The 123,047-nt window shown below is 39.3% G+C and overlaps 2 protein-coding genes across 4 annotated transcripts; both read right to left on the bottom strand.

The window, feature by feature from the left end:
• Positions 1 to 12,811: 12,811 nt before the first annotated feature.
• Positions 12,812 to 46,905, bottom strand: clcn5b (chloride channel, voltage-sensitive 5b). Of its 3 annotated transcripts, none has more exons than XM_033983547.2 (17): positions 46,692 to 46,905; positions 46,128 to 46,268; positions 36,870 to 37,054; positions 35,164 to 35,263; positions 33,133 to 33,320; positions 31,972 to 32,094; positions 31,447 to 31,653; positions 30,615 to 30,695; positions 28,337 to 28,571; positions 27,770 to 27,945; positions 27,228 to 27,371; positions 25,084 to 25,270; positions 20,624 to 20,766; positions 20,405 to 20,554; positions 18,071 to 18,176; positions 17,415 to 17,631; positions 12,813 to 13,455 (listed from the first exon to the last, which is right to left on the bottom strand). In XM_033983547.2, exons 2-17 carry the CDS (start codon positions 46,252 to 46,254, stop codon positions 13,365 to 13,367), a joined length of 2,460 nt encoding a protein of 819 aa, XP_033839438.1. In that variant the 5' UTR covers positions 46,255 to 46,268; positions 46,692 to 46,905; the 3' UTR covers positions 12,813 to 13,364. The 3 variants fall into 3 exon arrangements, with proteins under 3 accessions (XP_055084813.1, XP_033839438.1, XP_033839437.1); XM_033983546.2 differs by lacking the exon at positions 46,692 to 46,905 and adding an exon at positions 46,345 to 46,571; XM_055228838.1 differs by lacking the exons at positions 46,128 to 46,268; positions 46,692 to 46,905 and adding an exon at positions 39,389 to 39,509 and having other exon boundaries at positions 12,812 to 13,455.
• Positions 46,906 to 49,186: 2,281 nt separating this feature from the next.
• Positions 49,187 to 122,684, bottom strand: shroom4 (shroom family member 4). Its single transcript, XM_033984098.2, has 13 exons — positions 122,341 to 122,684; positions 98,581 to 98,732; positions 72,163 to 72,360; positions 63,383 to 65,738; positions 59,733 to 59,794; positions 56,943 to 57,292; positions 55,528 to 56,299; positions 54,691 to 55,329; positions 53,554 to 53,677; positions 53,340 to 53,441; positions 52,943 to 53,113; positions 52,506 to 52,648; positions 49,187 to 51,793 (listed from the first exon to the last, which is right to left on the bottom strand). The coding sequence occupies exons 1-13, from the start codon at positions 122,467 to 122,469 to the stop codon at positions 51,637 to 51,639; spliced, it is 5,355 nt and encodes a 1,784-aa protein (XP_033839989.2). The 5' UTR covers positions 122,470 to 122,684; the 3' UTR covers positions 49,187 to 51,636.
• Between the last annotated feature and the right edge of the window lie 363 nt (positions 122,685 to 123,047).

Raw genomic sequence — 123,047 nt, 5'->3', positions numbered from 1 at the left:
ACCTGGTTTAGTCTTGGTTTAGTCCTGGTTAAGTCCTGGTTTAGTTCTGGTTTAGTCCTGGTTTAGTTCTGGTTTAGTACTGATTTAGTCCTGGTTTAATTGTGGTTAAGTCCTGGTTTAGTTTTGGTTTAGTCTAGATTTAGTCCTGGTTTAGCCCTGATTGAATCCTGGTTTAGTTCTCATTTAATCTGGGTTTAGTCTTGGTTTAGTCCTGGTTTAGTCCTGGTTTAGTCCTGGTTTAGTCCTGACTTAGTCCTGGTTTAGTTCTGATTTAGTCCTGGTTTAGTCCTGGTTTAGTCTTTATTTTTTCCTGGTTTAGTCTTGATTTAGTCTTGATTTAGTCCTGGTTTAGTCTTGATTTAGTCCTGGTTTAGTCTTGATTTAGTCCTTGTTTAGTCTTGATTTAGTCCTGGTTTAGTCTTGATTTAGTCCTGGTTTAGTCCTCATTTAGTCTTGATTTAGTCCTGGTTTAGTCTTGATTTAGTCCTGGTTTAGTCTTGATTTAGTCCTGGTTTAGTCTTGATTTAGTCCTGGTCTAGTCCTGGCTTAATTTTGGTTTGGCCCTAGTTTAAACCTGTTTTAGTCCTGGTTTAGTCCTGACTTAGTCCTGGTTTGGCCCTAGTTTAAACCTGATTTAGTCCTGGTTTAGTCCTGACTTAGTCCTGGTTTGGCCCTAGTTTAAACCTGATTTAGTCCTGGTTTAATCCTGATTTAGTCCTGGTTTAATTGTGGTTAAGTCCTGGTTTAGTCTTTATTTTGTCCTGGTTTAGTCCTCATTTAGTCTTGATTTAGTCCTGGTTTAGTCTTGATTTAGTCCTGGTTTAGTCCTGGTTTAGTCTTGATTTAGTCCTGGTCTAGTCCTGTCTTAATTTTGGTTTGGCCCTAGTTTATACCTGGTTTAGTTCTGGTTTAAACCTGATTTAGTCCTGGTTTAGTCCTGGTCCAGATCTTCCTGCTCATGTTTATCATTTGTGTTTGTTTTATTTCATCAAACATTCATACATCTGTAAATCGCTCTTTTACTCTCAACACAGACATTTCGCGTAAAACACAAACACATTTTCTAGTGTCACAAACACTAAAATGTCCCTGTGGGCCACCATAACATCCTGATATGACCGGTGTCTGTTTTATTTACGAACCTGAACACAGAAGGAGTCAAGCTTTACGTGTTACCTTTGAACGCACCATCTTTTACTTTAATGACCTCATTTCCTGTCAAAAACACCGTAAAATGCTCAGAACTAGCTCATGAACTTATACAGTATACACACACTTCACGACGCCCCTCGCTAACGGTTATGGGGACTATAGAAAATATATCTGTCCATGTTATATTTTAGTGTGTTTAGTGTTTAAACATTGCAGCTGTTGTGAGTTAGTTCGGCCTATAAACAGAACCGTAAAAACGCTGGAACTAAAATGGCCGACAAGCGACAAGATGCTGTTTAAATTTAAAGTCGGCCATTTTGGGATGTCCTGGTCTAAGTTCTCGGCGTATAAAGAAGCAGACTAAGTGAGTGCGACTTCACCCACGGCGTTCGGCTCCGGTCAAATGAAGCTCATGGAGGCGAGAGCAGTTATAGAGGCCAATTTATTTATTTATTTATTTATTTATTTATTTATTTATTTATTTATTTATTTGAAGGACAGTGTGCAGATACATTAAAAAGATGGCTGCACCAGATTTAGCAAAATGCTAATTTCCATCTGTAATCCTTGGAGCTGAGTTACATATTTGCTGTCATAGTAACCAAAGAGCCAATCCGGAGTGAGGCTATTGGTTTAGCAGGGGGTGGGGACTTAGAAATGCTGTCAAACAAACCTGTTGCTAACGCTAGCGGGAGCAACCTCGGGGAAAGAAGGCGCAGTATGATACAGTATGTCTGTTATTAATGTTCGTATCTTAAATTACCGACACAATAGTGAAATAAAAACAGTTTTTCAATGTAAAGTGAATTGGAGCCATCACTTCCTATTTGGAACATGGCGTCTAGCAGGTTAGCTATGTCCTTTTACTTTTGTTACTTAAGTAAAAGTACAGATACAGAGGTAAAAAGTTACTCAAGTAAAAGTATCACATGAAAAAATATACTTAAAAGTAAAAGGATTAAAGTACATATTTAAAAATGTACTTTAACTGTAAAAAGTGTAAACTCAAAAACTTTATTCAGGATGTTACTATAAACATGGTAAAAATAACTCCTCAAATCATATGGAAAGTACTTTTTACTTTTCAGTCCTGTTAAAAAAATGTAGCGGAGTAGAAAGTACAAATACTGCTCTTAAATGTAGTGAAATAAAAGTGTAAAAGTATCCCTAAAACAATGTTAACGTCATCATTTAAGATTTTACAAGAAGGTGTGCTTTTTTTGTCATTTTGGTGAAGTTTTACTTTCTGGTTGGACTCGTGCAGCAGATATGACAAACGCAGACATTCTTCCATAACAGTTGCCTAGCAACCACACAGTAAACACAACTCATCAGAGACACAATAGTTAAGATTAGACAAAGCTAAATAAACTACCACACTTTTATTTGTTAAATGAAGGTTTAAATTGTCACAAAAATGTGTTCTCGATAGAGGGATTCTGTTTTAAAGCTCAGCCCTGCTTCCTGTGCTGATAACCTTAAAACACTCTATGACATCACAAGGTGGAACAGAGCGTCCCGAGCCCCGTAGATGTAGACAGACCGACAACAAAGTGTTACCCAAACATGCGTGAATAAAACAAAACACAACTCCAGGGATGCCTTCCAGGAGGCGACAGCATTATAACAGAACAGGCGTCCCTCCTGATCTGACCTCTGCGCCTGAAGGTCGCTCTGACTTCGCCGGCGCTTTGAGATCACGTTTATTTATGAGCGAGATTTAAACGCTCTGTCTCCAGATCAACAGGTCAACAACAAATCATTACCAGTAAAAAGTTATATTTAATTTGAACGTGTTTACCTCGTATCTGCGGACAGAGACAGGTTATTTTTATGGAATTTTAAATCGAAATCTTACATCTGCTCGTCTCCATGGAGATGTGATCACGTATCCTCGAATGTTCCACAGTATGGGATTCATTTATCCATTTGCAGATGTTTTTATTGTTCAAAAATACCTTGAAATAGATGCATTCTTATTATGAGTTGGCTCACGTCTCCGCAGATCTGACCTCATGGCGTCTCTATAGAGATAGTTGAGTTAATGCTATAATTTGGAACATCTGCACTGAGACAAAAAAAAACAAAAAAAGTTACGCAGCGCACCTTAATAATCTTCTTTGTCTTTGTAGTCGGTTTAGGGACGTCAGGTTTGATTTATTCATTGGCGATAATGTTGTTTTTGACATGGAAATATGATCTGAAAAATATTTATAAGACAACCGTGAATATTTGAAACGCAAAAAGAGTTTGATTGAAGTTATTTATGGATTAAAGTTGACTTTTCAGATCTTTTAACCATGTTGTAGTCGTTTTCTTTTCTCATTTACCCTCTTAAAGTTGTTTTTGGAGTGATTCATGCGTGTTTGAGTTATCTATAATTGATTATTTTTAAGACGCCATTTTGCCGATAAACCCCCGTTTTCACTGCCACTGGTACACGCCCACTTGTTTTATTTTTTTAATCAGTGACACACACAGGATTTGGCAGCATGGCGTCGTCATTTTGGTACAAATGAAAAAAAAATCCAACAGGTACATTGGGCTCTGCAGTTTTCTAACACGGAAATCAGCGGGCTTTTTTTCTTTTATTAAGCCGTTTTAAATCACTTATCTGTATTTATTACTTATTCAAGTTACAAATATAGCATATGTATTTGCCTAGATGTAAAAATATGGCTGTGTAACTGTGTATCTCCTGATAAAATGACATTTTAAGACCATCAAACCTTTTAATTTACCCTGTCGAGGGCCACATAAAATGATGTGGAGGGCCACATTTGGCTCGCGGGCCTTGAGTTTGACACATGTGTTTTAGATGAATATTGTGACTTAAAATGTGCAGTTTATAACATAATGATCCACGGGTGTCATAGATTATAACTATAGACCAAACACAAGCACAATATGTCCGCTTTAAGAAAATAAAGGTTCAGTATTTGCTGTTAGCTCATTAAAGGTTCTATGTTACGCAAACGTGACTCTTCTGAGCTTTACGTCGTGTTATAATGTTGTTTCATCCTCAAAAACAGACCTGGAGTTGTGTTTTGTTTCAGTCACACATGTTTGAGTTACATCTTCAAAGCTCAACATGCTCTGTTCCACCTTGTGATGTCATCAAGTGGTAGTTTTTAAATTAACATCTACCTTTTAACCTTTAGTTCAGTAGAGATTGGCAATTCCACGTCTGAAATGATCCAAATGATTCTAGTGAAGGTGTGTGGAGTTTAAAAACACAGTGGAGCACTTCTTGTATTACCACTTGATGACATCACAAGGTGGAACTGAGTGTTTTCAGTTTGAGAGAAGAACTCAGCGTAAATATGTAGGATTTGTGTGTTAAAACATGCACGAATTAAACAAATCACAACTCCAGGCATGATTGTGACGAGGAAACAACATTATAACAGATCAGAAAATAGAGTATGATAAAAATAAAAGATTTCACAGTTTTTATGGCGTTAATAGTCATGAAGAAACTTAAAACGGTAACATTTGGTTGTTGTGTTTCTGGGCAAGACACATCACCACTCTTGCCCACTCCGGTTACAGTAACGTGTAAGGGCATCTGGCATAAATGTGTCTCGCTGTTTCACTTTTGGCTGGTGTAAAAATGGTTCATTCTTTGACCATTGTGTTTTTGAGATGTTCATTTTCAGATTTGACATTTTCATGGCTCAGATTTTTACCTTGGCATCGACAAAAATAAAAACGACAAAAGCAGAAGTTTGATACGTCCCTGTTGCGGTTTATTTTTCTGTTTTCAAACCAACTTCTTAATTTGAGCCAAAGGTTTATCCCAGAACATGCAACGCTTTTCAGAGGCAGTTCAAAAGACGAACTCATGTGCTTTTTGAACGTTTTCCGAGACTTTATTTTTTACGTTTTCTGATTTCTGACGAGGCTCAAATGTTTGGAAACGGAGAGAGAACAGATAATCCACATCTGCGGCGATAAAGAGAGAAATATACGGCGGTTCGGAGATGCAAGAGAAACATCACCTCGTAAAATGTGACGCTCTCAAAATATTTTCGGAAACTGTGCAAAATTTCAACTTATTACAACTTATCTGCACATTATTTAGGCGTAAAGTTTCGATCATAAGTTCATTTTCAACAGTTTGCAGTGCTCCAAAATGATTCCGCACTCACTTTATACATTCAGAGCATCCTAATTACTCACCATGATAGGTTTATAAGCACGTTTCACAACTTTCAGAGACGGTAAAGTTGGTAAATGGTTTAAATTTACCGCTTTTCCACCTTCAAGTCGCTCAAATCGCTTTAAATCAAGGAACCGGTTTACGCAAAACACTGGGGGCGAGGCGGGTTAAGTGTCTTGCCCAAGCGCACAACGACAGCATTCATCTGCGGGAGCTGGAATCGTACCGCCAACCTGTGGGTCAGAAGATTTGACCGCTCAACCAATGACGTTTATGTCGAGAGCGGGATTCGAACCGGCAACCTTCGGATCAGTGGACAAACACGCGCCAACATCAAATACACAGAAAAATCGGGTTGAATGGAAATTGGGTTCAGCTCGTCGTCGTCTCTGATTGGTTCATCCAGCTGTCAATCACAACTCCAAAAATGTGTGGTCTCGTCTGCAGCTGATCGTTTTGAGTTTTTAAAGCAAAATCCTGTTTTTTTTTCTTCTTTGAGTTGAAGCTTGGTTCATCAGGTTTGATTTCAGTTTGTCTTCGGAAAAAAAAAAGGCTTTTCCAAGAAACTTCTGTGTTTTTCCCGGGTTTGTAACAGCGTCTCAATGTCCCAGTGTCAACAAACAAGTTAACGCTGCACTAGTGGGGTGTCCGCCGCTTGTCCCCCCTGGAATGTTTCACAGTGCAGCATTAAACGTATCCGTCTCGCAGTTAGTTACCGTTGTTTTTATGATTAAAATACATGAGCGAGGTCGTCTCTCCACAGATCTGACCTGTAACGTGGCTTGGTAGACTCACCTGCTTGTCTAAATTGTGATAATTTAAAACCACACTGTGAAACATTCCAGGAGGACTCCGTAGAGACAAACAGTGTGGCAAAATGTTACATAGTGCACATTAAAAACTGAAATATTATATAATACTTTGAAATAATGACAAAACAATATGTGAACGTGGATCTGCTTTTTGAACGTTTACAGAGACTTTATTTTATGTTTTCTGATGTCTGACGAGGCTCAAATGTTTGGAAACAACAAGAGAACAGATAATCCACATCTGCGGCGATAAAGAGAGAAATATACGGCGTTTTAGAGACGCAACAGAAACATCACCTCGTAAAATGTGACTGTGCAAATTTAAAAAAGTATGAATAACATCTGATTTATAATTTAAAGTGAGCTTGATAGGACGGACAAAACATTAAATAAAGCACAAAATCTGGTCTTTACAAAGGATAGACCATAAACTGTATATATAAACGGACATGGCTAACCCGCTAGCTGCCGCGGTCCAAACAGGAAGTGAACAGGAAGTGAACATGGACTCCTGGCTCCATCGACTCTACGTGATCCTGGTGTTTTTTATTTCACTATTGTGTCTGTAAATCAAGATATGAACATTAATAACAGACAAATCAGACGTTTTCTTTCCCCGAGGTCACTCCCGCTCACGTTAGCAACGGCTTTGATTGACAGTGTTGCTAAGCGTCCACTTCCTGTAAAAGTAATTACTTACTACTTCGCGGATTTCACCTATTGCGGGATATTTTTAGAACGTAACCCCCGCGATAAACGAGGGACTGTACCTTCAACAGCCTCGCTCCGGATTGGCTCTTTGGTTGCTATGATACGGTTACACTGCACAAATATTACTTAAGTTTAAGTTAAAATACAGAACAACTTAATAAAACTCTTAAAATGCATTCAAAACCCTCCTCTTTCCCTCCTTGTGTACCATCTTTCTCTGTTGCGTAGCTTCTCGCGCGTTACCTGATCCGCGTCGCAGAGACAGCTGACTGTGGGAACATCCTCCATAACCCCAGGTGATGCTAGCGGCCTGAGAAGCTAACAGTGCGACACGGATCCGGTTGCATTCCTCAGATCCTCTCACCAGGTAAAATCGCTCCACTCTCCCAAATATGTCCAGCTAGGTTCACGGGCCCTCGGGTGAAAGCGGAGCGAGTACGTCACCGCTAACGCCAAAACACAAAAAAAGAGACAAAAGCTAACTCCAAAACACGTGACACACAAGAGAAATAAGCGAATGAAGAAAAAATGAGCGGGATCAGGTGACACACAAACATCTGGATCTAGCAAAGGCCACACAGAAATGCAGGAGAAAAAACTGAGACTGTTGCTATAGTGATTAGCCATTTTTGTTGGTGCATATAACAGGAAACTGAGACTCGTGAATACGTCTCATTTTGAGTTAATTTGGAGGAATAACAACTGCTGTAAATATGAATTATAGTTTTGCATGAAGAAGCAATTTTTTGAAGAAAAGTTGACATATTTATTTATTTTTATTTTATTTATTTATTTATTTAAAAAAAGGGACAACGCACATTAATCAGACATAAAATAATTAGACATAATTAGACATAAAATATATGACGCAAAATTTACACAGAAAAAATAAAAAATGGATTTGAATATAAAATAAAAAAAATATATATATAAAATGTGTTATTTACTTTTTTTTGCTACATAATTTGATATATCTTACTACATATATTTAATGTCTTCTGTGTGTATATAAAAAAAAAGAGAGAAAAAAAATTGAATGAAATGACGACGTTTGGACTTTTGACTGGTTGTGTTCCTCTTCCTCATTTTCCCTTATTTTCAAGACGCCATATTGCCGATCAACCCTGTTTTCACCACCACTGGTCCACGCCCACTGTGACGTCCTGACTTCGTTCTCCCGATTTTATTTTCTTAACCCTATAGCGTCGGATGCTATCGCCGTTGACAGACTCGCGGTTGCGGATTTTCCATTACCGTAACGCCGCAACCAATCGCGCCATCGTGTAAATTCAAACGGCGTCTCAAAGCAGAGGCGCGGGGCTCTTTAAATATGTTACTGTCATTACGGTAATGCGCTTACGTCGTCCCTCGAAGACGACCAATCAGAGCGCAGGTGCCGCCGAGGTTCAGTTATTCGCTGCGTCAAAGGAAAAATAAGAATGGATCTGTAAAATAGAGATAGTTTGAAGTGAAAAATGCAAAAATACATGCTGATACTTCCTTTAACATGATTTTTATGGCTAAATAAAGAACAAAAAAGTCTATTCTGGTCTATATGTGCTCAAGCCTTAGAGCCCCATGTCTCTGATTTGAGATAACGCTCAAATTTACATGAGCAATGATGAATATTGTGATTTAAAATGTCCAAATTATAACGTAATGATCCACAGGTGTCAGAGATTTTAACTATAGAGCAGGTACAAGCACAATACGTCTGCTCTAAGTATTTCTCTAGCACCTGTTCCTTTTTGAGGTGCATGGGCCTCTCCTGACGCCCTCTAGTGGACGCCTGATGCCATGGCCACACGCACAGGTCTGACTTGTGTGTGTGTGTGATAATGTCAGAGGGAAAAGAATTCAGATGCCCCGTCCGAAACCTGATCCCCATGTGAAAAACTGAGACAGGAACTCACCTCCAAATACTCCAGTCATTACTAACCTGCTACAACAAGACCGTTTGTGTGTCCTTGGGCAAGACACTTCACTAACACTGGTTTATATTATATGGGCTATGAGTAAGTTGTGGTTTAGCGCCGTGTGATTTTTGTTTGTTTTGGGATTTTTTTAGCCCAGGGTTATGTACAAGATAAAGCATGGTTTAGACCTGGTTTGGTCCAGGTTTAGTTCAGGTTTAGTTCTGGTTTAGTCCCTGGTTTAGTCCCTGGTTTAGTGGTTTAAACCTGGTTTAGTCCTAGTTTATTCCATGGTTTTAGACCTGGTTTAGATCTCGTTTAGTCCTGATTTAGTACCAATTTAGATTTACTGGTTTATTCCCTCATTTAGTCCTGGTTTAGCTGCTGGTCTAGTCCTGGTCTAGTTTAGTCCTGGTTTGGTCCTGGTTTAGTCCTGGTTTAGTTCTGGTTGGTCCTGGTTTAGTCTTGGTTTGGTCCTGGTTTAGTTTTTATTTGGTCCTGGTTTAGTCCTAGTTTGGTCCTAGTTTGGTCCTGGTTTGGTTTTTATTTGTTCCTGGTTTGGTCCTGGTTTGGTCCTGGTTTGGTCCTGGTTTGGTCCTGGTTTAGTCCTGGTTTGGTCCTGGTTTAGTCCTGGTTTAGTCCTGGTTTGGTCCTGGTTTGGTCCTGGTTTAGTCCTGGTTTAGTCCTGGTTTAGTCCTGGTTTAGTCCTGGTTTAGTCCTGGTTTAGTCCTGGTTTGGTCCTGGTTTAGTCCTGGTTTAGTCCTGGTTTAGTCCTGGTTTAGTCCTGGTTTAGTCCTGGTTTGGTCCTGGTTTGGTCCTGGTTTGGTCCTGGTTTGGTCCTGGTTTAGTCCTGGTTTAGTCCTGGTTTGGTACTGGTTTAGTTCTGGTTTAGTCCTGGTTTAGTCCTGGTTTAGTCCTGGTTTAGTCCTGGTTTAGTCCTGGTTTGGTCCTGGTTTAGTCCTGGTTTGGTCCTGGTTTGGTCCTGGTTTGGTCCTGGTTTAGTCCTGGTTTAGTCCTGGTTTGGTCCTGGTTTAGTCCTGGTTTAGTCCTGGTTTGGTCCTGGTTTAGTCCTGGTTTGGTCCTGGTTTGGTCCTGGTTTGGTCCTGGTTTGGTCCTGGTTTGGTCCTGGTTTAGTCCTGGTTTGGTCCTGGTTTGGTCCTGGTTTAGTTCTGGTTTGGTCCTGGTTTAGTCCTGGTTTAGTCCTGGTTTAGTCCTGGTTTGGTCCTGGTTTAGTCCTGTTTTGTTTCTTGAAGAGTCAGATTTTGTAAAGTGCTCTGAGCTCTCTCTCACAGGGATAAGGTGGCTGAGTGAAGACTGGTTTAGAGAGGAATAGAGAGAGAAAGGAGAGAGGAGAGGGGGAGAGAGAGGAGACAGGAAAGAGAGAGGGGGAAACAGGGAGCTAGAGAAAGATAGAGAAATGGGAACATGAGTGAGTGGAGGAGAAAGGAGGGAGAGAGAGAAAGAAAGAATGAAAGAGATGAGGGACAAGAAGAGAGTGGACTGAGAGAGGAGTAGAGAGAGAGTGAGGGGGAGAGAGAGAGAGAGAGGAGAGGGGCAAGAAGAGAGAGAAGGACTGAGAGAGGAGGGGTAGAAAGAGAGAGTGAGAGAAAAAGAAAAATGGAGCAACCTCCGGCCCCCGTTTTCTCCCTCCTTCTCTCCACAGATCTGACCTGTAACTTGGCCTGGTGGTGTCTGCTGCTTGTCTCCATGGAGATAGAGAAGTTTAAGAGCCGTAACATCTCCATGGAAACACGGAGGTGGTCAACACTTCACTAGAAAAGTCACACAGTGCATCTTTATTCTCACAGGCTCTAGATTCTCTTCCGCTAAAAACATCATATTATGAATGTGTCAAATAAGAACACATTTTGTACATTTTCTCTCCTCCTCTTTTGTAAAAAAAAAATATATATATATTACAAACATGTGAGGGATGAGGAGAGAGAGAGAGTGATGGGGGGGGGGGTGCAGAAAAGGAAGAAGAGAGGTGCAGAAGGGAAGAAAATGGAGGGATGGAGGGGAGGGGAGAGAGAAGAAGAAGAGGGAAGTGAGGAGAGACAGACGGAGGAGAGAGAGGGAGAGAGAGATGAAGGGAGCAGTGAGGAGAGACCGAGAGGAGTGGGGAAAGCAGAGGAGAGAAAGAGACGGGGGAGGGAGAGAAAGGAGAGACGTGATTTGGTAGAAGGAGAGAAGGGAGAGAGAGATCATGTTCTGAAATGTGATTCTTGTATAAATTTGTCAGTTCATATTTCAGTCTTTTTGTCAGTTCTTCTGGACGTGTTTAAAATATGAACTTTAAACAAAATCCTATTATTAAAACCAGTGGAAGAAGGTAATGAAGTAAAAGTAGAAAAGTACTACACTTAAGTACAATTTTTAGGTATCTGTACTTTACTTAAGTACATTTTTAAGTGGATGTATTTTACTTTTACTTCACTACATTTGAGAGCAGGTATCAGTACTTTCTACTCCGCTACATTTTTTATTTTTGAACAGGACTGAAAAGTAAAAGTATTTTTTAATTAGTGTTTATTATTTGAAGTTTATTTTTATCATTTATTTACTCATCATAATGTGAGTAAAAAAAATATAAAAAAAATAATTAAAAAAATAAATAAAAAAATAAATAAATAAATAAAAAAAATAAAATAAAATAAAATAAATAAATAAAATAAAAAAAAATAAATAAAATAAAAAAATAATAAAATAAAATAAAATAAATTAAAATAAAATTAAAAAATAAATAAAAATAAAAATACAAAAATAAAAAAAAATAAATAAAAAAAATAAAAAAATAAAATAAAATAAAATAAAACAGCCAGAAAAAAAATTAATAATAAAAAATCGGTTGTTTCTGTTGAACTAAATTCAGCACAAATCTGTATTAAAATCACTACATCTGAAACTTTATTACAAATCTCAAAATGTGCGTGAAATACTTTTACTTTTTATATACTATACTTGATCTGTACTTTTGCGTAAGTAACAAAACTGAGTACTTCATCCACCGCTGATTAAACATAAATCACAAATCTAATCTAATCACAATGTTTCTCCAAACCGCTCAGCCCTCGTCCAATCTCTTTTATTTATTTACACTGTCGCTCAAATTAATTCAAAGTACTTAACCAATCAAATCCGTGTTTTTTCTGGCCTCTTCTGTTTCTGTTCTGTGGAAATAAAAGATTCAAAATGGCCGCCAAATATGAAGGGTGTACTGTAAAACTTTATGATCCCGTGGTGTGAGTGGATGACCTTTGACCCTGTGGTTTAGAAATATAGACCACGGAAAATATTTTTACATAGGATTCAGGAAAAAGGAGTTATGAAAAAGTTCCTGTGTGTTTTCAGGTCAAAGGTTATACTTTAATAACACTGTAAAATGTACTGCACATGAAGTGAAATGTTGACTTTAAATGAGAGTGTTAAGTCAGGACTGAACCAACGTGAACTTCAAATGAAAATATGTAAAATAAATATATCTGGTTAAATGGTTTAGCCCAAGTTCAGTCCTAATTTAGACCTGGTTCAAACCTGGTTTAGTCCTGGTTTAGTCTTAATTTAGTCCTAGCTTAGAAATGGCTTGGACGTGGTTTAGAACTGGTTCAGACCCTGGTTTAGTCCTGGTTTAGTCCTAGTTTAGTCCTGGTTTAGATCTTGTTTAGTCCTGGTTTTGTCCTAATTTAGTCCCGGTTCAGACCTAGTTTAGACCTGGTTCAGACCCTTTGAGAGCTGATTTAGACCTGATTTAGTCCTGTTTCAGTCCTAGCTTAGTCGCAGTTCAGTCCTAGTTTAGACCTGGTTTAGATCTGGTTCAAACTTGGTTCAGACCCGATTTAGACCAGAGTCAGTTCAGTCTGTCCTAATTTAGATCTGGTTTAGTCCTAGTTTAGTCACAGTCCAGTAATAGTTTAGACCTGGTTTATTCTCGGTTTAGTCTGTAATTATAATTATGAAATAGTTTTACAGTGTGTTACTTTAGCACAGTGAGGTAAATGTGTAACTAAAACCATTGTGGTGATATGAAGTTGAAGAATTACACAGACTCTTTATTTTTAGTGAAATAATTTACTTGGACAAACATTACATTACATTGACATAAATTAATATCATGATTTCTCTCAGTTTACAGCCCTTTTCACAGTGGCGTTTTGACCATTTTAAGTCTTAAACTACTGCTTTTTACATTCGCTCATGATGATCCACGTTACCAGGTCCTCCATCAAGTTCTCAGGATTTTGGAGTGTAAGTTTTCAGATCCTGCTCGGAAAAATCAAGTCTGTTTTTTTGTTACCCGGAGGCGACAAGAAATTTCACACAACCAGGGAGGAGGAGGGGTGCGAGCCACGCTCCCACCCCACAAAAGGTGCACTTCGCCTGGGCACGTCCGCTCCACAACAGCCCCGGGGCCTCCAGTATTTCCAAACACTCGTCTCACTCGTCATCTCCCAGATCGTGGAGTGGTTTTCGGATGGTTTTGTGATGGGGGAAAAAAGTCATGCTGGTTTGAAAAAAATCTCCAGTTCTGAAATGGCAAAAGTGCAAAATGATCTCGGCTGCTGATCAGGTAAACTTTGGTTCTGTTGGTCGGAAACGCTGATGTTTTTGGAACCGTTAGTTGAACAAAATGGAGTCTGGGTCTCTGTTGGCGATCTGTGCCATGTGTTTTAAAATGTCCTTTTTAGTGATGATGCCCAAAAGTCTCCTACGGAAACAGAAAAAACGAAATACATTAAGGTTAGCCATGACATTGATGGGTTAATTTTGACCAATAAACATTAAAATTTACACAATTCATGGTGTTTATACAAGAAATTAACGACGCTGAACCTGATTTTTACCGTCTTTTACGTGAAAAACAGAATTAATTTATCTCAAACATTTCGCAGTGGGTGGTAACTTATGCATTCTGAGCATCCTAATTATTCAACACGAGTTTATAAGCGTTTTTCACAACTCTCAACGGTAAAACTAACACCAACTAGCATGCTAACGCGCACGTCCTCATTCTCAAGACAGTGAAATGCTTTATAATTAGATGCAGATAGAACGCCGTGGACTTATTTTGACCTCAAGAGCTGCTCGCTGTTAGCTTGGACAGGCAAAACGACGCTCTGGCTTCTAAGAATTGTGATAAGAGCTTATAAACTCATTGTGGTGAATAATTAGGATGTTCGGCGCATGTATAAGGTAAGCGAGGAATAACTTTGGACCACTGAAAACCTTTTTTTCACATTTTTAAGATAGTAGACATCAGGTAAAGCACCAAAACATGAAGTCAAAACAAAAATGTTGATAGCTGCTTCACTTTAGACTCCACAATAAAATCAGACTAACAGAAGCACTGAACGTTAGCGAGGGGTTTTCAAAGTCCCCAGAGTTTCGTATTGTCACCAAGAGAGATATCGCGAATTGTTCAACTTAAGATAGCGTGGGAAAAGTGGACCGGGCCAGGAAATCTAACTATGCCCCTCCTTCACTGACCCCTGAAGCAATGCATTCTGGGACAATATAGGTCAGGTTCATGTGACATCACAACATTGTAGAATCTCTGTAGTTTGAACGGAGCTGGAGACAGGTCAGAATATGGTGGAGTTTGTTGTTTAACTGTCAGATTGCAGATTCGTTGACCTGGTTTATGGGTAATATCTCTGTGAGGACTGGGACGATCCACAGGAAACAAAAACTGACAAAGTTCAGCATCTTCTCTGACACTAAAGGTCCTAAAAGTCCTATATCACACAAAATTGACTCTTGTGAGCTTTAAGCAGTGTTATAATGCTGTTACCTCCTCAAAAACACACCTGGACTTCTGTTGTTTCATTCACACATTTGAGTAACACTTTATTATTAGTCTGTACATCTCCAAAGCTCAAGATGCTGTGAGTGTTTACTGTTTGAGAGAAGCTTAAATCTGCAGGTTTGTGCGTTAAAAATGTGTGAATGAAACAAAACACAACCCCAGGTCTGTTTGTGATGAGGAAACAACGGCAGCCTATAGTTAAATCAAAGATAGCGTGGGAAAAGTGCGCAGGGCAATGAAATTTAACTGTCTCCTGATCAGACGCGGCCCTTCTCACTGCCCCCCGAAGCAATGCATTCTGGGACAATGAGGCCGAGCAACCAAAAGCACAAGTCGGAGCTTTCACTGCCTCGAGCGAACACTCAAACACAAGCATGAATGAGTAAGCCTGCGTTCCGTAAAACATTCTCACAAGACTTTTCTGGAAATAACCGTGTCCCTGTGTGTCAGATGCCCTTCCTGTGTGTCAGATGCCCTCCCCGTCTCACCATGGGGTCTTACTCTGTGTAACAGCTGCTAACCCTGTAGCTTAGACTCCACAAACATGTTCTAAAACACATGGGATTCTTAAAATATCACAACTTTAACTGCAATTTGTCTTTTTGGAGATATTACGGTGTTGGCTGTAATGTTCCACCATATGGCATTAACCTTCACTTTCTGGCATTTCCTGAATTATGACCTGACCATGACTTGTGTAACTTGACCTGTTGTAACTTCACCTCGTCTCCATGGAGATAAGATACATTTTGAGCCACGCTGCGGAACATTCCAAGCAGAGCAATAACATCTCCATGACGATTAGCAGGTGGCAGACCCTCCACTAGAAAATGTTTCATAATGCACCAATGACAAGCCCAAAAATCTTCCATAAAAAAAAGCAAAAAACTGCGACTTTACAGAATTCTCATCTCCATGTCAAACAGCAGTTTTCCAAAACAACTGTAGTAAAGGAATTATTCTATATAAATATTCAAATGTCCATTGCAGTCAAGCTAATAACAACAATAACTATCATGCTAATGTGCACCTACTGACAATAAATCGCTTCATAATTAGATTCAGACAGATCGCAGCAGACCTTTTTTGACCTCAAGAGCTGCTAATACAATACATCTGCACTGGGGAGGTCCACTTGATGCTCCTTTAGACCTGTCCTCACTCCTGCTTCTTTTGAGTTCGTTTATTATTTCTCAATCGTCTTCGTCACTTGTGGATTCACTCCATTCAAACTTTGAGTCGATTTAAACCAAACGCCTCCAGCTTTCCCTGTCTTCACCTCCTCTTCTCTCGTCGCTTTCAGGCTGAAATGCTCTGGCCAAGACCATTCGAAGAAACGCTCTAGAACAAGAAGTCCTGAGCTCGTGTCGACAACGATCTGGGTTTTTCTGTTTGGTTTGAAATCCCCACAGCACCTTTAGGCGATAACTTCACGAGACTTGGATGAGTGTCATACAGCGCTGTGAAGCCAAAGGAAAAGAAAGTATAGGCTAAATATTATTACAGACGATGGAAGTCTAAAGCTTTAGTCTCTCAAACGTTTCACATCAAAGAAAGGATTTGGCTTCCGAGTACGACCATATCTAAACCAGGTCTATAAAGGGACTATTCCAGGTCTAAGGAACTAGGAACAGGTCTAAAAGTGGACTACATCATTCCCAGCGTAGTTCTAAAAAAGAAATTATCCAAATGAGGACAAATCTACAAACTGAAGTGCTGTCCAAGCTTGAATCACAGTTTGAGAAACGTAGATTTAATACTAGTATTAGGATTATAAACCCAATTTACAATCAGATTTTGCTGCAGAGTTTTAAGATTTGCTAAAAAAAATGTACTAAAGCAAGAGTCCAGTTACTTAAAAAAAATATTACTCAAGTAGAAGTAAGTGGTTCAACTCAAGTCAGAGTAAAATGTATTTGGGGAAACTACTATTCAATTCAGACTAACTGTAAGAGGAACTGTCTATATGTATCTTATTTATATTTTCAAGTTAATGTAAATAGAAAGACAAAATCTGGTATTTTACAGAGCGATAACATCTCCATGGAGACCAGCAGGTGGTGAACGCTCCACCAGACAAACCTTTCATAGTCCACCTTTTAAGGAATGACCCAGTTACAAACCCAGACCCAGAAATCTCCTTCTGTACGTTTGTGGAACATGTGGGGCTGGTTGGAAATTGGGCAATCCATAATGAAATCACAGCTCTTGTTTTAGTTTATTTTATTTTTTTACATTTTAAACATATTGTGTGCTTCAAAGAGAGGCCACAGAGTCCAGTGTGATACATGAGCTGAGGGTCCAGATAAGGATGAGTTACTATGTTCTTTGTCTGTGTGCTGTATTAACTCTTTCAATGTGATTAAGAGTCCAACGAGTGGATTTAAGCTCTTATATTCTTTTCTCTGTGTAACCCTGTTCTAATGTGAGGACATGTTCCACAGAGGGGCTTTAACCCTGTTGAAAATGACAAATTAAAGACTTACAAGTTACCGTACTGCGCTGTTCTTGGAGGGCCCTGTTTTAGACGTAGTTTAGTCCTAGTTTATAAACGGTATAGTCCTTCTTTAAACCTGATTTAGTCCTGGTTTAGTTCTTGTTTAGACTCAGTTTCGATTTTGTTTAGTCCAAGTTTAGACCTGGTTCGGACGCCTGGCGGTAGTCTGAAAACCAAATTCTTCCTATGTGATAATTAATCTGGTTTTACTTTATTTGTTGTTTTAGGTTTTGCACTAGTAAAGCAGTTGTGTTTGTTTGTTTTTCTGTGCCGCACTTTCGACATGATGCATTGAACTACATGAATAAAGTGGATTGGATTTTATTTCTCATTTTACTTTGCACGTTTTCCCCGGTGTCCTTACCCGTTGTGCGTGACGAGACACTGACGCAGCCCTAGTTTCCTGAAGATATCGACGGTGATGTCCATCGCGGTGTGATCGGTGACGGTGAAGGGGCTCAGGTCCATGATGCCGCGGAGACGCAGAGGGGGCGGGGCTTCCGGAGGCTGTGACGGCGCGTGCTCAGTGAAGACGACTCGCGACGCACTGACCACGCCCTCCTGTCGCTTTCGGGCGTTATCTGGAAAACCGCAAGGGAAGGCAAGTTTATTAATACAGCATGATTTGTACATAAATTCAAAGTGCTTTACAGAATAAGAAAGACACTCAAATCATAATACAACAAAACAGGAGGAGGTCCCTGAAGTCCTCAATACAACAGGGACGCTCATTAACATTAAATAATACACAAAATCTGGTATTTTCAAAGGATAGACACAAAATGACACTGAACTAAAGCCGTATCTGAAGGAGAAGTGCGAGAAACACAAATGTCCAAACCAGGAAGTAAAATTATAAACTTCATAAAACTGTCAAAATAGGAAAAACTAGGAATGATTTTTAGCCAAACCTTAAATACATTCACGTTAACTATGTTTTAGTGAAATGAATGAGTAATCAAACCTGTCATATGCACATTAATACTGTCATTTACCAATTTAAGCGTGTGTTAAACTGACCTATAGAGATAAGCAGGTCTCGTCTGAACACAAATCCCACGAGCCTCTGAGACTCTGAAGAGACCACCACCGGGAACCCGCTGTAATGAGTGCTCTCCACCAGGGCCTGCAGGGGGCGACACAGAGGGAAAATCATCAATATTCAATACAATCAATACAAACAAAGCTGTGCAGTGTAGATATCCATTTAAACCTGATTAAGTGCACAGCCTGACTGGTAAAGCACTAAAATCTCCACGGAGACCATTTGTCAAAAAGTTACATAGTGCAACTTTAAAGAAAATGGATGCAAGATCTGTGTCCCCAGATACGAGGTAAACTTGTTCAAATCAAATGTAGCTTATACTGATAACTATAATGCTGATTTATTCTTAGTTACAGAAACATCGGCCATGATGGACCATTTATTTATGTTATAATTTGGTTGGTAATTGAGGTTTGTTTTGGTTGAAAATGATCTAATCCGAAAGCAGAATGAGCCTCACATTAGTCTCTCATTTGGGTTGCCAGTTTCAATGCTGAAATTCAGTTGGCTTAAACTTAAAAGAATCATCACTACCGAAACATCAGCACCTGCAGCCAATTATGAATCAGTGCTAGTGCAGCCTTTGCAGCTCCGTGAGTGAATTCTGAAGGTTCTGAGCTTTCACATGAGGCCTGTCCAGACTAACCTTTTTCTACCAACCACACTTTCTTCGTAATGGCATTTCTGTTTAACTGGGAATCTTATTTGGGAAAAGTTTCACCACTAAAATATGATATAAAGAAGTACGATTCTGACAAATGTTGTTAATGTTTATGTGTAACAACAAGTCAACACAGCACCGATTCTCTGTGAAGCTTTAAAACGGCTCTGTAGTCCGTATAGAACTTATTTTGCATGAGGCAGCCGATCTTGACAGCAAATAACACAACCTGGACAGCCATGGCAGTGCCCACAGCAACTTCTGCAATAAGGTGAATACTGAAAATGAGAGACACTTGTATCTTTAGGTTAAGACTAAGGTTAAAAGCACAGGACACACACAGTTCCTTTAAGATCAACATATTCCTTTTTTGCACTGTTGTAATGATGACTTTTCCATATACGTACTTGTCCTTGGTCGTTTTGTCAGATATTTCTAAACATTTGTTCAAACCTGGATCTGCTGTAGAGTGACTGATATTTTGGCTGGAACTTTTGGACATTGTGAATATAGAATTACTTTGCGTTGAATGAAAAATGTTCCATACACCATAGGAAAAAGTGTAGATATAATGGAATAAAGACCGTATACTTATAAATGTCATTGACAAAGTAGTTTTTCGTTTCGGACAAATCTAAAACATGCTGTGCTCTATTGGACTTAATATTTGAGGTGAACAAGCTCATAGGGATTTTCATGTTTAAAAAATGACGTGCTTGTACTGAGGGATTAATGCGTGTGGTGTATAGAAGACTGGAGTACTTATGTGACCCTGTCTGACAATCCCATACAAAAAAATAATAACATTTCTCACTTCTGAACACATTTAATGGGTTTTGGCTTTTTTTTTGGTATTTTAGTGTTGTGTGAAAAAAATAAATTAACTTTTGTTTATTTATACTGACAGAGAAGACTTTCAACTTTGTGCCAGTTTTTTGTTTCATGTGGATAGGCCCAGTAATTACAGAGATATTAACCATAAACCAGGTCAGTTCTGACTTGTCTCCAGCTTAGTTTAGACTATTGATACTTAGCATGAACATTACCTAAGGGGTGACACTAATTAGAGGCGCTGTTCTGTCTGAGGCGCTGTTACTCAAGCTAGACTTTATTCTAAGCTTTGTTTTAACACATCAATAAAAACTAACTTGGAGCTGTTTTTGTACTGGTGAACAAGTCCCAAGTCCCACTACTTCACCTGAGCCTCACCAAACACACCGTATGTATCTATGACCATAACTTCATAGATGCCACATGCTTACATTAACATGGCTAGACATGTTTGTCGTTTCCTCCTTTAATTGTGGTAACTGTTTAATTGTGGTTGACTGTGGTAATTCCCTCTGATCTGGTGCAGCTTGCCATCTACTGGTAGAAGAGTGTGGGAAGCAGTGAAGCTATGAAATAGGATTTATTTATTTTAGCCATTAGCATAGGTATCCAAAGGTACTGAGGTCCATGTTTAAATGCCAATAACAATATAATAAATGCATAATATTAGATCTTTAAACATTTTGGCAGTGTTTGCTAATATGTGCATTGTGTCACGATGGTAACTGCTGATTCCTCCACAGACATATATGCAGAAACCCCCAGCGTGACGTCACTGCGAAGCATCAAAACCACAGACTACGGTAGTGTCGTTTACCTCGACCTCTCCGAGCGTCATGCTGTCCTGTGTGAGCATGGCCAGAGGAGGGTCGGACCTGCGCGGCCTCATCACGTCCACGGCCAAACTGTTGTGCTCAAACTCCTCCTTCGCCTCCAGGAACGGATAACCGTTTAGTCTGATGTGAGCCTACAGACACACGGGGATATGTCAGCGTGCACTAAAATGTATTTATTACTATTATTAAACCTAAATTACCTCATAGATTCCCTCCCGTCCGAACGCGTCTGCCACCCATTTACTGGTCATGGTCGCTGCCATCAGAGGAACAATGTACTCCAGTCCTCCGGTCAGCTCGAACATGATGACTACGAGAGACACGGTCATACGGGTGACGCCACCTGCAGGAGAAAGAGAGGAACTGCAGTTGAGAGTGCAACCAGATACCCACAGTTGATTTAAGTAACATTTTAATTACATTACATTACATTTCTATGGGGTATTAAGTGCTAACACATAACCTATTTAGATGTATTAACATGTTTTTAATGCTCTGAGTCCTCCCTCCCTTTGCTCTCCACGCTAAGTCACTCCCCCTTCAGAGCGCTATCACAACGCAATCAGCATGCATCTCGCTAATGAAACTTCTGCATATCGCATCAGGTTTGTCAAGTTGTAGTGTATCGTTTTGTATCCTCCTTTCGTATATTTATGAAAAATTACCACGAGGGAGCATAGGTTACGGAGGCTTGTGGGCGGAGTCTCATACAGAATCGTACTGCTAACACGGATGATGTCTAAAACCTCCTCAGGCCCGTTTCTGATGAGGGAGCGACGTTATATCATGGTAGAAAGCTCCAACAATACCTCCTCTTTAAAGTACAGATTTTTTGCCGCTCTACTGCATTTATCCTTCTGTGACTAAATGAGAATCTGCAGCTGGAAATAACACATTAAAAACACAAGAATAGCATTATGTCACAAACAGACTCCACATGTTAAGATCAGATCAAAAGAACAAAAACACATCAGGAAATTATAAACATCACGAGAATGAGAATGTGAAGCAAATCCTCGCTCAAGAAGTTAAAAAGCATTTATTCCAGTCAACAAATTATAAGAAACTTTGTGAAACTTAGTAAAATAGCCGCTCCTACAGCTGTTTCTTGCACCGCTCACAAATGTTCAAATCATTTCAGATTGTCAACATAGAGTTTGTGTCCTTTGTAAACTCACTCACAGTAGGAAGAGGAACCAAAACTTTTACTCAGCTAAGAGTACTGCTACACTGAACAATATATCACTCAAATAGAAGTAAAAGTATGAAGAAAAAGTACTCTGAGAAGTGCAAGTTACACAAGATCAGTTCAAACCAGGACTAACCCAAAATGGCCCCCGTTTTAATATGAAACCTTATGGTAACATTTGGACACAGATGTTTTTACCCAAACAAAAGTATGTCAAAATAAATTGTTCCTAATCACGCGCTGTTATAAAGAACAGGCTCGTATAGAAAACATTTAAACGTATTTACTCTGGAGTTTCATCAAAGCGTTTTAAATAAGGAAGTCTGTAGGGCTGTGGGCTAATGTTGATGTATAGTCTAATAACAGAGGAAGCGTCTGGACCTCCTGATCTGTGGAACTGTGTTTGAAGAGACGTGGACATGCGTGTTGTATGACAAATCAGGTGAAGGCTGCGTGTGAGGGAAACTGGACTTAATAATAATAATAATAATAATAGGTCTTCTTTAATGACATACACGTTAGTTCAAGTTACTCAAAACATGCTACTTTTTCCTCCAACAAAAGCAGGACAAGGACAAAATGTTAAACCCATAATATGTACATTTTTAGCCCGAAAATAAATTCTCATTTTGGTTGTGTTTATTGCACTGACAAACATCCCTCCTTGCCATGAACAGGTTTGCATCTCCACAAACCTGACTCCTTGGAAATTATGTTCCTTTAGCTATAATATAATATCAATCATAATCCGTCTCCTCCGTGCCGTGTCTCCTGTACAGTACGGAATGTGTTCAGACAAATTTACATAAATGTTAGATCGCAGTGTGACTCTGAAGTGCTGTATGTTTGCGAGTTTTCTTCCCGACAAACCCCACAATGTCGATGAAACGCTAATGTCTGCCTGAGAAAAGTATATAAAGTGTGTGGTGAGAGGTTTTACAGCCTTAAAACATATATAATAATTGTAAAAAATAAAGCTCACTACTCGATTTCGCCTATTACGGGTTATTTTTAGAACATAATCCCCGTGATAAACGAGGGACGACTGTATTGCTGAAGTAAATCTAGACAATAAACAATAATATTGAAACCAAACCATGAAGGAAAATTATCCCCTCCAAAAATTCTAAATGTACAAAATAAAAAAAAAGAACTCCAATAAATAAATAACAAAATGAAACACTTAAGTAGTTAGGGTGCGTCCATAATGAGTCATGGAAGCTCGTAATTCAATAATTGGTTAATTTTTTTTTGTACCACAGTGATCCACTGGTGTTAAGAAAAAAGGATCCCCGCCATAAATATTAACCCCAAAAATGATTGGTTCATCTGTCATGTATTGAACAATAAGTGACATGACAGGTCTACGCGCCATCGCCAGAAAGTTACATACTGTACGTTTAATAATAACAGTAACGCATTACACTGTTATTATTCATTCACTCCACACTCGGTAGTGATAAACAAGTAATGTAGCCACAGCCGCCCTGGGACTGAGGCTGCCACCAACACATACGCACCACGTTTATACTAGACAAGGTGGGTGCAGTGCTTTTTCTAAGAACACAACGACAGAACTTTATCAGAGCGGCCTGTCACGCTAGGAAATTTTGAAGCACAATATATCGCTTGTGATAAACGATAATACTGAAACTACTTTACGCTACTTACACAATTAAAATACAGCAAGATAATCCCATTTTTAAATAGACAGTCTCATTAAAAAGTCTGAGCTGCAGATAAAGAGCAGAATGAACTAACAATTAGCTACAAAAGTCACTTAATTCAACACACAGCTCAAATCTTATCGCGTTACAACAAAAATAGTCAAAATCTTGCCAGTTTCGCAAAGAAAATGGACCCACAATAAACTCTGAGCTTCAAAATATATTGTTACAGATTTCATGTATTGAATGATAAGCCAATATGTTGATTATCGAGACAGGTCTAGAAATCGATCCACTGCTCTAACCACTGCTTTGACCACACTTGCAGCTGTGTCCCACCCACGAACATAAACCCCGATGAGGATAATTTTACAGTGTGTTCCGTGCAGCAGTTTGCATGTTGTATTTGCTACTAAAATGGCCGCCTACCACAAACAGCTGACAGCATTCTAAGATGTTTCCCACATATTTTCTCCATTGTGTCGGCGTGCACCCCCATAAACCCAAGATAAACCTTCTCATTAAATCGGACAGGGATTAAATCCACTGCTGTTAGGAACCACATCAGACGAGCCCTAACATGTGCAATGTGCCACAGCTCTGTTTATGCCTCACGCCAGGATACAGACACCATTTCATTTCAAATTTTTTTTTTTTTTATAGATTTTTTACGTTAAACAGATCAGCTACACCCCGAGACAGATGTGGACCAGGCTTTGCTCTGCTAAACATCTAATTATAAGAGTTAAGAGTAAATATCATCACCGCAGGGAACAAGAACAAACCCTACGGGGAAATAAGTCTGTTTAAAGTGACTACATTGTGCAAAAATGACTATATTAGAGCTTTTAACAATGTTGTAATCATGTCTGCTCATTAGCATGCATTGTCCCAATCAAATAAATAAATAAATAAATAAAACTGTAGCTAGGCCTATATCTTATCGACTTATCATTCTATATATGAAAGCTAGAACAATTTTTTTTTTGATCAATATTTATTTGCACTACTGGGAAATTTGTGGCTATTTTTTGGCTATATGATCAGATTTAAGTCATAAAAGGTTGAATTAATACCTTAAAGACTCATTTCAGATGCAAACTAAGTACTAAAGAGTTTCATTCTGCTGTTTATTTATTGCACCTCGTGGTTTTTTTTGTGTGGTTTTTTTACAATAGTGTCGATTCAGAATAGTTCTTGTGGTTTAAATCTGCTCTTGGCTTGTTGTGTCAGTGTTGTAAATCAGTTTCAATATTATCGTTTATCATCTGTATTTACTTCAGTGATATATCGAGCTTCGAAATTTGTTATTGCAACAGGCCTAGAGTGATTAATGTATGTTTGAGTTATCTTTATTCTCCTGTGTTCAAGACATCATTGCTTATCAAATCTCCGTGTTTTTTTGGTTATTTTTCTGTAGCAAAGGACATTCTACTGTACAGCTGGGTTTCAGATGACATCACAACATTGTATATAACATTGTCTATTTAGTACAGATTATTTATGTATATTTAATTTAAAAAATTTCAACATTTGTAAATTTAAAGTACAACGTAATCAATAGGGAAAACCTTCAAAGTTAATTCAGAAAACTTAACAAAAAGACTAAAATATGAAATACAAACAGATACAATAATCACATTTCAGACTTTTTATACAGAATAAGACAGGCCGAGATATTCATTTTAGCTGCTGCCTCCATCTGTATAAAACATTACTGGCCTATACAATGCTGTGATGTCATCTGAGGCCCAGCTGTAATAATGCATATATCCTGTACTGTGTGTAACGGTGAAGTCTTTACCTAAACACGCGGCCGCTCCGACCATGGCGTAGAGTCCTGGAGTGATGCAGTCTGCACCCGGAGAGCACCAGCCTTTGAAGATGAACCAGTCGTGGTTATAATACGCCAACTGCTCCATGCCGACGCCTAGCAACCGGCCCGCAATCGCCCCCACCGCCATGCTGGGGATGAACAGACCAGAGGGGACCTGCAGCACAGAGAGAGGAGATAGTGTACCTTTAAATGTTAGCTGTAATACACTTATGAAAAGACGAGAGGGACCTACAGGACACAGAGAGGGACCTAGAAGACACAGAGAGAGGCCTAGAGGACACAGAAAGAGGCCTAGAGGAAACAGAGAGGGACCTAGAGGACACAGAGATTCATATAATAACACAATGGATTTGTATGGTGCCTTTCAAGACACCCAAAACACTTTACGGAGCAGTATTCTTTCACTACATGCACAGTGATGTAAACTTATTGTAGTCACAGCAGCCCCGGGGCAGACTGATGGAGCTGAGGCTGTCAATCTGCACCATCTGCTCCACCAAACAGCACCAACACACCACATTCATACTGTGCAGTGTGGGTGAAGTGTCAGGAATCGATCCTCCGACCTTCCTGTTGGACAATCAAAGACTCTTTATAGTTTATTCATTCACTCCAAACCTGTTAAGCTAAAACTGTAGCCAGAGCTGCCTTGGGGCACACTGACAAAAGTGAGACTGCCACCACCGACACGCTCTCACACACCACATATGAATGAGTGAGTGAAGTGTTTTGCTCATGGACACGTAGCCGTCACACGTTTTCCATTTATTTTCCAAGAAATCCTGGAATCTTGGAAAATTAAACACAGGAGTTAAACTGTTGGAAAGCGGCTTGTGGTATTTATGAAGATATGAAGACGCTTCGAAACATGACATTTATTTGTTCTTAATTAAACACAGTTGTGCTCCTCGTTGGTCCTGACTCATAATGAGAGGCAGTAGTTTTATATTAAAGCTGCGTTTTTTTCTCATTATAACATCTGCCCGTGATGCTGTTTGACTCATGGTGACTCACTGAGACTTTTACACTTTGTCTGAACTGAACTGTCTGCACTGGCCCACTCTAAGGATTTAAAACTCATTACATCTGACAACAGCTGGTCTCAGGATATGACCACTCAATAAACTGGACAACTCACATGTCAACTTTTCACAAAATCCATGCCCAAAATAAAATCACTGTTGGTGGAATTGAGTACATCTACTATAAGATAATATTGAACTAAAAGAAAAAGAATAGAGGTCAGTAATTGTCAAAACATGAACAATAGGTAAAATTCGCCAGCTGAGGTAGTGTTGAACCTTATCTTTATTTGTTTGGGATTAGCTCATTCTGTTAAGTTACTACTGTAGCCAGAGCTGCTCCACAAACTTGTCACGCTAATCCTTTCAACTGACAACAATCATGGCTTTGGGGTAAAAAAAATGACACCACTTGAGGCTATTGTGAAAAGATTATTGACAAGAAAGATGTTGAACTTTGTGTCATTTTTTTGTTTCTTGTGGACAGGTCGAGTACGGTGATACTCGCTCATCATCATACATCAGCCTTTTTTCTGACCTGTCCAGCTCAGCCACAGTTAAAATCCAACCCAACCCACCCAGCCCGAAGAAACAGGCTCAAATATTGGGACTCAACCCAAACCCGTGCACATTAAAAAGAATGTGTTGATCTGTGACCTGCCTTGTACACGGTGGAGGACATCATTTTGTGTAGTTCTAATATGCAGCTATTAAACTGTAGGCCTATTGATAACTGTTGGTTGCTCTGTCTTTTTTCTCTTTTCTTGCTTTTTTTCATTTGGCGTTGATTGCATAAGGAATAAACTTACCCTCTTTGTGTAGGTAAACATGCAAATACAAAAGTCACATAACCTCATTTGTTAACCAGAGCTACAGAACATTTTCACCTACGAGTTAGCAGTCAACCCGCCAACACTAACCCAGTAAATACAGCGATATTAACCGTAAACCAGGTCAACAAATCTGACAGTTAAACAGCAAATTCCACCATAGAGTTCTGATCCGTCTCCAGCTCAGTTTCAGTATGTGCTGATGTCACATGGAGCAGACCTGTTCTGTGGTTTTAGTTATACAGTTATATGTTTGTACCTTCATGCCAAAGGTGATAACAGTTATAGACATCTTGAACACGAGGGCGAGGGCGAGCTGCCACAGAGCCGTGTAGAGTCCTGGTCCGGCCGGACGATCTGCCAAACTGTCCCCCACTGCGTTCTCAGACGTGTTTGTGTTCGGCTGAAAACAAAAACAAGTTTTACAAATGGAGTCACTTTTTTATAAACTCAACATTTCTAAATCTTGGCCAAATTGAGCAGCTGTGCCTCACAAAGACCTTAACACGGGTGCAACACATTTGGATAACTCTTCTCTAGTTAATTAAGACTTTAAAGTGACAGTATGGAACTTTCTGAAGATGGAAAGTCAACTGCATAAATCAATAGAAATAGAAAGTTAAAACCATACTTCGGAACATTCTCTATGCCATACTGTGGAATATTACACTCAAAGGAACAACATTTCAGTGGAAACAAGCAGAATGCCCTCCTCCAGGCCAAATAACAGTCATGTTTGTGGAGATGCAAGCCCGCTCAGAGTAAGGAGCCATGTTTTTCCAGTTTTTCAAAACATCTGACCTGCTTGTATCCACAGAGCTGTGAGGAGTCCAGCAGTGAACAGTCGTTGAACAGTTCAGAGATGAGCTCAGATCCGCTCATTCTGGTGTAACTGTTCGGAAACGCAATAACAGCCGTGATCGCTGTGACGACCAGTACCTCCAACACCGGGTAGTGCCCCAGACGAGTGGTTTTACCTGAAAATAAGAACAAAGACATAACTTCAGTTAAAATATCGGTAATATGGTTTAAAAACATTACTTCAACCCCCATTGAACCTGGAATGTCATTATCCACCATTAATCATTACCATCAACATGATTTGATTCATCTGTAATTATTATTCAGGTCACAATATGATAGATCAGTTTAATGCCACACTTTGGAACATTCCAGGCAGAGCAATAATATAACATTGTGAAGCAGGTGGGGGACCTTCTAAAAGTTAAAAAATGCATCTCCTGTGTGTCCGGAGCCTTAGCCTGCAGATAGAGACACATACAAGTTTGTCTCATGTCAAAGCTCAGAAAGTCCTTTTAGCATTCATGAAATCTGAAATTATTATGTTCAACTATGTTTTATACTCACGTCTCCTGCACCACGCGATATTGGCTCGAATGAACAGCGCCCCCCACAGGCCTCCAAAGATCCCGAGCAGAATAAACGGTGCTAATTCAACCAGATGCCACGGAGCGTGAAACTCCACATAGAACAGCACCAAGCGACTGTTTCCAAAGGGGTTTATGGAGCGTAGTGTGAAGGCGGCCACCAGGGCGGCGAAAAAAGACCGCCACAGAGTCTTCAGAGGGAAGTAATAACTCACCTAAAAACACAAAACAAAACATGTTAGTTAATATGAATAAAGGCAATGATAACTAAATAGAAAATGAAAGTTACAAAAGTATGGCCAGCAAAATGAGATGATAATGACAACTACTATCATTTTTTGGGATGAAATTAACTAAAGAAATTCAAAGACATGTCCTGCTGATCGATTAGTCTACTAAAAAGAGGGCGTGGCAAAAGCTTTCAGAACTTTTCAATATGATCTGACCATGTATTTGACCTAAACTGTACCAAAAACAGCACATCTGCACAAGAATTCATGCAAAAACAAACATTCAAACTGAAAAGTAATATGAAATGATGTACTTATATGTAAAAAAGGCAGGTTAAACTCATGATTCACTCCGAAATCGTCAGCTAACTCAATAAATGTCTTTTCATCTCTGCTATTGGGCCAAATAAATCCTTATAATGTTAATAAAATAAATACCAAGACTCCATAAGACTGCATCGACCGATTAATCGACCAAACAAGCCAAACGGCCCTATTTATTTTTATTATTTATTGAATTATTTACTTTACAGTTAAACCTAATTCTAATGTTGCATATCTTCAATCTTATTTCTCAGGCCTGTCAAAATAAACACAGTGATGCTTTTGATTAAAACATATGATACAATAATCATTTCTTAAGGCAAATTAGTTTTTTTTTAATTTTTTATATTTCAGGAAATTATTTTAATATTGTAAAAATTTTCTGTGTGTCAAATTAGAATGTTTTAGGTTTTCAAATTTGATTTCGATACTAAGGAATAGACTCGATACTCAATTCCGATTTTGATACCACGATGATGATTTCGTTAAACAATAGCATGTGATTTTCAACATCATTGTAGTACTTTCCATGGGCGAATATATTGTCTGTGGTATTACTATGTGCTCAAATGAGTATTTAGCTTCAATAGTGGTTTTAGTATCGATCAGTATCAATACTTTTGACAAACTCACATTTTTATTTTTATCTAGGATTATCTATTGAACAATAATTTGAAGCACTAACGTTAAAGTACATGATCAGTGAAAAATAGGCACACCGGCATCAGTAAATACTAATGTTAAAATGTATTTCTATTATATTTTACATAAGAACAAAATGGAGTATAGAGATATTGTTGTTCACGGGGAGACAAACAAATATTCAGATTTACAGTTCAAAATGGCCGACTTCAGACACCAGAGAAATTTACAACACAAACGTAAAATACTTGGACAAATCTATAAATAATGAGGGATTACACCATCTCGATCTATAAACTATTGGAGACATGTTGACAGAAATGAAGATGTCACGCTCATCGTTAATCATAAATCTGAAAATATACAGCTTTGACCCTGATACAGTTTTAAAGACAAAAATGGACCAAAATGACCCCATATGAAGGAATATGAACCAAAATGAACTTAAACAGACCTAAAAGAACCCAATTGAACGTAATTTGATATTTTTAACATTTTTAATCACAAAGTATTTATCTTAACTGACTGAATAAGGAAGAATAAATACAACTCTGAGTGGGTTAAAAAACTCTTAAAAGTTGATTTAGCAAAGTTGTTCATTATGCAAATTTAACTCAGTTCAAGTTCATTTATATAGCACATTTAAAAAAAACTTGAGCTGACCAAAGGGCTTCACACAAAAAGTTAACAAAAAAGAAATATAAAGATAACACAAAACATAGGAAAAGATCAATACAAAACCAAGAGACCCAAGATCAGGGAGAAGACGTTGATTTTCAGTCTAGTCTTAAAAGTAAAAAAAAAGCAAAAATACATTCTGTAAAGTATAAGTGAAAGAATCATCTACTTTTGTAATAAATTTGAAGATTCTCAGAAAATCCTCGCTCGTATTTCTTAAAGTTTATGTTTGATGGAAATCCTTTGGGAGTTGGAGCAGAGAGTCTGAGCTCAGGGTCTGACTGTACATCACTAAACCTCTGATTTATGAGGTTGATTTAACTCCTGAAAACAGGGGAATTTACGATGTTTTAGGAAGTTAATTTGTTTTTTTGTTTTTTTTACCTCCTCCAAACTGAAGAGGACTCCTCCGATCGGGGCTCCGAACGCTACGGACACTCCCACCGCTGCAGCTGCTGATAAAACCTGAAAACACAGAAAATACAGTGTAAAATTTACAGCTGTAGTTTCATTACCGTCGCTCTACGTAACTTTCTGGTGGAGGGTCCGCTTGCCTCCATGTAGATGTAATTGCTTTGCCTGGAATGTTCCACAGTATGGCATTCAACCCATCTGACATGCATTTACCATGTTATGCATCTTTTTTTCCAAAAACATTCCTTTGCATTATTACAGTGAGTGGGGTCTCCTCTCCATAGGTCTGATCTGTAACTTGGTCATGCGGCATCACCTGATTGTCTAAATAGAAATGGACATGTTTAATGTCATACTGTGGAACCCTCCTGGTAAAGCAATAACATCTCCATGGAGACAAGCAGGTGACAGACCCTCCACAAAAAAAAAACAAAAAAAAACAACAACTTTACATTAATCACTGCTTAAAACTCATTTTTAACAATTGGCCTTTAACTGTTTTTATTTATTCATTTATGTATTTATTTATGTATTAGTTCAGTTGTTACTTGTCTCTGACTGCTTCATTGTCTCTTTTTGTATGGTTCCTGCATGCTATCATTTTTATTATTTTTGTATTATTGTTCTAAGCAAAGTGTGCAGCACTTTGTAAACCTTGTTTTTAAAAGTCCTCTATAAATAAGTGTCATTATTATTATTATTATTATTATTATATGTGAGTAGAGGTCTAAACTACACAGTTGGCAGCTTTCACATAGAATAGGACCCCATGGAGTCACAGAGAGACACATTTAGGTCTCACCTCTCTGCGTTTGGCTTCGTTCTTCCTGTACTTTGTGAACAGGTGGCAGAGGATGTTGGCGCAGCAGCAGGCCACGTGCACTAGGGGGCCCTCTTTGCCCAGACTGAGCCCAGACGACACGGCCAGGACCAGGGTGATGGTTTTGGTGATGAGGGTCCACTTCCCCAAGTACCCCCGAATAATGAACCCACTCAGAATCGTCTTTATCTGAAACAGGAAATAGAATTTGAAACAGGAAATATGCAATGTGTAAGGTGCAACTGTTTTTAATATTTTTTTATATTTTTTTTTAATCATACCTGTTGGGTTAATAACAAATATGCCTTAATTTTTGTTTTTCATTGATCAAAAATATGGTAAAAAAATACATGATTATTTTTTAGCCAAATACAACAGTTTCACCCACCTACGCATGTGCTTGAAAAGTATTCTGAAAATTACAATTCCTTTAAAAAGTTACTCAATTAAATGTACTACCTTCCCCTGCTTCTATGACAGTTTGAACGATGTGATTCGGTTGTTTACCTCTGGGATTCCAGAGCCGCAGGCGTACGGAGCAAATGCCCGAACCAGAGTCACCGCCAAAAGAGAGAAGATCAGAGCCCAGAAGAGGTACATGAGGTAATTCACTATGTACGCAAACACCCCCTAGAGGAGAGAACAGGTACATGAGGTATTGTGTTCACATTATGGAATTTGATAATGACAGTTTCAGATGGAGAGCAGGTGCCTGTATAACTCTATGAGAGATTCACTGTTTTTTTAAAGAAAAATCAAACATCTGATCCACAAATATTGAACCTTATCATTTGTTTGGGACTGGCTCCACAAACTTGTCATATTAATCTTATGGCTGACAGAGAAGACGTTGAACTTTGTGCCAGTTTTTGTTTCAAATGGATAGTTTCAGTATTCAAGGAGATACTAACCATAAACCAGGTCAGGAAATCTGCAGTCTGACAGTTATACAAATTGAACTGGACATATTTGACCGTTACACTTCAATTTTAAACATATGGGGGCCATCAAAGCCTCAGAAACACAGACACATAGAAACATTGAGTTAAAATATTCCAAGATATGTGCAATGCAATGTCTACAAGTGAACAGTAGATGGAGCTACAGTACACTAGTATGAGTGGATAGTTTTACTAGACTAAACACATTTCTGAAACCTTGGTTAAAAATGTGTTATTTTTCAAGTGATTAAAACGAGTATGAGGATTAGAGGCAGTTTAATGTAAATGAAATGGAAGGCATATGGCAAAATCAACTTGAAGCTTTATTATATAACGTTCCCTCATCAAAAACATGCCTAAAGTTGTTTTATATGTCATCCATGCATGTTAATCGTGTTACCTCAATAAAAAGTAACATAGTGACCTAAATATGCTATGTGTTGACAAACTAGTACAAGAACAACATTTCAAAACATGTTTGAACTGATCTAAGCTACAGGGTGAGCATTTTTTATGCAGAATAAGACCAGGCATTTAGTTGTTTCTGAAAAAAAATTATAGTTCAAAAATTACTTCATTTCATAATGATCTCATAATTCATCTTGCAACCCAACCCCAAAGAAGTGTAAAACCCTCTCTTTAATGATTCATCTAATGTGTGTGATGTAAATGAGTAATTGGTGGTAAAAACAGTATAAAACACAATATAAAAACACTGCGGTGGTACCTCGGACTGTCCGGCGATGAGCTGTGCCCAGGTCTGCCACTGGGGGCAGCGGTCCCGCTCCTGAAATGTGGTCTCATTGGACGTCCAGCAGCAGTGCTCGTGATTGAACCAGAACCCGACCAGACACACGCCCTCTTTAAGGTCTGTGAGCCAATGAGCCGCGATGTCTATGCCGCCCGCCAACGCACCTGCGACAGAGAGAGGTCAGGAGAGGGGGGTGTGATAAAGTATAAAATGAATAATATCGCAGTTGTTGGTTTCTAGAAATGCAAAATTTGAATATCGAGAATTTTTTCAGTAAAATCTATTAAAAATGGCCATAAAAAGAGAAAAAAAAAGTCCAGTGTAAACTTTCATAAATTGATATTTCTGCCCTTTTGTGATTAGTTTTTTGCTCGATTCATGTTTTGTGCTAAACTTTGTTACAATATTGTCTGAATATTGATATCAAGATAATGCAAAACAAAAAAAAACAAAAAAAAATCTAGATATACATTTTTGTTCTGTGTTTAGAAAGAGATGTTTGTGTCTCAATGCTAACGTTAATGCTAATTTTGAGGCATAATAAACATTAAAACAATGCCATAAACTCAAGTATTCTACATTTAAAAATAATGGGATAGTCTTTATTCTAATTAATTTGAATTTTGATAAATTGTTTATTTTATGTTTTCTGATTTTAATAAAAGTGACTGTTAGCTTTGACACACAGTGAGCTAGCTAGCGTGGTCACGTGACATCAGCAGATTTTAGTTTAACCTGAGCTGGAGACAGGTCAGAATTCTCAGGTGGAACTTGGTGCTGTGATATCTGCAGATCTGTTGACCTGATTTATGGTTAATATTTCTATAATTACTGGGTGTGTCCATGTGAAACAAAAACTGGTACAATCTTCTATGTCTGTACAAAATGTTTTAGGATTCTGTAGGATTAGTCAGACATGTGTGAATGAAACAAAACCCATCTGCAGGGATGTTTTTGAGGAGGACACTACTTTAGAACATGGTTAAAGCTCCACTATGGAACATTTAATCACATTAGAACAGGGTTACAGAGAGAAAAGACGGTTTAGCTGAATATAAGCCCCTTAAACTCTGTCAGCAGAATATTCTACAGTCCGGAAGGGAGGCTAAATATAATTAGAGAAGTAAACCACAGTTCACTTTTAATTAATAATTCATATAGGAACTAAATGGCACAAAGTTTATCTCCGACAAAAATAAGCTACAGTATTGACATTTTAGTTTGTTTGCTTTTCTGTTACAAACAATACTGTTTTCTAGACTCAAAATTATATTTGAGCTTCACAAAAAGTTGAATTTTTGGTAATATAACTAGTTAAAGTGAAAAACAAAACAAAGTAAACAAAAAAACCTATTATAGGGTCTACATGTCTGTAAGTATTTGTCCAGTAAAACCTATTTTACCTCGATTTTGTCTTCATCAAAAATGCTAAATGTTGTCATAAAATTTAAATAAACTAATCATAGTAGAACATGAAGAACAGTTTGCCAAATGAAAACCCCTCAAATACACATGACTAATCTCAACTAAACACATTTACAAGTATATTTTGTGTTTTTATACTATGTGATTTTCTGTGGTTAAGCCCGTGTTCATCACAGACTTATTGACTTATTATTCAATACATGACAAATGGAACAAAAAATAAATAAAATTGCATTATGATAAGATTTGAAATGTAGAAGTTTGAATTATGAACTTCTATGACTCATGATGGATACAAACTAATTACTTAAGTGCTGTATCCTTATTGCAGCTCATGATTTTTAACTATTTTGAACATTTAGAGTATTTTTGGGCATAATTCTGCTTGCTATGGTTTGGTTTCATTATCGTTATCGTCTGCATCTACTTCACCAAGTTATCGCACTTCAAATTGTCTTATCATGACAGGCCTGATTTTAACCATATCAATTTTATCTGCCCCCATCTGTGTTAAATATTATTGACCAATAGAACGTTGGGATGAAACTCCAGCAGAGGGAGTTATAATCAAGTGTATTGTACCTGCCATGAGCCCGACCAGCAGCATGAGGAGCCAGCCTGAAAACGCATCACTCACACTCCTCAGCAGAGCCACAGTCGACTGGCGGCTCTTTTTTGTGATCTAGAACACAAGGAAATATCAGTGAGTATATTAGTGAGTATTTGAGATCGTTTTCAAGTAGAAGAAGTACCAGTTTCCACCCTGGACTGAATATAGAAATGGACATCGCTAACCTGCTAGCCACCTCGCAACAGGAAGAGAACATGGGCACGCTTCCGGCTCCACTGATTCACAGTTTTTCAATAGAAAGTGAACTGTAGCCACCCTTGTTCACCATCAGGCTTATCATTTTGGTCTTAAAATGTTCATATTAACCCGCTCTACATGATCCGGGTGTCTTTATTACGCCATTGTGTCCATAAATCAAGATATGAACAGACAACTCAGACGCCTTCTTTCTCTGAGGTCGCTTTCAGTAGCGTTAGCAACAGGTTTGATTGACAGCAGTGCTAAACCAGCGGTGTGGGCGGGAAGGGGCGTTACCTTCAACAGCGTCACTCCAGATTGGCTCTTTGGTTGCTATGATACTCGTGGTCGGAATTCCATATATATAACTCGGCTCCAAATTCACCCCTATAACTGCTCTAGCGTCGATGAGCTTCATTTGACTGGAGCTGAACGTTGTGGGTGACGTCACACTCACTCAGTTCACTTCTTTATACAGTCTGTGGTTTCCACCAGAAAAGGAACAAGGTGCAGCTTTAGCTTTCAGGTGTCAACAACAGACAATTTTCACTTAGAGCTTATCACAACTCAAACAAATGAGGTCTTGTAGAAAATTCAAATTCACCATGCAAAGTTTGCGTCTGTGCATGTGATAAATGTGCTCTATATGAAACTTGAACGTGGTATTGTTGTAGAGTCTATTATGTGTTATTATTATGAAGATACGCTCACATTTCACAGTCAAAAAGGTTCCGGGTTCGATTGCCAAGTTGCCCGGGCCTTTCTGTGTGGAGTTTGCATGTCCCTCCCAGGCTCCCTCCCTTCTCCCTCTCTCCCTTCTCCTTCTCCCTTTCTCCCCTCACCTCTCCCTATCCCTCTCTCCCACCCTCCTCTCCCTTCTTCCTTCCTCTCTTCCCTCTCTCACCTCTCCTTCCTTCCCTCCCTCTTTCACCTCTCCTTTCTTCCTTCCCTCTTTCACCTCTCCTTCCTTCCTTCCCTCTTTCACCTCTCCTTCCTTCCTTCCTTCCTTCCCTCTTTCACCTCTCCTTCCTTCCTTCCTTCCTCCCTTCCCTCTCTCACCTCTCCTTCCTTCCTTTCTTCCTTCCTAACTTCCCTCCCCTCTCCTTTTCACCTCTCTCCCTCTCTCTCCCTCTCCACCTCTCTCCCTCCCTCCCCTCTCCCTCTCTCACCTCTCTCCTCCCTCCCCTCTCCCACCCTCCCCCTCCTTCTCTCCCTCTCCACCTCTCTCCCTCTCCACCTCTCTCCCTCCCCTCTCTCTCTCTCTCCCTCTCCACCTCTCTCCCTCCCTCCCTCCCCTCTCCCTCCCTCCCCTCTCCCTCTCTCACCTCTCTCCTCCCTCCCCTCTCCCACCCTCCCCCTCCCTCTCTCCCTCTCCACCTCTCTCCCTCTCCACCTCTCCACCTCTCTCCCTCCCCTCTCTCTCTCTCTCTCTCTCCCTCTCCACCTCTCTCCCTCCCTCCCAAACCTCTCCCTCTCTCACCTCTCTGTGTCTGTCTCGGTCTCTGCTCTTCTCCCGGACCCAGTCGATGGTGTTGAAGTCCTCATAGGTCCCCACTCCGGGGAGAGGGTCTTCCATAGGGTCCACCAGTTTGGGCCCGGTCCCATTCTTCATGCCTCCTCCACCTCTGCTACTACTGCTGCTGCCGAAATAGTCCTCCAAACCTCCTGGAACAAAGAGAGAAAAAGAGGGAGAGAAGGGGGAATGAGTACAGTCGTGAGGCAGAGACTCAAAAAAAAATCTAATCTCAGCAAACTGGTTCAGCTGGTTTTAAACTCCGCTGGAATGAAAAACAAAAGCTGCATTCACAATAGTCCTGGTTTAGTCCCTGGTTTAGTCCCATTCTAGTCCCATTCTAGTCCCATTCTAGTCCCATTCTAGTCCCATTCTAGTCCCATTCTAGTCCCATTCTAGTCCGGTTATGTCTTGGTTTTGTCTTGGTTTTGTCTTGGTCAAGTCCTGATTTAATTTAATTAAAAATGTCCCCACATGATTCACCCCTTTACTAGGATTTATATGGATGAAATACCTCACTGTGTACTTAATGGGAGCTCTGAAAATAAACTGGATTTACAGGTTGGTCAATGACTAAACTAAACTGTTACATAACAGAGGATCTTTAGAGTCAGCTGATACTAGGTTAAAGCCACACTGGAATATTTTACACCTTGTTTATTGCTCTCAGTCCATTTAAATATCAGATAACAAAGAGCCAGTGTCCTAAACTACAATACTTTTGTTTGGGTAGTTTTTGACCCACTGCCGTACCATACAGCTCAGAAAAGATTATTAAAGGAGCAAACTGTGTCCGCAGATATGAGGTCAACACGTTCATATCAAAAACAGCTTTTACTGATAACAATAAAAAAAACACTGGACCTGATGGCCAAGCTGTTTATGGTTTCCAATCACAAAGCAGAATGAGCCTCACATGAGTCTCTCTTTTGGGTTGCCAGTTTCAAAGCTGAAATCCAGTTGGTTTAAACCTAAAATGAGTCTCTCTGATCTGAATCGTCACTACTTAAACCCCAGCACCTGCAGACAACCATGAATCAGTGCTAGTGCAGCCTCTACAGCTCAGTGAGTGAATTCTGAAGGTTCTGAGCTTTCATATAGTGACATTTCTTTAAGCAGTTCTTTTTTACAAATTCTAAACATTCATGGTATATTTCCAAGACAATTTTAGCCAAAGGGGAAATTCACTGGATTATTGTTTATCAAAATCAAATTGTTTATTTGAATGCACTGGAGAGATTCGCTGTCATATTAAAACAAAATGATCAAATTCATTTACATTTTTGTACATTTCCAAAGTTTGCAAAAATAAATGTACAGTTTTTTATCTGATAACTGGTTTAAAAATCATCTTTATCAGTGACTGTATTTTATTTTGAAAGGGTTTTCTTTATAAACACCAGGGGTTGTACTCTGAACCCTTTTCTTAGAATCACAACACGGCAAAAACACAAGGGCATTACAACACCATTTTAAAAAAAGAAATGGTGAACAATATTGCTTAGAAATCCAATGCAGTTTTGTGCTGAGAATAAAAATACTTTATATCAATATAAGAAGTAAAAAAGTATCTGACTGTTGCACCTACACTGTAGCCTATCTAGCATAAAGTTACATATTATTTATTGACCCAGTCGTGAAAACAAATCAACTTTTACAAGTGAAATGCCTTGAATTATAAAACCTTAAAGGACCCAAGTCACACGTTTTAGCGAACTCAGGATTGTAAATGAACATAATCATTAAACAATGCAAAAATGTGATTAGATCAGTGAAAAAGCAGGTAAAAGATCACTTAAGGCAAAACTGATGGACTAAAGGTTAAATATATGATGGGACAATCTGATAGCTAACAAAAGACTGCTTATATTTTCACACATGACAAAATCATTTACTACTTGACAGTTGAGTTACTATTGACTAAAACACTGCATTACTGCATTTTAGAGACATATAATTTACAATTTAAAAGATATAACTTGTTACGAGTTTGTTCCAGTCGACATTCTGCTAACAAGACAATGCTAGTTTTGATAACTTCAAGTAAATGAGCCAAAATTATCTAACCGGCTAACAGTATCTTATAAACATATGAATGACAAAACGTAGTAGCAGTAGTAGGAGGAGTCATTTAGGCATATGAATGACAAAATGTAGTAATAGTAGAAGTAGTAGTAGACGTAGTGTTAGTGGTAGCAGTTGTAGTAGTAGTAGTTCTGAAACTATATTCTTAAGATAACAGATAGAATGTTTACGTTGTGCAAACAATAGGCCCGGCTTGAAAGAATTCAAACAAAAATGACAAAAATTCCATAAAAACAAGTAACTGAACCTTTAATTTAACAAGACAATTATAAATATGTGTAGTAGTGAAAATCCCTCAAACTGTCAAATTAACTGACTGACAACCAAATGTACAATCCAAACGTCAATACTGCCTCGACGATCAAAACTAAACTAAAATGTTCACATTTCTGTAAACTCACCATCACTTTCAATCAATTCCTCTTCATCGATCTGTTTAGTCCAAAACTCCCAGCCCATTTTGATAGTGTCATTCAAACATGTTCCTGTCTGTGGTGCTCCAAGCCAAAATGCATCCCTCGCCCTCCTGTGAACCATGTGGGAAGAGCCTTTCCATGGAGCTGCTCTCTGATTGGTCACATGGCAGTGGGATTGAGCCCTGATTGGCTGGAGGGACAAGGAAAAGCATTGTGGGAGTTGTAGTTTTGTTTGGGGACAGTCTGGGGTTAGCCTCTGCGTAAATATGATATCACTGGATGTTTATAAGGTCGTTCACCCGCTCTGCACTGAGGTAAAGGCTGGAAAATCAAAACATTACCAGGAATACTGAGCGATATGGGTCATAAACATAAACTAAACATTCATTTCACCGGAATTTTTAAGAGAATTTATAGAAACTTAAAGCTGCTGTATCTGATTTTTACTGTCAAACGGTTTGCAGGGATCCAAACTTATTCTTAACTTACCTTATGCATTTAGAGCATCCTAATTATTCACCACGATGAGTTTACAAGCACTTTTCACAACTTTCAGAAGCCGGAATTTTGCCGTCAACGTAGAGCTAACAAAAACTAGCATGCTGGCACACCCTTCCTGATCATCGGACAAAAACTGCAACCTTTCTGATTTACCAATTGTGTCCGTTCAAATTGCGGTTTCGATTTGATTGTGATTAATCTTGCAGCCCTATGACAGGCCATCTTCCAGTAAAGTTACACAATGCATCTTTACCTCCCACAGACATCAGTTTCTCAGTCCCAGGTTTGACCTCTCGGTGACCGGAGGTTGCTTCATAGCTTTGGAAATCGTAGACAAACAGAGTGGAATTGAAACACATGAACCACACGTTTAATGTAAGTTTTCCTAGAGAGCAGGGCTGTGGTTCATTCTAGGTTAAAGTGCTGGTTAGGGCTGCAAGATTAATCACAACTGAATCAAAATCACAATCTGAATGAAATTAGAAATGGTGTTGTCTTTGAAGTAGCATCATTTCCTCTGTAAAAAACTAAATTCCCTGTCTAATTCACCATAAAACTGCTACAAACATGTTCTGAAATGAGATTCTTGTATTAGTTTGCCAGTTCATATCGTCTTTTTCTCAATTCTTCTGGACGTGTTCTGTAACTTTGAACAGAATCACATTATAAAAACTTGTAAATCGAATGGCAATCACAATACTTCTCAGCAAAAATGTGAGTCGATGTTTTTTCTCAAATCGTTCAGCCCTAGTGCATTTTCATGTTTTTCTAATTAGGACTTGGTTTGGTGGGATAGTACTTGGGATCACTATTTATCATAGTTTTACACCAGTTGGCTGGCCTGGGAACACCTTGGGGTCCCACTGGAGGAGCTGAAGGAAGTGTCTGGGGTGAGGGAAGTCTGGGAGTCCCTGCTTGGACTGCTGCCCCAGCGACCTGGTCCCGGATAAATGGAAGAAAATGGATGGATTAAAACCAGTTAAGTGAAAATAAGTTAAATGGCAGCGCTGAGGTCTAAAACTGAATCACTGTACCTGTGGCATCAACAGAGAAAACTCCAAAAATGCAAAAACAATTTAACCACAAGGAAGGCATTGTTTTGACAGTTTAGACAGTTTGGCCCTTGTTAACCTTATGGTTGCTAGGTAACACTTATGTCCAACCAGGAAGTAAAATCATAAACTTGACAAAAAATTTAAAAATAGAAAAAAAACAGGCAAGATTTGTAGTAAAATCATAAATATAACGATGTCAACTATGTTTTAGTGGAATTAGTCTAATTTGTCATATGCACATGTATGAATGGCTCATGTGATGAAATACAAAACTGAACTTTGCCAAAATGTACAAAGAAATGTCCACAAGTAACACACTGAATACTTCTAAAAGGTGTAACCTACTTTTTTGTCCTCAAAGTTGTTCTGAGACAAAAACAGACAAATGTAGGAACTGCAAGTTTGTGCATTTCTTACAAAACATTGACCTTAATGACGCCTTTTGCTCGTAACTAATGATTTGTGCTGATTTTCGGTTCACAGAAGTCTTGCACAAATCGTCTCAGTTTGGGATGAACTTTGATCTCCTGAGGTCTTCTCACCGTGGGAACAGGGCAGGTCATGTTATTAATTACATCACATTTGGACATTTAGAGGAAATTAAATAATGATTAATGCTTCCTTGTGAGCAGTGTTTGAACGTGATAAAAAATGTGCAAAACCAAACAATAAAAAGCTTAAATTAAAGTGCATATGACAGAGTAGATTACTTATTTCATTTTAGAGTTAGAATTAGACAATAGTTATGATTACACTAATACAAATAATTGACAACACCTTTATTTTTGTTAAATGCAGAGTTACCAAAATTCACACAGACAATGGCTCCCTAAAAACTAAAACACAACTCTGCATTTAACAAAATAAAGGTGTTGTCAATTACACCTGACAGAAAAATGCCTTCCTTGTGCATACATTTTCGCAGCATTTTGGATGGAGTCTGTGTTGATTCGAGACATTCAGTTTTAGAACTCGGCGCCGTTTCCTGTATTTTTGTACTTCTCTTCTTTTTCCCAAACTGGAAATCGTGGTTTCATCACACCAACTGGAGCCCTACAATAGTGAAATCAGCTCGGTTTTCTGTGGTTTTCTTTTGAATCACAAAAAAACAACTACAAAAGAATAGAAAAACACCATGTTGGCATACTTAAAGGTTCACTATGTATCTTTTCTGGTAGAGGAAGATCCATGATGTTTCTTTGCTTAGATTGTTTCACAGTACAGCATTAAACTTATGGAAACAACTAGGTGATGTCACAGTTAAGTTACATGTCCGGTCTGTGGAGAGGGACCCCCGCTCACAGTGAGAAAGCACGTTTTTCAAGAGGTATTTTAAAACAAACTGAATAAAAGCGAGACTAGAAACGTTTAATGCCATACTATTGAACATTCCAGGTAAAGCAATAACATCTTCAGGGAGACAAGAAGGTTTGTACCCTCTAGAAAAGGTGCATAGTACATTTAAAATTGTAAATAGGGTGGCCAAAATAATCAAAAATCTGATACTAATCGATACCAAAAGTAGTGTCAAAACAGATATAAGGCCACATGGGAATAGAACAGAAAGCACTACAGTTTAATGTTGAAAGTGAAGATAGTTTTCATTATCATTGTGGCGTCGGAATTGGTAATGTATATGAAGTGTGTTCCTTGGTATCGAAATAGAGTATATCTTACTAGTTTATTTCCTATGAATGAAAACAGTTGTAGCCTTTGCTCCAGTTACACTTTATACAACACTATGGTGAAATAATGTGTCCTGCTCTGAACTCTGCAAAACTATTTCTCCAAAATCTCTGAATGAAATGTCAATATGAGCTTGAGTGATAACAGTTTGGTCCTGGGCCGTGTCAGGTTTTCATGATGGAAGTATTAAAAGCAAAAACTGAAGCATGTCTACAGTGATATTTCGGTTTAATTTGTCTGTTGTGTTTAATTTTAATTGTGAGATACTAAAACCTCAACCTCAGTATTGCCCAGTTGCATTACAAAGAGTTGAGATGTTGTTTGAGATATTCTTTTTGTCAGTATGACCCTTTAAACAAGGTGTGAATTTACATTAATCAGTTTTTACAGTCAGACCATTTTTGTAGTTTAAAGTTAAGACGGAACTTAAATATTATGGTAAAATTCAATACACAAATCTTTAATATTCAAATCTACCACCACTACATTACACCACTCCTAGACAAATGAGAGATTATACAGACTCAAATCTTTACTTTCATGTTTGTTTAAAAGTCCTATATTACGCAAAATGTTGTTACCTCCTCAAAAAAATACCCGGAGTTGTGTTTAGTTCAGTTTTTCATGTTTGAATAATCCTTTGGGCCGTATCTTGCTCCTGGTCTTAACGCCGCAGTAGTGTTAGTGAGATAATCCGCTGAGAGCGTGGGGCAGTCATGGGCCAAATGTGTCGACCTCAAAAAAGGTGAGGTCATCTGTCCATCACTATCGTGGGGCGTGGAGCTGTAAACAAGAGGTGTGCCGTCCCTAAATATCAGGTGGACAGGAACAAATAGAGGGCGTGGTGTGGCACGTTCACTGCATTCCCAGAATTCTAAAAATACCAAACTAACACCTCTCTTTGATGCTTTGTAATGAGCCAAACACTGCAGACATCACCCCCACTGGCGGTGATTTTAAAAGCCATGACAGTCATAGATTGATTCAGATGCCATCACCACATCACTTTAAGACCGGGGGCAAGATACGGTCCTTTATAATAAGTCTGTTACATCTCCAAAGCTCAAAATGCTCTGTTCCACCTTGTGATGTCATGTAGTGGTAGTTTTCATGTTAACAGCTCCTTTTCACCTTTTGGTCGTTAGAGATGAGGTAGAATATCAAAATGATTCTAGTGAAGGTGTATGAAGTTTAAAAACACAATGGAGCACTTCCTGTATTACCACGTGACATCACAAGGTGGAACAGAGTGTTTTCTGTCTGAGAGAGGAACTAAGAATAAATATGCAGGATTTGAAACAATGGAACAAAACATAACTCCAGGTCTGTGTTTGATGAGGAAGCAACATTATAACACAGACAGAAATAGTGTAATATGGGCCCTTTAAACTTGGATGTTACTAGTTTCTTCTCCAAACATTAAAGTGTCTCAAACAAACCAGTTTCTCAACAACAAGTTCAGCAATGAGTCAGCCAGGAGTTAACAGACTTAACAACTTAATATAGCCTCAAGGAAACAGAAGTCAAACTACAACTAAAAAGTGTAGTGGAGCAGACACATGACTTTGGAGAAAGAAACCGCATTATTTTAACATTTAATGGCACTGATTAAAAGTATATACTGCTGGTGTTTCAAATGACAACATTGAAAGCCATGTTTAATTTTTGAAAATAAAATCACATCAAAATCGTAATCAAACAATATGAGGGAAAAATTGTATTAAATATTAAAATTGTGATTTCAATTAACCTGCAATACCAGTCCCATAACATAAATAAATAATATGTGGTGGCATAATGTAGCGTCTTGCCCAAATACACAAAAGCAGTATGAACTAGGGGAACTGCCAACAGATACCTAATACCTAAGCACGATGATGTCACCAGGCAAAGCTACTACCTCTGTGTCCTGAAAGACTCCCTGGAGCTGTTATCGAGGGCTGTATTTGACTAAAAACATGTACTGCTGATCGATTAGTTCAAAACTGTTACGTATCTGTATATATCTGACCCAAACTGCGTTCACAAGACCACACATGCAGAAGGAGTCCATGCAAAAACAACTATTTACTCAGAAAAACATACAAGGAAACAATGCATTTATATAAAGATAGATTAAACTTCTGAGTCATGAGTTTAATCTGCCTTTTTACAAATAAATACCAAAAAAATACTCACCCACACATTAACCCCTCCTTTCTGCTGTTGCCCCATATAAATCCTTTTTTGCTTATTTATTCAAGTCAAAACAAAATGGTGTCAATGAATAACTTAAAGTGGAGATAAGTGATTTCACATTTGTTCCTGACTCAGTCAAACCATGCGACCAAAGCTGTGACTAAAACCACAAAGTCCACATCTACTCTCTAAATGATTCATCCAGACAAGAGACAGCAGCTACAATCAAAAGTACAAATAGATTTTAAATTATATAACTCGCCCATCCTTAGAGGAAGAAATAAGTCAGACAAAATGATATTGGTTCGTATGTAAAGCACTTAAAAGTTCATATTTCTTTGGAGCTTTTAAACTGTTACTTCAATTGGAAATAGTTGAAATGTCTGCAAAGAGTCAACATGCACCAAATTTACAATTCTAAACTCCTCTCATAACAATGTAATAAATGCCAACATAAAAGCTTATTGATAGAATAGACCCAAATACGTCTTAAGAGGCAATAGGCTGTATTTAGCAAGGTGGTATGTTAGTAGTAGTAGTGGTAGCAGTAGTAGCAATAGCGAGAGTATGGTAGGGGAAACCGAAGAACTCAGAGGAAACCTGCAAATGCAAACTCCACACAGAAAGACCCCTCGCTGCCTAACATGAACTTGCATACATCTTATAGTAATAAAAATGTACAGTTTATATCATTTACAATTGGAGCTAATCCCCGGATCTTCTGGTGAGGCATGAGACTAACCGCTGCGCCACCAGAGTAGTAGAACAGTAAAGAACTTCAAAATATAAACAAGTTATATGGAGTCTTATTAACTCTTCAGTCGACCTTTACTATATTTTATTATATTTAGTCAATGAATAGTTCCAAAATATGGTATTACACTATAAATTATATAAACTATATTTTTGTATTACTGTAAAACATATGTAAGTTCACAGTTGCACTTATTATGCTATTTTCTGAGCTCTGTTTTAATGTTGTTTCCTCTTCACAAACATACCCAGAAATGTGCTGTAAGAAGTGGTCCATTGTGTTTTTAAACTCCATGCACCTTCACTAAATTAATTTGGATAATTTCAGCCCTTCAGTTGCTCATTTCTACTGAACTAAAGGTAAAATAGCTGTTAACTTGAAAACTGCACAAGGTGGAACGGAGGATTTTTGGATTACTAACATGTGCGCATGAAACAAAACACAAAACCGAGTATGTTTTTGATGATGTAATAAGATCTTAACGTGGCTTAAGATGCACTGTCACCGCAAAAACCAAAGCTCCAGACAGACCACGGTACGACCCCCCTACCTGCGCCCAGAGGAGGCACATCGTCCGAGGAGGAAAAGTCCAGCGTGGCCCCGGCGATATCCACCATCTCGTCATCATCGTCTTCCTCACTACTGCTCGGGTGAAGCCTCTCAAAGTCCGTCTCCATCCCTGCAGCAGCGCCTATGAGCCACAAAACGACATAAACGTCAATCATTAATGAGAAAACCACGTCATAAATCCACGGGTCTCCCTGTACCTCCGTGCGTCGTGCGTAATTTTCGGAACATAGCTTGGATATTTCACAACATTTCCAAAGAAGCTACAGACAAAAACGTCTTGTCGCGCAAATGACAGCTCGTCTGATATTATAAGGAAGTTTTCGCGACTGTTTCCGCTCATTCTGTAACCATCTTCTTTTCCTTCTTGGGGCTGAACAAGGAGGAAAAATAATTATACACCGCGGCGATCCGATCCAACTTTGCGCATTCACATGATTAGCCTGTAGTTGCATTGTAAACATGCAGCAAACTAGTTCACAACACCAAAATACACATTAATTACGCTAGATTTTCGATTAAAGAGAAAGTTTAATGTTCGGTTTACCCGCGAGAAGAAGAAATGAGACAAACGGACGTCTTCTTCAGTCGTTAAACGTCTTGTGACTCGGATTTACTCGCGTTTTAACGAAGGCTGCTTATGTCAACACAGACAAATCCTGCGTCATGCTACCAACAGCAAAATACCACTTTTAAAACATTGTTCACCGCTTTTAACAACGCAGAACAAACGGAACAGTGTGATTCGATCCAATACGACGAACAAATGTGGCTAATTTGTCCGCGTTTTGCTGTTTTTTAACGAGTAAACGTTTAAACATTAAATTTGCCAAGTTAGCATAAAGGCTAACTGTTAACTTCCGGTTTGGACTAAAAAATAAAGGTTTATTTCGAGTTTTTGCCGTTTTCTTTCATTATTTGTATCTTAGAGTGAAAAGTATTGATAACTTAAAGTATATAAGTAGATAAGGTATTATAATAACTAAATAGGGTCAATCATGTTTTTGAACAAGTCTTATTTTGTAGTGTAAATTAATTAGATATCCGGTTTGATAGAGTTAACTACTGTTCTTTGACGTGACGGTCTGTTTTTCAGGAAAAGTAGTCGACGCCCGAGCTGTCTCTCATCTGGTCCTAATCTGGGTCAGTGGAGCAGTTTGATGCGTCTGAGATCATAGTAACCCCAACAGCTGTAGAATATGTGTCACCAATTCATGAAGAAAAACAAAACCCAAACCACATAGGACTCTAATCAGTCAGGAAAAACATTAGTAAAAGAGTGTTTGAAATGCAATGCAATTTTTCAAACAGTCATTTCATTTTCTTCTTAGCTATGAATGGAATGTAAATATTTAATAGCTATTTTATTTAAAACATCTGGTCGCTCCTTTTTACTGCAGCCAAAGCGCATTATTTTTGATGATTTTAGCGTCTTTGCACTGACTTTCTGTTAGTTTTAGAAGTTATTTTAAGATTTTGTTGTTTGTTTTTAAAGCTTTGAATTATTAACTTTATTTATGTACATTTTTTGCTCTTATTTGGTTTTACTAGTTTTATGGCCTTAATGAGGACTAGTGGAGTTAAATAGGGCTTTATTTTATATTTACATTGTATTTTTCTTATCCTTATTGTGGATCACTTTGGAATATTTTTTGTTTATGAAATGTGCTATATGAACAAAGTGGATTGGGCTGAATTATAAGCATTATATTTTAAATTAGTCATTTCTGGAGTTAAGAAATCACCTATCTCCAAAGATACAGTGAATTATTTATTTTTATTTAGGTTTATTTATACAGTCTGTGGTTTAGATGAACACTCTGTATTACCAGCCCAACACCTACATCTAGTGGCCATGTTTGGAACTGCAGGACACTCCTGTATTAGCAGCTTTGATTTATTACATCAGTTTCCTTTCCCACCCTTCCACCAACTTTCTCTTCCTCTCCCCCTTTGCCCTCCCTTCCCTTTCTCCCAGTTTTTCTCTCCCTCCATCTCTTCACCTTCGTTATCTTCCTCTCTTTCTCTCCTCTTTTCTTTGTCCTTCTTGTCTGCTGTATCTTCATTTGATCTAAACTAAACATGTTTATTTACTTCCCACTGTGTTTTGTCCCTTCCTCTTTCTATTTCTCCCTCCTCTTCGTCTGCCTGTCCTCCTTCCATCTCTCCTCCCTCTCTTTCTGACTCTCTCTTCATCAGCTTGTCCTCCCTTCACTATGTCGCTGCTGACTCCACATGCATCCACTCTTTTACTCACAAACCGTGACTCAGACTAATCGAGTCAAGTGAAATTCATGGGAAAATATTCAACACTCTCATAATTAAGTTCAAATCTGTTTGTGTGGGAAATTATTCAGAATATGCACAAAATTACCCATAGATTCAGTGGCAGTTTATACAAAATATGAAGTGATAATGCAGTGTTCGATGTGGTTTAGACCTGGTTTGGCCCTGGTCTAGTCCTGGTTTAGTCCTGATGTAGACTTGTTTTGGTCTTGGTTTAGTCCTGCTCGAGTCCTGATTTAATCCTAGTTTTCTTGTGATTTAGACTTGGTTTGGTTCTGTTCTAGGTTTGGTCCTGGTTTAATTCTGATTTAGACCTGGTTTAGTCCTAGTTTAGTCCTGATTTAGACCTGGTTTAGTTCTAGTTTAGTCTTGATTCAGACCTGGTTTAGTCCTGTTTTGGTGCTGCTTTAGTCCTGATGTGGAATTGGTTTGGTCTTGATCTAGTCATGTGTATGTCCTGGTTTAGTCCCAGTTCATTCCTGGTTTAGTCTTGGTCTAGTCCTGTTTATGTCCTGGTTCATTTGTGGTTTAGTCTTGGTCTAGTCCTGGTTTAGTCTCAGCAACGATGTGGTGTGTTTAAGTGTAAACAACATCTTAAAATCCCGTTTTCCTGCAGTAAACTATTTTAACTCTTAATTTTTCATTCCAGGCTCAAACATCGTCATTTGTCCGATTTCCTCAAACGCAGCGCGCTCTCCTCAGTCACACACCACTCACCAAAACCAAAACAAATCATGAGACACTTCACGCTTGTTTAAAATACTATTATCATTTATGCTTTTTTCTCTGTACACATTTTCCACAGTAAAAAAAAAAAAAAAAAAAAAAAGCCATTTTACAAAAACCATCAAACTTAACAATTTAACTTTTCGAGCAACTTCAGTTCTGTCATTTTGGTGAAAAATCAAGAAAAATATGTACAAAAATAAACAGTGAAATATGGAAAGAGTCTTTAGTGTTTTGATAAAATTACAAGAACCAAAATAAAATAAATGTTAAAATTTAAAATACTTAAAATACAAAAACAGCCGGGTGCAACAGGTGTTAAATATGTAATTACTGGATAATCACTGATTTTTAATTTGGAATTTCTATTAAAGGTGTACAGTGTAACTTTTCTAGTGAAGGGTCAACCACCTGCTTGTCTCCATGGAGATGCTGATTTACCCGGAATGTTCCACAGTATGCCATTAAATTGTTCTTGCATTTTTTTTCATTACAGCTGTTTTATTGCCTTGGTCAATGGTGAAATAGTTTATATTTAATAAAGTGCTTTTCGACCTCTAAGGCATTCAAAGCACTTCAGATCAAGGAACCACTCACCCATTCACCCATTCATATGCAGACACTGGGGACAAGGTGGGTTAAGTGTCTTGCCCGAGGACACAGCGGCAGCATTCATTTGTGGGAGGCACAGCCAACCTGTTCAACCAATTATATTTTTTATGTTAAGTGGGATTTGACCCGTCGGACAAGCAGCACCAACTGAGCTACTGTCGCCTTTAAAAAATACACATTCTTACAGAGGGTGAGGTTGCTTTTCCAGACGAAGTTACATCTGACCTGTAACTTGGTCTGGTTTAATGCCATAATAGGGAGCATTCCAAGTAAATCAATATCTCCACCAGAAAAGTTAACCCTAACTCTAACTTATTTAGCAAAGTTTTAACAGTTTTCATCATCAAATTTCAGATCAAAATTAGGTCCTTGTCAAAATATACAACAAATGCAATCGTTCTGGTTCTTTTTCTGTCATATTTTTACATCCAAATCGTTTCAAATATACACAAAAGGGATATACAATTCAAAGATACAAAAGTATTTGTACAAAAGGGTGAAGTGTCAAACTCCACTCAAACAGTTACAGTAATGTTTAAAACAATCAGAAAATAATATTTTTTTCAAACGTGGAAACAGGCAGGCGTGTCGTCCCGCAACATTCATAAAATACAAAGAAAGAAAAATATTGGTTAATGTGACTTCACAAAAATGGGAAAAAACTGAAAGTGAAGCACCAAAATATTTAAGCAGCGATTTAAAAAACAAAAGCAAATAGTGTCTTTGGCAATGCAAATGTAGTGAAAACAAGGCACAGCTACAGTGATAACGGTTTAAAGACTTATTTAGTGTATTTAGTGTTTAGTGTTTTGCATGAAAAATATTCTCAGCAGTGGGGATCATTGATACAGTCATCGGTTTGTAAAACTTCAAATATTAAAGGCACAGTATGTAACTTTCTGGAGGTTGTGTGTCACCTGAATAGAGATTAATAAGGTTTACGCCATAGTGTGGAAGATTATAGCCAAAGGAACAACATTTCTTTTTTCTTCAGGTCAAAAAAAGAGTCAGGTTTGTGGAGACGGAAGACCACTCAAAGTTTTTCCAGATGCCATAAACACACACATTTAGTCTATTTGTTGCCTAAAAAGTTACATACTGTGGCTTTAAAGATCAGTGAATGATCAGAATCATGTCAAACAAATACAACTAAATAGTTTTGGCCACTAAAATGTAAACCACATGAAAATTGCTCAAGTCAAAATTAGACTAAATTCCTTCTGAAGTTCCCATCAGTGTAAAAATGTCATTCTTCATGTCGTCAGCTCCTCCTCAGTAGAAATGTTCTGGATCCTTCTGTCCATGTTTCTGATTACAAACACCTAGCTTATTTAGTCCTCCAGGTACTGCCCAGTTTAGCAGGTCTATTTAAAGTGTGGTTGTGGGCGGAGTTTAAGCATTTAGTCTCACTTTAACCTACACTGGCAGAGAAGATGAACTTTGTGCCAGTTTTTGTTGTGGACAGGTGCTGTAATTACAGAGTTAATCTATTTGAAGCTTCTATCTCCAATTATTACAGACGTATCAGAAAAATAGTTCTGTGTTTCTCAAACTGTGGTACACGAGCTCCTTCAGGTCGTACATGGACAGTTCTTCAGTTTGTGGGTTTGTCTAATTTAAAGTTCTTTTATCCACTTCTTTATCCTCCTTTAGATAATGTCTTGTTTAGAACAGTGGAAATGATGTAGAGCATTTTCAGACCTGGTCCTAGATTAGACTTGTTGTAGATGTGGTTTAGATCTAGTGGGACTCGGAAAGCCAAATCTTTTCTTTGGTGGTACTTGTGGTGTGAAAAATAAGCCGTTGAATTAGTTTGTTCGGGTTCTATCCCTCAGTGCGGTGCAAGAGTCGCCCCCTGGCTGCAGGCGTCAGTATTGCCCGTAGCCCATCGCTAACCCGAAGCCTGCCCCCACCCCCAGCCCCAGACTCTCCCTGAGCCCACGGAGCTGCTCTTCTCCCAGACGGATCTTATCCTCCAGCTGCTTCTGCTCCACCAGGAGAGCTGCCTTCATCTTCACAAAGTGACTGTGAGACATAAACACACAGATTAAGATGATTTATTTAGCATTCATTATTACTTTATTTAACACAAAAAGTCAATTTTTTTTTTCTCCAAAGCCTGAACTCCAGACCAGATGCTTCGCTGTGGACCTTTCCATTAAAAAGACCCAAGCTGATCACTGACTATTAGATGCAACTGAACCTCCATCGAATGAAATATTATGATATAGAATTACTGCTTTGAAAGAACTGTATGCTAAGCCTTTTAAATTTTGTAAACTTGACCTCCCCACGTAAACATGTTCAAATCAAACATAGCTTTTACAGAAATTTTTTTATTGTTAATTACAGAAACAATGGACTTGACGGCCCATTAATTTATGTTTTGGTTCAAGATCTAATCAAAAAGCAGACTGAGCCTCACATGAGTCCTGAGTCACTTGGGTTGCCAGTTTCGATGCTGAAATCCAGCTTTTTTAAATTTAAAAAGACTGTCTCTGATCTGAATCGTCACTACCTAACCCCGAGGACCTGCAGCCAATCATGAATCAGTGCTAGTGCAGCCTCTGGAGTACACAGCCTGTCCATAAACTGAGAATGAGAACAACTTGTATGTGTGTCTATCTGCAGGTTAAGGCTCTGGCAACACAGGTTCAGTTGTGGTTGTACAACTTTTTTACAATGCAGGCTACATACAGTTCCTTAAATGCTGATAATCATTCATAACTTGGTTCACCTGTAGTCTCGGTGCTGCTCCGGACTCAGACACCGGCCCAAGACTCGGCTCACAGCCTGCTCTCTGCGGTCCACATGCTCCTTTAAGTCCTGAGCCTCCGACAACTGGCGCATGAGCTGACGTTTCTTCTCCTGCAGAGGGAGCTATCGACCAAAGACACAGAGGAGAGGTTCAGATCGAGCAGAGGATGCAGAGGAGGAGCAGAGGAGAGGGTCAGATGGAGGGTCAGATGGAGCTGAAGAGAGGGTCAGATGGAAGAGAGGAAGAGGAGCAGACAGAGGAGTGGGTCAGAGGTGAGGGTCAGATGATGCAGAAGAAGCAGAGGTGAAGTAGTGAAGTAGAGGGTGCAAACTAGGAGCAGAGGATGCAGAGAAGAGGATCAGAGGAAGAGGAGCAGAAGGAGCAGAGGATTTGCAGTGAATGCAGAGGATTCTCACCCTCTCTTCGTGGTCACTCTCAGAGTCCAGGGTATCCAGAGTCGTTTCCACTCGGAGCAGGCGTCCGGACAGAGACAGCATCAGACTGACCACTTTGTCCAAGTCTCCAATGAACATCCGGAACTTATCCACCTCATTGGGTTTACACACAGACACCACCATCGCCTCCACCTGGGCACATGCAGAAAGGCATTTATTAGGTCACCTTTTTTGTCCAATCAGAAACATTGTTACTAAGGATCGTGGGAAACTGCCTGGCATTATCCCAGACACTTGATTTTCTGTCATGGTGCATTTTCACCGCTTCTCCTCCTCCCCCAATTGTGCGTTGGCCCTGATAGGACAGAACCTTATACCCCCTGGTTATATGCCTTTTGCTGTACTCCCCGTGTCTCACCTCTTCGCCGAGTTGTGCGTTGGCTCTGATGTCCTCCTGAAGTCCTCTTTGAGCCTCTCTCAAAACTCCCAACTTCTTCCGCAAACTCTCCATCAGCTGCTTCTGTGAAACACAAAAAGAAAAGTGTACTCGATTTTATCGCATGTATTTGAGCAAAATGTATCTTGTCCCAGTATATTGTATAAGCAGCTCTTTGGTGAAACTTGGGAGTTACCTTATACATGAGTTCATCCTGGTTCTCTCTCTCCTCGGTGAAATCCTTCATCTGTGACAGAAGCTGAGCTTTGGCTGTGGATGTGCTGTAATAAGACGAGCAGCTCGAACTTGCCCCAGAGCGCCTAGCAACAACAGAATATATATAAAATATAATACAAAAATACAGTTAAATTCCTTGTCAAAGCCTGATCTCGTCATATATCAGATGCTAATCAGGGCTGCGCCTGGTTAGTATTTGAATGGAAGGCCTTTTGGAATATCAGGTGCCACAGTGGCGCCTCTGTAGCAAAAACTGTCCTTGGGCAAGGCACTTCACCCACATTGTCTCATATGAATGCGGTGTGTGTGTGTGTGTGTGTGTATGCGTGTGAGTGTTTGTGGTGAGCGGACAAGCCCACGGAGCAAATTGGCAGCCTTGCTTCGGTCGGTATGTGTGCAAAAAAAAAAAAAAAAAGCTTAAAAAGTCACATACTGTGGCTTTAAACCATCATCGTGATGTTTGATCCATAATTATAAATGTATCTAGACTAATTTAAAAAACTACTTGATGAATAAATAAATGCAAGTTCTTCTAAACCATGAACCTTTTTGAATGTTTGTATTTGTCTGACCTCGGGGCAGAACAGGAAGGCCACACAGACCCATGACTCAGACATTAATCAGTCGTTATCGTTCAGTGAGAAACACCAAAAGGCTAAAGCTAAAGGTCTGGGTTTAAAAAAGCAAAAACACAGCACGGGCACAGATCAGGCAGAGGCTAAACAGACATGCTACAACTAAGCAGGACTGTTAAAACATTCGGCTGTAACCTTTTGTCAACTAGACCCCTTAAAGATGAACATTCAGTTTTGTGGGAGATTTTGTTAATATAAATTTGTTTTTAAAAAAAGGTTTAGCGCTGTAAAGAAAAGTGTCCTAGTTCAGTTTGTATATGGTCTGGATATTTAATAAAAATAAGTTAAAAGGTCCACTACGCACTATCCAACTTTTCTTGTGGAAGGTGCTGCTTGTTTCCATTAAAATTGTGTTAGTTTTTTTTAATCACCATGGTAGCGAAATCGGTATTGAGTATCGAGTCTATTCCTTAATATCGAAATAAGATACATTTTAGTATTGTAACAAACTTATTCCCCACCTGTCCAGACTGTCGGTGTTGTGCTCCGTGCTTTGGGAGGCCCCTCTCCAGCTCTCTGTGCCCGACTCGCCCTCGCTGCTCTGCGGGAAGATTTCCTCCAGGCTCCCCTCCTCCCGGACCTCCAGCTCTTCCTCCAGGAGGCTGCTGTCGGGTCGTGCCGTGCTCGAAGGAGAGGTCTCATGCTCGGGTAACGTGTCAAGGTCCGTCTCCAGCACCGTTACAGGGAGAGCCAAGCACGGGAGCTCGCTGCTGATTGGCTCGTTCGCAACAGGAAGTCCCTCCTCCTGGAAGTCGTCAATGTCCGTCTCTAGTGGTGCATCCAAATCTGTGTCTAAACTCTGGGCTGGACTTAAAGTAGTCTCTGAGTCAATTTCGATATTTTTTGGTTCAATCACGCCATTTATATTGTTTATAGTTTCAAATTCTGATTTCAAATTGTGGTTTTGTTGTAAGTTAATAGAGAGAGAAGTTTCTGGATTTCCATTTTGAAAAACAGGAGGAGGAGGTGGTGGAGGTGTGTCACTATGAATCCTGGGAGATACAGATCTTTCCCATTCAGCTGTGTGCCTTGTGATAGACGGTTGGGTTTTGGTAATTTGTTCTTGGTTTAAGATGACGTTTGTTTCGGAGTCTGAAAAACTGAAAAGAAAAATACATTATAATTAAATTGAAATGATTGTTGTTAGAGAATGAAAACATATTTAACCATTTTATGAGTATAAATAATTGTGATCATAAGTGATACACAGGGAGGAAAGGGAGGGCATCTGAAACACACGGATACAGGAGAACGGAAGGGCATCTGACACACAGAGATACAGGAGGACGGGCTCTCACCTGTCGTCCAAGTCGTCTGCGACCGGAGGAGGAGGAGGTGGGAACTCTTCTGTCTCTTCACTGACACTTCCCCTGTTGTTCCACTGGGGCGGCGCCACTGGCCTGAAGCTGCGCCGCGAGAACATGGGGCTAGGGGGCGCTATAGTGAAGAGAGGTTCTTGCATATGATTGGACGAGAGGTGGAGTGGAGGTATCTGACTGGCTGGTGGGACGTAGGCGGGTTGCTTATAAGTAGGCCGATTTTGAATTTGAGATGGTTGGATTTCATTGGAGGAAACCGACAAAGGTGGAATCTGATTGGCTGGTGAGACTTCCTGAATCTGTCTACAGCCGGACAGTACACGAGGAGCTTGAATTTGATTGGCTGGGATGTGGTGGTAAGGCCAGCTATGATTGGATAATTCGTGAGAGGGTTGAATTTGATCGGAGGAGACAGAATTTTGAACTTGAATGGGAGGGACCTGGTTATAGCACTGAATATCTTGAGTTTGGTGAAATCGTTGGTTGTCGGTCGAGTTTTGGTGCAAACTTTGCAGTGTTGGCTGGTCCTGGGCTAGATTTTGGTGGTTGTTTCTTGAATTTGGGGGTAAATTTTCATCATGTGGTAGGTTTTGGTGGTGGTTTCTTGAATTTTGGGGGAAATTTTGATCTTGGTGACAGGAGCACTTTGAACATGTGCTTGTTGTGGAGCTGAGTTCTTGTCTAGTAGGAGGCAGACTATAGGAGCGCTGTCTGGACGTCTCTTCAAATGAAGACTGGCTGGAGAAGGCTCCTGTGGAACAATGAATATAACAATATTATTACGTGAAAACTTTGAAGGGAGCAGAAAATTTGGTTAAAATGGTATTAAAGAAGACATATTGTGCTTGTGTCTGCCATATAGTTGTAATCTATGACACCTGTGGCTCATTCAGTTATATTTTGGACATTTTAAATTGCAATATTGATTTAAAACGACTTAATAAAAGAAACAAGTCCGCTGACTTCCAGGTTGGAAAATTGCGGAGTCCAATATGGCATAAGGAGCCAATTCCCACCTGCCTCTTTAGGGTATCACCATAAACATCACCAGAACAAAGCGTGATCAAATCCTACGTGTATCACTGTTTACGAAAATAAAATTGAAGAACATTTTTATTAGTTTGTTTTTTGGCTGTAATTAGGGATGTAACGCTATCCAAATCATACAGTATGACATTTACTGTTATATTTTGAAGACATCAACAGAATTGCAGAAACGCTACTGTCATCATCATTAGTGCTTATTAACAGTTACTTCTTTATGTGGTCTGCAGTGAAACAGAGCAAAGGATCATGGTCTATGTAGTTTCTCTGTTTTTTTTAAGTTGCTGCGTGACTTTTGACGATGTTTCAGTTACTGTTACATCTCTAGTCGTAATCCAAATTTTACTTACCCGTCACAGTTTGAGGAGAGGAGGAGTAGATGGCGTGATGCGATGCTCGTCTTTTATGAAACTGTTCCCATTTTGGAGGTGGGGGTCTGGGAGGAGGAGGGGTCTTTTTCTTTGCTGTTTTTTCTGTCAAGTTCTGGTTAAATCCTTCGTTCACTTCAGTCAGGGTCTGAGTGCTGGCGATGGAGAGAGAGGGGGACCAGCGCTGGTGGGGAGCCTCGAAGCGCAGGTCGTTTTCGGACATGGCCCTGGTGCGGAGAGGGGCAGGGGCAGGTGCAGAGTGACTGTCTTGTCTGTGCGTCCGGCGGATTTGCTCTACAGGTCTGGACTCCCATGGTCTGCTTGAAAAGTCCCTGCAGAAGGCAAAGCATTAAAATGATGTGATTAAAGAGGGGGGTATTACACTTTTATGGGATATTAACTGCTAATAAACAGAACATATTTAGATGATGGAAATACTATTTTTAGACTGCACTGTTATCTGCTGACATCAGGAATAGGCAGATGCTTAAAGATTTATTATCGAAAATGGCATAGGAACAGAAAAGGCTGGATCAGTGCATCCCTAAGATCATTATGTTAACTTTAATTGTTTTAAAAATTACATTCAACACAAAAAAAAACCCCAAAAAAACAGTGTGCACCCCATTAATGAAACTACTGCACATTGAGTCAGCCGCGTGAAGTTGTAGTGTACTGTTTTGTATCATGGTTTTGTTTATCTGTGTAAAATTGCTGTGTGGGAGCATGGGTGACGTAGGCTTGTGGGCGGAGCTGTGTACAGGCTCGTACTCTTAAGGAGGGTTTAATCGGGAGAGATTGGGACAGATCGCTAAATTACTCAAACAGGCATGAATGACATCAAAAACATGACAACAAAGCATGTTTTTCATGAGGGAACAACGTTAAAAATATGGTACAAAGCTCCGTAAAGTAAATTTTGCATAATACCCACCCTTTAAAGTAAATTATACATTTAGGTAGAGCAAAAGCCACAATAATAAGTATAAAGAAGATATGACTTGAGGATATATAATATATAAAAACACAGGTTCATACACAATGGGCTCTTACATCCACAAATTCTACAAAAAATCTTTTAATTGAAGTTTATAGGTAAAGACAATAAGTGTAGGATTTCACCAACTACCCCCTAGAACAGTGCATCCATGTGTTATGTACAAACTCCAGTGTAATCAGCACAATAATAATAACTCACTCTTCTTTCATAACAACATAATTTAAGCTGCTCAAATATTTTCCATGAAGATTTAACCTGCGTTTCCGTGTTGTGATGATTTACATTTTAGGGGAAAGTGGCTAATTATCGTTTAATACTTCCTAGCTGCATTCCTTCCTCAGTGAACCGCTTCTGTGCAGGTTAAAAACAACGAAGGCCTTTGTAAAATACCATTCTTTAGCATTAGTGAAATCATCGTTCACCCGTATTACAGTATTACAGGAACATTTTGAACAAAGATCATTGGGATAATTGGGTTTAATCGGGAAAAGCATGCACCAAAGGTATTTCCAATTAATTTGATAAAAACTAGTTATGTCTGGATTGTGTGGCTAACATGGTAAAGGCCATATTTTCTAGTGTATTTGAGCAAAATATGTCTTGCCCCAAATATATTTGCCATGAGGTCAAAGTATGTCGGCGCCTAGTTGTTTCTGTCAAGGCAAACATCCGCCTGAGATCATTTTGAGTTCATTGCCAGATTTGGAACTTTACCCAATTTGGCACTGTTTTTCAAACTGCTCAAACCCAGTATGCTGGAGTTGCTATAGTAACTGTACTTTGGACTAACCTCATTTATGAGATTTGTTTGAAATTTACTCTTATAATACAAAGTGTTTTACTGATTAAGACTTGCTTAAAGTCAGTGAAAATTCTGTATTTAAACTGTTATTAAAAGAGCAGAGCAGAGTTTAGTCTGACTTTAGTAAAACTAACTTTCATGATTCTGGTCAAATACGATTGTTTTTGTTTCTATTTCTAAACATAAACTCTGTTGTTATACTTGTTATACTTGTATAAAAGTATAATTGTTATACTTTGATGTGAATGCATTTAAGTTAAGCCATACGTGTAGATACAGTGACAGAACACTGAATAAAGAGTTAAACGAGTTACATTAAAAGATGCCAAATCGGGCAATGACACGCCACATAAAAGCACAGTCTGATTTATAGCTCAGCATCAAATTAACGCAGATGTGCTGCACAGTCCTGCGCTGCACGGCTCCACACAGGACATCCAGTCAGAAATCCTGTGGTGCTGTGCACAGGCGCCTCAGCCAAAGTTACTAAGCACAGAATTTCTACAGAACACAACCTCGTGTTTTCACGTTTGTTGGGTTGTAGGGTAACGGTTAAGGTTCGGGTCAGGGTGAGGATTATGGATTTACTTACTAAGTATCTTTAAATGTGAGAAAACAAAGCTGGAAACATAGAGCTGTGGAAACATAGAGCTATGGAAACATAGGTATGCTCTCGTGATCCACAAAGACTATATGGACAGTTGATTAAAAATAGGTCATAACAGCAAACACTTGTGTTTGTTTGTGTGATTGTTTATTGTCCCAGTAAATAAATAAATGCTAATTACATTGTTTTTATCCCCACAATGCACCTGGACTCTGATTAGCTCTGCAGAAGCCTGTATGGTTCAGGTCTACGTCAGGATTGTCAGCTCTCAGCCGAGAGGAGCTTGATGCTGGACTATAAACTAGCCATAACATGTCTCCTCTAAACAAGATGGCGGACGCAGAGAAAGAGGAAGTGTCTCACCTCTCCGTCAGGCTGTACTTCCTGTTGAGCTTGGTGGTTTCCTGTTGCCGGGCGGAATACATCTGTAAAAGACATCAACCAATGGAATTAAAGGAGAGGTCATATCTGCAGCGAAAGTGTTGAGGGTGGTGCAGGAGTGGAGGCGATTAAAGGGGAAATGGCAAAGCACCTCCACCCAAAATCACAGGAGACTTGTGGTCAGAAAATTAGTTTTGAAACCAGCTGTGTAAAAGATATAAAATGAGCAGTTAGCACAAATTTGGAGTAGTCTATAGCAGGAGCTGTAACTATTATTTTCAGTAGTCAACAGCTGTAGCTTCAGATTGGTGGGAGTAACTTAAAGGGCCTGTACCTGATTTCTTTTTTTTTTTTTACATGTACAGACATTGTATAACAGATCTTGGCGTCAAAATAAGTCCGCTATGTACTGTTTGCATCCAAGTGAGGAGTTAGGAAGTGAGTGTTAGCATGCTAGTTGTTGTTAGCGTTACCATGACTGCAAAACTCCGCCTCTGAAAGTTGTGAAAAGCGCTTATAAACACATTGCGGTGAATAATTAGGATGCTCAGAATGCATACGTTAAGTGAGAAATAACTTTGGACCACTGCAAACTGTTTAAAATGAACTAGTTCTGTTTTTCACGTTTTTTTAAGATGGTAAAAATCAGGTACAGCACCACTTCAAGACACTTCATAAAACTCTTGTGTGTTGTTGAAAGAAGTTTGACTCGGATGCTAAATGTAACATACAACATGCATGCAGGACACACATCTGCTAGGCTAAATATTTTACATATATGTGGGAATACATGGAGTATTTGCCAACCTTGCCTTGTCTTGCCTCCCTAAACGAGACAGATTAAAGTACAGCTGCAAGATTAATCGCAATCCAATGGAAATCACGCTTTGGATGGAATTAACAAAATGCAAAAGCTGCAATTTTTGAAGTACCATAATTTCCTCTACAAACAACAAAATCTCCGGTCTTATTCTGCGTAAAAAATGCCAACTCTGTACTTTAGCTCTGTACAAACATGTTCTGAAATGTCATTCTTGTATTACTTTGTCAGTTCATATTTCAGTGTTTTTGTCAATTCTTCTGGATGTGTTTAAAATGTGAACTTTGAACAGAATCCTATTATTAAAACATACATCTCAAACCTAATTTCAATTCCAGAAAAATCGCAATTCGATCTTTTTCCCAAATCATACGACCCTAGAACAAATGAACTCCAGAGACCTTGAGATGTTTTCCTAATCTGAAATAACTTAAACGGTTGTAAAAATAATGCTTTCAAACATCTGTGGTGTAACTTGGCGAGGAGTTCCTTTCCTAGTACATGCAAAAGCGTGATAGATATGAAACACAAACACGTTTAGGAAGCCTCTAGATGATTGTATTCAAGTTTAATGCTAATGCTACGAACGCTAATCAAACTCCCGTCTCCAAAGCTGATAAAAAACACCTAGATGTGCCAAGATAAATGAACCTGACGCATTTAACTACATTTATGAAAACACAGCTGGACTATTCAAACAGGACACTTCATTTCAACACGGAAACAATACAGACAATGCTTAAGACCACAGCGGTATTCAGATGTGTGGGAACAAGAAAATCAATGGAGAGAGAGGAGGTATTTCTTGTACCAAATACAGCTGCAAGATTAAAGTGGATTTGACAGGTTTTCATGTTTTTCTAATTATGACTTGGTTCGATGGGATAGTACCTGTGGTAAATATTTATCAGAGTTTTACTTCAGTTAAGTGGCAGTTTGTGGGAAAACCTTGATGAGAAAAATACAAAAATACAGGAAGTAGCGCTGAGTTAGAAAGCCTACCTATGTCAACACAGAACACAACACAGAAAAAATCCATCCAAAATGCAGGAACAATTTATGTACAAGGGACAGTTAAAATGTTTATTTTTTATCAGTCAACTATTGTGCAGTTTGGACAATTTTTGGCCATTGTTAACATTACGGTTGCTAGGTAACAGTTATAAACTTATCTGTACATTTGTCATATGTACTGCCCATGTCCAACCAGTAAAACCAGTAAAATTATAAATTTATAATCTCTCATGTGACATAATGACGTCATCAAATTCTAGAAAGTGAACGCAGCCTATTCTATTATAAAAACAATAATATGTTTTGTCCAATTGCAGATTCCATGTGTTTTCCCACAGACAGATACTTCGGTTACATTGGGTTTGGGTTCATTTGAGGGACTTCAACTCCGGCCAAGAGGCAGCAGCCATTTTGTGGTCAACAGAAACTCACACTGATGATGCCTGACAATGCTACGCGCTTGTGGTCTGATTCCACTACTTACAAAAACTATTTCAACAATACACTCATGTTTTAATGAAAATATCAGCTGCTGACTGCAAAAAAATTAAATAAAATCTGGACTTGGCTGAGTGATTTGTAAAAAATGCGTAATTGCGATCTTTCTGATGAGTATTGGCATTAAGATTAGATTAGCGATTTATGTTTTAATTATAGGATTCTGTTCAAAGTTCAATTTTTTTTTGCAAAACATATACACAGGGAGTTAAACTGAATGTGTAGTTGTTTTTGGAATTATGGAACTTAAAAAATTGCAGCCTTTGTGATTTGGTAATTGCGTCCATTCAAAGTGTAATTTCGATTCTATTGCGATTCATCTTGCACCTCTACAACACACTCTCAGTTGTTAATCAAAATCTCAGCTGTTGACCACAAACGGGAAGCAGAGTTTGACTTTAATCCAAGAAAGGAACCACAAAACCTCTGGATGGACGCGCTCTGCTTAATGACCTGAACACTGCTAAGGCCTGGTTACAGAGCTAAGGGGTCATTTAGTCTGCAGTGGTCAAAGTTTGGCCAAACCACTGCAGTTTTAAGAAATGCATTACAAACTTCAGTAACAGGCAGAGTTTAGCTCAGCTTAATGAGCTGTTGTCAGATGGGTTCCATGTTGTAGGGTAAGCCTCATTGGAGAAACACATTTACTACTGTTCAAGTAATTCTGAATGTGGAGAAAGCAGTCCTTTTGTGATTTTATTGAAGTAATATGATTTGCACTCTTATTGGTGCTTCAAATGTGATGATGTTATACTCCCAATGGGGAAAAGAACCAGATCTCCCCATTGATTACATTGTACTTTGCCATGAAATATCTAAAAAGTAAATTCACACATGTTGAACCTGATCTTTTCTTTTAGTGACTAGACCATAGAACTTACCATATTACAAGAAAGATCTGCATTTTAGCAATATTAATTTTAGCTGCCCCCATCTGTATTAAAGCCACAGTATGTCACATTTTCACCAAAAACAGATGCACGTTTTTAATTTTGGTTGTGCTTGTTACATTGAAAAACATGCATCCTCCACAAACCTTCTTTGGCCTGGAGGAGGGCTTCCCGCTTGTTTCCAAGGAAATGATGTTTCTTTAGCTATAATCTTCCACAGTACAGAATAAAACTTATCTATTTCTGTGGAGAATGTTCTGAAGTATGGTTTTAATTTTCAGTTTCCATGGAATCAAGCAGGTGACTTGCCACCTCCTGAAAGTTACATGCTGTACCTGTTAATGTTAATGTGCCTTGTCCCTCTTAAAACCAACAAATAACCAACAAAATTCAAAACATACAATCCTCACCTCTGTCGGAGTAAATCCTTGATGGCGCTGATCATCAAACTGCAGCGATGGCCCCTTCACTGGATAAAAGGCCGAACAGGAGTCAGGCTGAAAGTTGTTCAAATTATCCCTGCGCTGATGGTAGTTTTGGTGAATCTCTTGACAATTTGATGCAAAATATTCCTCCCTTTCTCTCTCCATCTCCTCTTTCTCTCTTTTCATTCTGTCCATCTCTCGTATCCTCTCCAGCTCCTGTCGTCTCTCCATCTCTCTCTCCCTTTCCCATTGGCGCATCCGTTCTTCTGTCTCCCTCTCCTCCAATTCTCCTCTCATTTGTCTCAGTCTTTCCTCCCTCTCTTTCGCACTTACCGATTGCCTCCTTGCCTCCATCAAATTTGAACTTTCTTGTCTGTAACCGCCTTGATACGAATATCTTCTTTGCGATTGGTAAGGTCCAAGATCTCCGGCTTGTTCCTGTACATTGTAGGACTTTTGTTTTGGTTGGCTCGCAGTTTTTGTAATTCCGCTTTTGCTCGTCTCCTCAAAAAACTTCATTCTGTCTGCGAACGGCAAAATATCGGACTGCTCCATCCTCGAACAAGACATCGATCGAGGATAGGTGGAAATTGACGAAGACATGAATGCGCAAACTCCGTGGCGAGAAGGAGCCAAAAGTTTTTCATCGTTGCGTCTTGGTTGGGGGTCATTTTCGGGTTGAAGTTTGTGTTCGGGAGTCCATCGCCATCTTCTGGCTTTACCTGCGGGTGCTGGTTCTTCAATAACGCGAATACCAAAACTAGCTACACCCGAGTCGACAATTTGAACAGCTCTTGATGGGTTGGACTGCACAACTTCTTTAGTTGAATCTAGCAAACAGTTTTCCATTGTTGTCTTAGGGTGTTCCAAAGTAGTAGTAGCAGCAGTATCAGTAGTAGTCGTAGCAAATGCAACTTTTCTTTCTGGTTCAAAATCTCCGTCTTCTTGAAAATCAGGGCCCTCTTCGTGAACGGTCTCCCCGCTACAGAGCAACCCACCTGGGCCACGGCTGCTCTGAAGTTGGGCTTTCTTTCTCTGGATCTCATTTCTCAGGTTTGTGGCAAAACGCTCATTCCGTCTCCGATTCTTCCTGAGATTGCGAGAAGATTTTTTCAACGTTGCGCTTTCGACTTCAATGATTTCAGTTTTCTTTTCAACTAAGGTGTCAACACTCAGAGCTGAACTTAGTGGCTGGAAATCTCTCTCATTGACATTGTCCAAAGTATTATTACAAACTGATAAAGCTACCTGCTCTTCTGGCACGCTAACAGACCTCCCCCACGCAACTTGATTTGAAGTTTCACAACTGACTTCCAATTTTTCATTTTGGAATTCTTCTCTTTCTACACAGTCTTCTAAAAATAGTGAACCAGGAGTTGAACTACGACTACCGCCCCATTTACTGGACAAAGTTTGCAAAGAATTTTTATCGTTTTCTGGTTGGGACCGCTGGCTACTGCTACTAGAAGGTACATTTGTTGACTCCGGCTGCATGTAAGCCTCAATTGGCGCGTCATCAAATTGCAAGAGCTGTAGTTGCGCTAGTAGTTTTTCTGGAGCGCTGTGCCGGTGCAAAACATTTGTAGAGTGTTTATTTTGAGGCCTAAAAATGGTAGTTTCCGTATTTGAAGATTTAGAACAAGTTATGGGTGCTTTGTCTTGAATGTAGCAAGACTCCAAGCAATCATCTTTGTCATTTTCCAAAGGAAGGAAGCCATTTTGAACGGATTTTTTTGTCGTTGTGCAATCGTCGTAGAAATTTGGTGCATTGCCGATTTCAATAGGAGCAGAGGAGCAGCGATCGTTGGTAATGATTGGTCTAGTTTTAGTCGCTCTGAAACTGTCTTTTCTTGTAGGAGGTTGTGGTGGGTTGGACTTAATTTTAGTTTCGCTCTTGCCATTTTGTAAAATCGCTAATTCGTTAACTTTTCGCTCATCTTCATAACAGCAAGAAGATGGGCGTTCTTTCATTTCAAACTGTTTTGGTCTCGGTCTAGTTAAAGATCTGGACTTAAGTGCAATAAGTTGTCCATTATCCAAAACCTGGCTAGCATCTCCATTCGATCCTAAATTTTGAAGTAGATTTTCCATAGATCCGCCTTCGCCAAACCTTAAAGGCACCGTAGCGTAATCTGACATATTGGAGCTTGCAGAGAACGAGCTGTAAGCAGAGTCTCTTTTGTTGTTGAAGAGGGCGGGGTCCACAGGTGAATTGTGGGAATCGTAGTTTGTTTGTGTTGTGGGAGTGGGCGTGTCCAGGCTTTCCATAGAGCCCAGAGAACTGCTACGATCGGTGGAGGAGTAAGGACGAGACAGGGCACCCCACTGGATGGACAAATCACTGTAAGACAAAGTAAAAAATGGAATATACTGTTATTAAATTATACCTGAAACTATATATTCAAATTGTGTCTTAAATGATTGTTGCTGATTACACATGTTCAAGATTCTTCAGTGGCTAAATAATAACTTTTTTTAATCATATTACATAAAAGAGCTGTGCATTTAAGTGAACTTTAATGGCCAATGATTAGCTTGGGTTTTTTAATGGAGAGGATTACAGCCAATCCTCTGTTGTTTGGAGCGGACTGAAGACTTTGGAGGAAAAAATTTGACTATGTTTTATGTTAAAAGGCACTAATTAAAAGTCTGTACTACTGACATTCAGAAAGAAAATAAAGAAAAAAATGTATTGGTCAATATAACACCTTTCAAAACACCAAAGGACAGTCCATGTTGCGGAGGTTGGAGGCCGGGTGGGAGTGAGTTCCAGAGCTGGGGAGCAGAACGGCTGAAGGTTCTACCCCCCATGGTGATAAGACGGACGGACAGAGGGAAAAGAGAGGTGGAGAGAGGAAGAGGAGTGGAGAGAGTGAGAGGTAGTGGGAATGTGGAAGAGATCGGAAAGGCATTATGGAGCAAGGTTATGAATAGCTTTGAATGTGCTGAGGAGGATTTTGAAGTTTTATGGGAAGCCAATATATGCCAAATATGCAAAACTATTTTTATGACATATCATATTTTGTAATAAGATTTGTAATAAGGTTTAACTGATTAAAAGCTTTTTCAAAACCATTCTAACCATGACATGACAAGACGTGTGCATAATAGTTCATTGGTTTGAGGGAAAGATGCAGTCATTGTAGACAAAAACATGCCTTTAATTTAACTCCACGGACAAGAATACCACCGTTTACTGTTTTTAGCATGTATTTTATGACCATATAACAACTGAATCGTTAAAATACGAATTTGCCAAACCACATCACCGTTTTGTTCCTTAAAGTGTTTCATGTCAAGGCAAAAATATGGTTTTCTTTAGTAAAAATATGAGGCCAGGGAAGCCACAAAAGGAAATAAATGTAAGTTTTGCTTTGAACAATAGATTTTGAGTGTATTGTTGAAGTTTTTTTGTAAACATTGCACAGTTAGTCATTGTCTGTTCATAAGTAGCAGGTTTTCAGACAGTGAATCAAAACAGGCCGTAATAATACATATTGAAACGCATGTGTTTTTGATATTTCCCATATGTTTTAAAGGCTACAGTGAAATCCGTTTAGGAGCAGAGGGATTCTTGTCTCATCAAACTTATCCCCACTGTCCTTTGATTTACTGAACTGCTTCCTCTTGATTTTCATTAATATTTTATGGTCTTTTTTATAATGTGGTATATAGCGATACATGGACGACATTGGCAGAGGGACTTCAATAATCTATAGTTTGAACTGAGATGGAAGACACGTCAGAATTCTATGGTGGAATTTGCTCTTTAAAGGCTCTGTATCCAAAAAATGTGAGCAAACTATGTCTTGCCCTAGTACAGATATATCACATAAGCAGCTATTGAGGTCAAAATATGTCTGTTGAGTGTTGTCTGCATCAAATTTTCTTCATTTCTTTTTTTTATTGTTTGGTAATCAGGATTTTGCGTTAGCATCATAGTGTTTTTAGCTTTACTGTCAGAACAAAACTGTGCGCTGGTCTGAAAGCTGTGAAAAATGCTTGTAAACTCATCATTGTGAATAATTAACATAGAGCATTTTGAGCTTTGGAGAAATAGGCAGATTAATAATAAAGGGGTACACAACAACACAACTCCAGGTATGTTTTTCATGAAGTAACAACATTATAACATGGCTTAAAACTCACAAGAGTCAACTTTGTGAAATATAGGACCTTTAAAAATCGGATTGATTTACAGGGTTATCTAATTTTTCTAGTTACCAAAAGTTTATTGGCAAATGTACCCAATGGCTATAATTCTACCATATACAATTCGCACTATATCGACTTCGTATTGTTCAGTATATGACAGATGGGACAATATAATTTAGGGCTCAGTATTTATCATGTGTTCAATTTATTTGCAATACTGGGGAGATTTTGGCTATTTTTATGTAATGAGGTTAGATCTGAGCTGTAGAGGGTTGAATAAGTAACTTCAGTGGCTAATTATTGGTTCATTCTGTCATTCATTGTTTTAATTATACTGTCTATTTAAAAACTGGTTTACTGGGATTATCTTGCTTTGTATCAGTGGCATAAAGTAGTGTCACTATCATCGTTTATCACAATATTTCTCTCTAGTAATCTAGCCATTAATTCAAACTGTGAGCTGTGTTCATGTCTAAACATTCATTAAAACCATTGTGACAAATGCATAAGGGAAGTGTCTCGTGAGAAAATCCTGTTTAGATGAAGAGGAGCGGAGTCGGAACGCACAGGGAGGAAGAGGAAATGAGAGGAGGAGAGACGGGAAATCAGTCAGTTCTGTAGAATCACGGCTGACGACTGTGAACCCGGCTCAACAGGCAAATCTGAACAGACCTATGCACATTCACACACAAACAGATGTATGTGGGAAGGCTGCGAGATTATCTTCGAGAGAACCAAACTAAATCTCCTGTTTTCTCTTGTCAATTAGATATTTTTTCCCAAGTCGTTATCTAACCCAGCCTGAACAATAGCTGTGATGGTGTCATTGTAAACATACATAAGTTCTTTTATAATTTTAAACAAACGTGTGAAACAATTCCCTGTTGTGACCTGTTCCTCTGTTTCAAACAAACATCGGACTGAACAGAACGTCCCAATAAGAGTTTATGAGGCTCCTTCCTCCTTTTGTGTCAATGCTCCGCTCACATGTCACGTTCTCACCTCCTCCTCTCCCCCCCTCCTACCTCCAACATTCTCTCTCCTCTCCCCTCTTTCTGTATCGTCTCGACTCTCCTCCTCGCCTCCCTCTCATCCTCATCTCTTCCTCTCCTTCTCCCATGTGACTGTCTGCACCTCCCTCTCTCTCTCCATTCCCTTTCCTCCTCTGCTTTCCCATCTCCTCCCTGTCTCTCATCTCTGTCCTCATACATCTCTCTCTGTCTCCTTCTCCCCCTCTCTTCCTCCTCTCCCTTTCTCACCCCCCTCTCCCATTTTCCTCTATTCACTCACCCCCTCTCTCCCTCCTAACCCTTTCTCACCCCCCCTATTTTCCTCTATTCACCCCCCTCTCTCCTTCTGTCTCCCCCTTTCTCTCTCTCCCGTCCTCCCAGCTCTTCTCTCTTCTTTCCCCTCTCCTCATTGCCTCCCTCTCTAACCCCCTCCGACTCTTCATCTCTATCCCCTTCCCTTCAGCACCTCTCCTTTTCCCCCTCACACTCCCTCTCCTTCCTTATCTCCTCTCTCCTCCCACTCTCTTCCGTCTCCCCCTTTTCTATTCCCGCCTCCCTCCTTTCTCCCTCTCTCCGCTTCTCTCCTCTCCCTGTCTGTCCTCACTGCCTCCTTTATCTCTCTCTCATCTCTCATCACCCTCACCTCTCCCTCTACCCTCCCCCTCTCCTCTCTTTCCTCTATCCGTCTCTCTCCCTTCTCCTCCCCTTTCCCCCTCCCTGTCTCCATCTCCTCTCCTCGTCTCTCGCTCTTATCTCTCTCTCCCTCTCTTCCCATGTGACTGTCTGCGGCCCTCGGCTCCCAGATCAGATGATTGCTGCAGAATCAAGCTTCCATAGAAACACTTTTGTGCACAATCTCTCCATCGCCTCGGCATGGGAGTCTTCAGTCAAAGAGAGGGGCATTTTTCACTGATAAAATCCAAACCAGAACAAGCCGAGACACTGACGCAAAACCTGCAGGACTAAATAAGGGCGGTTGAGTTATTATTACATCTAGAGTCATCTGGAACTTCCACTTTCCCTTTGACAAATTTGTTATAATGTCGTTTCCTTGTGAAAAACTACCCGGAGTTGTGTTTTGTTTCATTCATTCACATTTGACACACAAATGTTCAATATTTAAGCTGAGTTCTTCTCTCAGACAAAAAAACCCTCTGTTCCACTTTGTGATGTCATGTGGTAATACAGGAAATGCTCCACTGTGTTTTTAAACTCAATACACTTCCCCTAGAATCATTTGTATAATTTCAGCCCTGGAATTGCCGATCTCTACTGAATAAAAGATAAAAGTTAGCCGTTAACTTGAGCAACTTCATGACATCACAAGGTGGAACAGAGCATTTTGAGCTTAGGAAATGTAGACAGACTAATAATAAACGGTTACTCAAACATATGCGAATGAAACGAAACACAACCGGGTATGACTCATGGTTCAGTATAGGACGTTTAAATCACTATCAGTTTTTATTAAATGTCCAAGTAACACAAAGAAACTCCAGTTAAAATACAGCTGGTGAATCCAAAGGGAGACATATAGTCATAGAAAGTACAAAGTCAGATATTTTAGGGAACCTTAGATCTGAAGGGAGATTGAAACGATATGTCAAACTCATTTTGTAATATAATTCACCGTGACTTTATCAATCATCAAAATCTACTTTTTCCTACTTGGCACCGTGGTCTTGGAATAATTTACCATCTTAAACTGGAAATTTAGTGTCACTTGATGAGATCCAAAAATTTTTTGAAAAAACGAGTAAAAAATTGTGCAATGTTTCAAGCGCAGTAGTAGTAGCAGCAGCAGTAGCAGTAGTAGTTAAAGTTGATCTTACTACAAAAACATCCACCTGCCTCTGCCCCCTCAGGTCAGGAAGGGCATCTGAGCTGTTCTTGCTGTAACTGTTTGAAAAGCACAGCTAAAATAGACCCATGCTTTTCCTGTGTGACTAAACGTGTTGACTTTAGAGGCCAGTGAGGTCATCGCTTTCCTGGCCATTGTGGGAGCAGAATCTCCCCTCTACATACCCTCCTCTCTTTTCTCTTCCATCTATCTAGGCTCTCTCCTCTCCCTTTCCTCTCTCCTCCCCTCCCACTTTTCTTTCTCTTCTCCCTCTCTCTTTCCCCATCCTCTTTTTCCTCCCTCCCTCCACCCCCTTGGTCTTTCTCTCTGCCTCCTTTAGTCATTCTTCTCACCCTCCTTCCTACTACTACTGCCTCGACTCATCTCCTTTCTCCCTCCTCTGTCTCCATCTCTGCTCTTCCCTGCATCTCTCTCCTCCTCCGTTTCTTCCTTGCTCTCCTCCTCTTCTCTCATCCCTCTTTCTGCCCTCTCTGCATTGGTGACTTGTGTTCTATGAAGTCACTGTCTCGATATAATGATTTACACAATGGGAAATGAGAACAATGAATGAATAACACGCTTCCTCCAGGCTGGGCTCTTTTGGTCATTTTCCATAAAACCTGCACTGAGATCATAGTTTTTCCCCAATCTGTATTTGCAAAGAATAATAAAAAAAAATAAATAGGGACTTAAATGCAGTTTTTTATGTTTTAAGATTTTTAAATCCATAAACTTAATGTAACTGATACAAGATAAACATGTTCAAATACTTTTACTCATAACAATTCTAACGCTAATTTATTCTTAAAACAGAATAATTCTACAAAATCAACTTTTCAGAGCTTTTAACCATGTCATAGTTGTTTCTCTTCTCATTTACCCTCTCAATGTTGTATTTGGAGTGATTCGTCACGTGAGTAATCTTTATCCTAACTTATTTTCAAGACTCCATATTGCCAATCAATCAATCCCCGATTTCACCGCTTACTTCATCCTTCAGTTTTATTTATTTATTGAGGATACATGTAGGATTCGGCAGCGGCGTGTTGTCATTTTCGTACAAATGAGGGACAAAAATCCGCTACTTGCTAGTGTGATCTGCAGCTATCCAAAGGACGGTCCGACAGCTACGTGACTGTTTGTTGTGATGACGTTTACGGCAACGTCAGCTCCCAATGGGCACCGCCGTTTTCTAATGTGGAAGTCAGCAAATTTGTTTCTTTTATTGAGTTGTTTTAGATCAATATTGCGATTGAAAAAGCGCAAATTATAATATTATGATTCACAGGTGTCATAGATTATAACTATAAAGAAAACTTATTGTGCTTGTGTCTGCTCTAATGACAAAAATACTGAGCATGGCCAAGTTGTTTAATTTATGATTTGGTGTTTTGGTTATCCACTAGAACTTTATATTATAATTTTAGATGGAGGGCATAGACTTGCACAACTTTATGGGAGATTCAGCGTATGTCCCCCCAAAAAACACTCATTTTGAACCCTACAATAATAAGGACTACAAACTTTCATATCATGGATTTGATCAGTTTTCAGCTTTTGTGTTTAAATAATGCCACCACTTGACAAAGATGTTGAACTGTGTGCTACTTTTTGTTTCATGCGGATAGGCCACGAATTACAAAGATATTAATCATAAACCAGTTCAACAAATCTATAATCTGACAGTTTAACCATAGAGTTCTGACCTGTTTCCTGCTCAGGTTAAACTATGGACAGTTTAAACAAAATGACGTCCTCACCTGTGGTCGTTGTTGTGCCAGGGCAGAGGGCAGGGGGCGGGGTGGAGCTGCATGGCAGAGGGGGGAGGAGGGGGGAGAGGGGTGGAGTCTGCGGGGGGGAGGAGACAAGGGGGAGAGGGGGGAGGAGGGGGAGGTAAGGACGGCTCCGAGATCTGGTCCAGGTGCCAGGAGTGAGGTCTGGGAACCGGCAAACTACGCCTGCACACGAGACAAACAGAGACATCGCTATTAGATTATTACGCTCCAAGTCCCCCCTTCCTTTGCTCTCCGCACTAAGTCACTCCCCCTTCAGAGTGACATCGCAACTTAATCAGTGCAAGCCCAACTAATGAAACTACTGCACATCGCATCAGGTTTGTGAAGTTCTGGTGTACTGTTTTGTATCCTGCTTTTGTTTTTTTATTAGTTTTTTTTATTCATGCATATTTGGTGTAGGTTTGTGGACTGAGGCTTGTACAAGATTGTACTGCTAACTATAAGGAGAGCTTGAATAGGGCCCAGGAAGGATCTCAAGATTATTGAAATATGTATGGATGACGTCTAAAACGTGTTTTTGATGAGGGAGCAACATTGTAACATAGTAGAAAAACCCAAAAAGCTGATTTTGCAAAATAGCCCCTCTTTAAGAGAATAGAAACAGTCTGAGGTGATGGAAAGTACATGAAACAAATATGACAGCAGCGACCAATGCATACTGATGTTGTGTCCTCATGCAAGACACTTCACCACAAGATCACTCAAACCACCAATCTACGTGTTATAGGCTAATTTTGTCCCTGTTTTTGGATGTCCATTAAAACCCCATTGAGCATTTGATTCAGTAGTGAGCCGTGCATTCCTCTGTGTCCCTGTGGTAATCTCTAATATTATTAGAGATTTCCGATCGCTTGAGTTTTGAGCCAGGCTGACCCCCAGCAGAGGCTGAGCAAGCAGAATAGAATCAGTCTATTCCCAAAGTATAAATGGAGCTATATAAAATATTTTTACACATGTTTATACAGCTCCCGACAGCAAATCACCATAAAACCCACACAGACAGAGGAAGAATATACAAACTCCACACAGAAAGGCCCGGGAGTCGAATCCAGAACCTTCTTGCTGTGAGGTGTGAGGGTTACAGCCACCGTGCATGGAATGTTTCACAGTATGGCATTAAACTGACCCATTCAACATGTTTTTCTTATTGGTGTTGTATTGCTCATAAATCCCCTAATTTAACATGTACTTTGACCGACTTGTCTCCATGGAGATAAATAGGTTTACTGCCTTACAGTAGCCAAAGCAATAATCTCCATGGACACAAGCAGGTTGCGGACACTCCACCAAAAAGTTGCATAGTACACCTTTAAAAATAAAAAACAAAGCCACCAATTTAAATTTAAACTGTGAATTCCTAATAGCAATTTTTTATAACGTTATTTCTCAATATGACATCTTAAAGTGCATGTTTTATCATCACTGTTTTACATCAGGCAAGTGGCAGTTCAGACAGAATCCACCTCCACCTCTGTCATCACCCCCAGAAAACCCTTGTTGGAGTTGCCAAGATTTTTAATAAATTCTTCAATATAATCAAGTTAAATATGTGTTAGTGAAATGAGTCGTCTAACTGTCATATTCACTTTAAACAATTTGAAGTTAAATGAGGATACAATGCGCTCACATAATGCCCTTACATGACACTGGGGAGTAAATGAAGAATAAACATGGTAACGGGAGGAATGCAGCCGTGGGCATTCAAATCCAGGAGGAGCCGCCATTTTGTAAGTTTATTGTAGATGTTAAAATACGGGGAGGGGAGGTTTGCCCAAAGTAAACACTCATACTTCCCGATTCGTGCCTATTACGAGAGATTTACGAGTTTAATCTTACTATCTGAGAGGCAAGGTCCCTAAATTATCCATGTGAAAGTTAATTATATCTAAATGTACATCAATGTTTGCGCGGGTCTTTCTACATGTGGGAACTAGCCGAACTTAATGCTGCCATTGAAGGCAACACAAACATTACAGGACCTCACTGACCTCCTCCCACTGCAGTTTTCTCAAAGATTAGCAGATTTTGACAGATGATTCGAAACGGAAACGCAAACCACGAAATTATGACACATGTTATGACCGTTTGGAGCAGAAGAAGGCTTGGCGATGGTGGGAAAAACATCAAATTGTGGATAAACTGGCAAAAAATGTTTTAAAATGAAGATTCTGAACTGATAATCTAATCTAAGAATCCCACGCATTTCAGAACATGTTTGTAGGTCTGAGCTACAAGGTTAGCATCTTTGAAACAGGATAAGACCCCAAGGAGACAGAGGGGGGGGGGCATCTGACACACAAGAAAAACAGCTGACACACAGGGAGGGCATCTGACACACAGGGACATTTCAGAACATGTTTGTAGAGGTATAAACTACAAGGTGAGCAGCTTTTACACAGAATAAGACCTCGTGGAGACACAGGGAGGGGACATTTTAGAACATGTTTGTAGAGGACTCAAAATTACTAAGGAAAAGGTTTGATACTCGATACCAAATGATGATAAAAACACCAACTATGGAACGAAAGGAGGTTCCTCAGAGGTTTAAATATTCACTCTACAACGCGGAGGTCTGAGGTTCTGTCTCAGCTCAAACCAGTGCATTCCCAGGGCAAGACGTGGGTGAGTAATCGGTAATGGGTTGAGAGGCAGATGGTGCAGATTGGCAGCACTTCTGTCAGTCTATCCCAGGGCAACTGCGGCGCCAAACGTATCCTCCCATCATTCAGGTGTGGAGTCAATGACAAATGGGGTTTAATCTCAAAAAGCTCTATGTAAATTTTCTACTTAAACTATAAAATTACTGAGCTGTCCTGTGGATATTTTATTAAATCCATCCATCCATTTTCTTCCGCTTATCTGGGGCCGGGACGTGGGGTGAGCAGTTTAGCAGGGACTCCCAGACTTCCCTTAGCCAGACGCTTCCACCGAGAGACATAGTCCCGTAGTGTAATGATCAAAGGGATTATCATTGGTATATAATGAATCAATGCACTTGAATTAGCCAGAACCGCCATGAAAAAAAACACAAAATAATCTCTAGCTGTCCGAGGTAAAAGTGTCCATAGGGTTTATAGCAGTGGACCAGATCTGAGCCAGGATCCTGGTCAGAAGTATCTGGCTGGAGGATGAGTGTGCATGTGTTTCAACGGGGGGCGATATGTTTGGCAGTCACAGAATTAACAACAGCCACACAAAAATGTCTGCTTTCCCTTTTCAAACATTACAAACCCAAATCTTTTGTGGTGCTGCCTTCAAAGGGGCTCCAAAAAGTCTGTTAGTTGTTTTATTGGACAGGAAACTTCCACTAAACTTAAACTATGCTCTGGCCTCTGATAAGACAGTGAACACCTCCCAGGACTCCTGCCTATAAACCTGTAAAACAAGAACCACATCACTCCCACATCTTCCGTTTCCTTTGACACGATAAAACCAGGAATGTGGAATCAGTCTGATCATGGATAAAATTATTGCTCCAGTTAATTACAAAAAAGATCTAACAATTAATAAGAGGGAACGCCGTCTGCACGCCTCCACTGCTTGGTCTGGAATGTTCCACAGAATACAATAAAAAAGATAAGTTTAATGCCATACTGTGGAACATTCTGTGCAAAGCGATAACATCTCAACGGAGACAAGCAGGTGATGGACTTAACCAAAACAGTTGCATAGAGCACCTTTATTTAAAAAAAAAAAAAAAACAACGCATAAATGCTGCTAACCCTGTAGTTTACAGACCTCTACAAGCATGTTCAGAAATGCACCTGTGTGTCTGATGCCCTCCCTGTGTGTCAGATGCCCTCCCTGTGTGTCAGATGCCCTCCCTGCATCTCCATGGGGTCTTATTCTTTGTAAAAGCTGCTAACCCTGTAGTCTAAACCTCTCCAAACATGCTCTCAAATGCATGGGATTCTTGGATTAGTTTAAAGTTTATATTTCAGCCTTCTTTTCTCAAAAATCTGATGTTTTTTTTCCCCAAATCATTTAACCCTAAGAGCAGTCTATTCTTCCACTACAGGTCAGAAGAGCACATACAATGATGCTTTCAATACAATGATGCTTTCAAGAATTATGATTTTTTTAAACATTTATATCTTCCATAACCGAGTTCATAATTCAGTTTCCGGTTGACACTGTAACCTACTTGGCTGGGCAAAAACAACACGCTAAGACGGATCACATGAACGAAGCCGCGTGGAAAAAGGGAGAATTCTGTGGAGAATTTGTCGAGGCGCAGGGAGTTAGCTAAACGGCTAACAGGAAATTCAATAAGAGCAGAAAACTCATGGTTTTAATGCCAAACACAGGGTTAAAGGGGAGGGGGCATGTTCGTCTGTGGAAGTTTATCTTATTTCATTTTACGTTTTAATTATTTAAAGATGACTTCTTGTGCTTGTGTGTGCTCTATAGATATAATCTATGACACCTGTGGATCATTATGTTGGAATTTGGACATTTTAAATTGCAACACTGATCTACAACTTCAGATTTAGTTCTATGTTGTAATGTTTCCCTGTCAAAAACAGACCTGGAGCAGTGTTTTGCTTAATTCACATGTTTTACACACAAACCCTGCATATTTAGACTGATATATTTAGACTCTGTTTCTCCCTGTGATGTTATGTGGTAATACAGGAAGTGCTCCACTTTTTAAACTCCGCACAGCTTCATTAGAATCATTTGGATCATTTCAGCCGTGGAATTGCCCATCTCTACTGAACAAAAGGTAAATGGTAGCTGTAACTTGAAAACTAATACTACTAATCAGAAGGTGGAACAGTGTCTTTTTTCTTTTTTTGAGCTTTGGAGATCTAGACAGACTAACAAAACACAACTCCAGGTATGTTTTTGAGCAGTTAACATTATAACATGCTTTAAAGCCCACAAGAGTCAGTGTTGCGTGATATAGAACCTTTAAGAAATTCAATTAATGATTAGTATTGACATTCCTAGTATGCAATCATGAAAAAATTTAGCAGCATTTCTCATTTTAAAAGCATTTTCCAGACACTCAGAGCTGCTTTATGACTTTGTTAATGATTTATTCACTCATCACAAGTGTATGAAGCCACAGCTGCCCTGAAGAAGACTGACTGAAACAAGGCTTTTAATCTGTGCCATCTGCCCCTCAGATACCACCGAGACATTCATACTGCGCAATGTGGGTGTGTGTCTTGCCTAAGGACAGCGGGTTGTGGTTGGAGCTGGCATTGAAGTACTGACCTTGGGGTTGGCAGGCAAATGCTCTACCACTAAATTTCAAACTTGATTTCGATACTAAGGAATAGACTCGATACTCAATACTGATTCCAATACCATGGTGATAATAAAAACACTCTTTAGAGACTAGAATGTGATTTTCAACATTTAATGATCGTACTTTCTTGTATATTCTCATGTGGTGTTATATCTGTGTAATCCCTCAGTGGTCCAGGTAGGTTCCATAGTGGTCCATGGGTGAATACTTATATCTGTTCTGATACAACTCAAGATCGTTCTAAAGTTACTCAAGGTTTAAACATGTCTCTATGAACAAAATGTAGAAATTACCAAAGTGTTTAAAACAGAAGCAGCTGACTGATACTGCAAAGGTCACTGTGAATAATTCGAGTCACACAACAACGCAACTATGTACAGGAGAACAAAGAGATGACATGAAAGAGGGAGGAGAGAGAAGACGGAAGAGGGGAAGACGGGGACAGAAAGAGGGAGAGAGGCAGCAGAGAGAGGGGGGGTGAGAAAGAAAGAGAGAGAGAGAGAGAGAGAGAGAGAGAGAAGAGGAGAGAGAGGGGGGAGAGGGAGGGAGAAGTGGGTAAGAGGAAAAGGCAGAAAGGTAAGGAGAGAGAGGGAAGAGGGGAAGAAAAGAGAAAGAGGGAGAGAAATAGAGAGAGAAATAGAGAGGAGGCGTGAGAGACGGACAGTAATAGTTTGAATATAGACACTTTCAAATAAAAATCAGTGATAACAAATGTGTATATTATGTTTAGTAGGTGGTGTAGTAGTTGTGTAGTAGTAAGGTGCACACAACATGACCTCACTTACATACACAGTTCACACATGTACACAGACCTAGGCCTGTCTCCATAACTACTACATCAACTTGTGTGTTAGTATTAGGCCTATGATGATATCTGAGTTGTAGATGGTCCAATAATGAACTTACACGACACATTATGGATACTAGAAATGACTTGTTTTTCATTGCAATATTTATATATTGCAAATACTGACCACATTATGAGTAATATGTGTGGGTTTACTGTGATTATCCTGCTTTAAAAGGTCCTATATTACACAAATTGATTCTTGTGAGCTTCTTGTGAGCTTCTTGTGAGCTTCTTGTGAGCTTCTTGTGAGCTTCTTGTGAGCTTCTTGTGAGCTTCTTGTGAGCTTCTTGTGAGCGATGTGCAGTCACTTCCTCAACATATGTGGAGTTCTGTTTTATTTCAAGCATGTTTGAGTAATCCTGCATTATTAGTCTGACGACATCTCCAAAGTGCAAAATGCTCTGTGTATGGAGTTTAAAAATACAGTAGAGCATTTCCTGTATTACCACATGACATCACAAGGGCTATTTAAGGTTATTGAGAATGTTCGTTTCAGTGTTAAAGTTTCAGAATCAGTATATCGCACTTCAAAATGTGTTATTCTGACAGGCCTATATCCAAAATGTGATTATCCCAGAATAAAACCGGGACTGTACCAGGACTGAGCCAGGACTGAGCCAGGACTGTGCCAGGGCTGTGCCAGGGCTGTGCCAGGGCTGAGCCAGGGCTGAGCCAGGACTGAACCAGGGCTGAACCAGGACTGAACCAGGGCTGTACCAGGACTGAACCAGGGCTGAACCAGGACTGAACCAGGGCTGTACCAGGACTGAACCAGGGCTGAACCAGGACTGAACCAGGGCTGTACCAGGACTGAACCAGGGCTGTACCAGGACTGAACCAGGACAGTACCAGGGCTGTACCAGGACTGTACCAGGGCTGTACCAATTCTACAAAAGGACAAACCTGGGATCAAAGCAGGACAAGTGATAACACAGCCTAAAATAGCACATCATTCACACAATAGGCTAATGGATACCAGATAATGTGTGATTTCTGAACTGTTTCAAATATCAAAAAATGCTCACCTGAATCAACTCTACTGTGTGTAACTGACATGTATATGCCTTTAATTCCCAAACAACCACTTTTCAGTAAACGTTGAGACTTAAACAACACCTTACCTTTATCAAATTTTTCTTTTTTTTTGGACAACACTGCACTTAAAATGTGGTAAATGGCATAATTTACACTAAAATCTGAAATCTCTCAGTATTTTTGTACATGATTAGCAGATGAATTAATTAGCCTCCAAAAGTCAACTTCTCCAACTTGTAGGGCTGAACGATTTGGGGGACATATCTTGTTATCTCCATCATGGATAAAAATTATTGCTCCAGTTAATTACAAAATAGATGTAAGAGATTCAAACTGTGATTTCCATTCAAGTTACGGTTTCGATTCAGATTGCGTTTGACCTTGCAGCACTACGATCTTGTCTTTATCAATACGTACCAGACTCTAGTCACTTTCAGCATCCAACCTCCAACGCTCTCCGCATCTGTGATACATGGGATAGCTCCAGTTTGGCGTTTTTCCAGAAATTCTCAAAAATAACTGCTGTAGTCCAGAAAGAAGAAACTGAAAGCTAAATGTGTTAATCCTTGTATTTCTTGGTAACTTTTCAGATGATCAAATATTCTTGAAATTGTCTTCAAAGCACCTGGTCAAATATTGTTATAGCTAGATTCGATCCATTGAAGTACAGTTTTACCCTTAAATTTCTTCGCAAGATTTTTCTATTGGAGTAAAAATGGATAATCCTTAAATTTCATGTTAAAACTTTACAAAAACATCTTCAAAATGTCATTAGATAGTCAAGATTTTGAATGGCCAGAAAGTGTCCAAAAAGTGCAAAATATAATCCACAGGTGAATTAGAAAGTTCCAGCTGGTTTTGTGCGTATATGTTTAGTCCATTGGAGTTTTTCAGGTTCGATTTTCGAGTCCAAAATCTCATGAGTTCCTAATGTTTAAGTGCTGTCAGACTGAAGTGCTGAGGTGAACTGACCGGCAGCTTTCAACCAAGTGGGAAATTTCTGCTCCTACATCCTCCCTCCCTTCGTTCTCTCTCTCTCCCCTCCTCCTCCCACTCTCCTCTGACGCTTTCAGACAAAACATACCTCGTTCTCCCTCTAGATATTTTTGTTATACTTCCCTTACCACTCGCCCTTTCTTTCTCTCTTTTTTATTTATTTGAAAAGGGCCACAGCACCTTTATCAACATTAAACAGTGTAAATGTGCCCGGCTTATCTGATTTGAGCTCATTTTGATCGGTCTCTTTGCCAGATGTGAAAAAGGAAGCCTAAGAAAATAAGTCAAAATCACACACATAAAAAAGACAAAATATTAAATACAATAAAATAATAAATATGAAAACTACAGACAAATATAAATCTTTCCTAGCACTTTTTCTCCTTTTCTTACTCCCCTTCTCTCCTCTTCATTAAAAACTCTTTTAACTCCTCTCTCCTCTCCTCTCCCCTCTATCCTTCTCTCCATCTCCCGATTTTCTTTCTCTCGCTCTCTTAAAGTAACTGAATGTAACGTTACTAATCACAACTGAACCAGGGTTGCCAATGCCGAGACCTGCAGACAGAGGACACATACTGTTGCCTCATGGGAAAGCTCAGAACCTCCAGAATTCACTCACTGAGCTGCAAAGCCTGCACTAGCGCTGATTCGTGATTGGCTGCAGGTGCTTAGGTTTAGGTAGGGACCATTCAGATCAGAGACAGTCTTTTTAGGTTTAAATCGACTGGACTTCAGCACTGAAATTGGCAACCCAGGAGAGACTCAAGTGGACGCAAGTTTATAAAATTTTACATCTAAATCTTACATACTGTACCTTTAACTACCTCTCCACACACCCATCCCTCTCTCCTGTTTGGGCCCCTCTCTCTTTGCAGTAGACAGGATGTGACTAAAGCCTGGAGGAAGCATTGCTGAGTGCAGATAAAGTGTTAGCCCGCTGCTAAAATAATAGCTCTGAGTCTTATTGTTTCGCAGTACAAAAATGTGCCGCTACTTCCTCTTTTACCGCTCCTTAATGGTTTTTCAAATTTAACAAAAAAAAAAAAAAAAGCATTTACACAATCAAACAAGAGGGGATTTTTCTACTTTGGCATTTCGACATGACAACAAAAGCTGGTGACAGATAGAGACTGTTGAAAAGGATGGGCGCCAACTGTAAAAATACCTAGCTAAAACAATGCTAACGTTGCTATAGATGATTTATTATACGTTGTCAAATCGCTTATCAGCAACAAGCTTCCGTTAGCGTTCGTTTTGGCGTAAAAATATTGGCCACAATGGAGAATAGTTTTAAAGCATTGACCTCGGAGCCAGCGATTTCCCTTTTTCATTTCGATGTGATCTTTGTGGGTCAGTCGGTCACAAATAGGGCACTGGGCTAAGATGGCTTATTATTGTCGGGTAGAAATGTTATTTGACTTAAAGGCCTAAACTGTAAAACTGTAAGGTAAATGTAATCATAGTTTTATTTGGGCTACATTAACGAATTGGACTAAAAGTTGTATTTTGATCATTGTAATCGGTATACGTTGCCTGGGATCCAGAATACAAATTTTTCTGATACTTAACTGAGATGTGAGTTCAGATGATGGTGACTGACAGGTGGATTAGCCAATCAGGGCCGTGCATGATCCGTCCGTATCAAAACAATTATGGCTGCTTATGACAAAAAAAGAAAGGAAAAAAAATATCATAGGGAACTGAAAAACATGGCGGATTTCTGCAGAGTCAATGAGAGAAGCACTGAACTCTCACTAACATTTCTCTCACTTCAGATTATTCTGTTTAAAATTATGGGTGACCAAAAGAGCTTTTATAATAAAGACAGTGACATTATTAAATAAAATTAAATTGTATTTTCTCAAACTTGCAACCCAAATCCTAAACTATGCAAACCATTCCCTGTAAATAGCATTAATGGTGACTCCTGACTGCAGACACCTCCTTAACACATTCACAGCTAATCAAGTCTGAACACTTCCTCCAGACACCAGGCGCAGCAAACGACATTACCCCAGGAGACTGCGTTCTCTCTAGGTGTAGACGGGTCAGACGTGGGCCCTGGAGCGGAGGGTTGTGGTGTGGGAAGAGACACAATTTCCACGAGACGAGAAGACAAGACGAAAATCTGATAATAATCCGATTTTGAATATGTATGTAACCGCAGCCAGTGTCTTTTTGGAACTACAGCTTCTCAGGAGGTGTAACTAACCAGTGCAAATCCCTTTTATGTCCTCCAACACATGAAAAACAAATCTTACAAGATCATTTTTATCTTACAAGATCTTGTGGCATGAGATCTTGTCCAGTCCCTATCGCAGAGGGAGGCGCAGCAGGAGACATTACACCCAGACAGAACGCAGTCTCCTGGGGTAGACTGGTCAGATGTGGGTTAAAGTTTAACCTACCAAACAACAAGACAATAAAAACACACACACAAAAAAACCCCCCAAAAAACAAAAAAACAACGCACAGCCATGTTCAAAGCGCGGCGCGGAGTCGTGGGTCGCAGACGTCTCCAAGTGCATTGTGGGTAAAGTGCATGTGCTCTACAGATTCCAAACATTCTCCAGGAGATGGGTGAAGGATAAACTGTCCTCCCTCCTCCACACGCTCCTTGTTCTTGTCAGATGTAATTTCTTTAAGTACCCAAAATGAGTCCAGCCTCAGTACAGATATATTGTCGAAGCACCACTTGAGGTCAAAATAAGTCCACTGTATTCTGCCTGCATTTAATTATAAAGCATTTTATTGTATGATAATCAGGAAATGCACTGTTAGCATGCTAGTTGTTGTTAGCTTTATTGTTTTTACTCTACATTTTCCCTGAGAATTGTGAAAACACTTCTAAACTCATCGTGGTGAATAATTAGGATGCTCAGAATGCATAAGGTAAATGAGGAATAGGTTTGGACCACGGCAAACCTTTTAAAATGAACTAATTCTGTTTTTAAGATGCCTTTAAATATTTGACAACCCATGTTCAAATGTAATATTCGTTTAACTGATAACAATAATAATGTTGATTTATTCCAAATTAGTTTTAAAAATCTACTTTTATGTTTACATTTAGAGTTTTGGTCTCCTCCTTCTCTCTCTCTCTCTTTCTCTCCCCTCCCTCCTCCCCTCCTGTCTCTTCTGTCTCTTCTGTCTCTCTTTGTCTTTAGATCTTATCACTTGTTTGTTTGCCTTAGGGGCTGCAGTCAGACTCAGTGAGTGTAATCAGAGCTAGCCTTGTTAGCCTTTTGTCTGTCATCACTGGCTAACAGCTGACATGGACCATATTGTTTCAAATTCTTGTTACTTTAAACAAAAAGAACGATAAGCCCAAAATGTGTGGGAACTGCTATGGCTATATATTGCATTCCATAGATTTTTATTTTTAGTTGTTTGTTTTTTTTTTTTTCTTTTTTCCTTTACTTATGTATATAAGTGCATTATATTAAAAGTGAAAGCAGTGATAAAGGGCCCTCATAGCCCTAGGGACTTCAGAAGGGCTGCATATCAACCCTGGCTTGACATTTGATTCAATCTTGCCAGTGTCATAGAGATATAATTTTCCATTTCATAATAACTTTGCAGGTGGCGCTGGAGAGCCATTTTTAAAGTTAGAAGTCTCAATCATTAAAAAGTCTTATATATTACACAAAAACTGATTTGTGAGCTTTACATCATGTTAAAATCTTACCTCATCAAAAACATACTCAGAGTTGAGTTTTGTTTCAATCACACGTTTGAGTAACCGTTTATTATTAGTCTGTCTACATCTCAAAAGCTCAAAATGCTCTGTGCCACCTTGTGATGTCATGAAGCAGTAGTTTTCAAGTTAACAGCTCCTTTTACCTTTAGTGAGTAGATATGGGCAATTCCAGGGCTGAAATCATCCAAATGATTCTACTGAAGGTATATGGAGTTTAAAAACACAGTGGAGCACTTCCTGTATTACCACATGATGACATCACAAGGTGTTTTCTGTTTGAGAGAAGCAACGGAATTGCTACAGCACAATAATGAACCAAAACCAAAGTTGAGATAGATTGCTGACATAGATTACTGACATATGTAACGGTCTAATAAAATCACCTCAAATAATCCGCTTCAGACTTTTAGTTTTGAAAATATTGCAGATTTTGTGTTTTGGGGGTGTAAACAATGTAGACTTTTGCATCTTATATGGCCCATATGTAAAATATTTTTAAATATATTTGTACAGAAAACAAGTTGACACAAGATTTGAGCAATTGAAGGTAGAAAAACTATTATTTAGCCCACTTTGATAGCACTTTTATGTGTCGGGAAGCATTTGTAACACAAAAGTACAAAAGACGGTTAAACATGTGTCAATGAAACAAAACGTAGCTCCAGGTATGCTATGTAAACAACATTATAACAGATCAGAAAATACTGTAATACGTCCAGGTAATTCAAATACGAACGATACATACCGGTACATATTTGTTTGAATGTTCTGATCAGGTTCGCAATACATGGAAAAAAAAATGTTTGTGAATGAAACTCAGACCATACCTTTACAAACGTTGTCAATTAAACACAATTTACACACAGTGACCCATATAGTTTACTGCAGTGGAAACAAGGCTGCATTATAGTGGGTCAGACTCTCCATTCTCACAACACAAACAGCGAACCCACGGATCAAATGGTCTTATATATTTCCCCCCTAGCCCTCTGTGACAGCTCCTATAACATTAATGATGCTATGACTTTCTATGGCGTTTAAACAACCCCACACTTCACATGTGATCAGGGCCGACGCCGTAAGTGGACTGTATTTGTTTAACGACTCACGCGGGAGCCGGGTACAGAGCGCTTACCACATTACTCACTGCGTCCAGGGCCTGTGCACACACAAACAGAGCTTTGTGCCAGACCAACTAAAGGGGACCTCTCCTTTTCCTGCATTCTTCTATGGGCTATAGGAACATGGCTGATTACCTGGTATGCATGAGCTATGGGAAAAACAAGGCGTTCTATCGCTCTCCAAGGAGGGTTCAAATGGATTTAATGAGTTGGAGTATGGCTGGACGATTGGGGGGGAAAAATAATTGTATTTTTTTGTGTTTTTTTTTTTTCTCTGACAAGCATTTGGAATTTGTTTTAATAATGGATTTCTGTTCAAAGTTTACATTTTAAAACATGTCCAGAAGAACTGACAAAAAGACTAATACAAGAATCACATTTCAGAACATGTTGGTACAGATCTGAACGACAGGGCTACAGTACTTTTGCAGTTTTTATCCAGAATAAGACAGGAGATTTTGTTGTTTTGGAAGAAATTATGCTAATTCAAAAACTACAGCCTTCCTGATTTGCCAATTGTGTCGCCTCAAATTGCGATTTTGTTTAGGCTGTTTACAGATGTACAGTAACTGGATTAAAATGTATGTATTGTACACATTATCCACATAAGAATGATCCGATTATGTTGTTTTTTTGTTTTTGTTTTGAAATGTGCTAAAACATGCTTGTAAATGTGTTGGTTCAGGGTCAAGTGTGCTAAAATATCAAAATATTCTCATGTAAATTTGTAAATGAAAACACTGTACTAATAATTTTTATAGTAGCCGACTAGTCCAGTAATTATTTCTATTGTACAATGAGGTTCATTTCTAGGCCTGTTAACAAATTTAGAAGCTGACACAATAACCAAACAGCAGACTTAAACCACAAAAACTATTCTACATCTACAATATTGTTAAAATTAAACACTTTAGTCCTTAGTCTGCATCTGTAATGAGTCATAGTTAAGTTGTTAATTCAAACATTTATTACTTAAAATTCATCAGCTCAGTTCACATGATAAATATTGACCCCAAAGAAATATTGTTCCAGCTTCATAAATTGAACGATAAGGCGATATAGTGATTATTGTGACAGGCCTATGTCTTACTTATAAAAGATCTTTTTTGTCTGGTCCAGTTAATTATGATGATCAAAATGAGATTAAAATTATTTTAATAGTGGACTAGTCATGATCATTTCTGATTAATCATTGCAGCCTTTCTCACAGTTATTGCGTTATAGTCCTTACGATTATATTCTGACCTGAATAATCACGATTATCAATGAACCCCATAACGCTGACCTCCCTCTCCGCAGACCAGCTTATAAATAATCGTCTTCTCTTCCTGTTGTCTGACACAGTTCTGCTTTGTCCCTGAGTGATGGGCATCTTTTTAGCACGAGATCCAGCTTTGACCCAAAGTTTGACCCAAAGGAATTCAAAGAATCTCCCAAAAGCTGAAAGCAGAGAAATGAGAGTCTGATACAGTGTTATGTTTTAGAGCTGTGGTTCAGTGGGACACTTAATAAAAGCCAGAGAATGAACTGTAACAGACCACACGCAAAGACGTACCCCCCACTGAGAGCTACCGAGGGCTACTGCAACATGTTTTCATTTGCAATTCAATTAAACACATTTACATTAACATGCAGAGGCTGAGTGGTTAGCATTTCGTTGTCTATCTTATTACAGAACCTGCATTTGTAATTTTGACCTAAACATATTACGAAATGCAGGGGGATCAGTTAATCAGTTTATATTTTTAGTTTTATTCTTTGGCTGTGTCTGAATCTTCACTCTAGTCCCTAACCCCTCATTCACTACACAGCCCCGCACTTTTTAGCGGACTCTATAGCGGCTACGACTTGCAGCTTACCACTTTCGGGTCCCTCGGGTCTTTCAGGTCTACAGGTTAATCTCCGTTAAAATGAATTTCTGTCACAAATAATGAGCAAATTGGACTGGCACACAAATATTTATGGACTAATAATAACCATACAAGTTTTTGTAAAGCTGAATCTCGCACAGTGGACTGGATTATTTGATTTTTGTCTGAGATGTGGAAATTATCGCTCTTTTAACAGCTCAAGCTAAGGTAAGCGGCTAATGCTAGCAACTTTACACCATGACAGTTTATTTAAGCGTGCTCATAATTCATTGACCAAACCAGCACTATCTATCTGCTTCATTCAGACGTGTTGTGTCCAGTTAAAGACCTGTCGTTGTGCCGTTTTTATGACTCTCAATGCACAATTCACGGGAGTCTATCTTGACCGATCTAGTGACCAATAATGCCTACTACTTTTCAAGGTGCATTGTGGGAAATTTTGAGTGCTACGCGTTCAGCAACTGAACATTCAGCCACAACTAAAAAAGGCATGACCCCTAAATAGTGCCCTAAGTAGAGAATAGTGTAGATATTCGGACGCGGCCTTAGTCTCTTGTTGCAAATATAATCCCAATACCCCAATAAATCAGAAAAATCACAATTGGATATTTCTCATCCAAAATCATGAAGTCTCATTATGAAGCTTTCTTTTGTTTCTCCATAAACTCGTTGTCTATTCGTCTTTCGTCTTTAGCACCGTTATGTTTGATAACAAAAGTCCACATGTAAACTCGGACACATCCTTTTGTCTCCAGTGGAATATGTGAGCGTAAACATGGTCAGAGCCTCATGTTTTACGGAGTTGGATCAGAGGAGGTCTGAGAGGAAGAGGGATCGGAGGAATGTCAGGAATGCCCATTGTTCAGACCAAGGGAGAGAATGGGGGCATGGCATTGTTTCTCAGGGAGTCTTGGCTCAGGAGTCTCCAGTCTGGTCCTTGGTCTGGTTCTTGGTCTGGGCACTGGTCTGGTACCTGGTCTGGGCACTGGTCTGGGCACTGGTCTGGTCCTTGGTCTGGTCCTTGGTCTGGTCCTTGGTCTGGTCCTTGGTCTGGTCCTTGGTCTGGTCCTTGGTCTGGTCCTTGGTCTGGTCCTTGGTCTGGTCCTTGGTCTGGGCACTGGTCTGGGCACTGGTCTGGGCACTGGTCTGGTCCTTGGTCTGGGCACTGGTCTGGGCACTGGTTTTGTCAGGATCTGTTCCAAGTCTGGTCTTTGTCTAGTCCGGGTCTCGTCCAGATCTGGGATGGGTCTCATCCAGATCTGGACCGGGTCTAGTCCACTGAATTTTTAAAATTTATTTATTTATTTTAGATAATTCCAACAGAAAAATCCATCGTGAGCTTTTCTATCAATCATATTTTGACTGCACATGTGCGACAGTTACCCACAGTATGTCTAAAGCTTTTTAAAGGCAAAAAGCGCTGTCCAGTTTCACAACACAAATTTAAGCACATTTTAAAATTACAATAACAATGGTAATCGTCTGTGGGGTTTGGGTTGTTGATGCAGTCTTCCTGAGGATGTGAGACAGGCCTCTACTTTGTCCATGTTTAAATCCAGGCATTAAACGGTTCTGTTTAGCTCTCCATATGATGTTTTTTTTATTCTGCACGCTTCTCTTTTAATGTTAATTTTATCATGATTATTTATGTTTTGATGTTAATGCCTTTCTTATTCTTTAAAGCACTTTGAATTATTTTGTGTACGAATTGTGCTATACAAATAAACTTGCCTTGATGCCTCTTGGCCTGGACTCCATTGAAAAAAGGTCTTTGAATGTCAGTGGGACTTTCTTGGTTAAATAAAGGTTAAATTAAAAAAATATAGTCTATTCAGTTGGTAATTCAATCCAGCCATTTAAGATATCAAACTGACCAAGCAATGTTATGCTTTCATATTGTTCTTATTAAAATTGTCTGGGTGCTTTCTGTTTTCCAGGATGCAGGAAAACTTTAACAGTAAGCACATATATTTGCCAGGGCCCGCAAACCCCGCTTTGACAGCCCAAACTGCACTTCTCTGCTGGAGTTTAAAAAAACAGAGTCCGCATGTGGCAGTGAACGCTCCACGGCAGCAGCAGCAGCTTTGGGGGTCTGAGGTCTTCCAGGAAAAGATACAAACCAAATGTTTCACTTGAACGAGAACAAACAAGCAGTGAAATTGAACCCGCAACCTCCTCCAGTCCAGACACCAGAGAGGAAAGAATGTAAAATAATTTTGTCCATGTAAAAGCAAAAAGAGGCAGTAGCTTTATCAAGCCACAGGAGGTCATGCGCAGGGATCTGCAAAAATATTGAAATATCGCTTCATTTAATGATACAGCATCGATATCGTGGGTTGCTGCATTGATATATCGACAAGAGTATTTTTTTTGTATATTTTACCAAATTATTCTGTCACAGCGCTACATTCGTGAGGCTTGGATAGAGAAAAGAAACTCGTTTATGCAGAACATTTGACATTTGATTCACCATTTTGATTATTAAAATAGGCTGTCCCTGTTACATGTAAATGTGGAGCTCATATAAGCTGTGGATGAGAAATATTGGCCATTGTAACAGTCTGATGTGTTTTTCTAGTTGGTAAAATGCACAAAACAAAACGCACTGTAATAATAAATTAATTTAATATTTATTTTTTGTGAAAATGGGGTTGTTCAAGTGTCCCGAAGGCCTTTATTTTTCACTGAATTGTATCAAATCAATTAGAAATATATCGTATTGTATCGAATCATCAGTGCAGTGTATCGCGATAAGTATTGTATAGTGGCCTATGTATCGAGGTATGTATCGTATCGGCAACCTCTTAATGATACCCCGCCCTAGTCATGTGTGCACTGACATCTGAATAAACGGAAGGGCATCATGCTTAAAACCTCAGTCCTGGATTAGTGCTGGACCCTCTCAAAGATTCCAAGACTCTTCTATATGTCTGGTCACATGTTTAGATTTGAAGGGGAACCATAATTATTTCTTTTGTTTCTATGGGGTCATAATGTTTGGTTGGACCAGGGCCTTGTAATGTAAATGTATAGGTAAAACTATTTGGGGCATGTTATAAATACACCTGGCATTATCACAACATACGAGGGTTCAACTTAAAATCTGCTCATATGGACTGAAACCATTTGGAGGTGGTCTGGGCAGAAAATGGCTCTAGAGTAAGATTTAATATAAGAATTTAAACTATTTAAATAAAAAGACAAAGAACACACAATAATGAATAACTAATCAATTCTAGGCCTTCATTTTTAAAACAGCGACACATTTAAAGGTGCGCCTGGAATGTTCCACAGTATGTCATTAAATTTATATATTTCCAACATGCCCAGTTACAAATCAGATCTGTGAAGAGGCGACCCCACTCAAACACAGTAACAATGCATGGTTTCTTTTAATTTTTTTGTCTTTTTTGATATTTTTCAGCAGTTCAAACTAATGTAAATGAACGTATGATAAATAGGTTTAATGCCATACTGTGGAACAAGCAAAACTAACATCTCCGTGGAGACATGCAGGTGAAAAGTTACATAGTGCACCTTTAAACAACCGATATGTCTACATTTAAATTTCTTCATGTTGTCTTGTGAATTTAGGGCTGCAGTCCTTTAACCATTTAGTCAGTTGATGTTTTTTTTAGTCGAGCAAAATTTGTATTACAATAGGGTAATCATTTTATTTTGATTATAATGATTTATGTGAGACAACAGAGAAAGAAGTGAAGGAGTGAGTGAGTTAGGTGAAGATTTGGGTGTTTTGGGTTTTTTGGGGGGTATTTTTATGCAAAGATGTCAACTAAATGATTCACACATTTAATCTTCTAGCACTTTTTTCTGTATAAAGATGTGTATATATATAGTTGTTATAGTTGCCTTGTAAGTGCAGTTTTGGTCAGATACATAGAGATACGCAATAGTTTTTAGAGAGCTTTTACCACGCCCCCTTTTAGCCGACTAATCCATCAGCAGGATATGTTTTTAGTGAACCAAAAACATCTTTAGTCGACTCCAGCCCTTGAAAAGTTGCTGGTTGTGAAGGGTGGGTCAAATGCAGAGAGCAAAATTCCTCACATGGAAAACTGTAAATGCAGGAATCTTTGTATTCAGTGTCCCTGTTGTTTGCATTACTCTTTCTCCAGTAGTTTATGTGAGTTAAGATGAAAGAGTGAGTCAAACTTGAAAGTCCTTTGTCATTAAGTTGTTTATTCTGCCGTAGCTTCATATCAGTGTCTTTAATTATGCTTTCTGATTGAACCTGTTCATGTGTTAGACTATGGTCCTTGACATGTGTTCAGCCACGTCAACTTTTCCACCTGCAGTTTATAATGTTTATGGACTACAGTGGTCTTTGTATGACAGACTACATGTGGAACTGACCATAATGTAAAAACTATTACCTGGGATTTAGAATAGACACTTCTCAGATACTTTACAAAATGTGAGTCTGGTCACTGTTAGATCTCCCCAAGTTCAGATCGGCTTGACTGACAGGTGGATTAGCCAGTCAGCGACATAAAACAAAACAAATATGCCTGATTACGAGGAAGAATTACGTGTGATCAAAGTGCTCCTTCATTGATCATGTTTGGTGGGATTCGAGACGCAACGGAGGGTATGGGGACCAGACTGATATTCATCTGTATCGAAAACTGGATTTGCTAGATATCACGGTAAATGCAACAACATACAACAATGGTGCAGTCAAATTGAGGTGTATTCGCTTCATGAGGCTCAACTTTGAAACATACAGCTATTGATTTTAGCCTCATTTACACTGCTTCACTCAGTGTTGGAACAAAGTGAGACAGCCATTGCACCCTTTATTCTCCGCTCCAAAGATTATTTTAAGATGCAAAATTGAAATATCAAAGTTAAGGCATCCTGCTTTTACAAGGGCATGAATAATCAACACTATGAGACCTTTATCAACCAATTAAAATGTATTTACTCAATCATTGTCTACAGTTCTGTACAGTGTGAATTCTCCCTACAGTAAACTGCTTTTGTTCTCGCCTGATCAACACATCGCTCAGGACAGGAAGTGGGGCGGGTCCAAACAGGAAGTTCTGCAGTGGCGTTGGAATGCGCTGGTTTACGTCTGGACTCTGGACACACACATCTAACAAAAGGTCGCGAAAACAGGAAATACTAAAGAAGGAGCACGTCCGGGTCACGACGACAAAACATCCCAAAACAATGTTCCCGTCCGAAAAAATGTGTGGGGAAATTATCACTCGGAGATCAGACAATAACTACTGCTGTGCAAGCAAAGGATAAAGGGTCTAAGCTCTGCATTCAGCACGGCTGCACCATTTGCTGAGATTGACAAGCATTGCGATTGTGATTAGATTTGCAATTTATGTTTTAATAACAGAATAATTGACAAAAAGACTGAAATATGAACTGACACATATCACATATCAGAACAGGTGTACAGATCTAAACTACAGGGTTAGCAGTTTATATGTAGAATAAGAAAGACATTTTGTTCGTAAAGGAAATTATGGTACTTCAAAAACTGCAGCCTTTGTGATTTGCCAACTGCAATCATCCAAATTGTGATTTTGATTGCGATTGATCTTGCAGCCCTATAATGAGTCTATTATCAACTTTGAATCATGACATTTTGGAATCCTGGGTTTGTTGAAATCCTCATTCATCTGAAACTGCATGGGCTGTGAGCCTCTTGTATTCACTTGGCTTGTTAAAATTCCCATAAACTCCCCCTCAGAAAGGCGGCTCACAGCCCCAAACAGTGTGGTCTTCTCCCCTGTCCTGAACTGAACCAGGGCCAGTGAATTCCTGCGGTTTGCCAAATTTAGCCCCTGGCTCCATTCCGGCCTCCAGAAGACAGAGCAGGACAAAGCAGCCAGTCTGAGTCAGAACAGGGAACGGCTTTGAGGTGAAGATGGTGAAACTAAAATGATGAGTTGCGTTGGTGCTCCGAATACTGCTACAACTACTACTGTAAGGCCTGGCTTAAGAAATGTTTTTTAAGGAGAAAACTATATATTCGCAAGTAAACTTATCAGTAGAGCTACAGTCCTTTAGTCGCCTAGTCAAAATCTACAGTCGACTTATTTTATTTAGATGAAGGACTTATATGGGACAACAACAGAAAGGAGAAGTTAGTCAATGAGTTAGCTATAATAAGGCACACCAAAGTCTTTAAATAAATGCATTGTCACAGGTGACAATTGTGTTTATAGTAGTACTATACCTATATCAAACTATAATAATATAGATTGATATAGGTATAAACTATAAACTTGTATTTGCATGATTCTGTGGTTGGCTGCTCTTGCTGGCACATCGAGAAGCTTTTAAACTTTTAAACTTTTATGTTACATTTTTTACTTAATATTTGGATATTTGACCAACTCAGAAGCGCAGCATGTACAATTTAAAGGACAGAAGTTAAGGACTATTGGACGGTGTGATTTGAGCAGTTTGTTTTTCCTGTATACATGCCGACCCTGCTTGAAGAAAGCTCTGCTAGCCAGCTAGCTCTGAAATGCTGCAGACTTTTCACATGGCTATCCCAGTTGCGGAACACAGAGGACAAAGAGGGGACACACTTTAGTCCTGAGGCCTGCTACATCACCAACTGCCCTGACACAGGATCTGATGACACTAAGTGTTGAGCTGGACTGAGCCTTTTGTTTGAGCTTTTCTTTTATTATTGCATTCATTCAATCATCTTAAATTACCCTTTGGGGACAAATTAAGTGATTTTGATTGATTGATGAACCCCTGTGTTGGTGTGGTCTTGTTAGTACAGTTTGGATCAGATGCATTATCGTTTTGAGAGCGTTTGTCGCTCCCTCTTTTTAGCCGAGTAATCGATCGACAGGACATGTCTCAAATGGACCAAGAGTCTCTTCAGTTGACTATAGCCCCTCTGTTGACTGTAGCCCTTCAGTTGACTACAGCCCTATTTAGCAGAATGTGCAACCTTTAACAATGTCGAAAAGCTGTTAGCGTGGTCTAGACCGGAGCAGTGCTAAGAACATGGGAACTTTCTGCCTTTTAGTTTCCATTTGTTAAATCCATGGAAATATACACTGTACACGAAACCCAACTCAGCTCCAAACCTCAGCTCCTAACGTAACATAAGAGACACACAGAACCGCTTTTTAGTCACGTTTGCTTCCTTTTCTTTTACATTATAATTATGTTTTTCCACGTCTGCTCTCACACTCAAAAAGACCATTGATTCTGAATGGGGCCACTGTAAAAATGCCATACCAGCAGACCACCATTAACTTATTTCCATGCGATTTTAAACCAGGGTGGGGTTAAGTACAAATCATTAAATGTAATATAGAACAAGTGTGTGGAGCCGAGTTTGACAATTATGAAATAAAGGGGCTCTTCATTGTGGCCTGTATAGTATTGCTCGTTTTCAAATGGTATCACAACATTCTATAGGCCAATATTATTTTATACAGATAAGGGGGCCAAAAAGAATATTGTTTAAATCTAGATTTCTGATGTAATACAGTGAGTTCTTGGGTCTAGTCAATAATAGAAATGATCAGGTTCAACATTTGTGAATTTACTTTTTAGATATTTCATGACAAAGTAAAATGTAATCAGTGTGGAAAACTGACTAACAGATGGGTTCACCCTATTAGGTAGATATTTACATTTCTGTATAAATTGGATATTTTTACAGAATAACTGAGTCTAAAGTGGACCAGCATGTACGCTCTAATGATCTGAGGAATGCTGTGTCAGTATCTGCCATGTGTCTGAGTGTGAGGGGCTTTCCCATAGACACTGAATGTGTGTGTATGCAGAAAGTGGTCTGAGGCACTAGCAAAGATCCAGGGAGATAAAGTAGCCAGAGGTTTTATTAAGTGGATTCGCGTCACAGTAACGGTATTTCGGGCTATTTCTGGTGCACAGATTAAGGTATTGCTTGTACAGTCACATTCTTGCATGATGCTCTGGTTGAGTCAACAATGAGTCAATATGACAGTATAAGTGGCAGCACTGAGCAATGACCATTCTCAAACTAGACCCCAAGAAATAAAGACAGATTTTCAAAACGGTAACAATATAAAACCATAAATGGCATTGAGGCTGACGGTGTCAAGCAAATCCACACTGATACCTCTCAGTATTTTTATACAGAAGTATCAGTCTGATCACCACTCCCTTCATCACATCTTGAGCCAGAACCAATGATCGTCCAATCAGATTTGTTTATTTCAGTGACGCATGTGACACAAAGGAGCTCATTGGTCACTCAGCATTTTGAATAAAATGACATTTCTCTCATCTCAGATTAGTAAGAGTTTAGTCCTTTGCTCTCAGATTCTGCAGAAATCCGTCATGTTTTTTTATCCTATGTGATATATTTTTTCTTTTTTTTTTCTCATAAGCAGCCATATTTGTTTTGATACAGCTGGACCATGCATGTCCGCGATTGGCTAATCCACTTCACTCACGCCCATCTGAACTCAGGGAGATTCACAGGTGAAAATACTGACATCTTCATGAAGCACTGAATAAGTGTAATGGATCCCAGGGAATGGCAGAAGTTGGTAAAAAGACACATTTTCTATTTGAGTAAGAATACTGTGACTTTAAAATGATAATACTCAAGAAGAAGTAAAACGTACTGATGAGTATTACTTAATATTTAGGATTAACAGTTCAAATGTTGAAATTTCATTTTGTCAACATAAAGCTTTTGTCACTTGTAAACTTGCTCATAATGGAAAGAGCAATCAAAACTTTTACTCAATATATTGTACAGTGTAATAGTACTCTTGCTTAAGTAAGAGTGGTGTTTCACTATACAATAGATTACTCAAATTGAAGTAAAAGTATGAAGTTTGAAAACAGCAAGTACAATTTCTTCAGAAATTATGTCCCTGATTAAGTTTACAAATAACTGAGCAGTTGTTCAGCTACCAGAAGAATTTAACACATTTTGGCTATAAAGTGGTAAATATGTAGAAGTAAAGTGTCACATGACCTAACAATAATTGTGGTGTTTAACAATGTTTTAACAGGAATTATGCCATTTTACTTTTCCACTGTGGAATGACGTCTGAGCAGGTCCAAAACCACACGCACCTTCATTGCACTACACTAATACTTGCTTTGACAGACACCTCAATGGCACTATAAAAAGCAATAATAACTTTATTTTCTGGCAGGAAAACCTCAACTCAAATAACACATTTTTTTAACATTCATTAAGTATATGCAAGTTTCACATCTGTTAGGTTGCGACATGTCCTTACCGGGTAGCACTGAGCAAACACTAGTACTGATTAAGAAAAAATCTGAAATTGTGATTAATCTGAGATGAGAGAAATTTGAGTCAGTGAAATTAAAAAATCTGATTGGACGATCATGTTTGGTTCTGGCTGGAGACGTGATGAAGGGAGTGGGGACCAGACTGATATCCCTCTGTCTAAAAAATACAGATAGACCAGTCTGCCATTTCACCATAAAAAAATAGACTATTTTCTTCCTACAAAAGTCTACAGAGTATTTGTTACAGACTTTGCCATTTTAAAAGCTCTTCAGATGATTTCAAACACGAGATGGATGTTGAAAATGATGCCTTGCCTTTGAGAGAATGAATCAAAAATACAATGGATTTAGAAAGATGTGTTAAACTACGGGGTAAAACATTTTAACCTCAACTGAATCAAGAATAGGGCTGCGTACCATTTAAAAAGAACTGTACTTGATTTCTCCCATGCATATGAAATTGATCATAAATGGAGCTCAATTACCTTAACACTCCATTGATTGCACAGCCCTAGTACAGGTCCTTTTAAAAACCTGTCTGAAGCCTGGTACAGTAGAATGCTGTATTCTTGGCTGGCTCTGCAGTGTAATTTTGACAGTGGAAAAAGCCCTTCGTCTGGAGCCACTTGTAGTTAGCACCTCTTCTATAAACACTGTTTTTATGAATGACCCGAGAGTGGACGGCCTTCTGACACTTTGGCATGAAACTTTACTCTGTGGTAAATTAGCCCGCCGCAAGAAACGTCTTGGACAAAGCATTGGTGAAAAGGAGCAGATTTTGTTTTGTAAAGAACAAATTGTGAGTACTCTCATTCTGAAATAAAATTGCACATTTAAAAGACGCTGTACCAGACTTTTGCTGTCTTAAAAACGTTAAGAACAGAACTAGGGTTGTCAAAAGTATCAAAAACCCACATAGACTAGTATACGTCTACAGACCACTACAGAACCTACCGGGACAACAAATATAAGACTACATGCTAAGCAAAAAGAAAGTATTATGATTTAATGTTGAAAATCACATTCTATTGGCTAAATCTTTTTTATTATCATCCTGGTATCGGAATAAAGTTTGAAATTTTAGTATCATGACAACACTGGTTTGCAGTGGTCCAAAGTTATTCCTCACTTACCTTATGCATTCAGAGCATCCTAATTATTCACCACGATGAGTTTATAAGCACGTTTCACAACATTCAGAGACCAACAACTACCATGCTAATAGCACTTCCCAATTATTGGAAAATAAATTGCTTTCTAATTAGATGCAGACTGCAAGCTTATTTTGACCTCAAGCCTATCTGTACTGTGGCAAGACGAGGTTTGCTCAGATACATCACGAAAAAAAAATACGCACAGGACCTTTAATGCTGTTCAAAACATATCAACTTATCGTACAGTAAATTATCGATAGAATTTTTGTGGGTCAATATTCATCATGAGTACTTTTCCTGTGCATTAGTGGGGCATTTTTGGTTAAAATAACTTGTAAGTTGTATGCAAACTAACTACTACAGTGTTTCATTCTGCTATGTATTTATTACAGTTCATGTTTTTAATTATACTGTACATATAAAAGTTTTGTGTGATAACCCTGCGTTATGGTGATTGTGTAAGTGGCATAAATTAGCTTCATTATCATTGTTTATAGTCTACATTTTCACAAGAATACACAAGGTCACACAAAGGTCAAATGTATCAGGACAAAACATCTGTAAAGGAAGCCCATACATTCATAGTTTATCTGTTTTTGTTTTAAATGCCGAAGTTGGTGCAAAGGAGAGACTTGTCAGCTTCCTGGTCTGATACCTGGAGGTCGAAGGTGACTTCCTGTGCAGCCTTCTTTATCTGTAAACACTGATGATACGCAGGACTTTGTTTTCTCTGTCTCTGATTTGGGGCTATTTGATAAAAAGCGCTGGTTCAAAGGGTCAGAACTCCTCGAAACGATTTCAAACACAAGACGGATGTTGAAAACGATGCTTTGCCTTTCAGAGAATGAATCAAAGACTATGGTTTTATTACGATGGGTTCAAAATTGTGAGGTGAAATATTTGAACTTCAACTGAATGAAGAATAGTACAGATTAAAAATACTAGTGCAGCATTTAAATAATAATAATAATAATAATGCATTTGTCTTCCTGTCGCTTTACATTTTACTCCACACTCAGGTGAAGTGTCTTGCCAAAGGACACATGGGTTTTTGCCACTGGCGCCCCACTGTGGCATCCGGTATTCCCAGCAGCCTCTATTATGACGTATAGCTGAGTGTCTTACCTGCGCACGGTGAGCTTGAGGACTCTGTAGGAGCCTTTGATGAGGATAAGTGCCTCCTGTCTGCTGCCGTAGAGAACTGTCCCGTTTATGGTGATGAGCTCGTCCCCGACTCTAAGCCTCTGACACAGGGCCGCCTTCCCCCCGGCTTCAATCTGAAACACAGGGACAAAATAGGGTCAAAACAAGAACCAGGGATTCTTAAGTGTTTCATCTACATCTTTACTTGTATATATTTTATTTTACTGATATTTCAATCGTTTGGTTTTATTTAATGTAATTATTTAACCTTGGAGCAATTTGCACAGTATTACACTTTGTTAAGGTCACAGCCAAAACTGTCTAAAAATCATATCAAAGTTGTTATAGTTCTACATTTTTGCAGTTTTTGTGCAATAGTTGAAACTCAACCAAGAGATTTACAAGCATGATTGAGCACTTTACAGATGGATCACAAAAAATAGCATCTGATTATTGTTACGATGAAAATGGAGGAAAAAAGTAGTATATTCCTTGTGTCAAATGTCTAAAAGTTTTTTTTGTTTTGCATTAACTGAACTTTATGTGCCAACTGTATTAAAATATCACAATATCGTTATCGCAATATAAAACATAGTCATTCAATATTGCATCCAGCCCTAATTTCAGTCTGGTTGCAGCCCTAATAAAAGACCTATTCAACTTATTATTAGCTACATATCTGCATTATCTATTTACCAGTGCTTAGCCTCTGCTGATAAAGACCTCAGTCAGGGCTGGCTGTCGTTATGCCACTGAACTGCTTTGAACTCCATTTTCTGTCACATTTTGGCAACTCTGTCTGGTAACCCATATCAACAGTGTTCAAAGTGCAAGTTCCGACCATAATAATCACGCCACAGAAAAACGTTAAACTGGAGTGCGGGTCAGGCGGCAGTGAAGCCAGAGGAGTGAGCACATTCCTGGGATACTTTTTAAAATGTGGAGGAGTTTTGTGGAAATTTGTGTGAGGCAAATAATGATAGTAGATAGCAGAAAAATCCCATCAACACAACATAGCTGTGCTCCCTAGATACAAGGTAAACATCAAAATCAAATATAGCTTTTACTGATAACGATTATAATCCTGATTTATTCTTAATTACAAAAATCACTGGACTTGATTGCCAAGTTGTTTAGTTATAATTTAATATTTGGAATAAGAAATGCCCTGTTCATATAGTAAGAATGAGACAAACTTGGATATATCCTCTATCTGCAGGTTAATACAGGTAACGGCCAGATTTGCAAAGTAAACTGTTGTTGGATGTTGCATGGGTTATTGAGTAAACCATCCAACATGGCTGCCCCTCTCCTCTGTATAATCTCACACTGCTCTCCCTGGAGTCTGACCTAGTTGTTTCTGGTGTTTTGTTTGGTGCCACTTTGCTACAGCAGCTCCAGACGTGGGTGAGGTCAGTGAAGGCGCTGAGCATAATGAAGCCTCTATGTTCTAGCGCTCTCACACACCCTGTTAAATTTAGACTTTACTCAGGCAAATTCTTGACATTTAAAAACATGGGAATCCCCGAGGTCGTCAACACCTGGCAGTCACCGGACAAGCCCCGCAACAAGGCCCTCTTTAATCAACAAAATACTTGGAGAGAGCTCTGCGCGATTAATCACAATAACAATTTGAATGGATGCAATTAGAGAATCACAAAGGCTTCGGTTTGAGCTACCACAATTTCCTCCGCGTGCAACTAACTCTCCTGTCTTATTCTGCATCAAAACTGCTAACCCTGCACTTCAGATGCTGTTCCACCTTGTGATGTCATGAAGCGGTAGTTTTCAAGTTAACAGCTACATTTTGTCTAGTAGATATTAACAATTAAATGAACTGAAATTATCCAAATGATTCTAGTGCTGGTGTATGGACTTTAAAAACACAATGGAGCACTTCCTGTATTACTACATGACATCACAAGGTGGAACAGAGAGAAGAACTCAGCCTAAATATGCAGGTTTTGTGTTAAACATGATTGAATGAAACAAAACACAACACCACATATGTTTGTGATGAGGAAACAACATTAGAGCATAGATCAGAAAATGGTGTCACATGGGCCCTTTAAATACAAAAAAAACAAACATGGGAATCCCCAAAATTGTTTGCAGCAGGTTGTTGACGCATAACAACACATTAAACCGGGCTTTCTTTATTAAAAAAAACACTTCATAAAAATTAGTTGTGGAAAACATGTTTAGCTTATTAGCATTGCAAACATCTATAAAAACAGCAGGAGATGTAGCAACGGCTAAAACAACACATCTGTTAGCTAGCAGGCAGGGCTAAACATTCAAAACCTGAAATTAGCAAAGGTCGTGCCTGGGAAAATCACTACTTTGGGATAGACCAGATTTGGGAATGTTAAAAAAACGTAACACGTGTAGCCTCCACCGCGGCGAAAATCATGGGAGAATCCAAACTTATTTCTGCAGTCGGGGAAAAGATGGCTCATTGGTTTTGACTGTGGAGATGTAAAAGTATTTGATGTTGTTTTAACGCACATGTGCAAGAGGAGGAGAGGAGAAGGAAGAGGGAAGAGGAGAAGAAGAGAGACAAGGAGAGGAGAAGAAGAGAGACAAGGAGAGGAGAAGAAGAGACAAGGAGAGGAGAAGGAGGAGGAGAGAGAAGGAAGAGGGATGAGGAGAAGAAGAGAGACAAGAAGAGGAGAAGGAGGAGGAGAGATGAGAAGAGGAAGAGAAGGAGGAGAGAGGAGGAGACATAAGGGGAGAAGGAGAGACAAGGAGAGGAGAAGAAGGACGAGAGATGAGGAGAGGAAGAGAAGGAGGAGAGAGGAGGAGACATAAGGGGAGAAGGAGAGACAAGGAGAGGAGAAGGGGGAGAGACAAGGAGAGGAGAAGAAGAGAGACAAGGAGAGGAGAAGGAGGAGGAGAGAGAAGGAGACATGAGGGGAGAAGGAGAGACAAGGAGAGGAGAAGGGGGAGAGACAAGGAGAGGAGAAGGAGGAGGAGAGAGAAGGAGACATGAGGGGAGAAGGAGAGACAAGGAGAGGAGGAGACCGAGGAGAGAGAAAGAGACATGAGGGGAGAAGGAGAGACAAGGAGAGGAGGAGACCGAGGAGAGAGAAGGAGACATGAGGGGAGAAGGAGAGACAAGGAGAGGAAGAGAAGGAGGAGAGACAAGGAGACATGAGGGGAGAAGGAGAGACAAGGAGAGGAGGAGACCGAGGAGAGAGAAAGAGACATGAGGGGAGAAGGAGAGACAAGGAGAGGAGGAGACCGAGGAGAGAGAAGGAGACATGAGGGGAGAAGGAGAGACAAGGAGAGGAAGAGAAGGAGGAGAGACAAGGAGAGGAAGAGAAGGAGGAGAGACAAGGAGACATGAGGGGAGAAGGAGAGACAAGGAGAGGAGGAGAAGGAGGAGAGACAAGGAGAGGAAGAGAAAGAGGAGAGAGAAGGAGACATGAGGGGAGAAGGAAAGACAAGGAGAGGAGGAGAAGGAGGAGAGAGAAGGAGACATGAGGGGAGAAGGAGAGACAAGGAGAGGAGGAGAAGGAGGGGAGAAAGAGAGGCGGAGGGATGGAGGACGAGGAGAGAGAAGAAGTGAAGGGGAGGGAGGAAAGACAAGGAGAGGAGAGATAAGGAAGAGGAGGAGAGAGGAAGAGAGACAAGGAGAGGAAGAGAAGGAGGAGAGATGAGGAGAGGAAGAGAAGGATGAGAGAGGAGGAGAGAAGGAGAGAAAAGGAGAGAAGGAGAAGGAGGAGAAATGAGGAGAGAAAGAGAAGGGAGGAGAGACAAGGAGAGAGGAAAACGAAGCTGAGAGAAGAGGCGAGGAGGAGACAGGAGGAGCTGAGGAGAAGGAGGAGAGAGTCGAAGAGAGGAGAACAGAGGGAGGAGGAGAAAGATGGCGAGGAGGGGAAGGAGGAATGAGAAGGAGAAGGAAGAGGAGGAGAGAAGAGGAGAGAAGGAGAGAGGAGGAGGAAAGAGCAAGGACTATGGTCCTTGAGGCGTGATGACAAGAAGTGAGAAGGAGAGAGGAAGAGAGCCGGGGGAAGTGAAGAGGAAAGAGGAGAGCAGAAAGAGGATGAGAGAAGTGAGGAAAGAGAAGACAGGAGAAGAGAAGAAAAGGGAGGAGAAGAGAGAAGATGAGGAGATCACAAAGAGGATGAGAAAGAAAAGAGGAGAGAAGAGGTTAGAGAGAGAAGAGGGAAACAGCGGCTGATTTGTTTAGTGGAAGAGATGAGGAGAGAGGAGGAGAAAAGAGGAGAGGGGAGGAGAGAAGAGAGGAGAAGAGAAGAGGGAAACAGTGGCTGATTTGTTTAGTGAAGAGGTCTAGGATCACGAGAAGGGTCAGTGCTGTGTCTGTGTCATGTGAAAAGTGGGTTAAACTGACGGCTCTGAGTCGCACGAGGACGAGGCATGTGCGCCGGAACACACTGGGGCTGTTTGACTGGGCAAAATCATCTGGGAAAAGTATCAAATTGCAAAGTTTCTGATAAGACTGAACCCAAATACTTCAGTGAAATTTATTATTAACTATTGGAAAGTAGAAGAAATGTTTTGAAGAGTGAAGAGCTTATATTGTCAGAAAGGAAAAAAAAATGAGGTATTGAGTTGGCTAGATAAAAGTTAAATGTAAAATCAGTCAAATCAAGAAACCCCTTCTACCACCGCACATAAAAGTAGGGCTGGATAATATATTGTGAAAATCGTTATTGCAATGTCAGGGCTGAAATGATCCAAATGATTCTAGTGCAGATGTATGGAGTTTAAAAACACAGTGGAGCACTCCCTGTATTACCACATGACAAACATATTTTACCCAGTTTGACCAGCAAATGAAGGTATGTGTTGTTTAAATGTTAGTGCTAAGAGGCCCTGACCCCACCTGCACAGGTCCACTGTTCGACCTGTGGGTCAGTGACACCGATGCAGGAAATTCAATACTTTGGTGGAAACTTCTTCACCTCCTCTCTCCTCTCACTGATGCTCTGTCTCAGTTCTGAGGGTATGTAGGACTGTAAGATTAATCGCAAATGAATCAGCAGGCTCACAATACCCATACGAGAGAGAGAGTGAGTGAGGGAGATCATATCTGATCATATCTCCTGCCGTTGAGACTCTCAGCTGCTATAGTGGCTCCAGGAAAACACAAATGCATGTGGGCCAGCTCAGAGAGGAGAGGGTACACATGCTTCTGAGATGTCAACAGTGGATCTTCAGTTAGAAGCGGGGAAGGAGCATCTTGATGTTGTCTTATCTCCTTCTCTGCAATGGAGGTTGCTGATGTGGAGCCAGTAGTCGATCTTCTCGGTCAATCCTTCAAGAAGACAAGAAAAGACTTTCTGTTTGCAGTGCAAGTCTCGCTCTTAGCATCTGTAGCATCTCCCTCTTCATCCACCTGTGCATGACCACAAGGCACAACCTCCTTTAAGGCTGGAGCTTTTGTCTGTAGTTTTGCAAATGTGCCTTGCACTTCTTCAGGAGACAGAAATAAAAGATTTAAATCTGTGGTCTAGGGCTGAGGACATGCGTTCTTTTTCCTCATCTCTTTTTTTCTCATCTCTTTGAAAGGTCTTGATAGACAGCTCCCTTAATCCCTCGAACCAGAGGAGACTCTTCTTCAGTGCAGTTCATGTCTCTCAGCAGTTGGACATGAAGAGGGGCAACCACTGAAATGGTGGGATTCTTTTCCTTGCACATGATGTTTGTTGGCACAAGCCCTGGCCTAAGTGCTTCCACTTGTGCTTCAGCACTTGAGATGTCATTCTCTGTGCAGTCTGTCACATTCTTCATCACCTCCAGAAAATAAAAAAAGAATAGAATTCTAAAATCTTAAATAAATTAATACCTTACCACTGTTTTGGTATTTATGAATTGTATTTATGATATTTTACTAATGACTGAGGTAGTGTTTTATATTTAAGAGTGTATTTTTAATATGTGTACATGTTAATGTATTATTACTTACATTGTAAATATATTTATTATATTATTATTTATTGCATAGGGTAAGTTGATGCATTGGTATTTAATTACAAACACATTTATTGTATCAATTATCCACATTACACACACAAATAACCACTATATTGTGAACTTTTCTCAGCTCACTCAAAGGGCAGGGACAGCTGGAGACCATCAGACACTATTCTAACCCACAGGCAGGTCTGTGATGAGCTTGTGATGGGGGTGGCCAAGCAGCTTCGGGTTTATTCGGGCTTCTGCCTCAGTTGTGCTGAGATCTTCCTAACTTTGACAAGTGCCTTGGCAAAAGCAGGTCCTTTTGGAGCATGTTGGGATGATTTAATACATGGGCAGAACATCTCACATGTTGGTAGCCTGTTAAGTCCATTGCTGCACACATGTTGGACACATTGTTCCTTGAGGACCACAGGCTTCTCATCGTCAAGATTCCACTAGTCTACTGCTGCTTTAACTACCTCTAATGTGCGCCCCCCGGTGTGCATTTCACACAGTGCTCTGGTTTGTAGTACATACGAATTCATTTCCCAATCGCCGAAACTCAAATCTAATCGCAGTGCTTGTCAGAAAAATCTGAATTAGATATTTTTCCCAAATCGTTGATCCCTAGGAGGAGGAATGTCTTACACTTCTGTGATGTATTTACCGCTGGCACAGTTTGGACAGAGCCTCCTTTGACTCTCAGCTCAGGCTCCAAAACAAACTATTCTCTCAGCTGGTATTTTTGCACCAGGCCGAGTCCACCGATGCCCATTTGATTATAGGTTTAGAGTGGGTAATCATGCCTTGTAGAAACTTTAAAAGCACTGCATTGGAAGGAGTAGGAAAATGTGTAATTGTGATTTTTCAGACAAGCATTGCTATTACAGTTCAAATTATGTTTGGATAGCAGGATTCTAGTAATATTGTCAACATGTCCAGGAATTTTAACATTTGAGAGAAGACTGAAATATGAACTGATAAACGAATCCAAGAATCCCACGCATGTCTGTAGAGGTCTAAACTACAGGGTTAGTCACTTTTACGCAGATAAAGACCCCATGGAGACACATTTTCTGGAACCAATTCCTAAGAAATAAGGATAAGGTTCAACATTGAGAAGAGAATGAATTTACACTAAAACATAACATGAACCTTAAGACGCTATGTGGTTCAAATGTATTCCTCACTTACCTAATGCATTCAGAGCATCCTAATTATTCACTGTGATGAGTTTATAAGCACTTTCCACAACTCTCAGAGACCAGAGTGGAGTTCTGCCATCATGTTAATGCTAATAACAACATCAACTAGCATGCTAACAGTAATTACAGAATATGTTTGTACAGATCTAAATCACAGGGTTAGCTGTTTTTATGCAGAATAAAACCGAAAATGTTGGTGTTTGTGAAGGAAATGTTTTTAGCTTTTGTAATTTGCCAATTGCGTCCATTTAAATTGTGATTTTAACTGAATTTATTTCTACTTTCGGCCCCCTCTTCACAGGTGGTCCTTTTTTTAATAACCACAAAAACACGAGCTCAGTTCCATCTCCGGGTGAACGTGATGATCTTCGGCTCAAATTAAAACCTGTGGAGGGATTTGACTTTCACTGCTCACCCTCAGCTCTGATGAGGTACATGTTCTGTGTATTTTTCTGCAGATTTTAGATGATTATTTAAGTTGTGTGGTTCATACAAGACCTCCACAGTTGTGTATTTTCACTGTGGGTAGTACTCCCACAAAGAGAATATGTATTTCAGATCTAATTAAAAAATCACCCTTACGACGTCTTTGGTGTACTGACAGAATAATGTCCCAAACTTAAAAGGTGCGCTATGTGGCATTTCTGCTCGTCTCCATGGAGATGCTTTGCCTTTGGGATTAGATTTGCAATTTATGATTCTGTTCAAAGTTTAGATTTTAAAAATACTGAAATATGAATTGACAAACTGATACAAAAATCGCATTTCAGAACATGTTTGTACAGACCTGAACTTATGCTACTTCAAATACTGCAGTCTTTGTGATTTGCTAACTGCATCCATTCAAATTGCGATTTCGACTCCATTGCAGATTAATCTGGCAACACCTGCTAACATGTGGTTAACCTTCTCCTGTTTGAGGATATGGAAGTCATTAGATCCGGCGGGGCCACTCTGACAAAGGGAGAGGTCAGAGGTCGTCAGCCTGTAGGGGGCAGCGTCAGTCCAAAATGATCCATCAAAGTCATGGAGTCACAGTCGTATCACTTTATCTGAGCCAAACATTAACTCTGAAGTGCACCGAGCGTCCTGGTCCACTCTCCCTCCTCTCCTGACCTCCCAGACCCAGGACAAAAGACTGTATTGTTCATTATTCAACTCCTCAAATTCAGGACATTTCACCCTTTCATTTTTAGCCTACGCTGCTGTTCAACTAGTTTTACAACACAAGTTACACTGGGATAAAGTTTTAAAGATCGCGTTATAACTCAAAGCTCCAACTTCCTTTTGAAATTGCAATTTTAATGGGTGCAAATTATCAATCGCAAAAGACTGAAATTTATCTAACTTTATTTTGCCCGTCATTAGACCAGTCACGATAACAAATTTTGAAGTTTGATATAGCTGAAGTAAATATAGATGGTAAACGATAATATTGAAACTAATTTATGGCACTGACACAAAAACCCATGAGCAGATTTAAACCACAAAAAACTATTCTAAATCTAAAATATTGTTGGAAAAAAAACATGAGCTGCAATAAATAAACAGCAGAATGAAACACTTAAGTATATAGTTTGCATCTGCAGTGAGTCATAGATGTTATTAATTCAACCTTCTACAGCTCAAATCTTATCATATAGCCAAAAAACAACTAAAGATTTCCCACTAGTGCAAAGAAAAAGTACACAAGATAAATATTGACCCCCCAAAATGATTGTTCCTCTTGTCATTTATTGAACAATAAGTCGATATAGTAATTATCATGACAGGCCTACTCATCATACACAATATCCTACATTTTCATTGACTGTAGAGGTCTCAACTATAGGTATAATATTCTAAAATGCTTGGGATTCTGTAATTTTTTAATTTATCAGTTCAGTTATGAGTTGTTTTTATTTTTTTATTAATCTAATCACAACTATTCTGCAATCTAGACAAGTTTTGGTCCTTGTCTACATTATGGTAGTTAACAGTTATGGAATCACTTCTATGTATGTCACAACTGCTGCCCGTGTCCAACCAAGAAGTACAACTATAAATCTCACCTAGACAAAAACTTAATAAAATGAAGTTAATAAAAACAAAATAAACTTAGACTGAACTAGGAAAGCTTTCTAGTAAAATCTTAAATACAATGATGTTTTAGTGAAATATGTAGTCCAACCTGCCATATGCACATGTAATTGCCTCCTTTGCCTTTGCTCTACCATAAATCTCCTTAGTCTCATTTTGACAGATAGATTTAAACACAGGTTATTTTATTGTGGTTGTGGTTTTCATGGTGGTTTAAAACATCACATCATATTGAGGCTTTTTGAAGCTTTCTGATCAAAATGTGCTGATGGTGGAGAAGCTGTTTGCTTATGTTAACTGGCTGCTCTAATAATCTAATAATCGTTCTAATAGGCCCTTTCACTGCGGAGGTGACAGGCCGAAGGACGGAGGATACATTTCCGCTCGGACCAGGTTTTGTCGTTGTGTCATTAAGAAAGACACTTAACCTGCATTGCCTAGTATAAACGTGGTGTGCGTGTGAATAATCGGTGATGGAGCCGATGGTGCAGCCTTGTTTCCATCAGTCTGCCTGGGGCAGCTGTGGCTACAATAGTAACTTACCACCACCAGAGTATGGAATGAAGGAATAATGACTGCGGTGTACCGCTTTGAGAGGCTTTGACAAGCCTGTAAAGCACATTACAAGTGTAAGGCATTATTACTATTTTCAACTGGCAACAGTCATGTTTTTGGGGTTGAATGATGTCACCAGTTTTAAAAGCTATTATGAAAAAGTGATTTCTCTTTTGTTGATTTATACTTGATTTAAACAGAAGATGCTGAACTTTGTAATTACTGTAAAATATTGATGTGGAAAAAATATCAAATTGCAATTTTTCTGACAAACATTTTGATTACGATTAGATTTGATCCAAGTTTTAATATTAGGACTCTGTTCAAAGTTCAAATTTTAAACACGTCCAGAAGAATTAGCAAAAAGACTGAAATATGATCTGACAAACTCATACAAGAATCCCATTTCAGATCATGTTTGTACAGATCTAAACTACAGGGTTAGCAGTTTTTATAGAGAATAAGAGGAGATTTTGTTGTTAGTGGAGGAAATTACAGTACTTCAAAAACTACAGTCTTAGTGATTTGATACTTGTGTCCATTCAAAGCCATTATCCATTTGACTGCAGTTAATCATGAGGTCCTATCAACTATTAACCACGTCAATAAATCTCTAAGTTAAACAGCTTAACGCAAACAAAATGATAAATGCAGCTAAATACAAAAACAAAATGAGACTGTATAATATAATCTATTCATTTTACAAAGCATTTTGTCAGGGATGTGTTTCAGGCATGTCCCACTGGGAGCACCCAGGACACACTGGAAGACCCAGGACACACTGGACGGACTATGTCTCTTGGCTGGCTTGGGAATGCCTTGGGGTCCCACCGGAGGAGCTGTAGGATATGTCTGGGGTGAGGGAAGTCTGGGAGTACCTTTGTAGACTGCTACCCCCACGACCCGGCCCCAGATAAGCGGAAGAAAATGGATAGATTTTCTCCGGTAATAACTAAAATAGGATATGGTATAGCATCATACTTATCCATCTCTATGGAGACAAGCAGGTGACCATTTGCCTTGCCCCAGCACAGGTACATTGTTTAAGTCCAAAATGAATGCACTATGTACTGTCTGCATCTTTTATTGTGAGTATCAGGAAGTACATTGTTAGCATGCTAGTTGTTGTTATCTTTACTGTTACGGTAAACTGCTCTAGTCTCTGAAAGTTGTGAAAAGTGCTTATAAAACTCATTAAGATGCTGCTCTGTTTTTCATGTCTTTAAAGACTGTAAAAAACAGATACAGCTCATATTACCTCATCCTATGTTTTGATTTCTAGCTGTATGAACTTATCAGGACAAGTATTTTTATCCGTGTGAGCAGCTGTCTTGTGATTTTCCTGTTAGACTGTCAGAGGAGAGAGACCAAACACAGAGTCGTCTTCATAACAGAAGCTAGAGCCAAAGCTGCCATCACAAACCACCGGCGCTTTGGAAAAATGTGTGTGAAAAACTGTGGCACATTCTTCGGTTTGAGCTCCACTGCAACAGGCTCCAAACATGTAAACAAATCTAACAGTGCAATGATTGACTACACGAGGAAAAGCCAGAGGTTCAACATGTAGCAGTTACATAAAAGAAGACATATTGTGTTTTTGTCTGCTATATAATTATGATTATTAAGGGGTGTCTTATATTATATATTGGACATTTTAAATCACTATAGAGTTGTTAAGTGCAATGTCACAAGGTTATAAGCGTGGATCTATGGTTATAACTGTGACAGAAAGTGTTTGAAGGAGGTAGAGGTAAGAAGCTAGGCTAGGTTTAGCTACAGTTAGCGGTTACTGGCATTTAGCGAGAGATACACAGTAGTAATCCTATGTTATACTAGATTTTTACAACATTATTTACATATTTGATACAGTTTTTGGCTAAACTTACATTTTCAAAAGGTAATTATTTCTTGTTTGATGAATAAGAAACAAAAAACAAAGGTAGAAATCAGCTGTGAGGTTTCTGGTAGCAACTCAATATTGATCAAAACGACAAAATTACAGCACCTATCAATCCATCCATTTTCTTCCACTTATCCGGGGCTTATCCGGGGATTCCCAGACTTCCGTCACCTCAGACACGTCCTACAGCTCCTGCAGTGGGACCCCAAGGCGTTCCCAGGCCAGCAGAGAGTCATAGTCCCTCTAGAGCAGGAGTCTCAAACTCACGGCCCAGGGGCCAATTGCGGCCCGCGAGATGATATTTTGTGGCCCGCAGGACAATATCAATCAATCAATCAATCAACATTTATTTATAGGGCACTTTACAACACTCAAGGTGACCAAAGTGCTTTCCAGTAAAATCAAATTAACAGTTTTTAGAAGCTTCCTCCAAATCTGTAAACCCCAAACGCACATGTCACTCACACTGTGGTCAGCTGTTTGTACTCCCCTCAAAAAAGATTCAACAAATAACGATGTATATCCATAAAATGCACAAGAATTGGCGTATTTCCTCATGTATGTAGAAAACAGTGATGACGTTTGAGAAGATTTTAACAAAGCTTTTTTGTGGAAAACCTGATGCAGTCCAGCCTCACCCAGACTCTGCCTCCTGTGGCCCCCAGATAATGTGAGTTTGAGACTCCTGCTCTTGAGTGTCCTGGGTCTTCCCCGGGGCCTTACAGCGCCCAATGGGAGCCAATTCCTGCCTGCCCCTTTATGGTACGTCGCCATACATCACACCAAAGTGTCGCGTACTGCCACTCGCCCCCTCCTATGGATAGCTGCAGATCACACTAGCGAGCAAAAATGTATCTGTGACGCTACCGGATGCAACAACGTGTTTCTCCCCAGATCCAATAAACTGCGTAAAGTTATGGTACAGTTCTTGAATTATCGTTAATGTAAAATTAAGTTAAACGCATCATCCTTGCTATAAAAGTGTTATATCAGTGGGATCGGCTGGAAAAAATCCATATTAGACCATCCCTGATTTTTCACATTTCGCCGCTGTTTGGTATGCTATTAACTTCAGAATCAGCAAAACTCAACTCTTCAGAGACTCCAGCGGGCCTTTCCATTTCCATGTAACTTGAGTTAAAATCAACACAACACACGAGGAGATCTACAGTTAAGACTCAATACAACCTCAGTCATTCAGAAAAACAATGATCCTATTATATCAATGAACAGGGGACAGTCATGTGGGAAACATTAGCAATAGTTTTAATTTTAACACGTAGAGCTTTTTATTTGCAAATTCAGACTGATATCTCTGAATTTTTACACAGAGCAATATCAGTCTGGTCCCCACTCCTGTCTCGAGCCAGGACCAAACACTGCCATCCAATCAGATTTCCTTATTTCAGTGATGCGAGTAAAACAAAGAAGCTCATTGGTCACTCATGATTTTGAAAAAAAAAAGACATTTCTCCCACCTCAGATGAACAGAGTTTCAGAAATCCATAATGTTTTTCAGTCCCTTGTGATATTTTTTCCATTTCGTTTTTTCTCGTAAGCAGCCATATTTGTTTTGATATGGACCGGTCATGTGCGCCCCTGATTGGCTAATGTACCTGTCAATCACGCCCATTTGAACTGTGGGAGCTTCACCGGTGACTAGACTCACAACACAACAACAGATATGTTCCTATAAACTGGTGACGAGGTTAAGGTTAAACTTAGGTTATTGTCTCCACAGAAAATTTGACCCATTTGACCCATTTCTGCACTTGACCCATTCTTCAGTGTCTCAAGAGCAACACCCGGGTGCGGAAACATTTTTTTTTTTTCTGTTTAGCAATATCTGCAGACGTCTGATGCAACTTTAGGATCTCATGGAAAATTGAAACCTTCAAACCAACTGACAGCAATAAATCACACAATTCAAACCATGAACTAATTCTTAATAAGGCCTTTCGAATCCACAAACCAGGAAATTACAGAGCGCACTCCTCCACATGAAAAACTGAACCAAATGTGTCCTCCGTATTAATTAGAAGTCTGCAGAGTGCATCAGAAGCTGGGCAGAGCTGTTGAAAAGTTAAAGAATGGGAGAATAAGGCCAAGATGTACTCATTTCGCAGATGTTTAAAGTTGCACTACATAACATTTCTGGTATTTCCATAGAGGTGTTATGGCTTTACCCACAATATATGGCATTAAACTTGCCCATCTTTGTTTTACCGCCTCTCCATTAATCTGACCTCCAACTTTGCCTGATGTCACCAGCTTGTCTCTGTAGGAAAAGATAAGGTAAATACTATGAAATATCACAGGCAAAGCAATCATCAGGAGGCAGACCAGAATAGTTACATAGTGCACCTTTAAAAAAAACATCACATGATAAAACTAAAAATACAGAAATAAAAATCAATCGCAAGCAATAAGCAATTATAGAAATATGTAAGAAATTGTTCTAAAAAAAAAACCCTCAATGACATTCTGCAAACAAAATCACCAAAAATAGAATATCAGCAAAAATAATATGTTTTGTAACTTCTCGGACCATTTTATTTCTGAAAATTACCAACATTTTCCGCTCCTTTGCAAACCCAATCAGCACAAACATGTTCTGAGACGGAATGTCAAAAAGAGAAAAGAAAATGGATTCCCACGGTTTTACAAAGACAAACGCCAAAACTGTTTACATGGAATTCTGTGGAGCAGCATAAACAACACATGCTTTTGGTCCACTGCACTGCTCCCATGATTCACTATTCTAGGGATAGTAATTCATCCATGTCAGACACATACTGATGAAAACGTAACATTACCACTTCGTTTTTTCGCATTATTCTGGAAGTTGCCGTGGGCGCCGCCATCGTCATTGGGGTTGTATTACTTTGCATGTGGCTGTTGACGGCAAATACGTTTTATGGGGACTACAGAGGCGTGGTTTAATCTCATTTAGAGGCAAAAGTGGGCGGGGCCAAATAAGGTCAACTGAACTGGGTTTCTAGAGAATTCAACCCCATTGATTTATATGTAACAACTGAAATGACCAATGCTATCAATCTTGCACATAATGCACTACTCTGACTGAAGCTTCACTTTTCTGATGGGGACTCGGCCACCTGCTTGTCTCTATGGTGACGGTATTGCTTCACCTAGAATGTTCTTCAATATGGCATTAAACTTATCCAGTTCCATGGAGGCAGCAGGTGATGGCCACGTTACAGATTAAATGTATGGAGTAGTGAGTCCGCTCATGTTCTTTCAATGTATTTAGTGAGCAATAAAAGCATCTATATTTTGAATAAACACAAGACAAGTTTAAAGGGCCTTGCACCTGATTTTAAATTGATCCTTGTCAAGATAAATGCTCCTAGCATTATGTATTGTTTGGTAAAAGCTGATAATTAGGAATCAAATTGAAACAAAAATATAATCTATTCACTTTATACTGCATTTTATAGATTAACAACTAATACAGGGTCACATTTTTTTCCTATCAGGCAGATTGTTGCTAAGATTCATGGGAAACCACTGCCTGGTACAATCCCAGACACTTGATTCTCTGTCATGGTGCATCTTCAAGAGTGACAAACATGGTGTATTTTCAAGAGTGACAAAAAACTAAAACTGTAGAAAGAGATTGAGAACTATAAGGAAACAACTGCCTGACATTATCCCAGACTTTGTTTCTGTGTCATGGTGCAATATCACTGCAGCAGAAATGACTAAGTGGGCGGAGCTAAAAGTTCAAACTAAAACATGTTCCTGACTCATGGTTTGAAATCAGGTACCGGCCATTTAATGCCATACTTCCCCCCCAAAAAGACAAAACTTTATCTTCGTCCTGCATCTGAAGGCAGATCAGAAAACGGCAGTGTTTGAATGTAAAAATTGCTGAGTTGGATTTGTGAGGCTCGTGCACAGTTAAAGAGATGATGTGTTCTGCTCCTGGAGGAATGTTGACCAAATGGCTTAAATCTCTGCTCTGTCTGAGACTAGACCACCCCTCCCCCTCGCCACGGCCCATGGCTCATTCAAAAGAGCCCAGAACAAGACCCCAAACACGGGCAGGAGACAAGGCGAAGGGGGGCTGGCTGCTCCGGGATCCACAAACGGGACTGAGGCAAATCTGGAGAACAATAATATGCTGACTCAGGAATCTGATCCTTCTTCTACCAGTATATTTTCAAACTGCTGTCATGATATTAAAGTTTTATAGGAGGGCTGCAAGACTAATCTCAATCAAATTGAAATTGCAATTTGAAGATTTTAGTAGATTTTGTTGTTTGTGGAGGAAATTATGGATCTTCTGTTTTATTCTCTTTAACAATCTGTAGTTTAGATCTGTACAAACATGATCTGAAAAGCGTTTTTTGTATTCGTCAGTTCATATTTCAGTCTTATTGTCAATTCTTCTGGACCCGCATTTTAATTTTTTTTATTTTTATCACAAATTGCAATTTTATCTTCAGCCCTATTTCAACATTGTGCATTGGGATACTAAAGAAAAGGTTTAACCAATATAGATATGTGTGTGTAAAAATGATAACCAGATGTATTTTCTCTGACATTTGTTATAGCTTTGCCATGTTCAACGGTATGAAATTAAACTCATCTCCATGGAGACGAGCAGGAGAGAGCACCACGGCATGTTACAGGTCAAATCTGTGGAGAGGCGACCACACTCATAGTAATGTTTTGCATATTTTTCAATGTATTTTAGATTTAGAATACTTTTTTGTGGTTTGAATCTGCTCTTAGGTTATTGTGTCAGTGGCATAAATTAGTTTCAATATTATCGTTTATCGTCTATATTTACTTCAGCGATATATTGAACTTCAAAATATGCTATAATATGCAAACATTTCAAACAAAGACACATCCAAAGAGTAAAGTAGGTGGGAAATCCTCCAAAAGATACACAGTGCAGCTTTAAAGCAACCATCCAGGATTTCTTTTTTCAGTGACTTCCTTCTTTAAAAAGGTGCTGTACCATTCTGAGCAACGTAATTATTCGCCACAACGAGTTTACAAACACTTTTCACACGTTTAGGAGACCAGAGCGGAGTTTGGCTGTCACAGTAACTCTAATAACAACTAGCAACAGCGGACTTCCTAATTCTCGGACAATGAAACGCTTTATAATTAATTAGCTGCAGATGGTACACAGCAGACTTATTTTGACCTCAAGAGCTGCTTATACAATTAGAGATCGACTGATATGTTGTTGTTTTTTTTGTTTTTTTTTCATGGGGTATGCTGATTGTTTAGAATGCAGAGCAACCAATGGTGAATAAGCTCTGCCAATATTCAGGGCCTTTGAAAGAGCTGCTTAGCCACGTTTTGTGCAGCTATGTCTTCGTATTAAGTGTTAATCTAAAGCTTTGTGCATATTTTTTAGGCAGTAGATGAACCGAAACAAAATATCGGCCTGCGCTGGAGATTTAAGGCTGATATCTGTACTTGGGTGGGTCACATTTTGCTCAAAAACATGTGGGTAAAAAAAACAAAAAAAACAGGTAATGACCCTTTAATCATTACACGTGGAGTTCAGCCCTGGCTCCTAAAGAGGTCGTAATGTCGCTAAACTCACAAAACAACAGACAGATTCTATCTCCTCCATCTTCCCTGAGGCCAGGTTTTTTGTTTTGTTTTTTCAAATGAGTGACCAAGTTTTCCACTCCTCAGGTGAGTTTAAATATTCAAGCCAACAGATCTGTGCAGTGAGAGATAAACAGTTTAGACTTATTATGGCGCCAGTGTTGCAACATATAGACCTACTTTAATCCTATTTTAAAGGAGACCCATTACGAAGTCTAAATTAGAGATTTTTTCCTTCTCATTTACCCTCTCAAAGTTGTATTTAGAGTGATTTGTGCATGTTTGAGTAAATATTATTTATTCTCCTGTATTCAACACGTCATTGCACTGATTTACCTCCGTTTTTACCTCCACAGTACATACCCACTGTGAGGCCCTATGTAACGCAGAATGGCATTAAACATATATACAGTGCATTTTTGATCACTAAAAACAACCTGTAATTATATATAATATATTTAATATAGTTACAAAGTGCACCTTTAAAGTGGCCAAAATGTTGCTTAATTGTTACTAGTTTGAAATTTTGGTGAAGTTTTTCATTTTACTTCCTGGTTGGACACAAGCAGCAGATTTAACACAGATGTAATACTGTAACTGTTAGCTGGCAACCATAATGTTAACAAGAACCAAAATTAGAGATCAACCAATATGGGTTTTTTCAGGGCCGATGCCTATGATGATTATTTAGAATCCAGAGCAACCGATAAGCTCTGTTGATATTTCTGGGCTATGGAATATGTGATGTGGTAAGGAATATGTTGGGCCAATTTTGATTATTTTCCTCAGATTATGTGATTTTTATGTACTGCAATCTCACCCCAAGCCTTTTTTTTATCCCAAATCTATAAGAGAGCGGTGTAGTCTCATTTTGTGCAGTTATCTCTTCGCACGAAAGCGTTAATAGGAGATTGACCAAAACAAAATATCGGCCTGTGCCGGAGATTTAAGACCGATGGACGATCAGGACTGGGTATCATTAAGAAGTTGTCGATATGATACATACCTCGATATATAGGCCACAATATGGTATGTATCTTTATAAAGTGCACTGTCTATTCGATACAATATGATACATTTCAAATCAATTCAATATGATTCAGTGAAAAATAAAGGGATTAATGATCAACCCCATTTACACAAAAAATAATTTTACTTATTCTTTTATTTAGCTTCCATTGTTTGAAGATTAATTAACATAACAGTGCATTTTGTTTTGTGCATTTTACCAACTAGAAAAACACATCAGACTGTTACAATGGCCAGTATTTCTCATTCACATCTTATATGAGCTCCACATTTAGATGAACAGGGACGTGTGCAGTTTAACGGCTCTGAAGGATCACAATATATTTACTTAATCACTACTGTGACACTAAAAGTCTTTGTTAAACCAAAGTTAAAATGAAATAAACATATTTTAATAATCAAAACAGTGAATCAAATGTCAAATGTTCCACATAAATGAGTTTCTTTCCTCTAAACAAGCCACACAAATGTAGCGCTGTGACATAATAATTTGGTAAAATATAGCATAAACTTTTAAGGCTGAGAATCCCAAAATAACTGTGTGAACTCTGGACCCCGGTGGCAAAATGAAATTGACACCAATTACAATTTAAAAACTGGTTTTGTGACATTTATGTGTTTATACAGTTTACTGTTTTATAGATCTAATGATCCAAAAAAATATATGGTTTTCTAATTAAAATAGAGATTCAATTCATTCCGATTAGTTCTAAAAATTACAGGCATACCACTTTGAGAATACCTGATCTCTATTTGTATGTATCTATGTAACCATAGCAACTGTAATATGGATACTTTGCAGTTGATGCCATCAACATTCCCTGAGGGGATGACGCTAACTTGAGGCACTGCTCTGTCTGAAGCTCTGTTACTCAAATTGGACTTTAATCTGAGTTTTGTTTTAACACAATCTGACCATAAATTACTGATTAAGCCAAAGCTACAAAAGGTGATTTGTTCTGTCCCTCTTAAACTAGCTAGCATTAGCCAACAATTTTTCAGTTAGTCAGTCAGTCACAATCACCTTTTTATCAAAAATCAAACACCGAAGCGAATTGATCACAGGCTGTGTCACCATGGAAACATTCCACCACAGAAACACATGCAGAGCTCCCATAGCATGACGTCACTGTAAATTTCATCGTGTCATTCTACTGCCGTGTTAATGACGTGATGATCATCAGAAGAATTGAAAGCTGTGAGGTCATAGCCAGATCTGACCACAAATCCTGTAGGTTAAACCAACAAACTACAGTGATTACAGTCTGAATCTCACAGCGAGAGACATGGCGCAGTACAGCAGGAAACCAAACAACCAAAACATGAGGGCTACACCTCATGCTCCACCAGCAAGGCGACCCTTTCGACACCCTGAGGAGAGCCCACTGGTGATGGACCTGAGACTACAGCTTAAGGACCTCCAAAGAGCCCACCAAGAACAGCTCCACATCAACGCTAAACAGAAGTACAGACTGAGGGAGCTAGAGGCTGCAAATCAGGTTCCACTAGAAGTTCAAACCTCTTTAGTGGAGAATCCAGTGGTGAAGGACCTGAGACGACAGCTTCAAGGGCAGGTCTATGTGAACATCAAACAGCAGACACGACGAGAGCTGGAGGAGGAGGAGGTCCAGGAGAAAAAAGAGAGCAAGGACAACAGCACCCAACAGGAGCTCTAGAAGGAGGAAAAGCAGGCTCTATAGAGGAAGATCCCCGTCCTGGAGTCTGCCCTCACTGAGCAGAGACAGACAGCTGAAGAAGCCCAGAACAAGTCACAGAAGCTGAATGAGAGCCTGAACATTGAACGCAGCAAAGTTCAAATACTCCAAAAGGACTTGGACTCGCAGAAGATGGCTTTCACTCCACCCACAAGGCCATGGTGGAGGAGAGCTCACTCCACCAGAAGACCATCAAGGAGCTGAGCACAGCTTTGACCCAGAGCGGAGAGGACATCTGCCCTCCTCAGATGTGAGGAGCTGCAGTTGTCCCTGAAGGAGTCAGGTGATCAGCTGCAGCAAACCAAGGTCATACTGCAGGAGCTCCAAGCCGAGGTGGACAAAAAGAACAAGAAGAGGAGGAGGAGGTGGTTTATCTGCTGGCTGTAGGCCACACTCCAAGTCTGAACCAAACCCCTTAACCTGTGTCTGTGTATCTTGACTTGTTTCCACTGCACACACTGCAAGTGGCACAAATGAGTTGAGGTACGAAACACACACAGGTCAATAAACAAAAAATTAGGTAATTCAAATGAGTCTAAATGTATGCTTCTTCCTGTATCCCAACAGTTAAACATTTCCTACATAAGTCCATTACCATGGCAATGGTGAAGAGGTGCTTCTCATAGTTTCATAGGTCAAACTGTAATGCTACAATTCGTAAATCATACTGAAAATATGAGCAGAACACTTAATCTATTATTGTCGTCATATTTTGAACTAATTTATGAGTCGATACTGTAAAAAGTACAAATATTAGCCCAATATATATCAGCCAACTGATATATCGGTCCATTTCTAGCCAAAATGTGTCTAAATTATACAATAGTTATGATATGACAGATAAAAATAAATGACAACACCTTTACAATGTCTGGTTACTCCATCACCTCTGGTTTAGTCTGTCATCACTTAAAACAGAGAGGTCTTAAATGCATGAGTCTTGTTGACGGAGAGGCCCTTGGGAGACCCTTTTAGCACCCTCGGGACCCCAACCTGACCCCAAGCACTGCGGAGTATACACACCTCCTTATTCTGGTTAGGAACAGCTGACAACCATCAACCTTAATTAACTTGTCTAGCATAATTACTGGAGAGGCAACATATTGTCAACATAGGATAATACGGAGAAATTGTTACTTTGAAGAAATATGCTAACTTAGAAAATCTAGTAAGAAAACTGCCAAACTTTCCATATATTTGAACAAAAGGCCTTTTTCCAGCACAAATATATGTATAAGCAGCTCTTGAGGTCAAAATAAGTCAGCTGTGTACTGTCTGCATCTAATTGTAAAGCGCTTTACTGTCAGAGAATCAGGAAGTGTGATGTTAGCATGCTAGTTGTTGCTAGGTTTGCTATAATAGCAAAACTCCACACTGGTCTCTGAGAGTTGTGAAACGTGCTTACAAACTGATTGCGGTGAATAATTATGATGCTCAGAATGCATCCTAAAACTGATTCAAATGAACCGTTTTTAAGACTGTAAAGTGCCTTTAATTTTACAGTCCATTAATTTTTTATGTGACAGAACCTCAACCAAAACAGGCACAAATTGCAAAATACGATCTGGTTATCATAATCAGAAGAATTCACAAAACATTGAGGAAAAAAACACAGGATTTCTAGACACATTGAAAACATTACAGACCTCTCAAGCTGGTTTGTTTTGGTTCACTAGCCGTTAGAGGGATAACCTAAACACTTTGCTTTGACCCTTATGGCAGACTGGTACTGAAATGCACGGAATTCTTGTGTTAGCTTATCAGTTCACATTTCAGTCTTCTCCTAATATGTGAATGTTCCTGAAGTTGTTTACAATGTGCACAGTGTGAACAGAATCCTACTTTTTAAAGAGGGAGTATTATTATTATCAAGCATTCTACCATGTTATAACGATGTTCCCTCATCAAAAACATGCCTGAATTGTTATAAGATGTTATCCATGCACATTTAAGTAATCTGGCGATCTCTTCCGGACCCTGTTCAAACCCTCCTTACGGACTCTGCCCACAAGCTCCCGCATGACAGTTCTCCATAAATATATAAAAGCATGATATAAAACTATACACAACAACTTGAAACTACTGCACATCGCATCAGGTTTGTCATTAATGGGATGTACACCAATTGTGTTGTGATAGAGCTCTGAAGGGGGAGTGCCTTAGCGCGGGGAGGAAATTGAGGGGAGATTCAGAGCGTCAAAAACGAAAGCGAAACTTATTAAGCATGTTAATACGTTGTTTTTGGCGGATATATAGCATTTTCAAAACAATAAAAAGTAACATGGTGATCTAAATATTTTATGCGTTAGCAGATAATACCCCATAGATGTAAAACTACCCCTCTTTAAACATGTATAGCCAATGTAATTGCAATACTTGTCAGAAAAATCACTATTAAATGTTTTCCAAAATTGCGCAGCTCTACTGGGTTAGCAGGTTTTACACAGAATAAGACCACATTGGTTTTAACATTTACACAATGCAACAGTCAAACAGGGAAGGCAGAACGAGAGAAGTAGCTATTAGTCACAATTACTGTTTTGGTGGAGCTCAAATGTTGCTTCCACCACAATTTTAAGAAATATAATTATATCTATTATGAGGAGAACTAGATAAACCTTACCCTGAACTGGAGATAAACTTATTCTAACCAAAATAACATTGAGAATAAAGCTGAAATTCTCCCCCAAAAAGTGAATGGTTAATTATGTAAGAGATTTCAAAACAGAACTGATAAAAAAGAAGAAAAAAACGTAACTAATGAAAACATACAGTGTAACGATACCATATAAAGCAATTCAGTTTAAGCTGTGGTGGAGAGGAGTCAATTTTGTTACTAAAGTAAAAGTACAGATACTGGGGCAAAAAATACTCAAATAAAAGTAAAAGTATCACATGAAAAAATCTACTTAAGTAAAAGTATTAAAGAACCCATTTAAGTATAAGTATTTCATGCCGATTTTGAGGTCCATAATAAAGCTACAAATGTGGTGATTTTGATAAAGATTTGTGCTGAATTTTGCTCAACAAAAACAACCGAATCAATATTTTTCCCTATCCGTTTTTATTTGTATATTATCTTTGTTCAAACTACGAATGTGTTAAAAATAAAACCTTAGCCTTTTTAGCAGGTCAATAATGAAAATACTTTTACTTTTCAGTCCAGTTAAAAAATATAGCAGATGTAAGTAGTAAGTAGAAAGTACAGATACCTTCTCTCAAATGTAGTGAAGTAAAAGTAAAACTGACTTAAGTAATGTGCAGATACTTATAATTTATATTTAAGATAGTACTTCACTACTTTTACTTTGTTATATTCCACCACTTTATCATAATAGTTTTCTATGCATGTCATATAAAACAATAAAGTTTAGGCCCAAGTGTGGCTAAATATGTCAGTTTGCAGATTTACAATTAAAATCTCACAAAACATCCCTCATATTCACAGATCAATAAAAATCCTATCTTTCAATAAGGTAATAGATTAAATTAGACCAATCTGCCTCAAGTTTAGCATGCTAATTACAATGTAGTATCAATTTTGTGCCTTATCAAGAGCATAATTCAAAATGCCATTTATAGCTATAATCAACAGTTTGCTAACGGAATTTTAGGCACATTTTGCATCACATTTGCATCTCAAGTCTCAATAACATGCTTTAATATCATGTTTAGCGCTTACATTTTGAATATTTCATTGTGAAAAGTGCCAGATTGAGTGTTTTTCTCTTACTTTCGTGATGATGAGCGGTTCTCCGTGCTCCAGACCTCCTTTCAGCGTGAATCCCCACGGCGCTCCCCCGCTCAAATGGACCTCTACGTGGGCCACGGACACGCGCTGCTCGGTCCTGTCCATGTCCATGCGCAGTCATCCACTCCCGGCGCTCTCTTTTTGCACTTTGGCGCTGTTTTGTGCACGGTTTTTGCGGGTTAAACTAAAGGAGCTGAGCCGGTAGCCGCATGGACGGTGGCAGTAGCGGGATTCTCGTCTCCATCACCGGTGAAAACAACAGTGCGCCGCCCCGGAGAGGTGGAAGGAGAGCGGAGAATGGAGGAGGAGGAGGGACCAAACTTTTTAGGGACTTTTTTAAAAATCCAGGCATTTCGCTCCGGGGCGGGGCTTATCGGCTGACGTCACAAACTCCTATGAATACAATACAATCTGTTATTTTTTGTCTATTATAAGCAAACATGTTTCAGATATGATTTTACATTAAAAAAAATTATGCTATTTTCTGATCTATCTTATAATGTTGTTTCCTCCTCAAAAACACACCTGGAGTTTTGTTTTGTTTCATTTGTACATGTTTAACACCCAAACTCTCCCTATTTAGCCCAAGTTCTTCTCTCAAACAGAAACCACAATGTCATTTAGTAAAACAGGAAGTGCTCCATTGGTTTTTAAACTCCATACAACAACTTTGGAAATGTCCATCTCTA

The sequence above is a fragment of the Periophthalmus magnuspinnatus genome, chromosome 18 (genome assembly GCF_009829125.3).
Source record: "Periophthalmus magnuspinnatus isolate fPerMag1 chromosome 18, fPerMag1.2.pri, whole genome shotgun sequence".
Classification (NCBI taxonomy): domain Eukaryota; kingdom Metazoa; phylum Chordata; class Actinopteri; order Gobiiformes; family Gobiidae; genus Periophthalmus; species Periophthalmus magnuspinnatus.
This window is presented reverse-complemented; position numbering and strand designations above follow the sequence as displayed.

Excerpts from the sequence above, each read along its gene's own strand:
- clcn5b (XM_033983546.2), bottom strand. The coding sequence starts at position 46,375 with ATGTTCCGAAAATTACGCACGACGCACGGAG. Across the intron at positions 31,654-31,971 it reads GCGGCTCTGGAATCCCAGAG|ATAAAGACGATTCTGAGTGG; the intron begins GTAAACAACCGA and ends TTCCTGTTTCAG. Across the intron at positions 28,572-30,614 it reads TCCTCTTCAGTTTGGAGGAG|GTGAGTTATTACTTCCCTCT; the intron begins GTAAAAAAAACA and ends TTGTGTTTTTAG.
- shroom4 (XM_033984098.2), bottom strand. The coding sequence starts at position 122,469 with ATGGACATGGACAGGACCGAGCAGCGCGTGTCCGTGGCCCACGTAGAG. Across the intron at positions 56,300-56,942 it reads CTCTCCTCAAACTGTGACGG|GAGCCTTCTCCAGCCAGTCT; the intron begins GTAAGTAAAATT and ends ATTGTTCCACAG. Across the intron at positions 52,649-52,942 it reads AGAGTGACCACGAAGAGAGG|CTCCCTCTGCAGGAGAAGAA; the intron begins GTGAGAATCCTC and ends TTTGGTCGATAG.